This window comes from Molossus molossus, unplaced genomic scaffold, assembly GCF_014108415.1.
Source record: "Molossus molossus isolate mMolMol1 unplaced genomic scaffold, mMolMol1.p scaffold_m16_p_10, whole genome shotgun sequence".
In the NCBI taxonomy this organism is placed as follows: domain Eukaryota; kingdom Metazoa; phylum Chordata; class Mammalia; order Chiroptera; family Molossidae; genus Molossus; species Molossus molossus.
Genome location: NW_023425345.1, coordinates 62,946,852 through 63,078,787, shown reverse-complemented (window position 1 = coordinate 63,078,787; position 131,936 = coordinate 62,946,852). Strand labels below are relative to the sequence as shown.

The 131,936-nt window shown below is 43.1% G+C and overlaps 1 protein-coding gene across 1 annotated transcript; it reads left to right on the top strand.

The window, feature by feature from the left end:
• The first annotated feature begins 11,215 nt into the window (after positions 1-11,215).
• MYRFL (myelin regulatory factor like) lies at positions 11,216-124,023 on the top strand. Its single transcript, XM_036251526.1, has 25 exons — positions 11,216-11,261; positions 35,779-35,869; positions 49,666-49,733; positions 49,823-50,066; positions 50,869-50,960; positions 57,733-57,883; positions 60,957-61,152; positions 63,869-63,945; positions 65,381-65,491; positions 71,907-71,997; positions 77,786-77,986; positions 84,563-84,671; positions 85,716-85,825; positions 102,523-102,686; positions 103,276-103,336; positions 106,492-106,577; positions 109,052-109,126; positions 109,210-109,262; positions 109,380-109,559; positions 117,247-117,309; positions 118,170-118,257; positions 120,343-120,417; positions 123,292-123,412; positions 123,730-123,804; positions 123,937-124,023. Exons 1-25 carry the CDS (start codon positions 11,216-11,218, stop codon positions 124,021-124,023), a joined length of 2,715 nt encoding a protein of 904 aa, XP_036107419.1.
• Positions 124,024-131,936: the final 7,913 nt, after the last annotated feature.

Sequence of the window (131,936 nt, the reverse complement as noted above, 5' to 3'; positions counted from 1 at the left end):
TTCTTGAACATCTTGATGTAATATATTCATACTTTATATATGTTGAACACTGTAATGGGCATTGAAAGGGCATAAAATAAGCAAGGAATTTGAAGTGTGCTCAAGGAACTTCGAAGGGGTGTGTGGGTTGAAAGAATGGTACATGCAGAGTATACATTGATCACAGAGCCACTTGATCTGCAGGTTCCAAATTGTAAAACTGATATTATGTGGAGAAACTATTAAAATTATTTATAAAAGGAAGGAGTTTCATGGTAGAAATATGTAAATATAGAAAAGCGAAAAGAAGAAATGACAAATCAACCTCTCCACCTAGAAAGGTACTGCTAATATTTTTGAAGAATAATGGTCTTTCAGCTTTCAGATATTTGCTACCTATGACACATAGTTCTGAAACTAAAAAGGTTTAAGTATTTTTCTGCACATCTTAATCACTCTAAGATTTTGATTATAGGATAATATAATTGTAGATTAGTTTGCATACATTTTTTCCCCACTTCATATCATAGTGCTCTGATGAGTATGTTGATGTATAATTTCTTTGAACATTGTTGGGTTATTTCCTTCATGTAGATGCCTAGAAGCAAAAGTGTTGGGTCAAGCAAGGCATATGAGTATTTAAAAAGTTTTGATCTGTATTGTTCAGTTGCCCTCTAGAAAAGCTGAGCCAATTTATTGTCACAGCAGCAGTGTTTGTGACACATCAGCATCATTTTCAGTCCTGTCTCAAAGGCCGAGTCAGCCTTACCTGTAGAAGACTCAGTCACAGGATAGATGAGAGTTCACAAGACAGAAGGACATTTGACAATGATGTGTTAGAAGCAGTGATGACCATGCCCAGCTCAAGAATCTGAAATTGAACATGGAAAGAACTTTGAACCTAGATTTTATGTCCTGATAAGTAGTTATTCTAATGTAAGGGCATAATGCAAATGTCAGACTTTCAAAGCTTCAGAAGATTTTCCACACAAAGATGGAAATTAAGAACACCTTTGGAGAAAGCACTTAAATATAAAGAGAAACAAATCTAGGAGATGCTACAAGAGATTTGGGAAGAGAAGTAATCAGATACTTAGGAGAAGTTTGGTGATAACTTAAAAAAAAACGTAAGACTGCCCTGGCTGGTGTGGTTCGGTTGGTTGGAGTGTTATACTAGTCAGGGCACATACGTAGGTTGCGGGTCTGATCCCCAGTTGGGGTGTGTGCAGGGGACAACTAATTGATGTTTCTCTCTTTCTGCCCCTTCCTTTTTCTAAAATCACTTTTTTAAAAAGGACTAAAAAAAATAAAGTATATCAATAACAATCTAGAACTAAAACTTAAAAAAAAAACACGTTTTTATTGATTTTTTTTTTCAGGGAGAGATAGAAACATCAATGTGAGAGAGAAACATTGACTAGCCCCCTATTGGAGATTAAGCCTAAAACCCAGGCATGTGCCCTGACAGGGAATCGAACTGGGACCTGTCAGTCCATGGGGGGATGCTCAGTCCACTGAGCCACGCCAGCTGGCCTAGAACTAAGATTCTTTATAATTTCAACATATGGGATTGGGAGATCAGACATCATGAAGATAAAGTCCTTGTCTTGTTAGAAGGAAGATAGATATATCAATGAAAAAGGGGAAAATTAAATAGTGTGAGATGGAAATGAAAATTTAGGATGGTTTAACCACTGAATTGTACACCTTCAAACGGTGATTTATATGGTATATGAATTATGTATCTCAAAGCTGTTTAAAAGCATTGTTTAAAATAAGAAGCTTTAAGGTGGTGAGATAAACTCACCAGTGAAAAGATAGTCAATTTGAGTTAAGATATGTTTATACAAAGCATAAGGGCATGAAAATGTTAAAAAGGAAAAGAAAACATTAGGATAATGGAAAAGGTGAAGGGAGGACCAAAGAGTTGTGGGTTCAATTCCGGTCAAGGGCAGGTAACTTGGTTGCATGCAGTTCAGTCCCTGGCCCTGGTTGGGGTCGTGTGGGAGGCAACCAATCATTGTGTCTCTCTCACATCGATGTTCTCTCTCTCTCTCTCTCTCTCTCTCTCTCTCTGCTTCCCTCCCTCCCTCCCTCCCACTCAGTGTGAAAATAAATGGAGAAATATCCTCAGGCGAGGATTAAAAAAAAAAAGTACAAAGTTACAGTTACAAAACAGTCTCTGAGAAGTAAAGCTTAGTAAAGTAATAATATTGTAATGACTGTGTGATGCCAGGTGGGTATTAGACTTATTGGAGGAGTCGCTTCATAAATTATATGAATGTCTAACCACCTGTACACCTGAAACCAATATAAAATAATATAGAATGTTAGCTCTTTTGGGAAAAAGAAGATATTAGAAAAATACCAACGAAAGCTTTATACTATTGTTGGACAAAGCAGACATTAAGACAAAGGTGGAGATGGTTACATAATGCTAAAAATTGAGTTCATCCAGAAGACTTAGAGAGTAGAAATAATAAGTGATGGAAATAATAATAGAAATACATTTTAAAATGCTAAGGGCTGACTAATAGTGAATATTGAAATACAGGATTCAGAGAAAATAATGGTTCAAGGGAATTTTTGTAGCCTTAAATCCTTATTTATATTTTTAAAATAAGCTAAATGTGCAATTAAAGAAGCTACAAAAGAACAAGATAAAGGAGATAAGAGCAGAAGTAGAGAAAACAAGATTGCAATAGAGGGTCAATAAACCTATTAGATGACTGAAAATATTAACGGACAAAAATTTGCGGCACGTTTATCACGGAGAAAGAGAAAATTCACCAATAACCCATATTGGAAATGAAAAAGGGTAGTCCCTACAGATTTAAACAGATGAATATATGAAAAACATGTCAATAAGACTTTAAAATTTAGGCAGAATGGAAACATTTCTAGAAAATGTTATATTTTGATTAAGAAGAAATCAGAAACCTAAGTAGTGTTAAATCATATAAAGGTAAGAAAGTAGTTGGAAATCACCACAAAGAAAACTCTAGGCATAGATGGTTTTACCAAACAGAATGGGTTATTCTAATCTTCCATAAACTCTTCCAGAGAATATATGTCTCCTACATCAAGACCAGGAGAACCTTGGTAGTAAAACCAGATAGGGACAATACAAGAAAGGAAAATTATAGGCCCATTTTAGTCATGAATATACATGCGAAGTAAACTGAATGTGACATATTGACCAAGTGTCATTTAACTAGGAAGGTGAAGATGCTATATTAGAAAATTTATAAATTTTTCTTATTTACAGAATAAAAGTGAAAACCAACTGTGATCAATAGGTGCAAAAAACATTTAATAAAAATACCCACTAATGACCACTTTTAGCAATCTGTAAGTGGAAGGGTACTTTTCAGCTTGGTAAAGGGTATCTTCAAAAATCTTGAAATAAACACCATCTGAAAGGAGGAAATGGTAGAAGCATTCTCTTTAAAGTCAGAAATGAGACGAGGAGCATCACTGTCCTCACTTCCATTCAACCTGGCACTAGAAACGTTAGCCTTTGCAGTTAGAGGACATGAATAAGGTATCATTGGAAACGAGGAAGAGAAACTGTCATTATTTGCAGATGATCTGATTGTCTGCATAGAACATCCCTCCAAAGAAAGTCTTCCATCAAATGATTAGACAGCTTTGTTAGGTGGCTAAATATAGGATCAATATATCATGGTGAATTGTATCTATATACATCAGCCACGAACAATTAGAAAACTATTTTTAAAAAGACACCAAACAATTGCAAAAAAGAATTCTGAAGTGCATGGTAACAAATCTGATCAAGCGTGTGCCAGATATGGATACAGAACATCGTAAAACTTGACTAAAAGGCATTAAAGAGGAGTAGAGTGTTTCTATGTTCATGAGGTGAAAGACAATAGCCAAAAAATGTCAGTTCTCTCTCAAATTGATACAAAGATTTAATACAACTTCAAAATAAATCCCAACATTTCTCCTGAAATTGATCAACTGATTTGAAATGTTTATGTGACAGAAGAATGACAAAGAATGACCAAGGCACTTCTGAAGAAAAGGGAGGGAGAACTTATCCTACCAGAAGGACTTCTTATGAGGCTGAAGTATTTAAGAGAGTGTGACATTAGTGCAGACACTGACAAAATGGCCAGTGACACAGAATAGAGAATCCCAGAGCAGAAGAGAGCCCCCAAACAATCCACACATATTTTACATGTATGTGGGTCTGGTATATCAATGTTCAGTAGACTCATGGCATGGTAGATCAATGAACTATTAATTAAATGGATCTGCAAAACGGGGAAATATAAAATTTAATCTCTTCTTTATAACACACACACACACACACACACACACACACACACACACAACCCCAATTGTTTCAATGACCTGAAACTTCAGAAATTTTGATATATAGTTGAAATTGTAGGTGAAATATATTTCAAAATATAGGTGAATATCTTTCTAATCCTGATTACTTTAAGAACAACTTCTTAAACGAAGCAAAAGAAACCATAAAAGATAATCATAAAAATTGGCCCTGGCTGATTTGGCTCAGCGGTTAGAGCATCGGCCTGCGGTCCAGAGAGTCCTGGGTTCGGGTCCCGCTAGGGGCACCTACCTCGGTTGCAGTTTGTCCCCAGCCCTGGTTGGGTCGTGTGGGTGGCAACCACTTGATGTGTCCCTTTCATGTCGATGTTTCTCTCTCTCCCTCCCTCCCACTCTATCTGAACAAAATATCGAAAAATGTCCTCAGGTGAGGTTAAAAAAGAAAAAAATTGTGCTGTATTACAAATTGTGACTTTAAAACTTATGTTCATTAAAAGACATTAAAGCCAAGCTTGAACTATGAAAAGATATTTGTAAAACTTAGAACTAGTAATAGATTAGTCTCAAGACTATATGTAGAAATTCTAGAAATCAACAAGCAAAGACACAGACAACCTGACAGAAAAATGGAGAAAACACTGAAGCAGGTCTCCAAAGAATTGGAAATGTACATGGGCCAATAAACATTGAGATTTTCATTTCTGTTAATAACCAGTGAAATGCAAATCAAGACTACAGAGGCATTCAAATTCATTCAACTGGCAAAAATTAAATCCAGCAAAACCAAGTTTTAGAGAGATTTTCAATCAATAGGATGACTCATACATTGCAGTTGGGAGTGTCCATCGCTATATTACTGTGGAAATCCATTCATTTGAAAACTGAACATTTATAGACCCATGGCCCAGCAATTCTACTTTTAGGCATATTTTCAAGAGAAATAGTTGCAAAATGTGACCCAGAATACATATATAAGAATGTTCAGGAAAAGTTCAAATGCCCATCTATAGGAGGATGAATTATTGAATGCTGATACAATACACTATTAACAGGGCAGGCAACATGAACACTGGCTACATCTAGGACAATAACAGATCAAGTGAGAAAGCCAATTCAGAAGACTGTATGACATAATACTTTTCTCATAAAGCACAAAAATGAAAACGGAACAATTGTTTAGGCATACATATAAATGAGACAATACTATTTTTTTAAATGGGGTAGTGATAAAGTTCAGGGTCGGGTTACCTCTGGGTGTGGGGGTGGTAGCTGGGAGAACTGGGAGGAACAAACATGAGTAAGTCATTGGCAATGTTCCCTTGTCCCTGGTTTGGATGATGGATTCATCTGTCATTTAAAGTAAATACATGAACAAATGAATGAATAAGAGAATCATGAACAAACCATTAGTGGTATGTTATGAACCAAGGATTATGATTAGTCCAATTATATGCACCTGTGTACCAAACCAAAAAGTAAAATCGATGACAGGACCTATTGATGGCATGGATTTGGGAGAGGTGAAAGGAGAGAAATCGGGTCCGAATCCTAGGCTTTTGGCCTGAGTTATTGCTGAGATGGAGAAATCTGGGGGGGGGGGCAAATTACATTATGTGTGGGATGGAGACAGGAATTCAGTTTGACACGTTGTTTGAGATGCCCAGTCAGTACCAAAATGGAGATGTTAAGTAGCTATGGGATTTACAAATCCAAATTCAATGATAAGGTCAGGCCAGGAGCTAAATTCGGGAGGTGTTCACTATGGGATCAGATGGGAGCTTTGGCGATACTGAGTTCAGACAAGTAGAGCGCTGAGCCCTGAGTTACTATGACCCGGGAGAGAAAAGGGCCTAGAGGAGGAGCTAGTGGGGATGGCAAGGCCAAGGGGAAGGGTATGCTCTACCCAGCATAATAGTTCTGGGTAGAATTTCATTGCCCAGATTACCAATTCTAAAAAGGAGAAACAGACTTTGATACATTTCTATAAATAGTTTAGAGGTGAGGAGAGAGCCTGGCCTAATGGACAGAACTCGGGATCAGGAGTGGCTCCCCTCAAACTGGGAGGTTAGGCAGGTCACCGTTCCTCTCTGGTCTCCTCGGGTGTTCTTGTGACTTCTCCCAGCTCTAAGATAACCCACAGCCTTTGACTAAGTGCCTCCGCTGACAGAGCAAAGAATTTGGTTACTGAGCATTGGGACTCAGTCCGTAAAAGAACTCGCAATCACCCACATACACACTTCCCACCCCCACCATGGGAATCCTGTGTGTTTATGCTTCCAAAGACTCTAAAACAGGGCTGCTTTTATTCAGAAGCTTTTGTTTTTAAAGGACTTCCTTGTGTTTTTCCCCAGGTAAATCTATTTTCCTATAAGACACAATGTTTAAAATAAAGGTTGTTCAGCCTGGCTGGTGTGGCCCAGTGGTTGAGCATCGACCCATGCACCAAGAGGTCACCCACCGGTTCCATTCCTGGTCAGGGCACATGCCCAGGCTGTGGGCCAAATCCCCAGTGGGGAGCTTGCAGGAGGTGGCCAATCAATGTTCTCTCTCAATGTTTCTATTTCTCTCTCACTCTCCTTTTCTCTCTCTCTAAAATTAATACAGAAAAAAGATTAAAAAAATAATGTTCAAAGCAGTATGGATTTGCATTTGTGTTTAACTTTTATGCCAGAAAATAATTATTTTTTTCCCCATAGAATACACTGCAATTACCATCTCAAAAGATAAGTGAGTTTCCTGTTTTTGATGAATAGACAAAGACCCAGTAGCTCCTGTAACTTTTGTGTAGAACTTTCAGAAACCGAATTCCTCCTCGTGCGTTCACGCACCGCAGTCTTGCGTGTGCTGGTGCTGTTGCCGATGTTGGCGATGAGCATTGAGAAGGCCCAGCTCGCATAAACCCTCCGTCCAGTGAGCGATGGACAGAAAGACCGATGTCAATGCATACGTGTTCTAGAGATTCTTAAACGGGGTAATGGGTTAGAGAGGAAGTGAATGGCTACTTCAGATTGGGTGGTCCAGAAAGGACACATTTAGGTGACATTTCTAAGCTGGGCTCTGACCAGACCCGGCCTTGGGAAGGAAGGAGAGCAGGTGTCAAGCTCCTAAGGAAGAAATGAACTTGGCGTATTTGAAGACCAAGTGTCCAGTTGGTGGTGAGAAGCGTGGGAAGAGAAAACTGGGGAAGCAGGCAGGAGTCAGGGCATGTAGGTCTTTGTGAGCCCCCGTGGGGACTCCAGTGCTCTGTGACAGCGCTGGTCACAACTCTAGCTGCCTCTTCTTTAGCTCAGTCTTTAAATTCTCAGAGTTTTGTCCTGGGTCCCCTTCTCTTTAAACATTCTAGGCCCCTGGCTTTAAAAACTATATGTCAATTTCTCATAACTCTACATCTCCAACCCTGACATTATCCCTTCCCAAGCTCCAGACTCTTGTATCCATTTGCCTAGTCAACTCCTCCACTGGATTTCTAATGGGCCTCTCACACCCAGCATGGTTGAACACTTGCCCACTTGCTTTAGCAACAATCTAGGGCTTATTCCTGGTTTCTCCATTTCTGTTACCACCACCCCCAATCCAATCCATGAGCAAGTCAGCTCTCTGCAAAACATATCTTGAGCCCTGATGTGTTTGGCTCAGTGGTTAGAGTGTCGGCCCAAGGACCAATGAGTCGAGGGTTTGATTTGGGTCAAGGGCACATACCTCGATTACAGTTCATCCCCGGCCCTGGCTGGGGTCATGCAGGAGGCAACTAGTCTTTGTGTCTCTCACATTGACGTTTCTCTCTCGCTCGCTCTTTCTCTCCCCCACTCCTTCCCACTCTATTCAAAGATGAATGGAAAAATATCCTCTGGTGAGGATTAAAAACAACAACAAAACATATCTTGAACCTGTCGCTTCCCTCCATGTCCACCCCTACCACTCGGTGCAGGCCAGCATTGTCACTGGCCTGGACTCCTGCAATAGCCTCTGTCCTTGCTTCCACTCCTGCCCTTCACAGTCACTGACGCAGCCGCCAAAGCAATCGTTTTAGAACATAAATCAGATACTGTAATGTTACTTTCCTGCTTAAAGTCCTCTAGTGGCTTCCCTTTTCAAATAGGAAAAAACTCAACAGGAAATCTCATCAAGTTTTCATAGTGGTCGTTGTTAATGGAGGCATAATAAAAGTCAGCTTTGAAAACAACGTGTGAATCTTTTTTAAATTAAAGAAATAATTAACAACACCACAGAAGAGGAGCAAACTTGCCAAAATATAAAGAATAGAAACCCTTCCCAAAGACAGCTCTCAAGGAAGTATAAGTTCACATACAGACTGGGGTGTGAATACTAGAATTCTGGGGCTACAGTCTCAGGGACATTCTCAAGAGAGAGGTTTCCATCATTACATCCCCAACTTTAACCACACCCTGGGTTTAACCACAGCAGCTCAGCTTGTATCTATTTACCTACTGGCATATGCCAGGAAACATCAGTACCAAAACGAATCCAAACCATAGCTACATTAGATATTCAAGAAAATACATTAATTATGGCAGGTGTGGCTCAGTTGGTTGGGTGATGACCCATGCACCGAAAGGTTGCTGGTTCAATTCCCCAGGTTCCGGGTCTCCTGTAGGGGTGTGCAAGAGAGAGCCAATTGATGTTTTGCTCTCACATCAACGTTTTTCTCTCTCTGAAAATCAATAAAAAATATTTTTTAAAAAGAATATACATTAGATATTCAACTATTCAGATCCTTCCAGATTAAATTAATCTTTTCTTCCTCTGTTCTCTTAGAATGTTCTTCTCCCCAGCTTTTATCGGAGTCTGCCTTCAGCCATAGTTACTTGTGTTTTTTTTCATGCCCTAGATTTGAGCCTGTTGTGGGCAAAAATCATTATTTGCTCATTTTTAAATGTTCTGCACCAGCAAAGAGTTTAGTTCAAGTGTAATTGAAATTTTCTTTCTTTTTAAAATATATTTTATTGATTTTTTTAGAGAGAGGAAGGGAGTGAGAGAGAGAGAGAGAGAGAGAGAGAGAGAAACATCAACATGAGAGAGAAACATTGATTGGCTGCCTCCTGCATGCCCCCTACTGGGGATTGAGCCCACAACCTGGGCATGCGCCCTGACTGGGGGACAACGCTCAATCCACTGAGCCACACTGGCTGGGCAAAAAATGTACTTCTTTCTTTCTTTCTTTTTTTTTTTTTTTTTGGTACATGCTCCTAGCGGGAACCAAACCCGGGACTCTCTGGTCCACAGGCTCCAACCGCTGAACCAAACCGGCCAGGGCAAAAAAAAAAATGTATTTCTTTAAATAACTTGATGGCTTGTCCTTAAAGATCTAGGGCTCAATGTGACCTTCAAAGTAGAATTCTAAGCCTCTTTTTTCCTCTCACAATAAAATTAGTTTTGCTCCTTTTCAAAGAACAGTTTACCTGTGTGAAGTTTCAAAAAGTATTTGTTAGGAAGTACACTGTATTACTTATACTAATTCTAACAATAATGAAACAATCAGAAAAATTCGGAATGTGGGACATTCTATAAGACAACGGTCTTGGACTATAAAAAAGTGCTAATGTTTTAAAAAGCAACCAACCACCCAAAATGACAAGAAGAATGTTCTATATTTTTAAAAATACATAACCAGAGACAAAACATCAACATTCATTGGATCCTTGAGCAGAAAACAAAAAAAAATCATAAAAGATACTTCTGGGATAGTGGTGGAAGTTATACATGAGAGATGAGTATTAAATGAGTATTGCATTTCTTGGGGACAATAATGATCATATTGGGATTATGTGGGAGGATGTCTTTATTTGTGAAGAGACATATACAGAATTATTTCTGAGTGAAATGTCAAGATGTCAGCGAGTTATTTTCCAATGGCTCAGTCAAGAACGTATATTTATACATCAAGAAAAAAGAAGCAAAAGTGGGAAAATATTAGTAATTAGTAAATCCCGATGAAGAGTCCATAGGCATTTCATGGTACTCTCCTTTTGATTTTCTATAGGTTAAACACTTTTTTCAAATAAAAGTTGAAGAGAAAGAGAAAAGGAAGAGGAGGAAGAGCTGGTTTAATGCCCTAGTTGTGTTATTTTGGCCACCAGCACATGCCCAGGGAGAGCTGAGCAGCGAAGACCTAACATTTATCTGGGTATGGCTTTACATTTAGCAGTGGAACGCAAACTCCGTTCTAAGAATTACTAAGTCAGAAATGCAGCTTTCTTGCTCATTAGAAGGACTTCCTTTACTTCGTGGTTGATATTTTTCAGAAAAAAAAAAATTAACTCTGAAGGGCACAAACTCGGTGTGTGTCATGGAACACAAGTTTTCACTGTGAGTAAATTTGAAAATATTAAACAAGTCCTAATTTTTCAATGTCACAGGCCTGCTTAGGTGATCTACTATTCTAGGTATCTGTCGAAGTAATTATATTGATTTGCCCGTTTCTCTAGGTGGAAATAAACCCAACCCTGTATCTTTGCCTGGGTGTGACTAAATCGATCTGGTCGATAGAGGGGAAGATATAAATATATTGGTGTAAAAGGACAAATAGGAGATAAGACTACGTATTTATTGCCCATTTATGTAATTACATGTGTCACTCAGGACAAAGGTCCTTAAAACAAAGACAGAGGCAGAGTGGAAACACTCCACTACGGTAAGATAGATGGTTTGCCAGCACTTCCCTCCGCGCGGGGTTTTTGCTCTGCGTGGTCCACCATCCTTCTTGGTTTTATAGCATCTTGAGAACGTAACCATCTTTTGGGGAGCAATTCAATGGCTGAGGATACACTTCTCTCTGACAAAAAGAAAATGAAGATTTTTCGAGAGCACTCCTAGGCTCCGAGTTGCGGGGACAGCACGGACTTCTGCGATCTGATAGCCCTGTCCTTCGGGGAGAGACTCCAGGGACCGCAGCACCATGGACGTGGTGGGCGAAAACGAGGCCTTGCAGCAGTTTTTTGAAGGTAAGAGGCCGGTCTCCACCCGGAGTCCTGCCCGAGAAATAGCCCTGCTCACTATCACTGTCCCGCCCTCTGGAGAGTCCTTGGCCTTGGAAGAAATGCTGTCGTATTAACTGTCTTAAGATTGAAGTGGAGGTTTATTTATTGCATTTGTTACAAAAATCACCTCTTTGAAGCTTTTTCCTTAGATTGTGTAGGTCGTGATTTCAAAAAAAATTCAGGATTTCCATCTTACAGCCTAGTTTAAAAAATCAAAAGTCAGCATATCTGTTACCAGTCTCTGTCCTGTGCTAGATCTTAGTCCTTCTAATTCCTTCAAAAATCTCAGATTTGTGTTCTCTCTAAGCTGATTGACTATAGCATAGGAAACTGTAAGAATTTACTTAAGATTCTCTGAGTATAATTACGTATCAAACAGCCTAAAAGAGCAAAAAAATCGTGCCTCTCCCCTCATACCCACAGCAATTTAAAAATGTGTCACTGAATGAGGATTTGTTTTTAAAGCTAAATATTTTTCCCAAAGGGAGAGGCATACTGGAGGACGTGGCGAGACAGATTTTATTCCTTCCAAAACCCTAAAATGGCAGCGTGGCTTCTGGCCGTGAGTTGGGTGGATGTCCCAGCAGGGGGGGTCTGTGGAAGGTGTCACCAAGGACCTCTGGGGCGCCCCTGGAGACGCCGAGTCAGGGCGGCCGGTTTCTTGTCAGCTGGCCATGCTCAGACTCCCCGCCCAGGGAAGGCGGCCACAGCGCTGACCCACGTCCAGTATTTCCCAGAAGGGAGTGTGAGAACTGGGGGCAGACATGCGCATTCACAGAAGCCATTGGGCAGTTCCAAGCATATTGAGAAAGTGCTTTGGAATTTCTGGTGATTAGCACAGTGTCTGAGAAATGCTAGCTGTGTAAGTGTTGAACGGAACTGACCCAGGGCTGAACAGTGATGAACAATGAAGAGCAGTCAGACCGAAGAAGTAGTGAGGTTTGAGGCCACTACCAAAAGGAATCGACACAATACGGTCGGTGGTTTCTTGGTAGTGGCTTGGGTTTTGTCATAGTGGCAAGAAGAAATATAAGAACAGTAGGTGATCACATTATCTCAGCTTTAACAAGTGTTCTGTCTCTGACAGTGTCCAAGTCAGTGTGCCCACCCAGGTCATGCTTGGCACACAGTAGGTCCGCTGATGTTGCTGAATTGTTATTGCCTGATTTTCATCCTGTGTAACTTTCATTCCAGCAGTAGATGGCAAGTTCCAAGCTCCAAGTTACATCTGCTTTATTTTAGAGAAACCATCATTTTATTTTATAAATGTAAAAAATCTATTAGCTTTCTTTCCAGATCTGGAGAAGACCTGAAAAGTTAATCTGGTCTACTTTCGTTTTTATGGATGTGCTATACCTATCCAGGATCTTATACTACATCCTTGTTTGTACTATTTTCACAAGATTCTGGGGCTATAATTTCCTAGTCCGCTGTGTAGCTTATTACAATATCTGATTATTATAATAGTATCTTTCTTAGCCTAAACCAAACTCTTATTCCATGAAGACTTTTTCACGAGGGTTGGGGGGGGGGGGTCATTTTTCCATTGAAAGAGAATAAAATGGTCAGCATTTGTCTTATATTTGAATGACTAGATGGAAAAAATGGCAGATTTTAGGAATAAAAATGGAGGCAATAGTTTATGTGACTTCCCCCCACCACCTGAGAATCACACAACTAGTTGTCAATTTCTTTTCTTTTTTTTTAAAATCCTTACCTGAGGACATTTTTGCATTTATCTTCAGATAGAGAGCGGGAAGCGGGGCGGGGGGGGGGGGGGGGGGCATTGATGTAAGAGAGACACATCAAGTGGTTGCCACCCACATGACCCCAACAGGGGCCGGAGACAAACTGCAACTGAGGTACGTGCCCTTAGCGGGAACTGAACCCAGCACTCTGGTCCACAGGCTGATGCTCTAACTGCTGAGCCAAATCGGCCAGGGCATAGTTGTCAATTTCTTGTTATCCACCAGTCAGCAAATATTGATCACCCACTGTGTGCCAAGTCCAACAATCACCTCTTTGAAGCTTTTTCCTTAGATTGTAATGGGTTCCTTTCTCAAACAGTCCATAGAACAAGGACAGAAAACTGGAATGACATCCTGATGAGAGGGCCAGTTTGCCTGTCACGCTCCTATTGACATGTCAGTTTCTAATTAAAGGTAATCTTTTGTTGTTGTTAATCCTCACCAGAGGATATTTTTTTCCATTGTTTTTTTTTTTTTTTTTTTTTTTTAGAGAGAGAGGAAGGGAGGGAGAGAGAGCGAGAGAGAGGAACTGGATGTGAGAGAGACACATCGATTGGTTGCCTCTTGCACACCCAAGTACGTGTCCTTGACTGGGAATCAAACCTGTGACCCTTCGGTGCTCTAACCCCTGAGCACACTGGCTGAGCATTAAATACGATCTTGTGTAAACAATCAAGATCTGAAAATCAAGAAAAGTTTGGCAATTTGTTACCCACTTGAATGCTGTTTTTCTTCATTTCCTCAGACTCTTTGTTCTAAGAAACTAAGTCCTAAATCATGTATTTTTCCTTATGAACACTTGTATTAAAACATACTTGGATTAACAAAATCATCCTGAATTAATGGCCTTAAGTGTCAAAACCATTGAGATCTTCGTTTTTATTTTAAAGTTTTAAATATGACTTTACACTCTTAATTTGCTTTCTTATGGGCAATTCTTTTGGATGACTTTGATACCAGAAGACTCATCTTTTATTCCCCTGCTTTTTAGAATAGTTTAAAAACTGACTTGAGAAAAGTATCTTGTTATTCATTATTTTTTATCTTGAAAAAGGAAATTTTCTAAATTATTAAGAAGTTATTTATTCTCTTTGGAATGTCCTGGAGTAGGTTCTCAAATGCGCGTTGCCTAATTGTGAAAGCCAAAAAGATCCCTGCCCTGCGCTGAGTGGGAGGCACTAAGAGCAGGTCACAAGGAGCAGCACAAGAGGGAAACTGGGCCGCTGGGACTCCAGCCAGTTGTTGAAGTCGGGGCGGGGCTGGGTACCTCCTAGGCCCAGGAGCTGCAGACAGGCAGGGGCCACCTGGCAGCTCCTGAGATCCAAAGAGGAAGAAAGTCCATTCGGGGAGCTGCTGACAAACAATCGAACATTTTCCGCCCCTGTCTCTCTGCTTAAAATGAAAATTTCTAGGTAGTTATTATTAAAAGGGGGTGGTAGGGATGCAGGGTAGGCAAACCCATCCATTGCCCGCCAAGTGATGGAGGAAGTGCCCCCCCCCCCAGATGGGCAGGTCTAGAAGGGCTCCAAGGGAAGGTAAGCAGAATTGCTGAGTAGAAGGGAGATGTAGCTTGGAAAAGTGCCTGTAAGTTGTCTGTGTGTAGTAGACACTCACTAATATTTATAGAATAAGCGAATGAAAGAACTGAACAAAAGACTCTTCTATGCCACAAACAATTATTAAACTTGAACTCCAGCTTCGGAGAACCCAGCGAGTTCAAATACAGGAAGAAGGAAAACTTGCCCAGTGGCAGAAAGATCCAGTGAACAGGACAAAAAGAGCCCGTTGAGATATAGTGTTGCCAGTTGGTGGAAAGCCTCGGATTCCATTATTACCAGAGATAAAATAGTAAATGTCTTCGGTGGGCCCAATATAGTGAAACCAGCTCTGATTGGTTGATGTTTCCGAATCCCTGTGGGGACAGTCAGAGGCTCTGAACAGTGAAACAGCACCAGGACTGGCATAGGCAAGACTGTCTGTGGATGAAGAATATCTCTGGCTTCAAAGCAGTCTCTCAATTCTTTGTCTTTCCTTCACTTTGGGACCGTACTTTCTTACCCTCTCAGACAACCAGAACCTTGACACTCTCTTCCTTCGGTCCCAGTAAAACCTGAACTTGCACAGAAGGTACAAATAGCAAATAATCTCCCACCTTACACCTCTATAGGGTCTTGTATTCCATGCGCTTTCCCAGAACACACATCTGTTTTGATCAAATGAGTCAAGAAAGGTTACCTTCTCTAAGGGTAGGTTCGGTTGATCTCTAATGATAGAAATCTTATTTATTTATTTATTTTGATTAAATAATAGTTTACTTAACATTCAGTGTGGCCCCAAATTGGCCAAGACAAAGTCAAAAAAGATTTTAGCTAAAAGACTTAAAAAGACAAACACAACAACAGCCTGGCAGCACCACCTAGTAACTCTCGGGCACCGGGCTTTGATAACGTCAGTTGTATTCTATTACGGCCCCGTGTCTTCATGTGGCATGCCCACCGTAATCGGATGGTGCGACTTTAGACGTCATGTTGCCATCTCTGGAATGACCTCACAGAGGCAGGAGCTCCTTGTTTATTAGTCTGCTTGTGCTTCTGTGTGGAGACAGCATTGACTTTCCCACGAGACTGAGAACTAGAACATGCCAAGGACGAGAACGTGCCAGATTATGCGAGCCGTTTGGGGGTACCTGGGCACTTCTCTCTGATGTTGGCAGGTGGTTAGAAACTACGTTGCCATGGCATGAAGCATCACAACAAAGAGATGTGGGTTTGGTGCCACTGGGAAATAATTCCTTTTCTTCTTTCATGCTGGGATCACTAAGACGAAGGCAATTTAATTAGAATTTGACACATACCATTAGGTCAGAGCTGACCCCACCACCGGCAAACATCCTGCATTTGAGACCAACCAGGGTCATCACCTTCTCTAGGGAATCCTGGAACAAAACTGCCAGACTCACCCTCATTTGTTTGTTTGTTTGTTTGTTTGTTTGTTTATTTTTCTTTATTGACTTTTAGAGAGAGAGGAAGAGAAAAGGAGAGAGAGAGATAGGAACATCAATGAGAGAGAACATCGACTGGCCGCCTCCTGCATGCCCCCAACTGGGAGATCGGGCCCAACCTGGGCATGTGCCCTGACCAGGAATAGAACCAGCGACCTCTTGGTGCATGGGTTGACACTCAACCACTGAGCCACACTGGCCAGGCCAGATTAACCCTCTTGAGAGGGGGCTCCACCCCCTTCTTTGGGGTTATTGATGTTGTCATCTTTTCAATTTTGGATTACAACTCGGTTTCTGGAAGACTCCACAAGGTATTGGAAGCTAAACTTTTCATACATAAACAATTTTGGAAAATACAGAAAACTTGAAACAAGAAGATAGTTTTCACTCTGATCTCACCATTTAGTGATTTTAGCTGTTCACAGTTTGGTGCCGATTTTGAGTGTGGTTTTTAAACAAAACGAGGATGATACTATACTTTAATAGTAAAATTTTTCAAGGAATATAGAGTGAATATCTCTTCATATCATTATGTATTCATCTACAACAACGGTATGCCAGCCATGGTGAAATCTGGCCTGCAGGCTGATTTTGTAAGTCAAGTTTTATTGGCATACACTCATTCACTGCAGACCGGTTGCTTCGATGTTGTGAGGGCAGAGTTGAATGGTGGCGACCGAGGCCACGTGGCCCTCAAATCTACAATGTTTGTGTTTGGCTCTTTATAGAAAATGTGTGCAAATCCTTGAGCTACAACCTAATTAACAATAATAATAGCTATTTATTGAGCATTTACTGTGTGCTGGGTATAGAATCATAGTCATGCTGGGTGTGAATCCTTGCTCTGTCTTTTACTACCTCTGGGATGATGGATAAGTAAACCTCTGCAGGTCTTAGTTTTCTTATTTGTAAAATGGGGACAATTATATTATCTCATAATGTAGTTGTAAAGCACTATGCCTGATACAGAGAGCTCAATAAATTTTTGTTATTATCATTGTTACTTTATTATCATTTTCTTCATTTAACATCAAAGCAGAACTGTGAAGGACTTTTATCCTCCCAAGAGAAACATGAGGCCAACACAGATTAAGTAACTTGCTCAGGGGTCATCCAGGTGGTAGATGACTGTGAGGTCATCATCCATTTCCTCATTTCATCAGCCAGTTGAAGTGAGCCAATGGCTAGGGATTTGGGGGTGACCAAGCAGAGTCCTTTCCCCACACCAGCTCCTCTTCTAGTTGAAGGAAGAAGACAATAAATAAGCAAATAAATGTGTTGATTTCAGATAGTTATTAATTATGAAGAAAGTAAACCCAGATCACAGTGCAGAGACTGATGCAGGGAAGAAGACTTAAGCTAAGGCAATCAGGAAAGTCTTCTGAAAAGGTGACCTTCAAACTGAGGCCTGAATAATGAGTAGAAGCAAGTGATCCATCAGGCATCATCCATCAGAAGAGTATCCCAGGCAAAGGGAGCACCAGCCCAAAGATCCAGAGCTTGGAGTGGTCAGGGCGGAGGTGGAGTGGGGTGAGGGAGCAATGGCAGGGGCAGGGGGCAATGTTGAGTGAAGGTTGTAGGAGACGATGTCAGAGTTTGGATTTTTATTCTCAGCAATAGAAGCAGGACTTGCAGATGAATGTGATCTGGGAGTGAGGGAGGCTGAGGAATTAAGGACGGTGCCTAGGTGTTGGCATCAATATTGATGAATGTTGGTTCAATGTAATCTGGCTTCTGCCTTGACGTGCTCTTCTGAAAATTTTCCTAATTGCTCCATCACATTAAAAATCTCCAGCCCCTCATCCTTCGGGTGTTCTCTCTAGACTTTGTCATCATCACCCACTGTTTACTCATGGTAACACTCTCTTGTTTGATTCCAGGCATCTTCCCTTCTGGGTCTCATCCATCCTCCCTGTGTTCTCTCTCTCAGCTCTGTCAGTAGTTCACCTTCCTCCTCGTGGATCCAAGAGTCCTATTTCAGAAACTCTTATCTGAGCACCAAAGATGTTCATGGATCAGCATATCCCAAACTCTACTGCCAAATTCCAGACCTATATTTAAAGTACCTATGTATGCGTATGGGTGTCCCTCAGTTTCCCCAAGTCAATACACTCAGAGTAGAACTCATTATCCTTCTCCTCCTTCGTTTCCTCCTGTACTCCCTTCACTCTCCAACAACCTCCCAAACTAGAAATGGGGCTGTCACTCGACAGCTCCTCTGACACTCGTATAGCTAATCATGACTGAAATCTGTTGCTTCAACCTCAGAAATCTTTCCGTTGCAAGCCGCCCTTATTTGGAAGGCTATCTCGTGCAAGAGTCTCCTCACTCTCTCCTGTGCTGACCACCTTCCATTTCACCATTAGCTCCTAAGGACGTCACTGTTCAAACATTTCTGTTGGACCTCCATTGCCTGAGCTTAGCATAACAGTCCCAATGTAGCCTTCAGACATCCTTAGCCCCGGGGACTGCCCCACACTCACACCTGTCAGGCAGTTTGGTATAACTGCTTAACAGCATGTTCCAGGGCCAGAGTTCGAATCTTGACTCTGCTCCTTGCTAGCTGTGTGATCTTGGGCAAGGTACTTAATCTCTCTGTACCTCAGTTCTGTATCTATACAACTGGGTTTATACCAATACCCATCTAATAGGATTAAGGTGAAGGTTCAAAGATTCAATATGCATAAGGTCCAGGATAGTACCTCAGTTCCTATGTGTCTGTTATTATCATTAGTATTATTATTAGTATCATTGATATTGCTATTATTGTTATCTATACCCCAGCTACACTGAGCTTTTCTTGGTCCCTTGAATACACCCTGCCCTTCCATAACATGGGGTCTTGGACTGTACTTTTTGCCCAGAATACATTTTCCTATTTCACTGAGCAAACTTCCCTGGGCAAAGTTAGAAACACAATTCTCCATACTTCTCCAATACTTTGTCCACACATTTGATGTGCACCCTTCACACTGAAGTTCAATGTATGTGTTTACATGTGTGTTTCCCACAGAAGACAGTGACTACCTCTAGGACCTGACTTTTTCTCATCATTTTGTAGGCTTAGGGTTTTGAATGTGGACTTACCACAAAAATAAACAAATATAAAATAAGTTTGTTGAATACATGCTAAATAAATGAGACTCTTGACCAAAAAAGTAGTTGCCTTAATTGCATTATATAAAGGTTTGTACTCCTTCTCTGCCAGCTATTTTAATGTCAGAATCAACTCGGGAGCAAGTCAACTGCTCATCCATATTTTGTATGCAGATTACTTTTGGATCTGTGACCCATAGCAGTGATCTTCCTCAGGCATGGTAACTCTCTCTTTTTTTTTTTATCTTCACCCGAGGACATTTTTCCATTTTTTGTTCAGATAAAGTGGGAGGGAGAGAGAGAGAGAAACATTGACGTGAAAGGGACACATCGAGTTGCTGGCACCCGCACAACCCAACCAGGGCCGGGGACAAACTGCAATCAAGATACGTGCCCTTAGCAGGAACCGAACCCGGGTCTCTCTGAACCGCAGGCTGATGCTCTAACCGCTGAGTCAAACCGGCCAGGGCTAACTCTGTTTCTTATTAGCAGGAAAGGAATAAGGAATGGAGGTGGTGCGGTGGTAGGTAGGACACACAGCAAGGATGCTAATTAAGGATGGAGGAATTCAAAACCCAAGTCCATAGCTGAGAGGTTCAGGTTGTAACTCAAACCGGGTTATGAGCTGAGAATCAGAATCAATACTTGGGAGTCACTAGAAGACGTTAGGAGTGAAACAGAGTGGAAGCTCTCGTCCGGAGCAAAAGCACAGGTTCCGGCACCAGGACAACAGTCAAGGTTGCAGGAGTGATAGTGGAGATGGTCTGATAACAGTGTCTTTCTCAGATAGGCCACTCACATCAGCTCTGGAAACGAGGGCCATTACAAATCACACCCTTAACCCCGAGCTCCTGACTCCAGCCTGCAGGGTGGTGATGGCTGGCGTCGTGCAGGAGCATGGCTTTGTTAGAGCCCTGAGTGGCGCAGGGCAGAGTCTACAGAGGGCATTTAGGCAGCTGGGTTTGCTCGGAAGTGCAGTAGAAAATATTAACTCTCAACAGTAGTTAGAGCACAGGTTACCCTGGGTTCAAATCCCACCTCTACTGAGGATTTAAGGTGCTGCTTTGTTAAATGATTAGCCTCTCTGAGACGGTTTCCTGTCCATCAAATGAAGAAGGTAAACTTAATAGGAGAGGTGTGAGAATTAAGTAAGATGATGTATGTGAAGTACTTTGCGTAGTGCCTGACATAAAATTGTTGCCCAGTGAAGTAGTATTGTCAGAATTCTATAATTAAGAAAAATGTTTATTCTTTTAAAGGAGCTCCCTGAATCAGCCATCAGTAAGAAAACCACTATCATTTAATGATCTCTTGACATGATGTAGTACGTTGTACTAAGACCTTTAGCTCTATTCATTCTTAATTTGCACAACAAAAGGAACAGGCAGAGAATGTTATCACCATTTTAGAGATGAGGAAACAAACTCAGAGAAGGTTTGTAGCTTGCTCGAGGTAACACAGCTATTGTGCTTCAGAGCTCAGAGTTGGAGTAAAGTCTCTCTCTGGAGGCCTGTGCTCCTAGCCCATGTGGTGTCTTCTAAACAGGTTGCCAGGGAACATCTGTAGAGGTAATTGTGGAACTTAGGGTTCCTGTTAAAATAACCAGGGCTTTGTGTATGTGTGTGTGTGACAGTTTGCATGTAATTCCATTCTGTGGATGAAACTATTCTGCACTACTAGCAGTCGGTACCATCTGGTATTTTTTGGCAAAGCCCAGCTCTATCACCATAAGATGAGGTGTGAGTGGTAAAATGACAATGGTTTATGTTCACTGAGTAGGCAGCTGCAGAAACTCAAAAGATAAGGCTACTAATAAGAATGCAAAATTTTAAGAACACCAATGCTGGCCTATAGTACTGCTTGGTGCATAACAAAAATCTATAGAGGGAATCGAGACAGCTGGGTTTGCTTGGAAGTGCAGTAGAAAACAACTCTGTCTTGTCCTTTTTTGGTAACCAGACTCAGGACAAAAAATCCAGCAATATGGTACCGATATTTGATTAGCAATAGAAGAAACAATTTTCATGGAAAGTAATGTTTTAAGGAGAACATCATATGCCTTGATAGCTGGGAATAGTGTCACTTCCATAGGATCAAACTGATCAATATCCTCAAATATTAGGAGCTGAGAAATATGCTTCCCAGGAATCTGTGGTGTGTGTGATGGCCTTGGCCTTGGTTCAGGCAGTCGTGGGTTTGAATCCTGATTTCTCTGTTTCTTCATTTACAAAAGTTTCAGTTTTCTCAATCTGTAAAATAGGGGTAGTGATACCTACCTCTTAACCCTTGTGAGGATTAATGCAAAAGACAGAAATGATGAAGTAAATGATAGTTATTGATCTTTATTACAACATTTGCAACTGTGAAGGAACCAAGTTGCTTGCTTTATTTATTCAGAAACAAGAATGAGTACAAGATATACATATATATATATATATATCTCCACACATTTCTTTCTCAAAGAAGCACTCCTGTCTCCAGGGAGTTATTACAACTTTTACATGTTCACATTAATTCCAGAGCCTTTATAATCATAAAATCCATTTATAGCCTTTAGTTGCCAAGCAACAAAGGACAAAGTACTGAGCATTTCCTTTTATTGCAAAAGGTTCAGCATTTCCATGTTGGTCCTGAAATCAACATTTTTCAAAAAAGACAGAACCGTGAAACTTAAGACCATGTTTCCAAGGGTTAGTGACATTTCTTGTTTGGGGACAGAATCAAAGCCGAAAGGTGTACATGTATTATTATTGTCCTGTTCAAACAGTATTTGTGCTCATGTCATAGTAAGAAGTTCTGGAGCTGGGAGCTGCCAGTTCAGTTTAAGGAGAGAACTTGCTTCATTTTACTTGTGTTCTGTGGTTGTGGTGCTGCCGCTGTAAGAGAACTAGTCCTTTGATCTGCTAACGGTCTTTTGGGAAAAGCTGAGGTGATGTAAAATACATTTAAAAAATGTTATGTGAGGACCTTCGTAACCAGTGACCTGACACAGGTCATTCAACCGCGCGCTGGCAGGGTTTGGGGAACTGGCGTTGTGACATATAACTAAACGAAATCCTCCCCCTCTTTGAAAGGTAGGTTGACATAGAACGTCCAGCCAAACCTATGAAGAATCTTTATGAGCTTATTTGAACCAAACTACCAATGTACACCAGGAGCAAGATCTCAAAAGCTCAGGAGAGGAACAGTTTTGCAGCTTCTTTTATGCATTGAAATGAAGGAGGAAGCATAGGAAAATAACATGAAGGAGGGAGAAAGCAAAGCAGGATTGGATTACAGCATAGCTAACAAAATTATGTGCTTTCTTGTGGGTGGTTATGGCTTATTTCAAAGGTGTGTTAACCTAGATGCACAGAAACAATGGACAGGGCTTGTTTAAAGCAAAAATAAGCCCTTTAATAAAGAAGTTGTATGCCTGGGGCGTGACTATCCACCATGACCTGCCCAGTTAAGACCTTATGATTGGATCACCTGTGGAGTTACTTTCCATAAAAACCCTTTTTTCCTTCACGGGTATCAAAGCTTTTAATAATTTCTGTTATTTTTGACCATAGATAATCAGTAAGTAAAGGCTAAAAAGAAAAAAAAATTAAAAGAATATATTACTATTTAACATCCTATAAAGTACTCCAATACAACTTATATTTTTAAAGGCTCTTAAAAAGCCCAGGCCAATTTGGCTCAGTTGGTTGGAACATCATCCCATGCACCAAAAGGTGGTTGGTTTGATTCCTGGTCAGGGCAGATGCCCAGGTTGCAGGTTTGATTCCCAGTAGGGGTGCATATAAGAGGCAACTTATCAATGTTTCTCTCTCACATTGATCTCTCTCTCTCTCTCTCTCTCTCTCTCTCTCTCTCTCCCCCTTCCTCTCTCTCCAAAATAAATTTAAAATGTTTTTAAAATTTGATTTAAAAAAAGCTCTTAATATAATAGCTATTTCTCTATTCATGTGTATTAAAACAGTGCAAAAGCAGATTATCTTTTTAAGAAATGTTTAATCAGTTTTATTCCAGAGAGCCAAAAACTAAAATCAATCCAAATTTTTATTAACAGGAGAATGAATAAATTATGTATATTCATACAATGAAATACTCAGTAATAAAAAATAAACTACTGATTGGTAACATAACACTATGGATGAATTTTGAAAATTTAATGTTTACAATTTTACAAAAGAGTGTATTGAAATATACTAAAGAGTATCTAATTACAATTCTATTTATAATTGGGTTTAAGAACAGGTAAAACCAAGCTATGATGACAGAAATCAGAACAGTAGTTTTGGGGACAGATTTCTAGAAGAGGTCACGAGGCACCTTTCTGAGGTCATGGACATCTTGATGGGAATTTTACTCCCCTTGTCCTCATATGCATTCTTCGTGTGCGGTGGGTTCTGTAGACGCAAAGAGTGAAGACAATGGTTCATTTTCTTTCCGTGTTGTGTTAGGGAAGCTTGTTGCTCTGAAACAAATCTAAGTCACATAAGATGTTTTATATGCAGGAAGAGGCAGAAAGGAGACCCACAAATGATTTCTTATACATTCTACAAGGTAGCAGCTCATCAGGGCTCTTCTGCTGAGAGTCCATATCCTTTGGGACAATTTTTGTCTGTGAATATGAAAGAGTAATATCTAGCTGTTAGCACGACTAGGCTAATTCCAATTGATCAGAAGAGAGGCACTTTTTAATCACTTATTCACACATCTCAAGAAATGTGCCTAAAGCATTTGGAGAAACTACAATATCCTCTTTTTATCTTCATGAATCTAAGACAAAAATAAAATTCTCTCCCCTCCCCTCCCCCTGGGAGAAGCAGGCTTCTGCGTGAAAACGTGAATGGTCCTCTGACGTGGTGAGGACCACGGGAACTATGCTCAGGACGTGGTCCTCCCTCCCTTTGCCGGCTGTTTATGGAAATGTTGTAAAGAAAACACAGATTCATACACAGCCACCAGTTTTCACATGCTCTTATTTTGTCTTCCAAGTTTCCCCCTCGCCTTCCATTTGTATTATGCTTGTTTACAGAGTTTGCAATTTTACAAACTCGTCCATTTCCAGCAGCTCACTGGTCCCTCACAGGACCCCGAGAAGAAGGCAGTTTACAGGTGGAAGAAGCGGAGCCTTAAAGAAGTCGCCAGATGTGTCTAAAAGCACAATGGCAGGTGCCAGGGCTGGGGTCAAAACCTTTTTCTTCTCATTCCAGGTCCAACGCTCTGTTCATCCGCATTCACTTTGCCTTCCCAAAGGGAAGAAATGGGCAAAGACATGTATTGGCTGATTGGTGTCCATATTCTAGGGCTAGATGCCAAAAAAAATACTTACATAAACATGGTTGGTCTTTGGGAAAATCTCCTCCCTTCACCCTCTCCCTTGCTTGCCTCTCGTTACAATGGGCTCTCCCACAGACCGGCTGCCGGCTACCCAACCCCACTGCTGTCCAGAGCAGAGCCAGCAAGTCCTTATCTTTTCAGCCTTCACCAAACCCCCTGCTTGGATGAAACCGATCTGCCTGGGTTCAACAATTGATTTATTGTTCTGAGTCCCATGTTTGGGGATTGGAGATGAGGAGCAGAGAAAGAAGAAAAAGGAATGAACATTTATTATGAGCCAAGCACATAGTGTTAAAGGACAAAAAAAAGTCCAATGCCACAGTTAAAGCATGGGAAGGAGGACTTCATGCAAAGAAGAGACCATTGCAATCGGTATAGTGACCACTGTTAGGGAATTTTGCAGTAAGATGGAGAGATTGGGCTCAGCTTTGACTACAGCATAGGCAAGTAGGCATTTTTAGCCAAGGAGCAAGGTAAGGGGGATTCTGGATAAACCGACCTAACAAGATTCTTGCTGAACTCAGACTGGAGTCATCAGATCTCATCTGGGGAATGGGGAGGATGGGAACCTAATTTAGATATTGAGGGTGATCGGAGAGGAGGGGAATGCTGGTTAAATTGATTTATTAGAATTCTTGCAAAAATTAAGAAACGCCAAAAGAAACATGGAAGTAGGCCTCAGTGAAAAATTCAGGGGAGTCGGAGAGCAGTCTGGTCAAGGAGAGAACCTGTCTGTAGCGGACTTACATATGTTATCACTTCTACTGCAAGCAGCGCTCTAAGGTGGTAAAACCCATTTCCTTTTTCAGGATAAGAAAACAGGCCCTGAGAGGTTCCAGAGAACTGGAATTTAATCCAGGGTTGCCTGCCTTGCAGTTTCCCAAGTTCTCATGTTTCTCCGGCCTCTGGAATGCTTTCCTGCCCTTGTTCACCGGGCCAACTGCCGTGCACCCTCCATGTCCAGGCTCTGGCACGTTCCCTTCTCTGTGTCCTCCGTGGCACGCTGCACGTCACCTTTCGAGGCATGTGTGGCCTTTTTCTGAGTGTCTCCCATGGACAGCTGGAAGGAAGGAACTATGTCTCATTCATTCCTGAAGCCTCACGGCTTGGAACCAGCACACAGCAGGCACTCAGAAAAATTCCTCAAATCAATAAACAGAACTTTAAGCCTGGTCTCTTTCCAGGATTCCAGGTCTCCTGGATTTCCCTCCTTTATTTCTTGCATCTAAGAGGACGAGAGTCTTTGTCTCATATTTGGCTGAAGACTCAGCCCTCAGCTGGTGCTCCGCTGGGCTGTGCCCACCCTACCTGCCTGGCTTCACAGGACAGGAAGGCATTGCTGAGGCAGGGTGGCAGCCCTGAAAGCCACAGGGTAGGCAGCTTCTGTGTCACATTTTTCTGAAGTTGTGCCATGCAGGGTCTGCCCATGGGGGCCTGGTGTTCAACATGAATGCTCCCGATGAGCCCAACCACCTGTAAAGCCTGTGGGTGGGCATCCCCGCGTAAGCTGTCCTTTCTTTGGGATGGTCTTCCTTTTTCTCCTCCTTCTTCCTTCTTTCTCCTCCTTTCTAGCCTTTGGCAAAATTAGACTTTCTAATAAACCAAATCAGAACAATAATTCTTCAAAATCTTGGACATAAGATCAATAAGATTCCTTGATGTATTCCTATACAGTAAAAAACATTGTCAGCTTCTGTTTTCCAAATGTATTGTCTATGGTTAACATGCATTTGTGTTTTATTTCTCTTCTGGTGTTTTCATTTTTTTCCTGAGTTTATTAAGGTGTTACTGAGGAGAAAATGGACTTGATGTATTCAGAGAGAGGAAAGTCCCTGAGCCCAGGAAGGGTAGATCGAATGTAATTCATTTAAACCAGTTGTCATAATCTCAATTTCCTCCCCTCTCTTTTCCTTACAATTCAGCAACTGTAACTCTTTGCAGCCCCTTCTAACATCCTTTTATAAAGTAAATTCCTATATTCCCTGAGGTACTTAACAATATTAATGATAATTGGATATCTTTTACATTTTTATTAGGAATGTTATTGTTTTTATTAGTTTTTAAGTGAATGAAACTTTCTTTCATTACTTCACATGATTTCACAGAAAGCAAAGTTGTTCAGTAATACATACGTTATAGTAGAAAACACCTGAGCCCCTACCATGACTATGTTACTGTGACTTGAGCAGGTATTTAAGCTCCCTGAGACTATTTGCTCTTGTGGAAAAAAAAAATGGGGATAATAATAGTTCCTATCTGATAGGATAAAATTGTTGTGAGAAGTGCATGAGAAAATGACTGTAAAATTCTTAGCACAGTGTTGGTGTAATAATTGGCTCAACAAATTTACCAATTATTATTATTATTATTCTCCATTGACCATCCTTCACTTGGCTTGACTGATTCTTTCACACTCTGTTGGACCTCCTCTGGACACCCTACTATTTGTCATCATTGCGCAAGGTATGGAGCCCATGTCACCAAGACTGGACCTGTGCATAGAGGAATAGGGACCTCATCCTACTGCTGTACTCAATGATTTTATTGTTATAGCCCTGCATAAACTTCTTTTCTTCCCAATACTTCCTCATGATCATGCAACCAAAGACCCATGTCTTTATCACCTATTCACTGATAAGCCACGTTTCCATATCTCATACTTGCATAATTTAAAAAGTCAATGCAAAGCTGAATGCTTAACCTACCAAATTTCATCTGGCCAGTCAGCTACCAGTCGAGTCAGCCCAGGTGAGACCTGACTCTCGTGCACTGTGTTATGCCTCGCCCGCCTCCTCAGGCCATCTGCGCTCCTGGCCGGTCTACTTTTCCTCTATCATCCAAATCACAAGTAACGTTATTGAGAAGGATGACAGCAGAGTCATTTTGTACTGAATTTTAGGATTTTCTCCAGGTTAATATTTTGGGGTACAGTTGTTCTCCCAGGTGTCAGTTCACCTAATTCTAATGTAATTTTGTCCACCTTTCTCCATCTTAACAACAAATACAGCCATCCTCGACTGCCTGCCCGCCCCCCAGATGGGACCGGAGGCCCCCCGTTTCCTTTCTGTGCCCTCGCCCACCCGGAGGGTAGGACTGAATGTTGCTCACTGCTGTATCCACAGCGCCTACCACACACACCTTAGCAGATGTTTACTGAAAGTTGAATGAGTGCATTAACACTCCTGTTACGTTTGTAGCTGAAGTAAAGATGTACATTTACATGGACAGTGTCCTAATGGCCAGGCAGGCAGTTGCATAGGAGAGGCTCCTCCGTGTCTTCCGATGATTGTCGAGCCCTGCAGTCCGGTGTTAGTAATCCTCCATAGCACTCTGCATCTGCGAGAGTTACAGAAAACCCATGTGGGTGTTGCCATTCTGTTACACAATGTGCTCGAACTATTTACTCAAGTTAAATAAAGGTTTATTTTCATTTTATCTTTTGATGATCGGGCACATGAATTTCAAGTGATTCATATCACCTTAAAGTCCAGAGACAGTCTTTTCATTTAGTCTCTGTGTCCAACAATGAATCATGCTAACTCCACTTGAAAGAACTGATTAGACTCTGCCTGAGTCAATGCAGGACAAGCTGCACAGGAGGGCCCGGCGACTTCCCGGATTCCAGGCCGTCAGGCGGAGTCTTCTTGAGCGCAGAGCCCTGCTGCTCACGTCTGTTTCCAAGAGAACAGAAACATGATCGACTGGACAGGACCGAGCGGGGGACCCCTCCAGCCCCTTCCCAGGCTCCTCACCCAACTCTCATGTTTCCTATCTCAAGGCACCAGCATGACCCAGCCACCAACACAGGGATGAAGAATAGCTTAGGTCCCTTCCCGTCAGCCAGAGTCCAGGGGGGCTTTCCTCTCCACTACCACCCACATCCAGCGCTGTGCTGGTGAATGTTTAACAACCAACCCTCAGGGGAAAAATCCCCCCATTTGTAGTGTTTGCCAACTTCCATGGTGTAAACCCTCCCAGTATGACTAACGTCAAGCTACTAACACGAAGACACGAAATGTGGAGCTGGGGAGAGACGCGCACGGCTTCGGCGAGCTGGCCTCGCACCCCGCGCGCCCCCTTCCCCGCCCCCGGGGCGCTGGAGCAGTTTCACGCTTTCAAGGCCCCAGGATCCGCGCCTGCTGGTGGCTGCACTTCAAGGGCCCTGCTCCTGGAAGCTTTTCCTGGCACACTTCGGCGCCTGCTGAGTCCTTTAGGTGTTCCACTATGTCCTGCGTACAACCGTTTTCACGGCGAATTGCTGTGGTGCGTTCTCGCTGGTCTGTGAACTGCTTGAGCACAGCGCTGATGGCGATGGTAGTGGTTAACGAGCTGCGGAGTGTGCTAAGCACCTTAGAGGCATTGCTCATTTAATCCTCACAACAACGCTGTGAGGTAGATGCTCTTATTACCTTTGTTTTATAGATAAGGAAACAGACACAGGGAGGCTAGGTAATTTGCTCAAAGTTGCAGCTAGTTCTGATCCCAGGCCTGATTGTAGAACCAGGACCCCGAACGACTAAGGCTCCTCTGAATGCCTAGCACCGGGCCTGGTCCACGGCCGGTGCCCTTTGGTTGTGTGTGGAGCGATTCAATGAGGGAAGGCTAAAAACTGACATGAGAACATACCACAGTGTCCTCGACTAGTCTCTTTGCTCTAGTCTTGCCCAGCTTCACTCCTAACAGCAGCAGAAAGGCCTTCCAACAATATAAACCTGACCCTGGCCAGATAGCTCAGTTGGTTAGAGCATCGTCCTGTTACCAGCGGTTCTCAATCTTCCTAATGCCGTGAACCTTTAATACAGTTCCTCATGTTGTGGTGACCCCCAAACATAAAATTATTTTCGTGGCTACTTTATAACTGTAATTTTGCTACTGTTATGTCTTAGGCGACCCCTGTGAAAGGGTCGTTGGACTCCCAAAGGGGTCGCGACCCACAGATTGAGAACCGCTGCTTACACGAAGGTTGGGGTTTGATCTCCAGTCAGGGCACATAGGAGAAGCAAGCAATGAATGCATAAATGAGTGGAACAACAAATCGATCTCTCTCTTTCTCTAATATATATATCTGATCATGTCACTCCTCTGATGAAAAATTTTCAATGTTTCTGTAAATTTTAAGACACATTCCTTACCTTGATACCTAGGAATCTTCATGATCTATATTGTCTGCCAGCTTCTCTAGCTACAAGTTGCACCATTCACAATCACATTTATTCATGTAAATCTTACTACTCATCCAATACTTTCAATATTTATTGAATAACCACCATGTTCTAGGCCTTTTTCTAGGTGCTTACGACCTGTACAAAAAGAGGCAATTTCTATCCTAGAGAGGCTTAAAGGTCAATCGAGAGATAGACACACACCACATGATTGCTCAGTGGTTGAACTAAAAGTCCACGCAGCTTGCGGGGGGTCCATGCAGGGTGTCAGTCGGCCATGCTCCAGCTCTGGCCGGAGTACTGACACATTCCACAGGAGTCCTGCTGCGACTACTGCAGTTCATTTGCACATGCTCCTTTGTGTTCCTAGAATATTTTATTACCATCCTCTACTTATCCTTAAAAATTCCCCTCACGTGTCACCTGCAGGAAATCCTCAGCCTGCCTAGCCAGCCTAGTTGGTATCCCTGTCTACATCCATCCTGACACTGAACACCCTGTGCTGCCAGCTACTTTCCTTGTCCCTCTCTCGGGACTGTGAGCTCATCCCTGATTTTATTCCTGGACACAGTGGACACCACTAAATACATGTTGAATAAATGAGTAAAACAATCAATGAATGATTGGAAATGTCTCTGGGGAAATGTCATCTAACTCTGAACTGGCTGTGGCTTTAAACACCACATTAGACTCTCCTCTCCGCCACCTCTTCTTCCACCCCTCCTCCTCCTTCTTTGGAACATCCGTTAACATTTCTGCCCCAGTTGCTCATGAACACTGGCATAGCAGAGGGAAACGACCTTTATGTTTAAATCCAAAGGGCAACCATGAGGATCACCCTCATGGTTGTTTTTTAGAACCTTTCAAAAGCCTAGCCCTGGCCGGTTTGGCTCAGCGGTTAGAGCGTCGGCCTGCGGTCCAGAGAGACCGGGGATCGGTTCCTGCTAAGGGCACGTACTTCGGCTGCTGTTTGTCCCCGGCCCTGGTTGGTCGTGCGGGTGGCAGCCACTTGATGTGTCCCTTCACGTCGATGTTTCTCTCTCTCTCTCCCTTCCTTTCTCTCTCCCTCCCACTCTATCTGTACAAAAAATGGAAAGGTATCCTCGGGTGAGGATTAAAAACAACAACAACAACAACAAAAGCCTAGAGTTGTATCAGCCCAGCTGGTGTGGCTCAGTGGTTGAGCATCGACCCACGCACCAAGAGGTTGCTGGTTCAATTCCCGGTCAGGGCACATGCCCAGGTTGTGGGCCGGATCCCCAGTGGGGGGCATGCAGGAGGCGGTCAATCGATGTTCTCTCTCATCAATACTTCTATCTCTCTCTCTCTCCTTCTCCCTTCCTCTCGCTCTAAAATCAATAAAGAAAAAAAATGAAAAAAACAAAACAAAAAACCTAGAGTTGTATCAGACACATGTTGTCAACTTGCCTGTTGTCTGAATATTCAGGGCGGTGTTGCTGTGGGACAAAGAGTGTAAGAACAGATGAAGGAGGAAGCGAGGGTGAGGACGGTGATGGGGAAGGCAGGCTGTTCGATGGAAACAAGAAGGGTCTTCACATAGAACTGGTGGGAGTGGCTGGGCAGGCGGGTGTGGGGAGGCAGGGGCTAATGAAAGACTGTGCCACCCTACTCAGCCCTTCTGAGAGGCACGCGTGTGTCTATTAGTAGGTCCTCTGAATGCGGCTTGGATTTGTCCGTGGCACTTCCTGGTGGATAGATTCTCATAACCGTGGGCTTTTTTCATGTCTGTCCAAGGCCAAGGGCAGCAGGGCGGGTTACCCTCCTGCAGCTGTCACTGTGTCTGCAAGGGGAGGCAGAGACCTAGGGTGAAGAAGGGCTTCGCTCTTCGAGAACAATAAGGGGCAGTTCTCTGTGCTCCCGGGAGGCCCTCGGTGAGCAGGGCAGTGACAGCCCTTCCCAGGCACAAAGATAAATGGAGAAAAGGGAACAATTTGAAACAGAGCCTCCCCAGCAGGGGTGGGGTGCCCAACGACGCCCCCTTTGCAGGTTTGGGTGTTATAAACTCGTGTTTAAGACATTTAGAGCAAAAGTGATTATTTTTAAAAGCATGAGATTTATTTTAAGAGCCATTAGAGAGTGGCTCTGTGTGTGTAAAGGCCTCCTGGAAACAATTTTATCTGACACTATGGATTTATCTTGTTGAGTAATTTCCTTTGGGTCTGGAAGGCACAGATGTGATGTTGGAGTCCTGAAAAGGCTGGCTACTGCGGGGATCATCTTTCCTTGTTCATTAAGGGGTCAGACAAGCCACATGGGGCAGGTCCCGGGAGGTGCGGGTCAGCTCCTATTTCTGCCTGGGGGTGGGGTTGGGGTAAGGTGGTGATGTAAATCAAGAGACACGTTGGTCAGGTCTTAGCATCTATGGGCCACCTCCTATTTGTTCCTGGAAAAGTGTGTGTGTGTGTGTGTGTGTGTGTGTGTGTGTGTGTGTGTTGGGGAAGGGTGCTATATCAAGCAGATGGGACACCAGCAGGGATTTCAGTGGGAAACTAAACAGATTCTTCCCTCCATCTGTTTCTCTTAGCAATCAGCTTGACCAAAGCCCAGTGAAGTGCTAGAAGCCAGGTGCTTCTCTGCAGTTGGTTGGCATTGTTGGGGGAGGGGTGGTGGTAAGAGCAGGCTCAGGAATAAAGGCAGGCCTGGCTGGCTTCCCTGTGTATCATTTACTAGCTGAGCGACCCTGGCAAGTAACCTTCTCTGTAAACTGGGGATAATATTATTGTCCACCTCCTAGGGCTGCGATGAGGATTAATAAGGAAACGCAGGTGAGTAATTATCCTTTCGCTTGGCTCCGAGTAAGAACTCATAACTACCTCTGAATGTCCCTGGGCAACTGTGATTGCTCTGGCCGCGCTGGACTGATTTGCTTCTCAAACGTGCAGAGCACAGTTCAGCCCCCAGGCTTTTGCCATCCCCTCCGCCTGGCATGCTCTGCCCTTCATACTGACATGGCTGGCTGCTTTCTGAGCACGACCTCCACATCAAACCGACTCTTCTCCCACACCCTATCATACCACTTCATTTTCTTTTCATCCCTGTCCAAAAATACCCTGTTTATGTATTGTTGCTCATAGCCATGGATATCCTCCCCAGCCCTCACTGTTGCTACCTCTCCTTCCCTTAGAATTAACCCCCACCCCACCCCAGGAGAGCTTGTCCTTTATTTTTCTCTCTGTTGTATCCTCAAAGTCTTGTATAGTGCTTGGCACAGGGTAGGCGCCTAAGAGATGTTGGTTGAATCAATGAAAGAATGGATGAGTCTTTCCTGCTCATCTCCATCCTCTCCTTTCTTCAGACTAGTTTAAGACTAAACTCCATTATGAGGCCATTTCTGACCATCTCAGCTTTTAGGAATATCTTCTATTTTCCTTTTAGTTTATGCCACTGAATGGAGTTAGTGATTGATCTCTCTTCTCTTCTTCCTTCCCTTCCTTCTACCTGTCTCTGGTACCAATAGAATTTTCCCCTTTGGGAGGTGCTCGGGATTTTTTAAATTTTATTTTAATGACTTTGGATGAGATAGCAAGCCAAAAGCTAAACATAAGTGGCCCTCATATAACTATTCTATGAACTGAGAGTACAGGTAACTTATCCCTGGGAACACAAGGCACTGGATTGCACGAGGGATTTTGGTGTGGGGGATAAAGAATTGAAATATTACATATTTAAATTGCAGCCTGGCCGGGGGACTCAGTGGTTGAACATCGACCCATGCACCAAGAGATCGCCGGTTCGATTCCTGGTCAGGGCACATGCCCAAGTTGTGGGCCTGATCCCCAGTGGGGGGCATGCAGGAGGCGGTCAATTGATGTTATCTTTAATTGATGTTTCTGTCTCTCCCTCTCCCTTCCTTTCTCTCTGAAAATCAATAAAGAAAAAATTTTAATAAATAAATAAATAAGTAAGTAAGTAAATAAATAAATAAATAAATTGCACCTGGACCCCCCTCAAGTTAATGATTGGTGAATATGAGTGAAGGGTATAAGTCCTCTTGTGATGTCTCTTTTTAAAATAAAATGTAAAAATCCACCCCATCCAAATGTATAAGGTGAAATTTATCAATCTCTTTATAGTTTTTTCATGCCATGCTTGGGAAAGTCTTCTTTATCTCAAGGTCATAAAAATATTCACTCATGTTTTCTTTCTATGGTTTCCTTTATTTATGTTGAAATATTTGATCTATCTGAAATTTTGGTGTTGAACAAGGAAAATAATCCAGGTTTTTTTTTTTCTTTCCCAAATGTCTGACCAGTTTTCTGCACAACTTTAATTGAGTAATAAATCTCTTCTACTGGTATAAAAGGATATGTTTATCATGTGCTAAAGGTCCTTATATATTCCATATATATATGTCATATTTCTTGATATGCCTTGGACTTGTGGGTGTTCCTTTGATGTGCCCATTTGTGTGTTTCTTGGTACTTGTTTACCCTCAGTCCCCCCTTCCACATTTTTTTTGGTGATTTCTGGATATTCATTTTTCCATAAGAATTTCAGAGCACTTTAACTTGGAGATTATTTGATTTTAGGTAACATAATAACCAATTCAAAATAGTTTATGGGGTATATAAAGAGTTTGTCATGTAATTAAAGCAAAAGTGAAACAATTAGACTCAGTAAGGATTAAAAATCAAAAAGGGTCTGGGTACACGTGGCAGAAATATTTAGACTATCACTCTAGTCCTGTCTTAGCTGTTACATGACTTAATCCCAACCACAAGCTTTAAAGTCTATTAGTTCAAATTCTTGGGAGAAAGAACTGAATTGGCCACTGGCCAACCAACGGATTGGTTCTCCCCGATTCAGGTGCCTATCGAGGTGTGTGTTACAAATATAAGGGGAAATTCTCAGAAAATGAACATACGGGTTTGGTAAAAATCCTAAATACAGTAAAAATTTTGCAATATTGTCTAAAGACAATAGAGGTCTTTCAATTTGTTCCAATTTCTTATGACCCTTCGTATAGTTTTCTTAAGCTTCAAAAAAAAAAAAAAAAGTCCCAAAATATATGTTTAGATATTTTATGTTTTTTATTTGAATGGAATTTTTTAAAATTATATTTATTGAAATAGTTGTCTGGGAATTTTTTGTATATAAGAAAGTAATTAGTTTTTATATTTAATTCTATCCAACCACTCAAATTCTCTGATTATTTCTAATTGTCAGTTGTTTCTCTTAAGTTTGCTTGGCATAGAGTCATGTTATCTGCAAATAAAGATTGTTTTGTCTTCTTTATAATGCATACTTATATTTTATATTTTTTCAAAATCCTAAAATTCTAACATTTTTATTATAAACAGAAAAAGCCCAGTAAGTTTATTTTTATTTATTTAAACCAAGAAAAAGGACAGAAATATTGTGTCACATTTTAGGACGTCTAACAAAATGTGAAGCAAGATACTGAACTTCTTGTTGATCTTTTTTAAATTTTTTATCCTCACCCAAGGACATTTTTTTTTTTTTGCATTTATATTCAGATAGAGTGGGAGGGAGAGAGGGAAGAAGAGAGAAAGAGAAACATTGATGTGAGAGAGAGACACATCAACTGGTTGCCACCCACAAGACCCCAACCGGGGCCAGGGACAAACTGCAACCGTGGTACATGCCCTTAGTGGGAACCGAACCTGGGACACTCTGGTCTGTGGGCCGATGCTCTAACCATTGAGCTAAACTGGCCAGGGTTTCTTGATCTTAAGTGGAAAAATCTGTCCAACCATTCATACATTCATCCATCCATCCATCCAATAAAAATGTTTATTGCTGCCTTTTTTATACTGTAGATTCTTGCAGCTACAATAAGAAAGACACGGTCCTTACCATTAAAGACTTTGGATAAAGAAACAAACATAAAAGCAAACAATTTAGCAGCGTATAAGGCAAAGCACACAGTATTACGGGAAGCACATAAAAGGAACACTGAAACCAGCCTTGGACAGCCAGGGAAGGCTGCTGGAGGAAGGTGACATTTAAAGAGATTTCGGAAGAATATACTGGAACGGAAAACAAGTGTGTTATACCATTTAGTCACTTTAAAATTCTTGAGTGCAAGCGTGCCAATGTTTTTAGCCGTTAGTCATTGTGAAATCTTCATGAATCTCAAAATTTTCAATTTGCCTTTGCAGCTCAGGGAGCCAATGACACTCTGGGAAACTTGGCCCTGGATACGAGTCTGCTGGAGGAATTCTTGGGCAATGACTTCGACTTGGGGGCCTTGTAAGTAAAGAGAGCACTGTTCTCCGTTTGATGTTTTAAAAATTATAAAATAATTAAACGATCTGTGAAGTGTTCCCTCCACTTATATTTTCTAGAAGAGCTTAGGTAGCGATGGTATTATTTCTTCTATAAATCTTTGGTAGATTTCACCAGTGAAGCCAGCTAAGCCCGGAGTTTTCTTTAGAGGAAGGTCATCCACTTCCAATTTAATATCTTTAACAGATACGGGGCTCTTCAGGTTTTCTATGGGTAGTTATCAGCTTAGGCAGTTTATGTCTTTCAGTAAATGTATCCATTTCATCTAAGTTGTCAAATTCAGTGGCCTAAAGTTGTTCATTATATTTACTTGTTACACTTTTAATGTTGGTAAAATCCATAGTGATGATCCTTTTTTTTTTTTTAAACCTCACCTGAGGACATTTTTCTATTTTTTGTTCAGGTAGAGTGGGAGGAAGAGAGAGGAAGAGAGAGAGAGAGAGAGAGAGAGAGAGAGACATCAACATGAAAGGGACACATCGAGTGGCTGCCACCCGCACGACCAACCAGGGCCGGGGACAAACTGCAACCGAGGTACGTGCCCTCAGCGGGAACCGAACCCGGATCTCTCTGGACCACAGGCCGACGCTCTAACCGCTGAACCAAACCGGCAAGGGCAGTGATGATCCTTTTGATAGCAGTAGTTTGTATTTTTTTTTTTCTTGATTGATCTGGCAAGAGTTTTACCAGTCTTAACCTTTCAAAGAACCAGCTTTTGGTTAACTTTATAGTCTTAATTATTTTTGTTTGTTTGTTTTTCATTTATTTCTGTTCTTATTTTCTGATATTAATATAGCAACTCCAACTTTTTAATTTTTAATTTATATACAGTACAATTCAATTATTGTATATTGTTTTGACAAATTGATAGTGGTATAATTACTGCCATGATCAGCACACACAGTATCCTCACCTGAAACATTTCCCTTGTGCTTCCCCTTTGTGGTCAACCCCCCACCCTCCCACTCTGATTCCCTAGTGACCTCTGATCTGTACTCTGTCCCTATAGTCTGGGTTTTTTTGAATTGTCACATAAATGAAACCATATTGTATGTAACATTTTGAGTGTGGCTTCTTACACTAAGCATACGTCTTTGATCAATAATTTATTTCTTGTTATTGCTGAGAAAGACTTTGTTGTGTGGTTATAACACAGGTTATTTATCCAGTCACCCATTCAAGGACATTTGGATAATTTCCAGTTTTAGGCAATTATAAAGAGTTTCTATAAATATTCATGCACAGGTTTTGTGTGATCAAGAGTTTTAATTTCACTAGAGTAACACTTAGGATAAAGACTGCTGAGTCATATTGTAAGTGTAAACTTAACTTTATAAAAATTGCCAAATTTTCCAGGGTGCCCATCCATTTTGCATTACGACTAGCAATGTCTGAAACATCCAATTGCTTCTCTTTATCACCAGTTCTTGGTATCATCATGTTTTACAGTTTTTACGTAGCCATTCTAATATGTTTATGGTGGTATCTCATTGTGTTTTAATTTGTGTTTTCCTAATGACTAATGATGTTGAATGTCATTTCTTGTACTTGTTTGCTATTCAAAAAACATTTTCTGCCCTGGCCGGTTTGGCTCAGCGGTTGGAGCGTCGGCCTGCGGTACAGAGACACCCGGGTTCGGTTCCCGCTAAGGGCACGTACCTCGGTTGCAGTTTGTCCCCGGCCCTGGTTGGTCGTGAGGGTGGCAGCCACTCGATGTGTCCCTTCACATCGATGTTTCTCTCTCTCTCTCTCTTCCTCTCTCCCTCCCGCTCTATCTGAACAAAAAATGGAAAAATGTCCTCGGGTGAGGATAAAACAAACAAACAAACAACAAAAAAAAAACATTTTCTTTGGTGAAATATCTCTTCAAATCTTGTGCCCCCTTTTTTTTTTTTTAAATCCTCACTCGAGGATATTTTTTCCATTTGTCTTTGTGGAAGGGAGGAAGGGGGTGGGAGAGAGAAAGAAACATTAATGTGAGAGAGACACATTGATTAGTTGCATCCCACACAACTCCAGGGCCAGGTACAAACCTAAACCGAGATACGTGCCGTTGGCCGGAATCAAACCCAAGACTCTTTGGTCCACAGGCTGATGCTCTAACCACTGAGCGAAACCGGCCAGGGCTATCATAATTCTTAAAATCATATAGTGTAAGTCCTTCAAATTGGTCTTCTTTTTCTTAAAAATTTTTTTAAATTTTAAAAAAATATGATTTTATTAATTTTTAGATTGAGAGTAAGGGAGAGAGATTAATAGAAACATCAATGTGAGCGTGAAGCATCAATCAGCTGCCTTCTGCACACCTCCTGCTGGGGATCGAGCCTGAAACCCAGACATGTGCCCTGATTGGGAATTGAACTGGGACCTCTCCGTCCATGTGATGATGCTCAATGCACTGAGCCACACCAGCTGGGCTTGGTCTTCTGTTTCAAAATAGTTTTGGATATCTAGTTCTGCTGATTTCCCACATAAATATTAGAATCGGCTTGTTGATATCTGTATAATTCTGCTGAGATTTTGATTAGGATTATATGAAGTCTAGTGATCCATTGGAGGAAAACTGACATCTTAGCAAAATTGAGTTTACAATCCCTGAACATGGTATATCTCTACATTTATTTAGGCCTTCTTTGATTTCTTTCATCAGTGTTTTATAGTTTTCAGTATACAAATCCTGCACATATTTTTTTTAAATTTATACCTATATATTTCACATTTTTCTTTAAACTATTGTAATACTTTCCCCCCCAAAATTTTAGGGAATTCCAATTATTCATGACCAATATATAGAAATTTTATTGATTTTTACATATTGGGCTTAGGTCCTGCAATCTTACTGAAGATGTTTATTAGCCTTAAGAGCTTTTTTGTAGATTTCTTTCCACTTTCCATGTTGACAATCATGACATCTGAAAATTGGAGCAGTTTGTTTATGTCTTTTCTTCCAAACTGTATACCTTTTGGTATTTTTTTTTTCTTGCCTTATTGAACTGAGTCGGACTTTGGGTATAATGGTGAATAGGAAAGTAGTGAGATCAGACATTCTTGCCTTGTCCTTGATGTTAGAGGGCAAGCATCCAGTTTTCTCATTATTAGCTATGATGTTAGATGTAAGTTTTTTGCCATGCCCTTTATTAACTTAAAGATATTTTCTTCCACTCCTAGTTTGCTGAGAATTGTTATCATGAATGGATGTTGAATTTTGTCAGATATTATTTCTGTATATATTATGATAATATAGTTTTTTCTCTTGTCTGTTACTATGGTGAATTACTTGGATAATTTTTGAATATTGAACCAGACTTGTATTCCTGGGACAAACCTAAGTTAGTTGTGATATATTAGCTTTTTATATGTTGCTGCATTCAATTTGCTAAAATTATGTTGAAGATTTTGCATCTATGTTCATGAGAATATTACTTTGCAATATTCTTTTCTTATATGACATTTTTCTGGCTTTAAGATCAGGATAAATATAGGCTCTTAAAATTAGTTTGAAAATGTTCCCTCTGCTTAAATTCTTTGGGTGAGATTGTGTGGCGTTGGATTTATTTCTTACTTAAAATTTTGATGGAATTAAACAGTGAAATGATCTGTGTCTGTAGTTTGCTTTGTTGGGAGATCTTAACTACACATTAAATTTATCCAATATATTCATGTTATCTCTTTCTCCTTAAGTGAGTTTTGATAGCATGTTTCCCCCCAACCCTCCATCCCAGGAACCAGTCTATTTCAAATTTATGGGCATAGAGTTGTTCATAGTATTTCTTACTAGCTTTTTGTAGACTCTGGGGAGTTTATAATGATAGTTCCTCTGCTGTTACTCATATAGGCAATTTGTTTCCTTTCTCTCTCTCTCTTTTGATCAATCTCACTAGATATTTATCAATTTTATTGATCTTTTCAAATAAGCAGCTTTTGGTTTCATTGATTTTCTTCATTTTGCTTGTTTTCAATTTCACTGATTTTTATTATGTTCGTCTACTGCTTGCTTTGGGTTTAGTTTGCTCTTTGTTTTCTAGTTTCTTAAGGTGGAAGCTTGATTTGAGGCCATTTTTTTGTTTCCTAATTTAAATATGCAGTGCTATACTTTTCCCTCTCTGTGTGGTTTTAGCTGTCTCCCTCAGTTTTTGATATACTTTATTTTAATTTTCTTTCAGCTCAAGAGATTTTCTAGTTTTCCTTGAGCCATCCTCTTTGACTCATGGATTGCTGGCATTTTGTTGTTTAATTTCCAAATATTTGAGAATTTTTCATATTTTTTTTGTTACTGATACCTAGTTTAATTCCATTATGTATGGAGAATATGCTTTGTATGCTTCTAATTCTTTAAAATTTGTTAAGGTTTACTTTATGACCCAGCATATGATCTGATTTTGATGAACGTCCCATTCATCAAGATAGCGCATTCAGCTATTGGGTAGAGTGTTCTACAAATGCTAATCAGGTCAAATTGGTTGGCATTATTGTTCAGGTCTTCTATATCCTTGCTGATTTTTGCCTACATTTATCTATCACTGTGAGAGGAATGGTAAAGTCTTTAAGAATGATTGTGGATTTAGAAATTTTGGTTCTAAGTTCTTTTTTTCCCTAGAACTTAAAAAATGTTGACCTACTGTTTCTGACAGCCATGATTTCTGATGAGAAACAGTTGAGTCATTGTTCCCTTGTATGTAATATGTCATGTTTCTCCAGCTGCAAGATATTTTCTTTATCTTTGCTTCCCAGCAGTTTTGATTACGATATGGTTGGGTATAGACATGGTTTTCCTGGAGATGACATTGATGGGATTTGCTCAACCTTTTATATCTGTAAATTTATGTTTTCACTACACCTGGGAAGTTTTCAGCTATTATTTCTTCACATTTATTTTTCTGTACCAACATCTTTTTTTCCTCTTCCTAGGACTCCAACAATATAAATGTTAAACCTTCAATACTGTACACAGGTCCCTGAATCTCATTACATTTTTTCAATCTTTTTTCTCTCTGTTTATATTGGATAAATTCTATTGATCTGTCTTCAAGTTTACTGACCCTCCTGTGTCATCTCTATTCTGCTATTAAGCCCCCTGTAAATGTTCTCCCTTTTCTCCCCAATGAAAGACAGAGAATGAAGCCAGACCTGAATTTCAATAGTACTGGGGAAACCTATTTGTAGATATTTCTAGTACCTGGATCTTATTGCTCTTTGCCAATAAAAACATCCTTACCAAATGACAGTGGGAAGAAAGGAAACTCAACATTCTGCAAGCTAGTTACACATACACACACACACACACACACACACACACCCCTGGTAAGTTGCCAAATGCCTGAGCCCACTCATTGAGCCTGCGGTTCTGCTCCAGGAACTGTGTGGGCTGAACCCAGACACTAGTTGCCCTGTGCCCGCCCTCACATTCCTCTCACTCCATCCAAGCAGCGGGTGCAAATTCCTGTGGGGAGGGTGGGCAGTGGATATAACCTTACCATCACTGGCCTGGAAACAATTTGCCAGAAGTTTTCTAGTCTCTCTTCTGTGTGACTTCTTAGGAGAAGGTACAGCTGATTCCACCAGGGTGCTGTTTAAGCATCTGAATCACTTTCAGAGCTCACAGAGAAGCCTTGGCTGTCAGGGGGGTGGGGAGGAGAGGCTTATTCAGAGAGCTCTCTTTTTACTTGGGAGTTGTGAAATCTGCCATATGATCTTAGTTTCCATGATAATAATAATCCTTCTTGCTGGACCAGAGCTATCTCCCTGTAGGCTATCTCTTTTGGTTTGCCCAATCAGGTTTATGCTCTGCCTTTGGGGGTGAGCAGGGTGCGTAAGAGAACTCAAGGAGGAAGTTAATACCTTTGAGTGTGCACCAAGTGTTGTGCAGGGTTCTTTGCACTTTACATATTTGCTTATGTAATTACACATTTGGTTTCACACATTTCACTCTTCTAATAATCTCTACCAAATAGGCAAGCTATTGTCCGTCTTTTACAGATGAAGAGGCTAAGGTTCAAATAAGTTAAGTAACTCTCCGTAGGTAAATAAGTGGCAAAGCTAGGATTAGAATGTATCTGGCTCTAGAGCACATGCCCTTTCTTCTCCAGGCAGCTTTAAGATTGATATTTTAAGTGATATTTTGGAGGACTGTGAACCTTAGGGAAATATATTAAACGCGCCTAAAGTAGTCTGCCAAAAGGTGTGACTCGGGATGGATCTGAGCCCTGCCTGGTTTGCAAAGATTGTCAGGGTTCATGCCCATTAAAGAAGAGACCTCTGATCAGGTAGCCTGTCTTCCTGATAAAAACTGCTCAGGTGCATGCAGTTCAGTGGGGCTGCAATAAAAATCTGAGAGAGAACAAGTGGAAACAGTCCCAGTTTATGACCACAGGGTGTTGGGCTGGATCAGTGAGCATGACATCCATCCAACCCATTCAGGTACTCCTAGTGTGGAGTATTTCCACACACCAGACTCTTCACAGGTTCGCTGCATCCGTCCCAGCAGCCCTGGGGTGTAGATTTTCTTGCTAGGCCCCCAGCTAGTAAGTAGCAGAGGTGGATCCACGCCCGAACTTCCTACAAATCCTGATGACTTCTCTCTTATGTTGCCTATAAATTGTGCTTTTAAAAAAAGTCTGTGACAACTCTTTAAGTGATCTAAGAGACTGCAAGGCCACAAATACCCTGAGAAACAGTTTGAATCTTATAGGCAGATCTTCAAATCTCAAACGTATTAAAAAATTGGCTCTGTAAAATAGATGCCTCTAAATGCTCCGTGGAAAACTGGTTCCTTGAAATGCTGTGGAAAAAAAAAAAAAAGTTCCATGATCAATAAACTTTTATTTTATGCCTCACAGGCTTAAAATGAAGGGATCTTCTTCACTGCAGTACTTCTCAGAACCTTTGCTGCACTAATGTGTTCTTCAAACTCATTTGGACAGAAACTCCTTTTGGGAGGCATGTGTCCATGGACAAGCATTGGGATATGCTGCTCAGGGCTTTCTCGTGGTTCTGTGCGAATCCAGTTGAGGCAGTCTGGTTGGCATGTGAAGGTTTCTGAAAATTGCCCTTGACCCTCTATTTCCTGTGTGGCAGAGTCCAGGGCAGCTGTCTGCCCGGGAGGAGCAGACCGAAGTCCTCTCTGAGTCTGGGTTAGCCAGCAGTGCCTACCGGAGACAGGTGAGCTGTGCTAGTTGGACCCAGTGGGGGATGTCCAGGTGCGGAGAGCTGCTGGGAGGGAGGGAGGCTCGATATTTAGGGGACAGCACAGAACTCTGGAGGAGGCAGTGAAAAGGAAATGAAGTGTGTGTGTATGTGTGTGTGTGTGTGTGTAGAGGAAGAAAGACTGGAAAATAGACTAGACTAGTGCATCTTCAAAACAGACCTTATTTCCTTAAAAACCCGTGAGCTGACACCTATTCACAGTGACTTCATAGGAGGGGACCTTAGAGACACATTAGTCCATGAGCAGTCGACTCCAGAGGGGAGGGGTGGCACCATGCCCTCCTGGCCGCTCCCGGCCCTGCCAGGGAAGGGTTTTCCTGGGCGGCCTTGTCCGCAGACGGCCCTTCTGCCGGGGCCCTTTCCTCTCCCAAGTTCGGGGGGGGGGGGGCGCAAACCCTAACTAAGCTTGATCAAGTATCGATGGAGTGTCTACCAATACTCACAGCTGGACACTACGCACACAATATTAACACATGCTTTTTTGTTGTTGTTAATCCTCACCTGAGGATCTTTGTTTCATTGCCTTTTAGAGAGAGTGGAAGATGGGGGGAGAGAGAGAGTGAGAAACATCCATGTGAGAGAGACACATCAATTAATTGCCTCCTGCACGTGCCCCAAATGGGGCTGCAGATCGAACCTGCAACCCAGGCATGTGCCCTTGACTGGGAATCAATCCTGAGACCCTTGGTTCGAGGGGCCCACACTCTAACCACTGAGCCACATTGGCCAGGGCAAGATGTGCTCTTCATGTGAATGTCCACGTGGGAAAATAAATCATACATGTGAAAAATTGGAGAACATATTTTCTAATTGTTTTTTTCTTTTTCTTTTTTTTTTTTTTTTTTTTTCGATATTTTGTTCAGATAGAGAGAGAGGGGGAGAGAGAGAGAGAAACATCGACGTGAGAGCGACACATCGAGTGGTTGCCACCCACACGACCCAACCAGGGCTGGGGACAAACTGCAACCAAGGTACGTGCCCTTAGCGGGAACCGAACCCGGGTCTCTCCGGACCGCAGGCCAACACTCTAACCGCTGAGCCAAACCGGCCAGGGCGTCTTTTTCTTTTTTTTAAAAATGAATAATAGTATAACTTTTGTTTATTTATTTATTTTATGGTATGTGCCCCTAGCGGGAACTGAACCCGGGACTCTCTGGTCCACAGGCCAATGCTCAACTACTGAGCCAAACCGACCAGGGCTCTAATTGTTTTTTTCTTTATTGATGTTAGAGAGAGACGAAGGGAGAGGGAGAGAGAGACAGAAACATCGATGAGAGAGAACATCGATTGGCCGCCTCCTGCATGCCCCCCACTGGGGATCAGGCCCACAACCTGGGCATGTGTCCTGACCGGGAATCAAACCAGCAACTCTTGGTACAGAGGTCGATGCTCAGCCACTGAGCCACACCAGCTGGGCACAGGTTGATTTTTTTGTAGGTTTAGGAATTGTTTTTAATTCTTTGTAAACAGTGCATTTCCTTATTACCCCCTCCTGGGGTGAGCCACTCCCATCCTCGCTGTTGGAACTCCATTGCTCGTGCGCCACTGTAGTGGAATGAGCAAGGCAATGCATATGAGATCAAGTCCTTCAGTAAGATAAGAAAAATAAGCATCAGGTAAGGGAGTAGACAGTGAGTGGTGGGGGAAGGCTACCATTTTGGAGTGGGTGGTCAGGAAAGCCCTCACACACACACACACACACACACACACACACACACAACTATATGTAATGTAAAAAAGCAGTAATTCATAGTTATTAAGTACCAGGTACTTAACTATGTACCAGGCACTGTGCTAAGTAGAGCTCACTGTGCAGTAGAACGTCAGAGAAGAGGTAGGTTGTGTGTGAAGGCACCGGGGGACTCAATGAAGAAAACTGGGGATCGGACTGTCGGACTGTGAGTAGTCCCCGCTGGGTATTCACATGAGGCCCAGGTCTTAATACTGTGTGCCCTGCACAGTGCCCAGCGGAGTCGCAAGCACATACTAGGCACTCAGTAAATACTTGCTCAGGCCTGGCTGCACTCCGAAAGGAAGACTGGCTGTCATGGATGTTCGTACAACTTCAGTCAGCTGGGGGGAGTCTGTTCTGCACCCTCCCTTCGGGTTTGCATGACATTCAACCTCCTAGAGACCACGTTTCTCCACGTACCCTTCAAAACACAAAGCAAGTTGTGCACCTGAGATGAAAGGTCCAGAAGGCAAGTTATCTTATTATTTTATCAGCTGCTAAAATCTTTTTTAGTTTTACAACTATTTCCTACAGAAGCTGGAGACAGAGATGGGCCCTCGGAGCGAGTGACCGCTGGTGTCTGTTGCTTCCTAGGCCCACTTCATGAAAATCCTTCTGGCTCAATAGGTACATTAAGAGCAGGAAGTAAAACAAGAAAAAAAGTCTCAGGAGCATTCCTGGGATTCCTGACGTGGTGTCTGTGATTAGGGAAGAGTTAGCAGCAACAGTTAATCATTGCCCTTGTTTTAACAATTTGCTTACTTATTTTAAATAATTTCCTTAGTTTTGAAAGTAGCTAGCATTCATTCTTCGCTCAAATTCTCTGAAAAGAACTGCAGAATTTCTCTCAATATATTAAAATGCACCAGGACTGGAATGCAGTGAAATAAAGGAGAAGCTGTGATGAGTTTTGGAAGGGAGACTACATTTTAAGGAATGCATTTAAAATTTAAAATTTTTCGTTTTAAAACCACCAACACATATTACTGCCACTCAACACAGGGCCCTTCGGTTCTCCACAAAGGGATGGAGCGTGCATTCCTGGTTCTAATGTGCCATACCGTATTTCTGGAGTAAATTGATAATTTACTGATTATTTTTAGTTTTTATTCACATTATTGAATTCAGTGGTGTCGCTAATGTAAAGGTAACTTAACTGCCTAGATCTTGCATGTGGCATTGAAAGATCACAGAGTCAATCACCAAATGTAATTTGCAGATTTATAAGAGTGACACGTGCAGAATTTAAGAAGTCAAATGGTGCCATCCTCTGCCCTACTCCCATGTCCCTGCATTGGGCTCTCCCAGAAGCAGATACTTTTTAACCCTTTTAGATATTTCTACCATTTTTTTTCATCTAAGTGATGTTTTTATATTGCTGTTCTTGCTTTATACATTTTGAAATCTTAATATTATCTACAGAAAATGTGGAATCTTCAACTGTATAATTCCATTTATTCTTAGTTCCATCCTCTCTGCTATAATTGTCCTAAATATTACAACTACACACATTATAAACTCTATAAGATAATGTCATAATTTTTGCTTGCTACAGTCTTATTATTTTAAAGAAATTAAGAGGAAAGTGCAATTTGCATTCAGATATTATTCCACTTTTTATTCTCTTTAGACGTTTTATTCTCTTCTAAACGTTCAAGTTTTCATCTGTCATTTCCCTTTAGCCTGAATAATGTCTTTAACATTTCTTATTGTGCATATCCGTTCCTGGATTCACTTAAAAAAAGGTTTTTATCTGAAAATGTCTTTATTTTGCTTTTATCCTTGAAGGATATTTTTATTGGATATAAAGTTCTAGGTTGTCAGTTTTTATTTTCTCTAGCACTTGAAAGATATTGTTGGACTATCTTATTGCCTTTGGAGATTTTGATGAGAAGTCACTGACCATTTGAATCACTGTTACCCTACATGTATATGTTGTTTTTCTCTGGTTACTTTTGAAGATTTCTCTTTGTTTTTGGTTTAGAGCTATGTGACTTGGATGACCTACCTGTGGTTTCCTCTATATTTACCTTGCTTAAGATTTCCTGAGCTTCTTGAACCTATAAATTTATGTCTTTTACCAGATTTGGAAAGTTTTGGCCATTGTATCTTTATTTTTCTGCTCCACCCTCTCAACAAGTCTCTGAATCTCTTTTTCTCTCCCATTTTTTTAATTCATTTTTTTTCTCTGTTCTTTAGGTTGGATGATCTCTATTGATCTATCTTCAAGTTCCGTTATGCCACCCAGTGATTTAAAAAAAAAAGTATTTTCATATCTAAAATTAGCTTCAATTCTAGAATTTCCATTTAGTTCATTTTTTTTTTTTTAATATAGTTTCTGTACCTTTGCTGAGATTTTGTATTTATTGTTCTTTCCCTTGAAGCTGGGCTACATTTTCCTGTTTCTTTACTGAGTAATTATCTTTTTGTTGTTGTAATAATGAATTGTATATTTATGGATAACATTCTTTTAGGAATTGTTTTCTCAGTTTATTCATCAACCTAGAGGTGGTAACCAAAAGATGCTTATTCCTACTGAGTCACTGAGGAATTCTGAATTGTATCCTGGACACTGTGAACATCTGGATTGTTTTATATTGCTCAGAAGAGTATACATATTTGTTTTTATATTCGTTATATTACTTTGCTTAGACTCAATTTGTAAAGTCTACCTTTTGGGCAGTAGCACAAATTTCACTTCAGTCCTTTTTTGCTTTGGTTGGGCTGAGTGCAGTTAGCCCCACACCTGGATGGCTCAGGAGGCAGCCGGACACGTGGCCGAGATTCTCCGTAGAATCTGGTGTTTCTTCTCTCTAAATCTCTCTTTTCCAAAATTCCCCTTTCATTTCAGCAGCTGTGTTTGCCTCAGACTCTGTTCTCTGGGTCCTTCGGCCAGAGAGATTATAGGTTTCTATTGGCATTTTAGCTGTTTTGTGGTTCTGACTCCAGCCACCCTGAGGCCGAGCTGTGAACAGGTAACTCATCTTATGCCATTACCTGTGCGCAGGCTTCAGTGCCCCCCCAGACTCTTCTTGCTTTTGCCGACTTTCTATTGTTTTGGGGTAGATTAGACATTTTTTCCAGAGTTCATAGTTTTTGTCTATGGGAGGATCAGGTCTGGTAGGAGCTGACCCATCATGTCAGAAGCAGAAGAGCTTTTTGTGATTCTTTTGAGCTCCTTATTTATCTAGTTGTTTGTTCTCTGTCTTCAACGTGAAAGGCTTTCTGAAAATGTCTGTCTCTCCATTGTTTGTTCTTTTTCAAGATAGTCTGTGTGCAAACCATTCTTCTCAGAGGGCGAGCTTTACCGTACAGTGATCATGCAGGGGCTGGCCATTGTCTTGGGCGACTTCAAAAACATCATTTTCTCTCTCCTGAGGACATGCACTTTTTCTAGGGAACAACCTTTCAATTTCTTACTGTGGGAAATCTGCTTGGATGCCTAGAAAGCCCAGTTGAGGAAAGGTCTCACAGTTCAGCGTTTGGACTTTAATTAATCTTTCCTTTTTCAGTCCTGTAGCCCCACAGTCTCCTTGGATTCATTTCTCCAGAGACCAAGCTTTCTCAGCTTCTGTTAGGGGTGATGGAGGTGGTTGCCAGGCTGTAAGGGTTGGGGAAGCTGATCTAAGGGTTATCTAACCTTCAATCAATCCTTTTATCTTTAGCCCCACCTTACCCCTGAATTCAGAGGCTCTTGGTAACTCCAATATCTTGGGCTTTTCTGGGGCTGCATTTGAACTGGATAACTTCCTGTTGGCTCCTACGTCCCCTCCACCCACTCCAGGAAGTCTTGTTTTTTCTTTTTCTACCCTGTGGATTCAGTTACCGTCCACCCTACTTTTGTCATTGAAACATGGCCTGGTGTGGTCTCTGCTCATGCGCTCTGTGTCCTTTTGTGTTTATACTTCTTTCTTTATTCTTTTACTTTCATTTGAGAGGGGTTTTTGGAGAACTGTAAAAGTATGTTACCTCTTCCCTTAGTAATAAAAAGCGAATAAATTATAAAAGACCAATTTGAGAAGAAAACATAACTTTCCTAGTAAATAATAAAAGCAGAATTTTCTCTTTATTGTGAAGTCTTAATCAACCAAGAAAAATGTGACAGTTTACTCTCCAGCAACAGAGTCAAGTGGAGGGTGGTAGTACTTATGTATGACTTACATTCACCGAGTTTCTGAGCCATAAGGGACTTGTAGGTTTTTTGGAACAGAAGTTTTCACACTTTGTTAGAGGTGGAACTCATTTTATAAAATGAAATTTTATTCGCACCTCAATATATAAATATTATGACTTCCCCCACTCTCCTAGGCATTAAAATTTTTTCTTTTATAAAACCCCTGAACTTCGGTACCTCCCAGAGCACAGATGGAAACCCTTGCTTTCCTGGTGATATGTTCCATTGTCTTAGCCCAAACAGTACAACCATCGCTCTGGTATAAGTGCTTTGAGAATGTTAAAAAGCAATAATGTTAATTAAAGTTTTCTGAGCACTCTCTGTGTAGTTTGGGTTTACACACGGTATCTCATTTAATTTTCACAATGAAGCTATGAGGAAGGCGTAATGATCAGCCACATTTTGTAGGCGAGGAAACCAAGGCCTGGAAAGGCTAAGAAATGAAGAGCTGGGAGGCAGACCCAGGTTTGTCTGACAAAAGCCCATTCATTTAACACAGGACGCTGGGCATGGTCTGGTGGCTCAGGCGCCTGGGGCACCTGGAACCATTCCTGGGGGTGCCGCACACTGAGGGACACCTCCCGTTTGTGACAAACATATAATGATGGAATGGGTAACAACAAAAAAGTGACACATGTCTCTAATCCTCAGGCAAGGCCAGCTCCCAGACACCCCACCCTACTCGACATCAGACTCCTGCTCTCCTCCACAGGTCAAAGGTGAGTGCCCTCCGCCTCCTGCACAAGGTGCACCTTCTTCAACTCTGGGTGGTGAGGAAGAGACCCTTCTTACCTGTGTGTTCCCCCAGGTGCATGCTGCCCGCCTCCGAGGACCCCAGCTCCTTTTCCCCACTCTGCTGCTGCACCGAGGCCTCTGCCCGAGCAACCCCCACAGAGCTCGGGGGACAGGAGCGACTGTGACCTTACCCACCGCACCTTTCACAGCTGCTGTCCCAACGCTGGTCATCCTGCGACCACCCTGGACCAATCTGTGTCCTCTCATCTGGGGATAAGTTGTTCTCACCATCGGCAGCCTCCGTGCTACAGCCCTGGGTAAAGAGCAAGAAGATCCTTAGTTGTGAAAGAGCTCAGAGCAGCCCGCCCCGCGCAGCGCCAGTAGAGGGTGAACAGCAGCATCCTCTCCAGGAGATGGCAGTGTTGAGACATGTATCAGACCTGGCCAGGCCCAGGGTTCTTGGCTTTAGACCATCTTTTAATTAAAAACCCACTAAACCCAAGGTTCTCCTCATTCAATGAAAAGCTAAAACGTCAAGAATATATAGGGAGATTCTGAGTGACGGGAAAAGCCCAGTTTGCACCTGCAGCCTCAGTTAGAGTACTCAAAGGAATTTGTGAATGAGCTTGTAGAAAAAGATGTCAAACATTTGCTAATATCCTTTTCTTCTCTTTTCCTTCCTCTCCCTCTTGTCTCCCTTTCATTCCTGACTTGGGACCTGGAAGATGGCAAAAAAGAGTAAAGGCCATCAAAAAGTGTGATAAAACTCCATGTGAAAAAAAAATTCAGGTGTAAAATGTATACCTGTATTTTAAATCCTTACCTTCTCTGTCTCAATGAATCCTCTGCCTTCGTCAGTTTACTTTTCAAGTAGGTGAATCCAGATCCACTGGGTAGAGGAAAATAAAGTTTGAGACCAGTAGGACTCATGGACAAGGGCTTGCTGTGTCCACCCCACGCATGGACCCGGCTTTGCAGACGATTAGGGCCCGAGGAACCTGAACGCATTAGAATTAGACTCAGGAAGGCCGAGCGCAGAGACCCGGCACATTAAATTTCGTTGACTGTAACACAGAGCAAAGAAGGACCCTAACCTTCATTCTGGTTTCTTGATTTTAGCGCCTCGCTGCTATCGACAAAGAAGAGGAAGTGCACACCGGCGCTGGAGGACTCCGGGGACTGCGAGACGTGGGCCCAGGACTCCGGACCAAGTGAGCCAACCCCAGGCCTGTCGCTGCCCGGCCGTCCAGGCGGGGGCTTTTTGACAGCCTCGGAGCAGCCCTACCAAATCATCCTCTCTCCCACAGGAGGGCGTGAGAGGCTCTGGGAGTTTGTTTCTTCCCGTTTGGCGGAGTGTTTTATGCCGTCTTAGGTGGGGTCACACAGGAGCTCCCAGGAAGAGATGCCATTCGCTCTCTCCGCTGGAGATGACACACCCGTCCTTTCTATCTCCGGGCACTGTCTCAGGGGACCCAGACGCCAGGCCAGGGGAGCTGTGCCACCGGCAGCACCTCCGAGAGCCTGCTGGCGTGCTCATTGCCCTGCCCTGTGCCACCCTCGTCCCTGCAGGGTGCACGGGTCACACGGGCCATGGCACAATGCAGAGCTGACTCAGGGAGCCTGCGGTGGGGTCTGGTAGCCGGTCTTCCTAACACGCCCCCAGGTGATGGCTGCTGCTGGCTCACGGAGGTCCTGCGGGAAGTGAGACTTGAGAGGCTTTCTTCAGCGAGCAGGAAGGTAGAGAGTTGCGCTTTCCTGCAAATTACCAGGTTCGCAGAAGACCTTTGAAATTTTGTAACATAATTTTAGAAGTCTTGTAGCACCATCATCCATGCCCAAGTGGTCAGCCTACCTTGTTCTTTGTCTTATACATCATGTGACACATTGTGTTTTGAGCTTAGAGACTTGATCAAGTTGAGAAAAATTGGGTTTCTTGAGTCTGGAGTCTTGAACTTCGGAATTTTCAGAGTAAACACTATGGCACTTGCTAGGGAAAAGGATAATACTACACGCCAATTCTATGCCACCGTAACCAATCGAATCCAGGCAGTGTGACTAGCTCTCCAAATTGAGGGTACCAAGTCACATGTCTTTTATTCCCATGCATCAGCTTGGCAAGAAGTCCAAGATTTCCCTCCCCGGGTTCTCCCTCTCGCTTTGTCCTCACACTCTAGAGGCTTATCCTGCCCTGAGAGGAGGTGTGTGTGGTGTCCTCACCTGCTCACATTGCTGCTTTCGCCTTCTCCAGCTACATGCGAGCTGGTTCTTTCAAGGAAGCCTGGCCTCAGCTCCAGCATGGCTCTGGGGTCCTTCAGCGGACCATGCACCCTCTCAGCGAGTCCCACACATCGCCGCCTCCTAGGAGAGCTAAGGCAGAACTGTGCTGGACGTGCAGCCCTTGTATAAACCAAACCTCCTCTTTTCTTTTGCATAGATCCACTGTGGCCAGCAGTTGCGTGATTTTCATTTTTTAACCCTAGAAACACAAAATGCAAAATAAAGGCACCTTTCCAGATAATATAGAGCTCTCCATCCACCTCCCTATGAAAGGTTACTCTAATTTCTGCAGGGATCCTTGCATCCAGCCTGCTGCTTCAATACTATTCTCAAACACAAACGGCTGAGTAAATCCCTAGGCAGATGAGAGAACCATCTGTTTGCTCTCCCACAGAGGCACCAGCTCACTGAGAGTACTGAGAAAGTCACCCAAACCTTCCAAGAGTTTCCCCATCTGACCAGATTGCTGCTCACATCGTCCTGGTCATTTCAGAGTTAAGCTCGATCCTGCGATGAGTTTCTGCTGCCTATCCCTGGAAAGGGCGTTGATTTTTCACCATCTCCAGAAAACAGCCGCGGAAGACTATCTGAAATGTCCCAGCAGACAGGAAACCTGGAATCCCTTGTTGAACATTTATTCAAAGGTCATTGAAAAGCTGGCTAAAGATAATGGGCTCCAGACAACAGTTCTAAAATAAAAATGAGCCAATGGGCAAAAAATAATGGGGGTAGGGGGAGGCAAAACTCAAGTTAATCCAAGTGCCGTGTTTTCATTACGGTTCATATTTTTAGCAAAAGTTTTCCAGTAGAGTGCTTGGATTTGGTGTTGCAGAGGCCAAGGGTTTTCACAAAGGCCTAGGGAAACAGCACGTGGATGAGGAAGGAAGAGCTTATGGTAGTCTCGCAGGCAGGGTTTCTGATGGGAAATGATGTTCTAAATCCATCAGGAAGGCTCCCATAGCCGGTTTGGCTCAAGGGTTAGAGCATCGGCCCGCAGACCTTAGAGTCCTGGGCTTGATTCCCAGTCAGGGGCATGTACCTGGGTTGCAGGTTTGATCCCCAGCCTGGGGTCAAGCAGGAGGCACCAATCGATGTGTCTCTCTCACATCGATGTTTCTCTCTCTCCCTCCCTCCTTCCCACTCTATCTAAAAATCAATGGAAAAATATCCTCAGGTGAGGATTAAAAAAAAAATCAGTTTTCCTGGTGAACTTCTCCCAAGCAGTCACCTTGACGGAGGGCTCCAAGATCCCCATTTATAGGGTTCACAAGTAGAATTACTGGGTTGTTGTGAGCAGACGTAAAATCTTGCTCTGAGAGAAAGCAGCTGATGGGCAGGCTCCTATTAGCTGGTTCCAACCCTTCATGCTCTGTATCCCAAATAGGAGAGGGCTCCTGGTCCCACCGGACCTGAACCCCAAATATAAAAGGGTTCCTGACCTCTAATGGTTTGCACCTCAAATATAAAAGGGTTTATCAGCTGCAGAACTGTGACCTTTGGCCCCTCAGTGAGAGGTGCTGTGGCTGAGTTTGAACGGTAGAGTCAGAAGAATCCGTCTCATCTCTCCAGCAACTGATAACTTTCAAAGCCTCACTTTTCCTGATTATCAAATAAGAGTCATAAATTCTACTTCACTCACTTCCAAGATTAAAAAAAAAAAAAGGATTGCATAAAAAATATTTTGAAAGACATTCAAATCCAAGCTATGAGTTTTCTTAAAGTGTTGGGACTTGGGCAGTTTGCTGCCTTCACATTTCTGCTTCTCTCTTCTGTGATATTTTCTCAAGAAATCCTTCGTGTAGCATAAAGGGAAGAGAAAGGTTTGAGGTCCATCCCATCCATTTAACAGCTGCAACACTAGGCAAGTTATTTCAGGTCTTTGAACCCTTTTCCACATTTGTTGAAAGCAAGAATCCTTTCCTCATATCCACTTTCTAAATCTGTTTGGCTGCATCTAGTAAAGCAAATCCTATGACCCAGTGGTTCCACTCCTAGAATACACCTAGCAGAAATGTGTACATAAGCCCACTAAAAGACGTGCACAAAAATACGTATGCAGCATTACTCAAACTGAAAATAACCCAAACAGCCACCAAGGGCAGGATAACTGTGGGATGATCATATAGTGGAATACTATACAGCAATGAAAATGAATAGCCAACTGCCATTTGCAACAATAATAATGAATCTTATAAACATAATGTTGGGCAAAAGAAACTGACATATAAGAGAATCTATCATATTATTCCATTTCTATAATGAGTTCAGAATGGTGATTATTCTTGGGCAGAAGAAAGTGGTGATGGGAAGAGGCAGAAGGGTGTCTTCTAGAATGCTGGAATGTCCTATTTCTTGATGGCGGTAGTTACCTGGTATAATTCATTTTGTTACAAAGTATCAAATTGGCCTGGCTGGTGTGGGTCAGTGGTTGAGCATCAACCCATGCACCAAGAGGTTGCTGGTTTGATTCCTGGTCCAATCGCCAGTGGGAGTCATGCAGGAGGCAGCCAGTCAATGTTCTCTCTCATCTATATTTTGATCTCTCTCTCCCTCTCTTTGTCTCTCTCTAAAGATCAATAAAGAAAAAAAATTTTTTTAAGTATCAAATTGTATACTAATGATCAGTGTGCTCTTCATCATGTATATTATACTTCAATAAAGATGTTTTATTTAAAAAGGGATCCTTACCTTGAAAATGAATTAATGTTGATGAGAAACTGTGTCAAGTGTCAGGGACAGTGACTGTGGTGCAGAAAACACACAGGAATAGTAGATATTATTTTAAGTATTAATAAGTCCCTGAATAGGTTAGGGTTTTTGCCTGGAATTTTGGTGTGAGCTTGTGGTTCCAGATTTTCATCCCTGGATTTCCATCCCTGGGGTTCAGCTATCTCCCAGAGAAGCCACAATTATGTCAGTCCTTTTGGAGTGGCTGCCCCAGTACCTTTGCTGCCATGATGAGAAAGGGTCGGAGGGGCCATTACCCATGAGGACAATGGCCCCTGCTCCCGCCCACCCTCCCTACCAGCACCTGCAGGAGTAGAGCTGGGATTCGGCTGCTTACCTGACACCTTGCCCTTGCTGCCATCCTTGAGTGGGAAACGGCCTCAATGAGCTGGTATTCACTCACATCAGCTAGCGTTACCATGGAGGCCGAGAACTGAAGTATTTGCCAAGGTTTCTTGGGAATAACTGAGTCACCTGAGTTGAAAGAAGTACGTGTGATAATGACACCATTGTTTAAACTCTCACTGGTGATAGACACGGTGCTAAGAACATACAGATATCCCTCATTGAATCCCTTCAACAATCCTGGGAGCTGTCATAAGGTCACTCCCATTTTACAGAAGAAGAAACTGAAGCCCAGAGTTCTTAAACCATTTCCCTAAGAGTGTATAGCCATGAAGCAGAGAGCCGTGACTGAAACATTTCCAAACTTAAGGCTCCTGAACTTCCTTTATCCTCGCTTCATGGAGAACGGTGGGAGAGATGGAAGAACTAGTTTCTCCCTTTCTTTGAATTTGATAAGCAGGAGAATGATGGAAAGGTTTGCTGTTGTTGTTTGGAAAATATATATTTGTTGTTGTTGTTATTAATTCTCACCCAAGGATATTTTTCCATTGATTTTTAGATAGAGTGGAAGGGAGTGAGGGACTGAGAGAGAGAGAGAGAGAGAGAGAGAGAGAGAAATATCACTGTGAGAGACACACATCGATTGGTTGCTTCCCTCACGACCTCAACTGGGGCCGGGGATGAAACCTGCAACCCAGGTACATGCCCTTGACTGGGAATTGAACCCTTGACCCTTTGGTCCATGGGTCAGAGACTCTAACCACTGAGCAAAACTTTCCAGGGCTGTTTTGAAAATATTTAAGGCCAGGTAACTTTTGGAGGAGCGAGGGCATGAAGAGCCCCTCACATTGCTGACCTCCTTATTCATAGCTGGGGAAGAGTTTCTCAGGCTTTTGAGGAATCGTTCCCAAATCCACATTTACAACAACCAAAAAAAAACCAGATGTGTTGCTTCAGTGAATGTAATAGTGACACACCAAGAAAAACACATTTTCTGTGGCATTTGGGGTCAAAAGCAACCCAATGCAGCTCTGTTCTTTATTTGAGGAAATCCTCTATAAAAGTACGGATAAAGAAAGTTAGGTGCGTGAAGGAAAAGCCGGCCACGTCCCCCTGCGTTTTCCAAGCTGTGGGCTAAGTACGGGCTCAGGAGCGAACGTGGTATCTCTGCATTGTTCGCACAGCCTGCACCTGCTCTCACGAGCAACCGCTGTTTCCATCTCACTCCTGACGCCAGGCATGAGTAATGGTGGGGGAGTTCAAAGAAAAGGGGAACAGCAAACGTCCCACTCAAATTTACATAAAAATGATCTGCGGTTGAATCGTACAGTTTGGAGGCATACTCAAATTAAGACAACTTGCAAGGATTATGCAAAACTAGTAGCTTGCACGTGTGAAATTGCTGTTATTTGACCGTTTTTTTTTAATGTACAAAAGTAGCAATTTCATGTAGTTAATACCACATACTAACAAGATATTTTGTCCCTGTATCCTGGTACCAGCTTCTGAAAGTGCTGTCGCTGTCATTCTCTCTGCTTGTGTAATGTTGCACGTTGGGTAGGACACCTGTTTTAATTTCTGTTTTACAGTTGAGGGAAGTAAGATGCTAAGTGAATAAATAACTCATCTAAGTTCAAAAGGCTCGTTGGACCACAGAATCTGGGTGCCACCAGGGACCTGTAACAAATCAGAATGTACTGATTGCAATTAGCAAAAACAAAGAAACAAAAGACAAAAACCAAAACCTCAAACTGCCTTATGCAAAAAATAAAAATAAACAAACAAAAACAAAACCAGAGTATTTATTGGCTTCTGTAACACAAGAATTTAGGATTGGATCCCAGAACTGAAATCACACCGTCAGGACTGGGTGCCCTTCATTCTCTACTGTGCCTTCTGCTGTGCTGGCTTCTTCCCAGACAGGCTTTTCCTCGCGTCCCCTGGTGGGGCCTGCAGCTCTTGGGGTGTATCAGTCCATGAGGTTCAGTCCTCATGGAAAAGATGCAGCATCTTTTATATACATATATATTGTATGTGTTGATTTGAGAGAGATTTGTTGCCACTTATTTATGCATTTATTATTTGCTTCTTGTATATGCCCTGATCAGGGATCAAATTTGAAACCTTGGCATTCCAAGATGATGCTCTCTAACCAACTGAGCTACCCGGCCAGGGCAAGACTGAGCATCTTTCAACCCACATTCTCAGCAGTGCTGAGATCCACTCTGCTTGGATTGGATTAGGCAGGCGCCTCCCTGATGCAATTATTAATGCAGACAGTGAGTGCTGTACTTGGACTGATGAAGCCTGGCTGGGTCCCCTACCCTCTTCAGGCTGAAAGTGGACTTCGCTGGAACCACACAGCATGGAAGTGAGGAGATGCTGTGCAGGATGTAGGGTAGATAGAAGGAGGGCAACGTTCCCAACAAATACTCCCTTTGGCACCTTAGAGATCAGCCACTCTTTCTGTAGATGAGGACACAAGGCCAGCCACAGCCTCCTGCCTCCCAATGCTGTCGCTGCCCACGCGGTCACTCTGCCTTCTGCGTGGCCTGTTCCCTAGATCCGTGCAGCTGTCTATGAGCCTAGGAAAAGCAGCCCTGGGGGAAAGCTGACACACCTATTTCTTTGCAGTGACAAGAGAGAGTCACAGCGTCGAAATGCAAGACCACGGCAGTGAGGGACAGAACGTGATGCCTGCTGACCAGTGCTCTCCTGCTCTGAAGTGGCAGCCGTACCACAGTGTTCCTTGGCATAGTTTATTAAACGGTCATTACGAAAAACTGTAAGTGGCCTTCGGAGTCCCTTGCGTGGGCTGGAGAGTGAAGGGAGAAAGGCAGAGCGAACTCTAAACACCAAACCCTGATCAAACGGGATGGGCCAGTGAGCAAGCGTGTCTCGCTCCTCATGGTTTGCATTCTAACTAATAAATGGCTGGGACTGGGGTTTCTGGCCTTCAGGAATTCCAGACTTGTAATTCTAACTCGTTAGAATTTACCCACTAAACAATGGAGGGAGAAGGAATCTTTCTCAGATGGCATGCCTACTTTAAACTAAAATGTGGAAAATGTAGATTTCCCAAATTACCAACATTTAATCCTGCAGTTAATTTAAAATCCAAGAGGATACATTTTGGGTGCCACAAAAAACTTTTTTAGCTACTGATACCTTGTCCTCCAACATCTATGCTGGCAATGAGTACTGGCAACTTCGTCGTTAATATACCCGGCAGTAGTCATAGTTGTTGGTGGCTTTGTATTCAGAGACTGAAATCAAACCACACAAAGCATCCTTAAACTGGAAATGTTTCATCCTATTATAGGTTTAAGAAACAAATGTGGACTTACACATTATTGCTCTTAAACACCCTTTAAGACTTTTCTTTATTCTTTAGGATATAATTTACCCACCTAGGTCTTCTAGAATTTTCATTGATTATAAATGCCTGCTTGAGACACTAGAAAATATTACTGGTTAAAGAATAAAATTTTCAAGTAATAAATATATATAAAATGAGAATCATTGGCCTACAAACTTGAGGGACTTCATGGTATTTTCCAAATTCAGGTGTACCTTCTTTAAGAGCAAAACTTAAAAGGCTAGAGTAAAAGGACGCAGATGGTATCAACTCAAAGGTGTAGAGGAAGATTTATTTTGAAACAGTAATTCACTTTTCTTAAGCACAAAGGAAGGCAAAATTCATCTGGATTAGAATTTAGACGCTCTTGATTTCACTACTCAGATAATTGAGAAGAAAAATCATTTGTGTCTTCTTAGATTATTATGTCTAATTTGTTAGAAAAAGATTTTTTTTCCTAAAAATTAACATTAGAGGATTGAAAATTAATCAGATCTCTTTTTTTCCTGAATGATATTTAAAACCTGTGTTAAAAAGAGCTTTTAAAAGCCAGTTTAGTTGACTTTATAATTAACTTTGGACATCAAAAACAGAATTGCTCTGCTTTGGTAAATAGGTTTTTTTAAACCAGAGATTGGTGTTTAAGATTCAGAATAATCTTCAACAGTATAACTGTTGGTGGTGGATTGTTTCTGTTACAGCTGTCCTTAAATTTCAGGCTCATGCTCATAACTGAGCTGTCGACCTTATCTGCTTCCTGCAGAGTTTTTGACAGTAAAACATGGAAGATCACAAAAAGATATTTTCCCTTTTCTCAACCAAGACAGTTCTTATTATCCTCTGTCGTAAAATCTATATAATTCAATCCATCTAGCCTTTAGATGAGCAAATTAGCAGATTAGCTCTAAAGCCTGAGTCAATATATGGTTTAAGACATGTAGTCTTTATCAGATTCTTCATTCAATGGATTTTCTTGTTGCCTGTGGCAGGCACTGTGATCGAGGAGCCTTTGACTGATCAGCTACTAGAGGGTAATCAATGACCCAGGGATTTGATTCATTGAGAAGGTGCTTTATTTGCAAAAAAACACAAACACCATTTACCCAAGAGACCCATTAATATTTTCTGTCCCTGGAATTAGAAGACAATTTAGAAACTCCATGTTGTTCATTATAATGGCAGCCTTCCAAACTGAGATCCCAGGACGTAAAAATGCACACAGGAACAGAGTCAGCACAGCAGTGAGGACGGCCCTCTCCCTCTCGGGTCCTGGGAAGGCGTTCTTTCCCGAGGAAAACCCACATGTAGAAACCGATGAACTAAAAATCATGTTCTGTATCTACAACATACGAAAAAAACTCACCAAAGGAGTTTTCAACTTTTATATTCTCTTCTCTACTCGAAAATGTTTCATATTTACTGTTTTATTTTCTATTAATATTTCAAAGTATTTAAAGATGTAAAAATGTTTAATTAACTAAGCATTTAATTAAACATGTAACAGTCTATTGAAAATGATTTGATGAAACAAGTTGAGCAAGAGTCTGATTTTTCAGCCACTCACCGCTGTTACATTCCTTTCTGCAGAAGTAACCGGCACAGTAGGTTTTCAGTGCTGTGACCAGATTGGGTGGATAAAAGGAAATGGACCGCACTCTAGAGAAAACAAGTTTTTAATCAGTAGTATGGCGGGCTCTGGCTAGTCTGGTGGAAAGCTATTCCCGGTATTTCTGACCTTTCTACTTTACTCATAGGATCACCAGTAGGCTGAATATTCATTCATCTGAGTGACCGAGTAAGGTACTGCTGATAAAATTTAGAGTCGTCTTCTTTTTTTTTTTTTTTTATCCTCACCAGAGGACATTTTTCCATTTTTTGTTCAGGTAGAGTGGGAGGGAGAGAGAGGAACAGAGAGAGAGAGAGGAACATCGACGTGAAAGGAACACATTGAGTGGCTGCCACCCGCACAACCGACCAGGGCCGGGGACAAACTGCAACCGAGGTACGCGCCCCCAGCGGGAACCGAACCCGGGTCTCTCCGGACCGCAGGCCGACACTCTAACCGCCGAACCAAACTGGCCAGGGCCAGAGTCTTCTTTTTTTAAAGGAGGAAAGAGATCAATTCTAGCCCAGATATTTCACAAGTCTGAGTAATGTGGTGACTTCACAACTTCTAGCCCGTCTTCCTCGTGTGTGGTGGGGTCACATTAGAGGTCTAGTCAGCACAAAGGGAAAAGGCAGGCTCAGGAGACAACGCTTCCATTTGGCAAGAATCGCGCTCCTTGCTTGTGAGAAGATTAAAAACTGTGAGAGCCAGCTGTGTTTGGAAATATCATTTTCATTTTCTCAGTAAAAATTCACAAAACTGATTGATGAAATATAGCAAAAGAAACTTTCTGCAATATATTGTCTTGAAATATTTATACAAATAATATGGTTAATGAAAGAAAGTGTGTAGAAAATATTTGTAAAACTGGTTTCTTGGTTTCTCTTTTCATAGACCCAATATAGGCTATCAAGTGGTCACAGACAAGGGATTTAACTTTTCACCAGTCGATGAAGCTTTTGTTTGCCAAAAGAAGAACCATTTTCAGATAACCATCCATATCCAAGTCTGGGGAAGTCCAACATTTGTCAAAACCCAAATGGGCTTAAAGCCAATCGAAATGTTTTACTTGAAAGCTTTTGGGGTTAAGGTAAGTCTTTTATTTAGTTCCATTTAATGGAGCCAACACTTATTAAGTGAACCAGTTGTCTGTTACTGCATAACAAACTACCCCCAAACTCAGCAACTTAGAATACTAACGATCATGTATTTGAGTCGCAAATCTGAAACCTGATTAGGGCTTTGCTCTGGTAGCTCATCTCTGTTCAGGAGTCATCAGCCAAGTGTGTGCTGTCCATCAGCTAAGAGCTCAAAGGGGCGGGCGGTAGCTGGGAGGCCATGGCTCTTCTCCGTGCAGTGTCTCCATAGGATAGCTTGTGCTTCCTCACAGCATGGCGGATGGGTTGGAAGAATAAATATCCCAGGGTATAGGGAGCAGGAGCTGCCAATTTCTCAAACCTGGACTCAGAAACTGGCACACTACCACTTTAAATTGCAGTTTTGCGGTTTTCAATGTACAAATCTTGCACTTCTTTTACTAAATGCACTCTTAATTATTTTGTACTTTTAAAGGCTCATTTCAGATGAAATAGATTCAAAGTTTTCACCAAATTCTCAGAGGTCTCTGACTTTGAAAAGCCAAGGAATCACTAATTTAGTCAATGCCCCCTCTTTTCCAGCTTAACAGAGAGGGGAGACTGAGGTCCACTATGTTACACAATTCATCCAAGATAATAAATGATAGGGGTGGGTTTAGAATGCAGGTAGGATGACTGCTGATTGGTTGATAAGTATCTATTAAATTATTACCTCAGATCCAGTGCCTTAGGGAAGGAGTAGCTTTTGTCCACACTTTATTCTGATCACGAATCTGGGCTCAGCCTTCCAAAATGGAGCTAGACTGCTGAACACACTAGCTGCTCTTCCTCCAAACTGAGCTCAAACCAAACCAAGCCAAATAAAACAGAACAAAATAAAAGCAAATACAAACAAACAACAACAAAACCAAACCCCATACTTTTCTGATTTTAGAAGTAATAATTCTATTGTGAAAATTTTGAAACATAATAGAAAAATATGAAGAAGAGAAAAACATTCATTCATATTTGGGATTCACCATTTGGTAGCTTAATTTTTCATGTTATGAAAATTAATTTCATATTGTTAATATATTATAAATAGCACTATATAATATTAAAAACTCTCTCAACTACTGTTTATAAATATGATATAGATTTTTATTGTATAGACAGACATACCAAATGAATTCCTATATTATTGTAAGTTTTATTTCCCATTTTTTATTCTTGTTAATAAAAGCAGTAAACATTTACATATACTCACTTTTGCATTAGGGTAAATTCCAGCAGAGAAATTTACACATCAAAAATACGGACATTATTAAAACTCTTGATGTAGGTTGCCCAATGGCTTTTCAGAAAAATTGTTATCGTGAGAATACCCACAAGCCCTAGATGATAGGGCATACCTCACCACACCATTGCCACTATTCACTAACAACAATAAGAGTTTGTAGCAAGTACTGAATAAATGTCATTTCCTATATTTTATTTATATTTTTAATTAAATAATTAATTGTTTGGTTAATCCTCATCGAAGCATATTTTTTTTCATTGATTTTTAGAGAGAGTGGAAGGGAGGGAGTGGGGGGGGGGATAGAGAGACATCGATGTGACAAAGACACATTGATTGATTGCCTCCTGAACATGACCTGACCAGGGCCAAGGATCGAACCTGTAACCCAGGTATGTGGCTTTGACCAGAAATTGAACCCATGACCCTTTGGTACTTGGGCCAAGACTCTAACCATTGGGCAACACTTGCCAGGGCTATTTGTTAATTTATTGATTTTAGACAAAGAGGGAGTTGGGGAAGAGAGACAGAGAGAGATTTGTTGTTTCACTTATTTATGCATTTGTTGGTTGAGTCTTGTATGTGCCCTGACCAGGGATTGGACCCACATCCTTGGTGTATCGGGATGACACTCTAACCAGCTCAGCCTGGCTAGGGCTATTTGATTTGTTTTTATTTTTTATTTATTTATTAAAAAAATTTTTTTTTATCCTCACTTGAGGACATATTTGCATTTATCTTCAAACAGAGTGGAAGAGAGGGAGGAAGACAAAGAGAGAAACATCGATGTGAGAGAGACACACTGAGTGGCTGCCACCCACATGACCCCAACCAGGGCCAGGGACAATCTGCAACCGAGGTACATGCCCTTAGTGGGAACTGAACCTGGGACTCTCTGGTCCACGGGCTGACACTCTAACCACTGAGCCAAACCGGCCAGGGCAAGGCTATTTGATTTGTTTTTATAATCATTGTTTTTTCTTACTAGAATGTAAGTTCTGCAAGGGCAAGGATTTCTGTGAATTTGGTCAATGTCTCATCTCTAATGCTTTGAGCAATGCCATGCATAGCAGGTGCCCAATAAGAATTTACAGAACAAATGAATGAATGCATGCATCCTTTGAGCTGAGTTGTTCCTGTATTTTGGAACTGATGTTCCTACTAGTCCAATCTGTACTTACTGCTTACCTGAAATACTCCATGGTCTTGTGTTTTCTCTGTGTAGTTCACAGGTACATGTTTCTTTTTCCGCCCACGCACACTGCTTTAGGGTCAGAGCCATTGCCTTATGTTTTTCCAGGGACCTGCCCCTCCTGCCCTAACCTAACTCCTTGGAAAACTTGTAGAGTACTTGAACATTATTTACTAATGAACATTTTTACTAGTAAGTTAATTTATTAAATAATTAATTTACTTTATGTTGTTCTACACAGATGGAAGCCACCAATCAAATAATTGCTATCGAACAGTCCCAAGCAGATAGAAGCAAAAAGATTTTCAATCCTGTTAAGTAAGAATTTTTTTTTCTGAATTCCTCTGTGAATGTTTTGGGAAGAAGTCCAATTGCCCAATTTATTTTGCTTATTTATAATGAATCTTACTGTAAAAACTAAATAATAATATGTGAATGTTATGAACACATGCTATCAATAAGAATAAAGTAGGTAAAATGCATTGACATAATTGCAAAAAAATCCCTTATTAAAAAACTCCATTTTTAAGTCATTATTATTTTTATTTATTTATTTATTTATTTTTTTTATCCTCACCCAAGGATATTTTTCCATTTTTTGTACAGATAGAGTGGGAGGGAGAGAGAGGAAGGGAGAGAGAGAGAGAAACATCGACGTGAAGGAACACATCGAGTGGCTGCCACCCGCACGACCAACCAGGGCCGGGGACAAACTGCAACCGAAGTACGTGCCCTTAGCGGGAACCGAACCCGGGTCTCTCCGGACCGCAGGCCGACGCTCTAACCGCTGAGCCAAACTGGCCAGGGCAGTCATTATTATTTTTATAATTATTTACTACTGACGACCTTGCTAACAAACTTGGTTCCTTGGATGGATTATGGTTAGATCTATTTAATTTTTCATTAAATAGATGTAATGCTCATAGAATTAGTTTCAAGGCTCTGGATCCATCCTGTGCTTATAACTCATTATCTATCTATCTATCTATCTATCTATCTATCTATCTATCATCTATCTATTTATTTTGAAGCTATGTTGCTAGATTGCCTAATGGGTTCCAAACCAGAAAGCCTACTGGAATTATCCAAAGCAATATGGTGGCCCAAAGAGAGAGTCCCCTGTAGAATCCCTTTGGAGTGGGATTTGCTTTTCAACCGATTCGGCTGGGATACAGTTGAGACATCTCACTGGGTTGACCCTGAGGCGATCCCTTTGGGTGTGAAGCAGATGGTCCTTGGCTGGGGCCGAGGGGCAGAAGCTCAGCCCGAGCCTCGTGCTCAGACCAGCTGGAACCTTGCCTGGCGCACCTGTTCTCCCGGGCGTGGGAAGGCTGCTGGTCTTCCTCGGGAGCCAGCGGCCTCCCTCAGCCAGGACAGGCGCACACACGAAGGAGATGTAAAGGAAAAACTGCTTCAGTTAGGAAGTGCGTGCATAGAAGCAGAGGCACGGATGAAAGCTGTCTTTCCTCCTCCCGTGAGGGTGAAAGAAGCCGCGGTGGTGCGGGAGGCCCAGCCCTGCGGGCCGGCCGCTGGGCCCGAGCTCCCGCGGAATGAGCACTTCCTTCCGGTTACTCCGGACTTCCCCGCACCCATTCCTGGCCGCGCTGTGGGTTTGAATAAAAATCAGCAACTGGAATAGACCGTCCTTTGCAGCGTGACGGGAACTGGGGACTGGACGTGAGGCTCTGAGTGGGTTCCGCATGCTCAAGACTGTTCTTTTACAGTCTCTTGGTATTTCTGCTGTTTGTTTTAGAGTCGACCTGCTGGCCAACCAAGTCACCAAAGTAACGCTGGGCCGTCTACACTTCAGTGAAACCACAGCAAATAACATGAGAAAGAAGGGAAAGCCAAACCCTGAGCAGAGGTACCGGCGTCACTGTGACCATCCCGGGGTGGACCATGGTTATGTGACCAGGCAGAGCCCTCCAGAGGCCCCTCTGCCCCTCTGGGCCCTACTGGCCTGCAACCCAGGCCTCCCTCAGCCATTTCCCTCCCTTCACTGACTCAGTTTATGAACACATCTCACCTACCCTTAGACATCTCTCTTCCTCCATCCCCACTCCCACAGTGCCTACTCTCCCACCCGGCCCAGTACCTGCTGGCCTTGGCTCCCCCCAGGACTCTCTGGAGTGACTGTACCTTTATGTCTCATTGCTGCCCCAGGGGCTGAGGACTCACCGCATTTCTCAGACCTGTGTGCTGGTCACTAATAGGATGTCCTGAGTCCTGCAGTGTTGCTACATAGCTTTTTTAAAAATTAAAAATAGAAAATGAATTTGCACTAATAATTTAGACCTGTGGTTCTCATAGTGTGGTCCCAGGACTATCAGAGATAGTATAATCTGAACACTTATTAGAAATGACAGTTCTCAGGCCTCACCAAGAAACTCTGGGAGTGAGCCCAACAATTTTAACAAACCTTCCAGGGGACTCTGATGCATGCCCAAGTTTGAGAGTCACTGGTTTTAAAATACAGGTTTTAGAGTTGGACAAAATTGAGTTTGAATGTATGATACATACTACCGTTTACTAGCCAGGTGACCTTGAGCATGTCACTTAACCTCTCAGATTCATTTTCCCATTTTCTGTAAAATGGGGACAATAGCTATATTCTATTTCAATAGGGTTTTTTGGGATCTAAATGAAATAATGTAGAAAAACTACTTAGCCCAATTCATGACACATTGAGTGCTGAGTAGATGTTGCCAATAATAATAACAACAATGATTACTATTACTGATTTACTTTAGACACTGATTCTCTAGGGATTGGAGAATTTGTACAGTGGTACAGAGGAAGTTGGTAGTTTTGTTTGTTTGTTTTTGTCTTTCATGCAGTTATTAAAGCAAAAGCTTCTCTGATCTTAAAAATGTCTCATCAGTGGTACATATGAAGAAGCAATCAAAATAACTGATGAAAATCGCCATTGGGGGCAACTGGAGGGCAGGGTCCAGGTCTTTGACTAAAGTCATGACTGGAGGGTGTGGAAGGTACAGAGACACGGCCAGGAGCAGCTTAGGGTGGGAAGCAGCAGGGTGGCTAAGCAAACCCTGCTGAGTCACCCTCCATTGAGGCCTAGGATGTGTGGCTTGGACAACTGGACAAAGGGGCCTCTATGGTGACTCCCTGTTGCGCTCATGTCTATGAGCACATGTCACATGTCTGTGCTGAGGGCCTAGGATTGCAGCCTGTGCCCAGCCAGCACAGACGGGCTGAGCCCAGGCCTCCAGCGGGATGTCCCAGTGAAGGCTACACAGCTCACAGATCCCTCGAACTGGGCAAAGGGTGGACCCAGAGCAATAGCAAGTGAATCAAACGATCCCTCATTTCACAGGAGGGGCAATTTAGAGCAGAGAAGTAAAATCTTTAAATATGCAATCTTTATGTATGTATGTATGTATGTATTTATTTATTTTTCTATAGAGAGAGGAAGGGAGAGGGAGAGAGACATAGAAACATCAATGAGAGAGAACATTGAGTGGCTGCCTCCTGCATGCCCCCACTGAGGATCAGGCCTATGTGCTGTGACCGGGAATTGAATTGACAACCTCTTCATACATGGGTCAATGCTCCCCGGACACAATCTTTATTTATTTATTTTTTAAATTAATTTATTTTTGTTACAGATATTTCTTTTTTTCCCCATTGACACCCTCCTCCACATCCCAACCCCCACCCCATCCCCAGCTTTGTTGTCCATGTCCATTGGCTATGTGTACATGTATATAAGTTCTGTGGTTTATCTCCCGCCCCACTCTTCTGAAGGTTGTCAGTCTGTACCCTACTTCCATGTCTCTGGGTCTACCCTGTTCCTCAGACTGTTATGTTCATTATATTTCACAAATAAGTGAGATCATGTGATATTTGTCTTTATCTGCTTGGCTTTTTCACTTAGGATAATACTCCCCAGGTCCCTCCATGTAGTCTCAAAGGATAGTAGATCTTTCTTTCTTACAGCTGCATAGTACTCCATTGTGTATATGTACCACTGCTTTTTTATCCATTCGTCTACTGATGGACACTTGGGCTGTTTCCAGATCTTAGCTATTGTAAATAGTGCTGCTATGAACATGGGGGTGCATATATTCTTTCTGATTGGTGTTTCAGGCTTCTTAGGGTATATTCCTAGAAGTGGGATCACTGGGTCAAATGGCAACTCAATTTTTAATTTTTTGAGGTAACACCATAGTGTTTTCCATAGGGGCTGCACCAGTCTGCATTCCCACCAGCAGTGTACTAGAGTCCCCTTTTCTCCACACCCTTACCAACACTTGTAGTTTGATGATTTGTTGATGGCAGCCATTCTGACAGGTGTGAGGTGATACCTCATTGTTGTTTTAATTTGCATCTCTCTGATGATTAGTGACATTGAGCATTTCTTCATATGTCTCTTAGCCATTTATATGTCCTGTTTGGAGAGATGTCTATTTAGTTCCTCTGCCCATTTTTTAATTGGGCTCTTTGTCTTCCTTTTGTTGAGTCATATGAGCACTCTATATATTTTGGAAATTAACCCCTTATCTGATGTATCATTGGCAATTATGCTCTCCGATAGTGTGGGTTGCCTTTCCATTTTGATGGTTGTTTCTTTTGCTGTGCAGAAGCTTTTTAGTTTGATGTAGTCCCATGTGTTCATTTTCTCCTTTGTTTCTGTTGCCTTAGTTATGTATCAGTGAAAATTCTGCTGTGTATGATGTCTGAAATGTTGTTGCCTACATTTTCTTCCAGGATTTTTATGATTCATGAGTCACATTTAAGTCTTTTATCCATTTTGAGTTTATTCTTGTGTATGGTGTAAGTTGATGGTCTAGTTTCATTTTTTTGCATGTAGCTGTCCTATTTTCCAAACACTAATTGTTAAAGAGGTTGTCTTTACTCCACTGTATGCTCTTGCCCACTTTGTCAAATATTAATTGAGCATATTGTCTTGGGTCCATTTCTGGGTTTTCTGTTCCATTCCATTGATTTATCTGCCCGTTCTTGTGCCAGTACCAGGCTGTTTTGATGACAGTCGCTTTGTAGTATAACCTGAAATCTGGTATTGTAATCCTACCTACTTCGTCCTTTTTTTTCAAGATTGCTGTTGCTATTTGGGGTGTTTTTTGGTTCCATGTGAACTTTTGAAGTATTTGTTCTAGTTCTGTGAAATATGTTGTTGGTATTTTTTTTTTTTTTTTTATCCTCACCCAAGGACATTTTTCCATTTTTTGTTCAGGTAGAGGGGGAGGGAGAGAGAGGAACAGAGAGAGAGAGAGAAACATTGAAGTGAAAGGGACACATTGAATGGCTGCAACCCGCACAACCAACCAGGGCCAGGAACAAACTGCAACCGAGGTATGTGCCCTTAGCGGGAACCAAACCCAGGTCTCTCAGGACCACAGGCTGATGCTCTAACTGCTGAGCCAAACTGGCCAGGGCTGTTGTTGGTATTTTGATGGGGATTGCATTGAATCTATAAATTGCTTTGGGTAATATGGGCATTTTTTTTATCCTCACCCGAGGACATTTTTCCATTTTTTGTTCAGATAGAGTGGGAGGGAGAGAGAGGAAGAGAGAGAGAGAGAGAGAGAAACATCGACGTGAAAGGGACACATTGAGTGGCTGCCTCCTGCACGACTCAAACAGGGCCGGGGACAAACTGCAACCGAGGTACGTGCCCTTAGTGGGAACCGAACCCAGGTCTCTCTGGACTGCAGGCCGATGCTCTAACTGCTGAGCCAAAATGGCCAGGGTCATAGCAGTTCTTTTAACATTTCTTGCAGTGCTGATTTGGTGCTAATGTATTCCCTTAGCCTGTTTTTTTTTTGTCTGGGAAGCTCTTTATTTGACCTTCTATTTTGAATGATAGCCTTGCTGGATAGAGTAGTTTTGGATTCAGATCCTTGTTTTTCATGACCTTGATTACCTCATGCCATTCCCTTCTGGCCTGTAGTGTTTCTTGTGAGAAGTCAGATGATAGCCTTATGGGAGTTCCTTTGTAGGTAACCTGTTGCTTATCTCTTGCTGCCTTTAGGATTCTTTGTCTTTAATTTTTGGCATTTTAATTACTATGTGTCTTGGTGTGGGCCTGTTTGGGTTCTTCTCACTTGGGGCTCTCTGTGCTTCTTGAACTTGAATGCCTTCTTCCTTCACCAAGTTAGGAAAGTTTTCTGTCACTATTTCTTCAAATATATTCTCTAACCCTTGCTCATTTTCTTCTTCTTTGGGGACTCCTATGATGTGAATATTATTATGTTTTCAGTTGTCCCACAGTTCTCTTAAGCTGTCTTCCTGTTTTTAAATTGTTTTTTCCTTTTGGTTTTCTGATTGGTTGTTTTTTTCTACCCTTTCTTCTAATTCACTGATCTGGTCCTCAGCTTCCTCTAGTCTGCTGTTTAGTCCTTCCAATGTGTTTTTTTTAATTTTATTTCTGCTATGTCATTCTTCATTTCTTCTTGGTGGTTTTTCATTTCCAATTATTTGATTTTCAATGGTTCTATGTCTTTATTCATGGTGCTTATGTCCTTATTCATGTTGTTAAGCTTCCTCAAGATCATAGCTCTGAATTCTACCTCTGATAACTTGCTTAACTGCATTTTATTTATCTCATCTTTGGTAGAGGTCTCTTGTCTTTTCATTTGGGATTCGTTTCTTTGTTTCACTATTTTGGCTATCTCAGTGGGTTTTGGAGCCTGCCAAATTTTTTTTGTGGGTGTTGGTGTTCTGCTGTTTGTGGCTCCCTCTACTGGATTTGCATGAGCGTGGGAGGACCCACATTAAACACCACTGTCAAGTCTTGCTTTTCGGGGTAGATTTGCAAGCCCAGGAATGGTTTGGTTATCCTCTAGCTTTTTGCCTGGAGGCTATTAGTCATGGTTACTTGAAGAGCCTTGGGTTCTTAGTTGAATGAAAAACTCCCTCTGGTGTTCAGTGTAAGAGGCTTTCCCCTGCCCTGGCTTGTTTTGCTCAGCAGTTGGAGCATTGGCCTGCGGACCAGAGAGTCCCAGGTTTGGTTCCCACTAGGGGCACGTACCAAAAATGAATAAATAAATAAATACCATCAAATCATTTTTTTTTTTTTTAAAAAAGAGGATTTCCCAAGGGTGGGGCAGATGCTGGTTGTTAACGAGCCTCAATTTGCATTTCTTTTCTTTTTTTTTTTTAATTTTTTTTTTATCCTCACCCGAGGACATTTTTCCATTTTTTGTTCAGGTAGAGTAGGAGGGGGAGAGAGGAACAGAGAGAGAGAGAAACATCGACGTGAAGGGACACATCGAGTGGCTGCCACCCGCACGACTGACCAGAGCCGGGGACAAACTGCAACCGAGGTACATGCCCTTAGCGGGAACCGAACCCGGGTCTCTCGGGACCGCAGGCCGACGCTCTAACCGCTGAGCCAAACCGGCCAGGGCTCAATTTGCATTTCAATGGCCCACCTGGGTGGGGTTGAATCTCTGAGGGAGGAGCCGCCATCTCTCCCCAGAGCCCTGGGAAGGAGTAAGATGGCCATTGTCCTGCATGGGTACAACTCAGCAAAAGTTCTAGGCACCCTCCAAATCCCGAGTGTCCCCACACAGTTCCAGTCCAGCCCGCCCTCCCTCTGCTGGAGCCCAAGGTGAGTGGCTGTGGTTATTTTAGCATCTGTCCTGGCCCTCTACACTCTGGAGCGGGCTTAGGAATTTAACCCCAAGGGCACTGCTCACAGCTAAGACCGCTGCTGTCTGTGGGCTCCCAGCCCCCCTCTCGTACCTCCACAATCCTACCAGGATCTATTCAGTGTCCCTGGTTATATGGTTCTCGCAAGATGCTTTTCTGTTGCTTTTTCCCGAAGATTTGTCTTTATTTTAGTTGTAATTCCAGTTTGGTCCTGGGAGATGGTCTCTGTAGCTTCCATTCACTCTACCACCCTTTTTGTATCTATTTTTTTGTTGTTAATCCTCACCTGAGGATAATTTTTTTTTTTTTTTTTTACAGAGAATGAAAGAGAGGGAGGGTGTGGGAGAGAGAAGGAGAGAGAGAGACATTGATTGGTTGCCTCCTGCACACGCCTCAACTGGCTGGGGATCAAACCTGCAACCCAGGTACATGCTCTTGACTGAGAATTGAACCTATGATCCTTCGGTTCATGGGCTGATGCTCTAACCACTGCACCACAATGGCCAGGGCAAATATGCACTCTTTAAATGCATAAACCAATCTAGGCAAATTCACTGTTGATTAACTGTGGGGTGGTATTTGATTGCACAAATTATGTCTCTATTGCCTGATGTGTTGGCATTGGTCTGCTGTTTCTGAATTAGGTACTTCATGTTGGTGGTTGGACTGTATGCTGCTAACCAAGACCAGTTCTATCTGTTGTCTGCCCACATCTCTGAAAGGATCATTGTAAGGGTAAGCTCAATTCTTTGACTTTTCTGCATCCCACACGCTTTTCTTAAAGATAATACCAGCAGATTCTATTATTTTAGTTTTTATCCAGTGGTTCTCAACCAGGAAAACTTCTGTCCCCCAAGGGTCATTTGGCAATGTCTGCAAACATATTTTGGTTGTCATATGTGGGGGTGCTGGCATGTATGTGTAAAAGTTCAGATGCTGCTCACCCCCTTACAATGCACAGGGCAACCCCATAACAAAGGATTAGCCTCCTGAAAGGTCAATAACGCTGCGGTTGAGAAACCCTGGTTTTTACACTATGTTCTAGGCACAGGCTGAATTATCTATACATGACATCATTTTATATTGTTTGACGTCTGTATTATGTTCTTTGTACCCAGAGGAAGGGAGGCCCAAGAGGGTAAGAAATGTATCTGTGACCATATAGCTTATAAGTGATGGAGCCGGGTTACAATCCAGTTCTCTCTGACCCCAAAGCCCACAGGGCAGGGAAAGGAGCAAGAAGGCATCTGGGCCCCTGCCCAGCATAGTCATGACTCAGCACATTTTGCTGAGTGACTGATAAGTCATAGCTGTGGACAGAGTCTTAGGGGCCATGAGAACATAAAGCTGTCAGCAACTGCAGTTGTGTGAGGCCAGGCTGGCCGCCACTGAGAATGCCAGGGCCAGGAGGGGGCAGGTAACCACGGGCCTGGCAGCCCCGGGAGGGTGGTGGTCATGGCTCTTTGAGGTGACACAGGGAAGATGTGAGAATTGCAAGTGGAAAAGCGTTCGCTATGGACATGCCAAGGTAGGCAGCTCTTAACCTTAGGTCTGGGGACAAGATCCTCCCATTTAGGGAAGTGAGTCTTTCCTTGCTCGCCTTGAGGTACTCTGAAACAAACGGCCCTCTGTGTAATTCTTAGTCAATTAAAAATAATAAGCAACCTATTAGTGGAAATCCTTAAACTGCATCTCAAAGTTTTAATGGAGATGAAGTAATGATGGAAATGAGGTGAAACCCTGTGTGTTCAGATGCCCCAGGGTGAGGCTGGTACACCCACCAGCGTGCACACCCCAGGGTGCATTTCATAGGGCCTGATGGGACTGGAGGCCAGTGAGGCTCCTCCCAGGAAAGGGAGGTGAGACCCTGCTCTCCCCTGCTCCTGAGCCAAGGACAGAGGTTCCCGTCCCTCCCCCAGCAGCGTTCAAGGTGGTTGTCCACAGCCCACCTGATGTAATCTGGGATTGCTTTGCTGCAATAACAAATCTGATTTGAAATCAAGTCTGGAAACCTAGGTTGTTTATTGTTCCTGATTTCTCACAGGAAGGAATAAATGGAGAGGTAGCAGAGATTAGATATCATGCAAGTGCTGCTCATGCTTGAGTCGGGCAGTCTGCTAGTCACCTGCAGACTTGAATAATTCACCTGGTGTTGAGGTTCCTCCATTTCCTGCTGGCAGCGACTATAGGGCTGTCTCCTGGCTGCTGCTAAGTCCACACAGCAGCCATCGGGACGCAGCCCTCTAACATGCTGTCACCCAACTCTGCTCACCCGCGCCTCCTCACATCCAAAGCAATATGGTAATTTAACTCATAGGATGACTTTGAAAAGTTGAAAATTTTTCTGCAATTCATATTCAGTATGAATACTAAAGACATTAAATATATATTCAGTATAGGTTGGATGTTATGTCATTCACTGAATTTTTGTTTTGAAAAAATGCACTAAAGAAAAAAAACGGGAAAAAATAGAAGGAAAAAAATTATTGCACTCCAGATTGATTGCTTACTTCTAGCCATAATTTTTGTTTTTGTTCTAGTTTTCTTTTTTGACTTTAGAGAGAGAAGGGAGAGGGAGAGAGAGAGAAACATTGTTGAGAGGTTGGCCACCTCCTGCATGCACCCCACTGGAGATCGGGCCCACAACCTGGGCATGTGCCCTGACCAGGAATCGAATCGGCAACCTCTCAGGACATGGGTCGATGCTCAACCACTGAGCCACACCGGCCGGGCCATAATTTTTGTTTAGAGAAAATGCCCTATTCTACAAATGAGCTGGGTAACATAAGGGTTACCCTAACAAAATGAGAAGAAGAAGAATGGTAAAAACACAAAATCTGCCCCCTCCCAAACTAGAAATATCTTATTGATATTTTTTCATTCTAACCCCAGAATGCAGAAGTGAGAATGGATGCAGACTTTTGAATCTATTTGTGTAATGTTTATGCCAACCAAGAAAAAACAATTTCAGAAATGGCGATATTGTTTGATTCAGTGACTTTTGAAGTGTCCCCAGAACACATTTCCTGCCACTGAGATTCTAGAAGGCTTCATGTAGGTATATGGACCACCAGTGGGGCAGAGGGCAGACCAGCCTACATTCTACAAAAAAAAAAATCAGATGTGCTCTTTTAGGCCATGGTCTTGCTCTGTTAGTTTGAGCTCCAGAATGAAGAAAAGTGGACAATTAAAGATGTTACAAGATCTGAACACAGTACAAGGAGAACTGTGATTGCCTTTAGCAAATTCAGATTCATTTGGAGGCCTAAAAGCATTCCCCTCAACAGCAGAGATTCATGGAAGGGTGATCGTACCAAGGCTGGAATGGACGAGTCAGGCCTCCAAGAGGGTTCAGGAGACCAAGTGTCTCAGAGTTTTCCTTGGAGAGAGAATGGTGAGCAGGACTCAGCATTTGTTCTGGGTTGTCAATCAAAACAGTTTTAGAAATATATTATGGCCCCATAGTGTAAATTGACCAATTTAATGGAAATTAAAGTTTGCTCCAAAGAACAGATTTATTTCCCAGATGCACGTTTTGGGAGCATTCCCTAGCGGAGTTCCTTCAACCTGTCCTTGTTCATGACTAGGCTTTCCTTCCATTCCGCATTTCTTCTAAAACACATCATTAAACCTGGTTCACTGCTGTGCAGCAAGCTAGAGGGATGACTGCTTATGTCTGTCTCTCAAAGATGTGGCCCGCCCCACAGTTTTTGATTCAGTGGGTTGGAGATGCCCAATAATATGCATTTCTCACAAGCTTCCAGGGGAGGCTACCCTGCTGGCCTTCAGACCACATTGAGTAGTACGAGTAGAGAGCATTTCGAGATCCATTTGCCATAGCCCTTTCAAAAAGTACAAAAATTGATTTCTTGTGCATTGCCTTCCTCAGCTCAAGCTCTCCTATTATGCTCTTTAGGTATTGCTTTAGAAGCCCAAACAAGGGTAAAGCAGAGAAATTTCAGCTTTCCATTCCAAACTTAGAGCAAGCCTCAAATCACCATTAATTGCTGTTTCCCATTCCAAGCACCTGCAGAGGGCACTATTTACATTATATTCTTTGTGCAGAGAATATCCCTCCCTCCCCAAAATTAAGCAACTCTGCAGGCGTGTGGCTGAGGACAGCAGATAAATTAATTCTACATTGGACAATGGTTGCTATGCACACCAGGGTATGTTGAGGATAAATCTAAGACTCTTCTTCTTTTGCAGTGTTTATGTAGACACAATTTCAATAAATTTCCACAACCTGTGAGCTAGGTAAAGAAGACATTATCTTTAATTCTTCAGAGGAGAAAACTAGAGCAGAGAGGTTAAGTGACCACCCCAAGGTCACACAGCCCATCTGTGTCTGAACATAGAATAAAATGTTCAGGTTTTCCCTAAATATATGAGGCTGTGGGAAAAATAATGACCATATATTAGAAACTTTATTTTAGTTTGGTATTTGATATCAATCATCTACTATTGGGTCACATGTGAACACAACTTCATAATTTTGAACATTTTTCTGTGATTCCATTACAGTTTGCTTTGACACATTAAGATTCTGGGTACAAGAGAAGGAAAACAAGTTTACATATTTTATAATAACATTTCCTTTAGGGATGAGGACCCGTCCTTAGGGCTATATATTTAGAACATGTAAGTCTCTGGCCTGTCCCAAAATAATCTGAACATATTTTAGGGATTTGAGTTTTCATTCCATGAAAACCAAGTGAGACTATTGTAATAGTTCCAAAGAATTAAATCTACTTATATCTGCCGTGCCAGAAACAGTTACCAACATGACAATAATTATCCCAAAGCTCATTAAGAAAAAGAAACCCATTACTGTTCTATTTTGTTTCCTTGAAGTGGCTGGCTCATTGTGTTCAGAGTAGAGCAAAATACATCAACATTTTATATGGCATACCTTTGGATTCAGTCGATTGCTTGCTATAAAAGGATTTGAGTCAAAGCCAATTTGCCATTCACAGTCAGGGGGGCTCTAGGGATTTTGCAGAAAAGCTCTTTGTTCCAGTGAATTCACACAAAATAATGTTCCACGTTGTTACTTTATATCCTTTCACTGCTGTTGTCTATCACGTGTCAGTGGTGGGGTCTTCCAAGCAGTGCAGGGTTCGGACAGGTGGGAACGACACAGGAAGTTGAAGACTCCTGGCAGTTCTTTAACTGAACCCAAACTAAGAACCACGCCTTGTGGCTTAATTACTATTTTTAAGTTGGTAACACATGCATAACATTCAAATCATATTGAAAGCATATAGTAAACAGTGACTCTCCCTTCCACCCCAGTGTCCATGTCTCCCAGTCCCCATCCTGTGGAAACCGTTGTTATTGGTTTCTTGAGTGTTCTTCAGAGATAACCTGCGCATACTCAGGTGCTGAGCTTGCAGTGTCTTGTATGCACCACCAGAAAAGCAAAAACTGTAGACTGCATTTGTGCTGACTTTTTAGATAATCAGGGTCCCTACTGTTTTGTCTGCATTTCTGACAACCTCCCTCAAACACACCGACTCAGATTTAGAAGGATAGGTCATAATTTTTTAAACAGATTAATCTTGTTGTGAAGATTTTGATGGAGTCAGAGATCCCTACTTAGAGATGTTTGGAAATGCAGTAACAGTGGCTACAGAAAACTAGGGATGAAGGAAGTCAGTACAGTGGAAAATTCTTCAATAAAGAATTTTATTTAAGAGGAAAATATTCAGAACTTGGTCTACTCTAAAGTTTCAGTTGGATTTTCTTTGAAGACCGCATTCGATCAGGGTTACTTCTAGGCAATAGCACAAGGAGGCCAAATTAAAATAATTATTTACTAATCAAAGAAAGTATCATTCCAGTTCCAGAACTTACTAGCTTTGTGGCCTTGGATGGGCAATTTTTTTATTCTTTCAGAGTCTCAGTATCAATAAAGTGAGGATAATCATGCATATCTCATATAATTGGGGTATGGATTTGCACACACAAAAATGTAGCTGTTAGTATCCTTCCTTCAGTATCATCTATGTTTAGGAACAGTTGAGGTATATTAAATATATTTGTATTGTCATTTGCTAGTCAATTATGTATGAAATCATAAATATGAAAGTGTTTTAAAATGATAAAAGGGCTAAATGCAAGCTATTTTTTATCTGAGCTTTAATAAATGTATAGTGTTTTCTGATGTAATGTTCTGGTTTTAAGATTATTATTATTATTATCCCCAAGAAGACAGTGATTGTGAGTTTTCTTCTTCATCTTTCTCCCAGTACAATTGATACATCGTCCATACCAGATACATGCACCACAGACTGGATATTCCAAACCATGGCCCAGTGAGCTCCTGCTGGGGGGGCGGGGTGCAGAGCAGTTAGCCCCCTGGCTCTCCTGGGGTCACGACTGTATGGATATGTCAGAATGTCCCATCCAACATATGAGTCTCAGGTGAAATACATTGTTTTCCTTGGCTACAAGGAATAAAGCGATCATCTGTTCCTGCTACGGTGACTTTAACTGTAATGTATTTATGTATTTTTTCCAGGCCTCTAACCCTGGGCAATTTGAAAATGACAGTGATGCATTATGGCAGCGGGGACAAGTTCCAGAATCTGTTGTCTGTCATGGTCGAGTGGGAATAAACACAGATGCGCCTGACGAAGCCCTGGTTGTCTGTGGCAACATGAAGGTGATGGGGACAGTTATGCATCCCTCTGACAGCCGGGCAAAGCAGAATATCCAGGAGGTGAGCAGGGGGCCGGCCGTGGACACCTCCTCTGACCTGAGTCAGCAGCGCTGGGTGCTCTGGCCTCTGACACGCCGCACGGGGCATCTCTGTACGCCGCCTGTGGCGTGAGACTGCTCAGCGGCGCTGAGTGTGGGAGCTGTCAGGCATGCCTGCGGGACTTGCAGAGAGTTCCTCCCCAAGAGAACGGACTCGCCTGGCAGAGCAGTGGGCGATGGCAGCCTCGCACTGGCTGCACGAGCAGCAGGCCTCTGCGTTATTTTCCGCAGGCCACTGTCCTAACTTCCACGCACTGGCTGCAGATAGCCTTTCTCTTCCCTTGTCCGAATGCCCATCTCCCTGTTCACCTTCTGAGCACTCTCAGCCCAGTTCCTGCCCATCCTTCTGGGCCTCGCCAGCTGCTTCCTCCCGGGTCTGGGCAGCAGCCCTGCCGGCCACTGTCTGCCCACTCAGCCTCTTTCTCTGAGGAGCAGTCAGGGAAGCTTCTGCTCAGCTCTCACTCGGTCAACCCCATCGCCCAAGGAGCGGGGTCGACTGTGTCCCTCCGTGGAAATCAGAAGTCAGGCCTAGAAGTCAGGAGGCTGCTCCTCCACCCAGCAACGTGACCCTGGACAAACCGCTCAGCCTCTCTGCCTGACCCCACTGAGTCCTTTATATTTTTTCACCCGTTGAGATAAGTACTGAATCATTTGGGAAAGTCACAGTGGCTATGAGGACCTAGGGATTCGGATTAAGAGGCAGGTCACTCCTGGTTCCCGCTCTGCACCATTCCCTTGTCTCCCACGCCCTGCTCCGACCACCTCCCACCCCGCCCCGCCGCTTCTCCTGGAAGCATCCGGAGGCTCTGGCAGAACGGTGTTTTGAAGCCTCCTGTCCGTATTCTTTTTTAGTTAATAGGAGACTTAATCTGTAAATCATTGGCCACTCTTCCAGACTGCATTCCTTTCCCAGTGCAAATCTGCCCTGGTTTTTCTAAACCAGCCGAGGAATGTCCTCCTTTGGAGAGGATGCCAGAGACCGGCTGTAACTGTAGACTTCGTGCTGATTGTGACGCTGCAGTTTGTGTTAGAAGAGCCGTGACCTCCCCGCCGGATGGGAACTCTTAGGGCTGGAAAGTTCTCACATACATTTTCAGATCCCAGCCCTAGATACTCTGCCCTTGACTTTTAGGGAGAGAAAACTGGCTGTGTTTCAGATCACACCGAGCCAAGTTTACCCTTGAGAATGGCTGCACGAGTCCCCACCCGGTCTCATCCAGATGGAGGTGGAAGATGGCAAGTGGGGAAAGCCCTCCATGGCCCCGCTGCCGCCAGGCTATCACCAGAATTTATTTACCTACCGTCTTCAAATGGCGCTCCTTGGTTTGGAGAAAACAGATTGTCTTAAGATAGCAAACTTCCCTAGAGCTTCTCAAATCCCTTGTGGGAAGCCTTCTCCACAAAGTGAAATGTCACTCCGTCCCGCTCCAAATGTGGAATTCCTCATGGCAGCAGGAAGGACAGAGAGTCAGCCCTGATTCCGACAGCCACGGGCCAGGGAAATTGGGCCCAGAGACGCTCTGTGCTTCTGTTTATTCTTCTGTGAACAGGAAATGCTTACATTCATTTCACCCATGGGCTTTTCCTAACTATGTGAAGTAACTGTGTAGCTGTACAAAGCTAAGCAAGCAAATAGATATTATTATTGCTTGTAAAAGATGCAAATTATGTCATTCATTTATTAAATTATTTCATATTAATATATCTGTTCTTCATAGGTCTGTCTACATTTACAAAACATGTTTCAGGAAATCTTGTCTGTCCTATTGGCCCTTTATTACAGACAAGAGAGAGGATGGCAGTGTTGATGAGGGGCTGACGATGGTGTGTGGACTTCATCTTCTTTGCCTCTCCCTTAGTTTTTCCAAACGTGCTGGAAGGGATCCTTGGTTGATCTAGCCACATGTGCAGGGCTACATCCTTCCTTCTTTAAGGTTGTGCAGTAACTAGATGAGCTACTGCAAACCACAGTGGCCAAATATGCTCCCAAACACTGTGACAAGGAAAATTAATATAGGCAGCTGCCCGGCCCTGGCTCGGCATCTCCTCCCTCAAGACAACGTAGGTTGCTTGGCAGATATTAAGCACAGGAGCACTCTGCACAGAGAGTCCTGGTGGAGGAGGTCCCTGTGCTCCCCTGCAAACATATCCACAGCACAGAGCAGGTGGAGCAGATACGATTGAAACCTGTGAAGCTGAAGCCCCGAGAAAACGAGGTCAGCCTAAGAGAAGCAGCTTAACTTACCCAGACAGCAGCATTGTGCTTACTGACGTGACTACAGATTGAAGAAGGAAATGCAGCGCTTACCATGGAAACGGAACAGAATCAGGGTGGAAGGGGTATGCTGCAAACCAAAGGGGCATGAAGAACATCAATGTCGATGCAAAAAAAAAAAAAGAGGAAGTTGAAAGTTGAATGCGTCTGTCAGATTCTGCAGTGAAGGCTGCCAACAGACAGCAGAAGACCCAAGAATAAAAGCCAGGAAAAAAATCAATTAAGATGTAATGTTCAATTTTTTCTTTCTTTCTCCCAACTGCACCAGCAGTGAGCTAGTTAAAGACAAAAGTGTGAAGAGCTGGAGAAAGTCAAACATGCTGTCTCCCCTCAGGGCCACAAGCCAAACGCAGGAGTTCCTGAGCTCTGGGTGAGCCACGTCTGATGCTTGTGGTCCTGGCTGTGGGCCAGAGCCAGATGACGCATAATGAGATCTCTTTCCCTGAACTAACTGGACTCCCACGGACCGGAATGTCTTCTCTGTGGTGCAGTTCTTGAGTTAATGATATAGAAACCTTGGGCATGAGGCAGCATGACAGTGATGACCATTTGCATTCACGGTCAAAACTTTCCAAAACTGCTATGGGCAAGATCAAATCAGACACTGTAATTCGGTTTCTAGCTTCTTGCTCAACACACATGGTGAGCAAGGTGTGGCGTCAAGTGCTGTCTGTGTACGGGTCCTGGAGAAGGATTCCAACAAGGCACAGCCCTCGCCTCAGGGGTTTTCTCTAGGTCGAGAGCACACCTAGGGAACAGGCAGCGCAGGTGGTTTATATTTAGCTTTGGAAAGTCTACAAGGCAGAAATCAGAAGAGCATTTTCTTAGAGAAACATTGTTATAGGTCTTTAGATCCCCAAGCCAACCCTCAAAATTTTCTTTGGGCAAAAATCTGTCTGATATCCAATGGTAATAGTACTAGAGAACCTAATTGCTATGTATAGCAATATGTGTTGGGGAAAAAGGCATTCAAGGATCCAGCGTAGACACCAGTGGTCATTTTCCCTCTATGTAGCCTGGACACATTCTTCTCTGCCTTCCATCTGCAGTGAAGAAACTGACACTACCTCAACTTCGGTCTCCAGTGGGGGCTCATGTAAGAACCACGGGGATAGTGAAAAGTAGGCAAAGCAAGCATGGGACTCCCATGGGTGCAGGGAGTGGGCAACTGGGTGGGGTCTGGCTAGCACAAGACCTGTCCCAGCTGCCTCCTGATTGACACCGTCTTCTATTCTGTTAGCGGATTGTTCCGCGATCTCACCCCCTCCATTCTTCCGTTCCTTCTCTTCTGCAGCAAGTTCTGGGAGCTTGTTCAGCAGACTCTTTGCTAGGCACTGTGCTCTTCCTGAAACGGACACGACGTTGGCCTTTCCCTAAGGAGCAGAACTTTTAATTTAAAATTCTAACTCCAGATAAGAAGAACCACTCATTGAATCTCCAGTGCCTGCAATAGAATCTGGCACCAAGCAACTACTCATTAAATATTTGTCAAATGAATGGAGGAGCTCACAGTGACAGGTGTATGAGATTGTGACTGTTCCTTCCCAGCATGGCCTGCGAGGCCGTCCCTGCCTTGACCTTATCTTTCTAGTCTAGTGGTGTCAAACTCTGTCTCTGTTGTGCAGACATCACTCAGGGGGGTTGCTGCCTTGGGACTTGGCTCACGGTGTTCTTTCTGCCCAGCATCCCTGCCTTCGTCTTGCCCATTCCGGCTCCTCTCCCTCCATCTACATCTTTCCATAACTAACTCCTATCTTAAAGTTATTAATTTATTTAACAAATATTAATTGAGCACCTACTACCTGGGAGGAATTTACTAGAAACTGGTGATTTGGTGGTGCACAGAAAACCATGGCCCCATATGTCGTGGCCTCCAGGGGTATAGCCGATAGGGAAGACAGATCTTGAGGGTGACGCGCCAGCTGTCTGGTGATAACGTGATTAGTGTGGCGGAGGACAAGGACCGGTGCCATGAGCACATAAGCAGAGGGACCCTTTCTAGTCTTACAGGTCAAGAACTGCTTCTCTGGTGAAGGGATGTTTACATTGGGGAAGAAGGGGTGTGGGAAGGAATTGCTCCTGAGGCAGGGAAAGTGCTATGAACTAAGGTCGTGAAGTGAAAGGAGCAGAACACGTTTGGGGACGGAAATAAGCCAAGATCTCGGCTGGGCTTCACCCTCCCCAGGAAGCCCTCCTCACGCTCCCATGGGAACACCTTAGCTCTAGTTTGGAGAGGCCATGGTTCTCCATCCCTAATTCCATCATCAGCCTGCATGTCGCATTGTAATATAATTCATATGTGATGGATCTGCCTTCCTGTGTAGACCACAAACTTTTCAAAGGCAATCACTTAAAAGAATTTATTTTCAATTACAGTTCACATTCAATTATTTTGAATTATTATTTTGAATTAGTTTCAGGTGAAAAAGCAATCAGTGTTGAAGTCCCAGCACTTAGTGTTGTGAGTGGTATGTGGAAGATGATAGGTAAATGTTAGTTGAATAAAACAATGAATCAGCCCTGGCCAGTTTGGCTCAGCGGTTAGAGCCTTGGCCTGCGGTCCCGAGAGATCCGGGTTCGGTTCCCGCTAAGGGCACGTACCTCGGTTGCAGTTTGTCTCCGGTCCTGGTTGGGTCGTGCGGGCGGCAGCCACTCGATGTGTCCCTTTTACGTCGATGTTTCTCTCTCTCTCTCTCTCTCCCACTCTACCTGAACAAAATATGGAAAAGTGTTCTTGGGTGAGGATAAAAATAAATAAATAAATGAATGCATTGGACCAAGCTTTTGATAAGAAGAACAGTTATTAAAACAACAATGAGCTTAAAATTATACTCCCCGACAAGTACCTGCAGTAAATCTTGTCCATCTAGCCAGTTCAGTGCCAAGACACAACCTTTCACAATCAGCCACACTGGGGAAGGCAAGAGCCTTCAATGATACTGGAGGTGTTTTCCTGCTCACCTGCCCGAGTGGGTTGAGAGGAGTTGAGGGTCATGATGAGTTTCCTTAAAACAGTAGGAGCAACAGCAAAGCATTTTTGGTTGCTCCAACACATGAATGAATGTCCGGGCAGTGTAATTTTAATTGTCAAGAGACCACTGGTTTCATAACCCAGTTATGTTCTAAAAGAAAATTTAGGGAACCCATATAGGGATGCCAACTTTTTACCTGTTGAACAAGTTCGTTTAAAAATAAAACAATTGTGTTATAGCATCAATTCATTAAAAGAAAAAAACTCAAAGGGAAATGCTTTGAATCGAATGCATTTAGCTTTAGGAAAAATTCTATTGTCTTTATTGGTATCATTTTGCTGGAACCCAGTGAAAATCTTTTGAGGAATTTGCAGTGACAGTGGGGGGTCCTTGAACAGCCTGCAGAGCAGTGAGCTCAGGAAACACCGTCACTGACAGGATGGTCTCGGGGAGAAGCCATCCCCACGAGGGCCATGTCTGGGTCTTGAGGGTCCAGCAGGAGGGCAACCTGGATGTGCCATCTGCCACTAGAAGAAAATTTCTCCAGCAAGGTGGTAAAAAAATACTAATGAGCCCTGGCCTGTTTGGCTCAGTGGTTAGAGCGTCAGCCCGTGGACCAGAGAGTCCCGGGTTTGATTCCCACTAAGGGCATGTACCTCGATTGCGATTTGTCCCCGGCCCCAGTTGGTGGTGTGTGGGTGGCAACCAGTCAATGTGTCTCTCTCACATCAATGTTTCTCTCTGTCTCTTCCTCCCTCTCTCCTTCCCACTCTATCTGAAAATAAATGGAAAAATGTCCTTGGGTGAGGATAAAAAACCCCCACAAATGATAGAAGATATATCCGTACCTCAAAGTTTGTTACTTGAACTAAACACTGCATTTTCAACACTGTATTTGTTTGGTGTTTATACTACGTGTTTCTTTGGAAATGACACTTCTCAATCCCTCAGCAATTGTTTCTCTCCAAAGTGAGCAGCCTCGTCACTCAGGAGGAGGGTTCGCCTCTCAGAGAAGGGAAGGAAGACAGGAGCAGTGAATGAGGGAGCTTTTGTCCTGAAACTTAAACGTAAAAATGGGCTCAGTTTAGAAATCAGTGGATAGAAGTCACTAACATGAAAGCTGAAACTTTGGGTTCTCTCCAGGGAAAAATATAATTTTCTCTTAAAATAGTTTGAGCAACAGGAAACGACAACCCTCTTTTCCACATGCCTAATATCTCTGGGTCACTCTGGGCACTGACTTGAATAGCAAATATCTAAGTGGGTGAAATCTGCTCTTTAATCCCATTAGGTTGACTCAAATGAACAGCTGAGAAGAATAGCCCAGATGAGGATTGTTGAATATGACTACAAACCTGAGTTCGCATCTGTGATGGGAATAAACACAGCTCATCAAACAGGTACACACGAGTCCCCCTTTTAATTTCCTAGTGTCACCTATTAACATTTTAGTTCCAAATTCTTTACCTAGAGGTTGTGTGCTATGGCATTTGACAACATCCTGTTGGTCTAACTCATGCTCTGCAAAACTCTAGAACAGGAAAGCTTAAAGAAATTCCTGCCATCTTTATTCAACAGCCCACCTCTTTCCTGCACCCCAAGGTACTGGGGGAGTATTTTTTTTCTTTATTGATTTTTTTTTTTTTTAGAGAGAGAGGAAGGGAGAGGGAGAGCGAGATAGAAACATTGAGAGAGAACATCGATTGGCCGCCTCCTGCATGCCCCCCACTGGGGATCAGGCCCACAACTTGGGCATGTACCCTGACCGGGAATCGAACTGGCGACTTCTTGGTGCATGGGTTGATGCTCAACCACTGAGCCACACCAGCCGGGCTGGTGGAATATTTTTAATATATTTCTTCTTTTCACTGGAGTCCTCTTGCTCATGGGATGAAGGTTGAGGGGTGGTCCTGGGATGGAGAGAGAAAATGCAGGGCAGGCCGCTCTAGGTCAGAGAAGGGCCCACGGGGTGTTTATACTCTAATCTGAGAATCCTCAAAAAGAACTGATGAGGAGGCAAAGCCCTTCTGCAGGAAAAGGAAAAAGAGAGAAAAAATACACACACACACACACACACACACACACGCGCACACACACACACACACACACACACAAAAGCTAATGCCCCACCCTTGCTTCTACATGAAGGAATTTTAACGTATTTACTCACCCCTTCCAACATTTGGTTCAGAGTCTCAAGGAAAAGTAAAGAAAACCACACTCCCACTTTAATCTTATGGTGGTTCACGGCTCAAAATTCCTTTTTTGCTTCAGATGCATGTAGATCAAAGCAAAAGCTAAGCGGGGATATGCGTCTGTTTGCATAGACTTCCCTGTGGCCTTTGGCTGTGGGTGTTCCCTGTTCCTTTCTGATGTAGGCCTGGGTGGATTTTCTCCAGAAAAGCTTTTTCCTGACTCAACTTGTTGGAGTGTTTTGTGCGTAGGAATGATTGCCCAGGAGGTTCAAGAGATCTTGCCCAGAGCAGTGAGAGAGGTTGGTGATGTCACCTGTGAAAACGGAGAGACGATGGAGAACTTCCTCATGGTTGATAAGGTAACCACTGAATAGATACCTGCCTCTAGAGTCAGAACCCCACAGGGAACCCCCTTCTGTGACATCACAGTGCACTGAAACATCCAGCCAGGTAACAGGACAGTAAGAAGAATTCTTCACCCAGGGGGAAGTAAGCTGGTGTCAATCATCCACACTGGTCATAGGCACCAAAAATAAGTCCCAACCCTGACCGGGGTGCTCAGTGGTTACAGCATCAGCCCTCAGACCAAAGAGTCTCAGGTTCGATTCTGGTCAAGGGCACATACCTCGGTTGTGGTTCAGTCCCCAGCCCTGATCGAGGTCGTGTGGGAAGCGGCCAATTGATGTGTCTCTCTCGCATCAATGTCTCTCTCACTCTCTCTCCCTCACACTATCTATAGATAAATGGAAAAATATTCTCAGATATTTTTAAAATAGATAGAAAGATGATAGATAGATAGATAGATAGATAGATAGATAGATAGATAGATAGATACATTTTGAAAAAGGAAGTTCTATAGGGAAGAATAAAAACGAATATGCAGCAGTAAGCATTAGCGTTCAGCGGGTCTGACTGTGGGAGGAAACCGGCCCTGGGAAAGTCCACTTGGCAGGAGCACATTTCAAACAAGGACCGAACATCATGAGGAATAGTGACAACATTTCGATTAGACTTTGTTTTGAAGAATGGAACTAAAACTCATAAAAGCAACATCTCACATACTATCATTTAAGTTATCATTAGAGCAATGTGCTCCTCCTTAGAGTGATGGAAGATTGGTGTTGATTTTTTTTTTTTTTTTTGAGCACAGTTTTTCAACCAAATTTTATGTTTGACTTTCACAGCACAGTCATAAAGTGGGTCATTTTTACAAAGATGTTCATGAGCCTCATTTTCCCCGAAGGCAGAGAGAGAACATCGACTGGCCGCCTCCTGCATGTCCCCCACTGGGGGTCGGGCCCACAACCTGGGCATGTGCCCTGACCAGGAATCAAACCAGCGACCTCTTGGTACATGGGTCAATGCTCAACCACTGAGCCACACTGGAGGGCTGTTCATTCTTTGATATTCAAATCATTCTCCTTTGAAGGAATGTGACCATACTTGTTAAAGGGTCTAAGGCTGCCTTTCCCCTGGCTGATGCCTGGTGTGGCTTAGTAGTCTCTGAGATCACGTCTGTTAATTCTGTGCAATCCCGCATCTTTAGCGAGCTTTGCCAATTCACGGTGCTGCCGGTTTGCTTTACGTTGCATCATTATATTTGATGCTGGGAGGGAAGACTGATTGACATCAGGACTTTATGTCATTGGGAGAGATGTTTGAACAAGAGGAATTTGTCAGTTCAGTTTCAAAGTACATAAGACTCAGTGGGGGATCGTATTAAAATGCGAATTCTGCTTCAGCAAGAATGGGGTGAGACCGGAGGTCCTGCTCTTCCAACCGGCCTCCAGGTGATGCCAATTTTACTAGCCCTCTGGTCAGCAAGCCACACTTAGGGTAGCAAGGTAGAAGGTGCATTTTCATGTCAGGCCCTTCTATAGTCCTCTGTCTCCGAGTTCTTGGACAGAAAATACTGAGGGAATGAAATCTGGGTGGCCTGCTGAGAAGGCCGAGTGGCAGAAGTCGGATTACTTCCTCCTGCTTCCCAGAATCGTATTTTCGATAAAAAAATTTTTTTGGTCTCTCTCTCTCTTAAACCTGGGCTATCACTTCACTTGAGAGGTACATCATGAGAAATTCATTCATGTAAAGTACTGAACTTTTAAAATAATTTACTTAAATATTTTATATAAACTAGATTCAGAGGTATTCATAAAATAAAGTCACTCTCACTCTCTACATTTTCATAACCTTCCTGGGGTGAGAGAACAGAGCGTGGACATCGGTGTCAGTCTCAGGGTACAGCCTTGGGGGGTGTCACTGGGCTGCCAAGGTGGGGCTCTTAGGGTTACTCGGCTGGTAGCAGCTGGATCAGCCTGGCTGTGGCCCTCCCCTGGAACGCTCAGGAAAGATTTCTGTGTTTTCAGTGTAGGTTATGCCTTCCCAGGGCCTATGACTCTCACTGTTCAGCACACTAACTAGTTTTCCCCTGGCCCAGTCTCTTCCCCTTCCGAGTTGAGTTGAATGGGGACAGTTGGGACTGTTCGTAACAGGAGTTCCAAGGGCCACTGTCCCCTTGCCCCAGGAGAGGCTGTCACCCGAGTGCATTCTGGGAAGGCAGGTGCAGAGCCCTGGGAAAGCAGGGGGTGGCATTCTTGCTCCAGACAGCCAGGTTCATTTGTCACCTGAGGAGCAAACCACGCCAAGGCAGCATTTGGTGTATAAATAAGTGAAACCAACGGGAGTCCAGAGTGGAAAAGTTGCGATTCTCTTGGTAACAGGACCTTATGGTGATATACAGTGATACCTCAGTTCTCGAACATAATTCGTTCCAGGAGGACGGTCGAGAACCGAATTGTTCGAGAACCGAAGCAATGAAACCAATAGGAAAGTGTGACTCCACAAAGCGTGACTCTCTCTCTGCACTCACACTGATGACGCAAGCAAGGCGCGCTGGGCCGAATGAACGCCATTCGGCTCATCTCAGAAGTTCGAGTTCCAAATATTTGTTCGGATTCCGAGACAAAAGTTTCTCGAATCTCCATTTGGTTGAAAACCGAGGCGTTCGAGAACCGAGGTATCACTGTAATTTCACAGTCGAAGGCCACACTCATTTCCAGAATCCGTACACCAACAGCAGGTGAACATCGCCACACTCCGAAGCCCAGCTTCCTTCTTAGGCTGTCTTCTCAGGATAGCCTTGAATTGCTGGCTTAATCCTGAACATTGTAGAAACTGCCTCCTCCACACTCTAAGTACTTCTGGCTCGGTTGGTTGGAGCGTCATCCTGTACACCAGTCAGGGCACATACCTCGGTTGTGGGTTTGATACCTGGTCTGGGTGCATGCAGGAGGCAACCGATCAATGTTTCTCTCTCACATCATAGTTTCTCTGCCCACCCTTCTCTAGAAATCAATGAAAGCATATCTTTAGGTGAGTACTAAATAAAAAAAAGAAGAAGAATGTAGAGAATGTAGCTCTGGTTGTGCCATGCTCTTTGTTAACTATAAAATAAGCAAGATGTACAGAGAGCCTCTTGCCTTCCTGGCCTCCCACCCACTCATGTGGGCAGTGTGGTGTCTTTGATGGCCACATCCGGGGATGCTGGTGCTTAGGAATTCTACTAGGACTTATTGTAGTAACTGGTGGAGATCAGATAAGATAGTCTCTCCACTTTTCACTCCATTTCCCTTAAATAAAATGTCCTTTTTTTATGAAGAAGTTTTCATTGAAGCTAAAATGCACACTAGAAATGCACATGAAAGTGTTGAACTCTGGTGCTCAATGATTGCTGTATCGTTTCCACATGTGCTTTGCAACTGTATGCCAAACTAGGACAAAGAATGGCCGTATCTCTACCGACTGTCCATGCAACCAACCAGAGTTGGAGATCAGTCTTGTCAGTCAATGTTGGGTAAACAGCTTTCTTTCTCTTCGTAGCAGGAGAGATGGCCTTGCAAGATAAACTTCTCTTATCTGGAGTAGTTTGCTTGTTCTAAGCTCCTCAGGGTCGAGCAGTGAGAACTCAGTGGTGGAAGATGGAGTGGAAGGGCTCAGGGCTGATACTGGGGGAAGGGGCCGCAGGGAGGTGGATGCTATAGTCTAACCCTGCATAAGACCACTGGGGGCTTTCTGGCCTGTTCACCTCTCACTCTACTGGACTTTATTTATTTGTTTCTGTGATTATTTCTTAAGCATTATCATTAGGTGTACTTTGTATAAGAAAAATGTACACAATAAATGTAAGAACTTCCTTAAATTCATAACCAAGTCTACATAAAGATGAGGTTCATCTTATAAATAATTATTCATTGAATATTCTTTTTTTTTTATTTTTTAGGATTTCATGTAACAAATCACCCTACTATAACTTAGTATGTAGCTACTTTTTACTCATTGATTCTATTTTTCTTCAACCGTAACGTTGCAGGAATTGTCATTTGAGTCCTGCAGAGATAAATAACACTTGGTTCCTGTCTTTACCTTACAGATAAGACAGGTACACAAGAAATAAGCTCTAGGCTACACCGTGAGCGGTACTGTGGGCGCATAAATGAGGTGTCACATCAGTTCAGAGGAAGGAGAGAGGATGTCTGGACACTAGGAGTTCACGAATGGAAAGGAAGTGGGGGAAAAGAGACAAATGACAGAGACCTGGGGGGCCTTGGGACTGAGAGTATGACCGAGGGAGGGCGGGGATCTCGGGTGGCCTCTTCAGCCTTCCTTTTTCTCACGCACAGTATTAGATGCCAAGTCCTGTTGTTCTTACTTTGGCAATATTTCTTGTGTATTATCTCCTCTCTTTATTCCCTTTATTCTTTCCCTTCTGTCCCTATTACAAGGACCTAACTGACCTGCTAGCCACAGAATTACTTTCCTTTAAAACCAAACAAAACAAATCTCTGATCTTGCAGTCTCCCCTTCCCACTCTGGCTCTGCGCTGGCGAGACTGTGCAGGCCTCCACAATCTGGATGGAGTCTTGTCTTTTTAACTCATTTCCTGTCACTCATACACCTACCCCTCGACCCCCAAACACCTTTCGAGTAAGCTGAGACCCTTCAGAATACGATGTATGGCCTGGCTGGTGTGGCTCAGTGGTTGAGTGTTGACCCATGCACCAAGAGGTCGCCAGTTCGATTCCCAGTCAGGACACATGCCCAGGTTGTGGGCCCGATCCCCAGTGTGGGGCATGCGGGAGGCGGCCAGTCGATGTTCTCTCTCATCGATGTTTCTCTCTCTTTCTTCCTCTCCCTTCTTCTCTCTCTAAATATCAATAAAGAAAAAAATAAAAAGAATACAAAGTATTTGTGATGTATTTGAAAACACAGGCCTGGCTTGTTTGCTAGCCCCTCCCCCTCAGCCTTTTTTTGTTTCTCACACTTGCCAGTTTGTTTCTGCCTCAGGGCTATTCTGGTCGTTGTTCTCTGTCCTAAGGACTCATCAGCTGTATTTCAGCACCAAGACCTCCCCTGCCCACCTTATCTGAACAGTCTGCAGGTCACTTGGTTTCCCTTTGTAAGGCTCAGGGCCACTGTGAGGGTGTATAGTGTCCTTTCGGTAATTAGAAAAAGATGCTCCCCCTGGCTAGTGCACCCCCCGGGCGGCGCCTCTGTGCCAGGGACACACTGCTAACTTGTTCACCGCAGCCTGGAAACTTTTGTTCCTAACTGAAATTATCTTCTTTATTTGCCTACTTGTTCTTTGCCAATATCCCCAGTTAGTTGTGTGAGAGCAAAAATCTATGCTTTTCAAAACTGTGTCTTTGGTACTTGATGTGCAGCTTTACCTCCAGGGTTTAGAATTGTAGAAATTCAATGAATATCGGTCGAATGAATTCATGAATTTTGTGGTGCCTGGACCGATCCTGTCTCTGCACTGTCTCAGTTTCTGAATGGACATCTTCTGGAGTGTTTATCACGCTGCCTTGTCATTCTCTTTGCGTTTTGTCTCCTCCAGTAGACTGGGCTTCTGGAGGTCAGGGAATGTGCCTTGTCAATCCCGTGTTCAGTGCAGAACCTGACACATCATGGGTTTTCAGTAAGAATGCGTTTGCATCAATGCCTGAGTTTTTGAATGTCAGTGAAAGGAACAGAAGTGGTCCTATTGACATAAAGAAGTGAAGGAGAAGTGGCTTTCTAGGAAAAATGATGAGTTCATGTTCGAGTTTGAGATGTCAGCTCAGGGCCGGGGACAAACTGCAACCAAGGTACGTGCCCTTAGTGGGAACTGAACCCAGGTCTCTCTGGACCGCAGGCCGACGCTCTAACTGCTAAGCCAAGCTCAGGAGTCAGATGAAAATGTCCAGAGTGATGACCAGGAGTGAAACTTGAAAGAGCAGGTGGCGATGAGGGGACGCTGCCAACGTGGGTAAAGGCATTAGTTAAGAAGAGAAAGGTGGGTGCAATGCTATAATGCACCCCATCTTCTCAATTTAGGCCATCTCAATCAATAAACCTTTCTTTGCTCCAAACTCTGACCTGTTGAATATTGGCCTTTCTTTTGAAGCATCAGGCACACGAAGCATGTACCTGTAACAAATAACTAGCCATGGCCAGGAGAAAGTGTCCATGGTAGAGCTGCCCGGGCTGGGGACCCACCCTGGTCCATGAGTCCTGAGCAGCTGCCAGGACCTTGAGGACAGGGGGCGGGGGTTGTTGATCAGCACTGCTCACCCTTGGCACGTGTCGCATTTGGAGTAAGGATTTTGGACTTCGGTCAGCTGTCTGTGGGTTCCTGAACCCTAGGTGAAGCAACTCCCCGGCTACTTTCCCATGGAAAGGACCTCAGTGTTGTCTTCAAGACCTGAAGAAATGATTCATTACCCATACCTCATCTCTGACCACTCAGCTCCTACCATGACCCTGAACCTCTAACACACGTATCTTGTGAATTCGCCCTGTATAACCTGTAACCCACCCGCCATCAGGGAGTTCGAGCTTTGGAGCATTAGCTTCCCGTTCTCCTGGATGGTGCCACCCTAATGAAATGCCTGATATTTCTCCACTAGGGCGTGGGGAAGAAGGGAAAGGCCATGGATGCAGGTCATTGGAAGGAAGCCTGGGGCAAGTCTGGCAGCAGACATTCCCCACCCCACCCACAGTATTTTAAAAACTTGCAAATTTGTTGCCTACTTTAAAAAATTAGATTCTCTCCAGGCTGGTGTGGCTCAGTGGTTGAGAGTCAACCCACGCACCAAGAGGTCTCCAGTTCGATTCCCGGTCAGGGCACATGCCCAGGTTGTGGGCCTGATCCCCAGGGTGGGGCATGCAGGAGGCGGCCAGTCGACGTTCTCTCTCATCGATGTTTCCCTCTGTCTCTTCATCTCCCTTCCTCTCTCTAAAAATCAATAAAGAAAAATTATTTAAAAAAAAAATTAGATCCTCACACAGATTTCAGATTTCTGATTGCCTAGAACTATCAGACCTGATGACGTGGTGCTGAGGGGCGGCTTCCGCAGAGGGGCTTCGTGTGCCCTCATCCGGGCTTCCTGACGCCTGCCTGCCCCGCAGGGTCTCTGCGTTCACAGAATGGGGAGCAAAGAGGACGAACAGCCCAGATCTCGTGCAGGGAGGCCGTGGAGGAAAGAGAGGGCCTGCAAAGTTGAGAGGACGGGGCCAAAGCACAGGATGTGGGCCAGCACAGTGCCAAAGGTCAAGTGAGCAGAGAGATCGACAAGGAAGCAGGAGATGGAAAGTGAATAGTAACAAAAAATTATTTATTTTGACGACTGAAAAATTACCGAAAGTCTATGGCATATAGTGGTTAAGAGCATGGATTTCAGCATCTGATAAAACTTTGTCCAAAACTTGGCTCATCCCTGGCCGGTTTGGCTCAGCTGTTGGAGCGTGGGCCCTTGGACCAGAGAGGCCAGGGTTCGGTTCCTGCTAAGGGCACGTACCTTGGTTGCGGTTCATCCCCGCCCCGGTTGGGGTCCTGTGGGTTGCAACCAGTCGATGTGTCTCTCTCACATCGATATTTCTCTCTCTTCCTCCCTCTTTCCCTCCCGCTCTATCTCAGGATAAATGCAAAAAACAAACAAACAAACAAACTTGGCTCAGCCAGTTTTAAGGACTATAAGGTCACTTTTATAGCTATACAAAATTATTTTATTCTTTTCTTTTTTATTTTTTTTTTATCCTCACCTGAGAACATTTTTTCCATTTTTTTGTTCAGATAGAGTGGGAGGGAGAGAGAGAAAGAGAGAGAAAGAGAAACATCGATGTGAAAGGGACACATCAAGTGGCTGCCATCCGCACGACCAACCAGGGCCGGGGACAAACTGCAACTGAGGTATGTGCCCTTAGTGGGAACCGAACCCGGGTCTCTCTGGACCGCAGGCCGACGCTCTAACTGCTAAGCCAAACTGGCCAGGGCTATTTTATTTTTCACATTGCAGCAGTAAAAATAACTACCTTGTAGGGAGTTTAAATCACTTTGTTCCTCACTGAAGCAGTTGTCTTTATAAATGATATTTGCTAATGCAGGTTTTCTTAGGACAACAACTTTTAGGCCTACGCCATGGCAGAACCTAATGAATGTTAACTGTTCGATATCTCCCCATGCCACCACCTCAGAGCTCTCTGAAATGATTTATGTTTTTTTATAGAGTGATGCATTTTTCATGTTTAAATAGAGAAACACTGAGTTATAAAAATTGTATTCACTTTATGTTCAATAGCAAACCCTGGGGCTTTTAAATATCCTACTCAGCACCTGGTCTACAAGTCCATTCTTCTCTCATCCAGGGAGCAGGGAGAACTCACTCCTTGGTTGTGATGGCAAGTTGGCATGGGGGCCAGCGTTCCCTGGGGCACTCCTTTGAGTGATTTGACTCCGAGCGAAATGAGTTCTTTAGAGTTCCTGTTATTATAACCAACCCTGGATATTTTAACAACAGATCACCTGTTTTTAAATCATCTTCTTCTCTCCTCGGAACTTCTTAACTGGAAATGGAGAAAATTCTCTTGTTTTCTGGTAAAAATTTTAGAGAGAAATAGGCCATTTATTGTTTTCTCAGAAAATTTCTTTTCATAGTTATGTCTTATTAAAAAAAAAGGTATCGCTCATTTTTAAAATGCATTTAAAGAAGACCAATGAATGGATGGGTAGATGGAGAAAAGTGATTAAAAAAATATCAGTTTACTAACTGGGGAGTTTAGGTGGTAGGTATATGAGTATTCACAATTTTTTTAAACTTGACTGTATTTGCTTGCAAATTTTTGTAATAAAATGTTGGGGAAAGAAATTGTTTCACCTAAAACTGCAATTTAAATATCATGTCAGCAGGTGGTGGCAATACTTTGCCAATCAGATAAGCCTGTGGTCTAGGACCTGGAATTTCACACTTTATTTATCAAAGGGGAACTTAGTTTAGCTGAATTTCTGCCAAACTTTTCAAAGAGAATATTTTTGAGTAATTCATTTTTTAAAGAAGTAGCGTTTTTAAGTATAATTTAGTTCCTTTCTGATCAAGGCAACTTCTCTTGATCTGTGAAGTCTGACACCTGGGTCAGTGTGCCTTTCTCGCAGCAGGCGGTCGGAGCTTGCCTGGACTCAGCCGCAAGCCCGGGGCTACTGAGCTGTCTCCGCGGCTCAGTGCGTTCCTGCAGCTTCCAGCTACTTCCACTTACACCCAGCGGAGAGCTAAAGAGTAAAGAAACTTTCTGCAAGGGTGGACTCTCTCGAGATGGAAAACCCCCTGCCACCCCCCATCCCCCCAAGGATTTGTCTTTATTGTTGAAACTTTGGAGTGGATGTGGTGCAGTCCTCATTTTACAGCCCTTCCACCTGACTGCATCCCCCTCTGTGTCCTCCTCTCCCCTCCCACCCAGCCCTCCACGGCAATGGCAGCCTCTCTAATGTGTTTCATCGACATCCTTGGATCTTGGGGCTTTCTGGAAGATTATTAGTGCTGATTCTTTAATGTGTTTTAAATTTCTTTGAATTGTGAACAGCTGCTCATAGTCGGATGCATGGAATTCCTTGGCTTGTGACTTTGCCTTCTTCTCAAAGGTGGATCCCCCAACTCAGTTGGCCACAAATTATGCAGCGATGAATGTTCTCACACAGGCCCTCTTGTGACTCTGAGGGAGGTTTTCCCTGGGACTGATACCAGGAGTCGGGTAGAGGATACACACAAGCTTCACTTTTTGAAATACTGCCAGATGTTCGGTCCGTTCTAACTCACAACAGCAATGAGGCTTCCTGTTTCTCTATATACTCAGCACCTGACATTACCAGACTTTCTAAATTTTACAATCTGATTGGGGTGATGTGATATCTTACTGTTTTAATTTGCCTTTCTCTGACTAGTAGTCAAGCTGTGCATTTCATTCTTATGTTAGCTATTTAGAGTTCTCCTTCTGTGAACTGTGGGCTAGTTTTACATGGGTTACCTGTCTTTCTCAGGACGAGACCATAAGTTCCCCCTGAGGCTACTTTCTTTCCCAGTGCCCTCAAAAATAAAACCAACAGACCAAAGCTACAGCAATGGCTTGAGATAGTGACCATTATTTTCTATTTCAATGCTTTGTTGGCTTCCTGCCTAGTGTTAGTTACAACTTAAAACAGGATTCTTTGCTTGCGGTTTACTTGTTGTTGGCCGGTTTGCCCCATGAGAAAATATGCTCTGTGAGGGCAGAGACCCTCTTTGCCTTATCTAATTGTTTTATACGTGCACCTAGGAAAGTGGTCCATACATCCCAGGTGCCTGATAAAAAACTGTTGATTCTGGTCATTCATTGAATATTAAGCTACCAGTGCCAGGTACTTAGCTGGCCCTGGGGAGTCCCGAGACACAAGACTGTCCTCAGATGGAGCTCACGCCTCACCCAGGGAAGACAAGAAGTCAAAGAATTGCAACAAACTGTGGCATGTGCTAGTTCAACTGGAACTTGGTCGAAGCCCTTCCACGAAAATTCCACTTAAACAGCGATAACTGAAATTAAGCGGTGATTCTAAAGCACACAAAAGGCAACAGTGAACATGATTTTGAACAGTTTTATAAAGCTGTGCTCTTCCCATATAAAGCAGAGGTGAAAACACAAATCCAGGGAAATGGACCAAGAGGTGTCCTCTTTGCAAGGGAAATGTGCAGGGGAGGCAAACCCCTCCTCCTGGGACCTGTTACACATTCCGCTGGAGGGCTGAGCTTCAAACCATATCAGCAGCCTGCTTTTCTGGTTTGGGGATTCTGTTTTTTTTCAATCCATGCCAGGGCCTGGAGAACTACCCACAAAATAAACTCTTGGATGAAGATCTAAAGTCAAGTTTATCCAAAGCCCAAACAACTGCCAGACCCACCCATTGGCTGAAGGCAGCTTGTCTCCCTGTGGCAATCATTTTCATGATGCTCAATTACAGGCTGTTTGATTCCCATGATCTGACTATAAAATGTCAGTCCATGCAACATCAAATGTCATAAGGAGAGACTGTCAAGTCTATGACTCTCACTGGGAAAGAAATATATAAAAGCCTATTCCAACTTCTCTGGGTGTTCTTTGCCACCTTGCTTAGTCACCCGTACTCAGCGTTGTTGACAGAGGACAAGTTGTAGTTCCTGAAGACAGGAGAGCTCAGCTCTGCTGCCTAGCTGCTCCCCAATGTCAGGGGCTCATTTATTGTCAGACCGCAAGGGACCCAGGAGCTTGCAGCTGTGCTCCGCAGAGTCCCAGCGTTTCCTAGGGTGTGAGGGAGACTGAGAGGACATTCATCTCTTTCCTGAGCCAGTCTCCTCCCAAGGGGGAAAGGACCTAACCAGAGTGGAAACCAGTTTGCTGAGTACAATTGAGCCACTATCCCATTGCACTGAGAATGTTCAACTCTGGTGCTTCTTTGTTTAATTCCCCGGGATTTCCATGGGCATTTCCTGACTGAGGGATTTGGACCTTCGTCTTTTTGTTTTCCTGGGAGAAACCTCAGACAATGCTATGACCTCTCAATGCCTCACAGCATGAACTGCCATTGTACGAATATATTCATTCGTTTAGCCATCAAATATATACCGACTTACTGCTCTGTGCTGGAGAATCAGCTGTGAACACCACCTGGGGCCCAGCTGCTAGGTGTTTGTAATACAGGTAAATATGACACTAAGTGTAAGGAAGGCAGGAGGACAGGTGGTTCAGGTAAAGGGAGAAGCCAGTGCTAGTTCCAGAGACTAGAGAGAGGGTATGTCCAGTGAAGGGCAAAGGGTTGGGTACGATTCAAGTACAGAGTGTGAAGGGGGCTATGGTGAAAGACGGAGCTTAAATAAGGGACCTACTCTAAGCCAGATGACAGCTCTGACTTCACAACTGCCTCCCTGCTGTTTACATGTGCACATGTCCTTGCCAAACTGCCCTACAGGTCCTTTCAGAAACTATGCTCAGGCTGCCTGCGTGCACCCTCACCCCAGAGCCAGCCTGAGACCGTGCATAGGAGATCCTCGTGGAATTCGAAGCATTGCCACCTACCCCCCAAAGTCTCATGCGCAATTTTGGTGGCAAGCCGGTGTAATCATTTTTGTATTGCAGCTGTGAAGTTACATTTCTGCACAGGTAGTGGGTCCCATTTAAAATGGCCAGTGATGCCCTGGCCAGTGTGGCTCAGGGGTTAAGCATTGTCCTGTGCACCAAAAGGTTGCTGGTTTGATTCCCGGTCAGGGCATCTATGACTTGTGTTCTCTCTCCCTCTCCCTTTTTCTCTAAAAAATCAGTTTAAAAATCTTTTTAAAAAAATGGCCCATGATGAGACAGAGTTGAGTCATTAAATTAGGTTCGATTATAAAATAGTTTTAACCAACAATGGGCATCAGCTGGGGAAGATTTTGAACATGTCTCCACCTTGTGCCCATCTCCCCAGCGGATGCAGACGAGCCTCTGCGTGGCACCCGGCTGTGTGTATTCAGGAAAAGTCCCTCAGGCATGTAAGTGCACACTTGTGGTTAAAATGAAAGAACATTCACTTGCCTAGAAAAGGACATTTTCAGAAAATCCTAGGTTAATTTTTGAACATATTTATACAGGGGTGGGCAAAAGTAGCCTTACAGTTTTAATACAAATAAATAATATAATGTTAATAAATAATAATACAATAAACTCGCATACTCACAACTGTAAACCTACTTTTGCCAACCCTGTCCTGGCTTTCCTGTGGTGACAGAGGACAGAAGTCAGAGCATTTTATTTGTTTTTTATTCTCATCTGAGGACATTTTTGCATCTATTTTCAGACAGAGTGGGAGCGAGAGGAGGGGGAAGAGAGAGAAACATTGACACATGACTGGGTTGCCACCCAACCGGGTAGGGGACAAACCTTAAGCGAGGTAGAGGTACGTGCCCTTGGCGGGAACCGAACCCGGGTCTCTCCAATCCACAGGCCGATGCTCTAACCACTGAGCAAAATCTGCCAGGGCGAAGTCACAGCATTTTAGTAAGGGCCAGTTCCCAGAACATGTCCTAGAAATTTAGTTTCTGATCATTTTCCACTGGATCCATGATGTTAGGGCCTTCATCCTAATCCAGGAGGTCTGAGTAAATTCCCTCTCCACCTGTTTTCTCTGGGCTAGGAGAGCGCACGAACTCGTTTCTGGCCTGTCGGACCTTCCTGATGGACGTGCGGCCGGCAAACTTGAGTCGGAGAAATCCGAGCTGGCCTTTTATCATTATTGACAAGTAACTGGACGAGGCAGCCGCGGCTCCTGTCCCCGAGGCAGCACTGGAAGTCCTGCTAGGGGGAGGTTGCAGAGAGAAGGTGCTGTGGTTTCGGGGGACTGAGCACCCTTTCTCCGTGGTCTGCTTTGGTTGGAGCTAAATCACAGATTAGTGTATCAAGGAAACTTTATTTTTTAAAGAAGCCAGTTGCCAAGAAAAATTAATATATATATATTTTGGCATGGCAGTGCCAGTGAGGACGCAGGGAAGTGGGCAGATTCAGGAGATTTAGGCGGTTGAGCTGCCGGGCTGCCTGCGGGGAGCCAGGAGGGGAGGAACCAGAGGCCACCTCTGGGAGCCTGGTTCGGACGCTGGGTGGACAGCAGCTGGCCGCCTGATCCACTAAATCATACTTATAATTACAGCATAAAGCTTTCTGCAATGCAAACATGGTAAATAGTCAAATGACATTTACTATGATTTAGAACCATAGACTGTTATTCTCATCTTCATGATTTCTGCCTTCTATTTATTAAAGCAAATTTAGAAGAGAACATCTGTACCAGAATTAGAACTTTTAGAAGAGCTTTTGTTAGGAGATTTTTTTTTTTTTTGGTCTGTTTGTGTTTTGTGATTTATTGTTTTAAAGATTTTAAATGAAAAGTTCCAAGTATATACAAAATAGAGAGAACAGTGATGAAACTTATGTATATACTTCACTCATTTCACAGTTATCAATTCATGTCCAATCTTATTCTATTCAAATAAAGTATCATCCCTTACAACTGAGTTGAGACATAATCGACATATAACACTGTTTAAGGTATACGACATAATTACTTGATACTCATATATATTGCAAAATGGTTACTACAGTAAAGTTACGTCTCACATAATTACCTTTGGTGTGTGTGTGTGTGGTGAGAACATTGAAGATATACTCTATTGGGTAGGAAAATTTTCTCTTCTATCCTTATAGATTCTTTTGTCTGGTTTAAGAATTAAATTGACCTGGAACAGATACCAGGAGGAAAACCAAGTTTTATTTTGTACATATGAAGGCTGCCTAAGAGTGTGAGGCCCAGAGGCAGTCAGGTCGTTGAGGCTTCAGTGCCATCCAGCACTAAGGAGAAGGGGGAGGAGCCTGAGACTTCAAAGGGAGGAAGGCAATTTACACGAAGAGAGAAAAAAAAAAAAAAAGTTGGATAAACAAAGTGTTTGCTCTGCCCAGAGGAGACAATGAGGCCCAGAGAGGGCTTTGAACAAGCAGGCTTTGCTGAGTTCACTACGCCTGCCCCCAGTCGACCACACCTGGGTGGAATTCTTCATAGTAATCTATGTTGATGGCTGTCTTCCTGAAACAGCCCCTCTATCTAAATTATTTTAGGCAGGGAAGGGGGAGGTATAAAGCTCTTCCTGAGTCTGTTGTTTCTTAAAAAAACGATCAGCCTAAAATAATCCTCATGCCATTGAGACATATTTTGGGGTAGCAACATCCTGCTCCCTGACAACTCTCTTAGCAGTTATCAAGTATATGATGCAGTATTGTTAACTGTAGTCACCATGTTGTACATTAGATCCCCAGAACGTATTCATTTCAAAGTGGGTGCATATATATTTACAACTATAGCATGCTCTTGATGAATGGACCCTTTTATCATTAAATAATGACCTTCTTTGTCTCTTGTTAGTTTTCACTTAAATTCCGTTTTATCTGATATAAATATAGCCACCCCTGCTCCCTTTTGGCTTCCATTAGACTCTTTCCCATCCTTTCCCTTTGAGCCTGTGTATGTCCTTAAAGCTGACAAGTCTCTTGAGGCATCATAGAGTTCGGTCCTGTTTTTTTTTTTAAATCCATTCAGACACTCTGCCTTTTGATTAGAGAATTTAATCCATTTTTGTTTAAGGCAATTATTAATAGGTAAGGACTTACTAACGCCATCGTATTGTTTTCTGGTTGTTTTGTCCCCTTGTTCTTTGCTTCCTCTTTTGCTGTCTTCCTTTGTGCATTGATGATTTTCTGTAGTGGATATTTTGATCGCTTCTCTTTACCTTTTTTATAACTACTGTACATTTTTGCTTTGTGGTTACCATCAGGCTTACATGAATTACCTAACAGATATAACACCCTGTTTTTGGCAGATAGCAACTTAACTTCGATCACGTACACAGACTCTACCCATTCACTCCCTGTCCACATTTTATGTTTTTGATGTTATACGTTACCTCTTTTAATGTGTTTACCATTAGCAAATTATTGTGGCTGTAGTTATTTTTAATACTTTTGTCCTTTAACCTTTACACTAGAGTTAAGTGATTTATATGCCATCATACTACAGTAGTAGAGCATTCCAATATTGACTATATATTTACCTATACCGTTCTATAGCAGAGTGCATGTCTTTACACTGAACTAAGCCTTACATGTATTATGTCCAGCTTTTGAATCCTTTCTGAGTGGTTTCTTTACAGTTTTTGAAACCCTTAAAATTTTGGTTTGCATGATGGGAATCTCAAAGACACACATTTTGAGTTTGATCCCCCCCCAGTCACAAAATGGTCTTTCTCATTTGGCCTCCAGCTCATTACAACAGTGGGCCAGCTACTGTGAGCCCCAAAAAGTGCTGTGGTATTCTGAATTTGTCGACAGAGCGGGGAAAGGAGGAGCGGTCGTGAGATTAGGGTATGAGTTTACGAGAGCTTTCCAGGGTTTTGTTATGACTGGGAGATAGACATGCATGTTCCTATGATAACTGTAGTGCGTGCGTAGGGGAAAGGAAGGCTTGCATACTCTGGCTTTGGTTGATTTCCCCTTTCTTGCTCTTTCTGACAAGTCAGTAACTTTTCATGAACTGAAAGAATTAGGTATTGCTGTTGTTTTAAATTGTGTGTGTGAGTTAGGCTGAAATATATGTGATAGCTCATGGGATGTTAAAACAGAAATTAACAGCTCAAGACTTCTCTCCTTTACAGATGAAGAAACTGAAGCTCAGAGAGGTTCTGTTTTATCTGGGACTCACATCTAGTAAGTGGCAGAACTCAGAGAAAAGCCCAGGCCCTCATTCCTCCCTCTGTCACCTGAGCCACCTGATGCACTTTTCACCAGGGAGAGCCTGAGTCATTTCATACGAGGATTTAGTGACGCACACACAGATAGACATTCAGAAGCCATGCTGGCCACTGAAAATAATTCTTCAGATTCCAAACTTGACAGTGGCCTTCAGCTCCATTCTCTCTCTCGGGTTAAAAGGACATATTTCCATATTATTGCAAATTGATCATAAGCAGTGTTACTACGCAGCCAGCAGTTCAGCAAGAGCACTTTAAGTGGCAAACCTCTCCAGATGTGTCTTGAGTGAACTTGAGGCTGGGCGTCACCATTTTCAATGGTGTGTTCCGACTGTCTTTGAAAGGGCTGTGGACAGTTCTGTGGTGGTCTTGATTTTATAAATTTATGCACTCCGCGTTGTTTTCATTTTTAGGACCAGATTTTTATGGAAAATGTAGGTGCAGTGAAGCAGCTCTGCAAACTAACCAACAACCTTGAAGAAAGAATAGAAGAGTTGGAAATATGGAACCAGAGGCTGGCCAGGCTAAAACGGCTCAGCAGTTGGAAGTCCTCGGCCAGTGAAGCGAGCTCCAGCAGGTACATCCAGGGTTGCTGAAGGAATTTGAGAAAAGAGTGGAGGAGTCTTTCCATAACTAGATCAAACCGCAACCATTCATTTCTGATAATTAAGTGCTTATTCTTCCTTTAGAATGTTTTGGAACACGATTGCCTTATATGATCATTTTCTTATTTTTCTTGTTGCAGCTTTAAACACATCACATGTCTGTTTAAGAGCAGATGTTCCAAGAAGTGTTACATTTTAGTAAGAGGGTAGCTTCTCCTTTAACTAGGAGAGGTGGCCATTTCTAAATTTAGAAAACCATGTTTGGTCCTCAGGGGAAAAACTTTTTTTTTTTTTTTTAATTTAAGGAGGGAATGCATATTTCCTGGGGTATGATTTTGAGAAAAAGAGAAACAAAATGGAATGTTTAATGCATTCATTTATGCTTACTAAGGTTCTTTTCCACAAAAGGAACTCTTAATGCTTTGACTTTTTCTTTTTTAAATTACTACTGTATTGCCAAAGAAAGTCATACTGCTGTGTTAGTGACAGCCTGGACCTTTGTCATATAACTCCTGGAGAGGCATTTGAATAGTAATTAATTCTCTCTCTTTCTTTTTAAAGCAAATTTAGCAGAGCTGTTAGTACTCCTCCAAGAAGGACCATTCCCAAAAAAACCAACAAGGTAAATAAACTTAAATTTATAATGAGCGAGAGATAAAAAAGACGTTAGAGAAATTGATCAAGATTTTTTTTTTTCATTCATTTATTTGTTGATGAATTCCCTGGTTTGCATCCTTATGCATTCAGGTATTTAAATACTAACCTTTTAATAGATATTGTCTGGTTTTCCAAAGAGAGATCGGAGAAATGAGTACAGAACATGTTCATTTCAGAAATATTCTACCAGTTTTCAGTAGTGGTGTCCCCATCAGGAGAAACGCCCCGGCCTCTACAGGCATTGGCCCTGGGCTGTGAGACCGTGTGGATGCCTTCACTGCACCTAGTCCTTTATCTTTGACTTGAGAAGATCCCAATGGGATGTCAGTTAATCCTCAAATTTCTGTTTTCCCTTTGAGATTTAGTACTATCTATGCAAATAGAGAGTTAGTATTCACTTGCTTGCAAAGGTTAAAATGTGATGGCTTTATTAATGAATAGAGAACTTTCATCTTGTAGGATAGCATTTACAGTAAAAAGCGCAGGTTAATCATTTATTAACCTAAAGGACACCCTGTCTGTTGCAGAGCCGTGTCAGGAAGGGAGCGGGGGGGGGGGGGGGGGGGGGGGGGCTGCATTACTCCCTTTCCAGCTGCAGCTCATGAACAGCTGTGAAACCGAGCTTGCTCCCTCTGATCCACCAGTGTCCCAAAGGTGATCCTTCCTTTGGAAGACATTCCCGGCCTTATCCTGGTATCCTGATATCAGGGCCATTGTCTTAGTTTTCTCCCTACTCTTCATGTTATACTACATTGAACTATTCTAAAAGGATTCAGAAAGAGTTTAAAATTCTACTAAAAATGACTACAATGTTATGTTTCTGACAAGCTTCTTGGTGTATCAATACATGTAAATGTATAGATAAATGAATGCATACGTGAAAGTGTTCTTGGGCAAGTTACTTAAGTGCATTGGAAAACAGGGGTAACAGTGTGATACTTGACAAAGATTGTTGTTAGGATTAAATGAGCTCAGGTAAAGCCCTTAGTACAGTGCCCAGCACATTGCAGGCTGCTCAGTCAACACAAAACATTAAAAACGTGTGGGGAAGGTGCCCTTTGTACTAACCAATTTGCAATGGTATAGAGGGGATGGTATCTACATCTGTAGCAACTCTGATAGGTGCAATCTGGTCACATGCAACCTCTATAGCTTGCATCTTGCACCCAAAAAATCTCTTTATTTTGCAGACATCTCAGAATATTAACTAGGACGTATGGTCCATGAAAGCAGGCCCTATGTCTGCCTTCCTCATGCTATGTCCCAAAGCCTGTCACATAGTGGGTACTCAAGAAATACTTGCCAAGTGAATGCATGAATGGAGAGATCGTCTGAAATATTCCTTGAAGTCTCACAATCTAAATTAAAAACATTAAATGTCTTGGGCATGTGGGTGGAATGGGGGGTTTGGGATGTAGGCACAGAGTCAGGAAGTGATAGAGGCATTACAGAGCACCCATTCAACTCGGGAACCTCTTGTAGGCAATGTCCTAGGCCTGTGGAAGGCAGATAAAGGAGAGACGTGGCCTCTTTAACTAGAGAGTTTCAAGGTAGCCAGGGAAGAGGAGAAGAAAAGGTAAAGGGCAGTTGTACATGAATGTGGTAAATACTGCAGAGGCTCAGGGTGCTGCAGGAGTATTATGGGAGCTGGCTTGCAAGGAAGAGGAGGTGTTGGCTAGACTACCAGGAGCTTAGGGAGGTTCCAGATGGAATGGGAAGAGCAAAGATCTAGGAGCTGTACTAGCCTCACTGAAGGATTAGGTGGGAGCTGGTTAGGGAGGACAGTAGAAGGTAAGGCTGAAAATTCAGGTTAGGCTCAGTTTCTGGATCACCGGGTTAAGGGGTTCATTTGGTAAGCCGTGAGGGCCTTTTGTATAATAACAGTGAGTATCTAAATTGTAGAGTATTTCCTTCTTTTACAGACAGAGAAGGGGAGGCAGCATAGCATTGTGGTTAAGAGCACAGATTCGGGAGCCAAATGTTTTCTGGTTCCCGTCCTGGCTTTGTGACCTACTAGCTATTGATGTTGGGTGAGGAACCTAGCTTTCCCGGGCCTCATTCTCATCTCTAAAATGGGGATAACAGTACCTGCCTCAGAAGATGGTTGAGGATTATTATGAAGATTAAAAAAAAATAGTATGTGTAAGCCACTCAGAACACATAAGGGCTATATATGTGTTCACCACTATTTGTATTCAAGGAATTAAAACAAAGACCAATTTTAAGTTCTTTCTTAGCTACTACCATCCTTCAATTTCCTTCTGATCAAAAGCATAATTCTACCCTGTATCCCCAGGAGGAAGAAAACACAATGCTCCCCATTGTGTTAGTAGGAAAAACTCATCTTTAAGGAGCACCTTATTTAAGGGGACAGAAAACCTCTCCTACTTATTCGGCCCCATTTCCCAGCAGTTGCACAGCTGTTTAGCTCGCAGTTCATGGTCCATCCCCATATGCAAGTTTTTATGCCAATATGTATCAGCCCTGAATGTTTGTCTCATTCACTTTCCAGAGACTGTAATTTACTCATTTTCACATCCCCTGTCATGTTGTACATATTAGTACTTTATGAATATTTGTTGGATAAATAAGACACAGGCCCAGAACAGTCCTTAAAAATAGGTGGCAGAATTAGATACAGATGTGTTAGATTTGAAGAGTGCTTGCTAATATTGCATGCCACAAAAATATTTTTCAGTTTGTCATGATGCCTGAAATTCTTCCACTGGAATTTATTCTATCACCTCTTAAAAACCTTTTGATTTTGAAAAGCATCCTATTAAAATAGGTGGGCGTTTGGGTCCTGACAGTATCTTGGGTGGTAGGTCCTCTTCTCTCATAAAACTTCAAGGTAAGTGCTAAATGAATGGCATAGGTGGTCATCCGCAGGAGGTCAGGGAACATAGAGGTCACTGGAGTGTGAGGATAAGGAGGGCACTGAGGTGGGTTTTGAGAGAGAGAGCTTTGTCTTCAGGGAGGCAGAGAGGAGGAGAGAGATGCAGGTTAAAGGGAGCACACCTACCATCTCATGGGAACAGGGAGGATCCCCACTGGGAGTGAGTCTTCCCACAGTTCGAATTGCAGATTTATCACTGCTCATTACTGAATCTTTTTTTTTAGGTTTATTTTTCAGGAAAAAACCAGTGGTGTCCTAACTGGGTTTTCCAGACTTTGGTTATAACTCTCATTGCTGTGATGACCTTTTGGTAAGGAAAACTTCAGTGTTGTGCTATGGGAACCCATTTTCTTCCCATCTTCCTTTTCTCACACATGACATTTTATTTACTTTGAAGACACGGAGCCCTTTACTCAGGGCATTGACCTTTGATTGCGCTGGGAGGTGAGGGTGCCCTTTATAAACTCAAACTAGATGTGTGATGAAGGAGGATTTTTTTTTTTCAGCCAACCACTATTTTTTAGCAGCATACTGTGCCTTCAGTGTGTGTGTGTGTGTGTGTGTGTGTGTGTGTGTGTGTATGTGTGTGTGCGCTTTGCAAATAATTTCTTAAGTACTTTGGTCTACGTGGGAGAAAGAGTGAGCCAGCAATCAGGTAGAGTTCACTCTCCCCTCGACAGTTATGTCTATCAGGATTCTTCTAGAGTCTTCCGTGGAGACTTCACACCAAAGGGACTGAGATAATGCCAAGTTTACAACGTGATGAAACTGTAGCCAACTTTACTAATAGTTAAAGCAAACAAATACAGTAAGGACAAAAGTATTTGTTATGCAAATGGGTCCCTTTTGACTGCCATCCCTCCTCTGCAGGGTCGTGGAGTCACCCCTTGCTGGGATGCAGGAGTCTTTGGGGGCCTCTGCTCTTTAGGTTCATGCTGCTGCCCTGGCGGCCCCTCAGCCTCTGAGCCCTCATCATCTTGCTCCTCTCCTCCAAGGCTTCTTGTTTTTAATCTGACTATTCACGTGGTGAAAGGGTATTTATCTATCCCTTGAAAAATGCTTTGTTAGTGTGGGAAAGGACCGGCTTTGTCTCAGGGGGGACAGTCATTCTCAGAGGGAAAGTAAGGGGCGGTGCCAGGGGGCAGCTCCCTGCTGTGGAAGACAGTGGGGGTCTCTGTCTGCTTGTCTCCCCTTACATTTTGACTTCCCACTTACTCCTGCCCACTGTGGAGGGCATCCCCAAGTACTTCACTGTTCTCACTCTCCTAAGTGAGCTTGTCTTCTGCTGGGATTCCCAACTCAGGAGAGTGTGAGCGTCTGCAGCTACAGACACACTCAGCATTCTCTAGATCCACGTTCCCACGTCAACCCAAGAAGAGCTGTAGGAAGTCTAAATCCGATGTAAAGAGGCTGCTTTTGAAACGTGCTCATTAGCTCTTATGAATTCCAATATTGTTGACCACAGAGACCACAAATGAGAGGAATTAGGCTTATTATCCTGTTTCTGACCTGTGGGCTACCGGAGAAGGGGCAAAACCAGAGTTTGCGCCCCAAGAATTGAGCAGATGCCATGTCATTCTATGACTCTAGAAGTTCTCCGGATTGTGCGTTGAAGTAGATGACAAAGACGAGTCAGAAAGAGTAGTTAAGGGTTAGTGAGGGGTAGATAGATAGAAAAAGGGGGATGTGGGGGGACTATGGGAGACGGGACCACGGCAAGCAGCCGCCAGAGCGACACAGCCAGTTGCACCTGAAGGTGTGTGCGGGGCTCCGCCACTCTCCCAGGCAGAGCTGTGCCAGCTGGGCAGTGACCAGCTGCTGCTGAGAACGCTGTGGGAATTCTCTCTTTATGAGTGGAATTCAAACGTGTGGCTCAGACTCTGTATATGTTTAATGATGGAAATCCACCACCTTTGATGGGGAACAAACTAATGAGGAGCTGAGTCTGCAGAATCAGGTGTGAAGTCAAACGGGCAGGAAATCGAGTTCGGTGCTCCCGGGTCAGGCCCCGCGTCAGTGGGATTGCAAGGGCCCCAGGCAGACCTTCTTGGGTGGCTTGCGAGCGAGTCCCAGCTCCTCTGGAGAGCAGCATGCTCAGTGTTCGGATGCGTGAGTGTTGTTGGGAATGAACGACTTCCCAAAGCTCAGAACCTTGAAGGAGAGCTTCCCTTTGGACATGTAAGTTCTGATCATCAGGGGGAAAGATAGACTCAGTATCTGAAGCCATGGAGTATGGAAATGGATGCTTTATTGCATTTCTTTCCTTCCTCCGTCCAATTGGGTGTATTGTGCTCGGAAAAGACAGGCGGCTGGAAGGTGTCAGCTGTGGCCACAGGGTTTGGCATCCACAGCTGACTGAGCCTGTGCGTCCTTCCCCCCGCGACGCCACAGCGCGGACACCTCCACCAGTGGATGTGAACTTTGCTCTGACTTTTTCCTGCAAGGAGCAGAGGGCTGCCTCCAGCCGTTCACACGCTTCCTCTGGTAATCTTCCACTAGTGACAGCCCCGGAGACAGTGGCCAGGGCCAGGGGCTGCTCTGTGGAAAAACCCATCAGCGTGGACCACCCCAGGTGCCTCTGAGCTCTGGGAGGACAAGGGCTCTTCTCACCAGGGCAGAGAAGCAGAGCTGTGCCGGTTTCCATGGCGCTTCTGTCCCCCCTGCTGCCCCTCCCCCGCCCCATCTGTGTGGCCTGTGAGAGTACATCTCTGGCCAGCTGGTTGTGTGAGATATTTCTGGAATCAAATCTGCCACATAATACTTTCTTTATTATTTTTCAAACAGTGCCTTGACGATAGTCTCCCTTTACATACTTAGCTTAAAAGATCAAGACCGACGGGCCCCAAATCTCCCTCCGAGGTGAGAGTTCCAGTCTTGTTTTCGTTTGGGGGGAAGGATCCTTGAAGGCCTCGTTCATGAATCATTTCATTCTCCTTTCCCAGCAATATCACCAGCTCTGGGGAGCCGGCCCTGCCGCCCACAGCTGCCTCCTCAGGTAAGATCCTCACATTCCTCCCCCTCGGACCAGCCTCTGTTTCATGTGAGTTGTCAACAGGCAAACTAGCCTTCGGGTTAACCCTGTCGCTTCTTCCCTCTGCCCGATGCCGTGCAGCACCCAGTACCTCTCTGGCAACCACACAGTCCTCGGTGCAGATACCAGAAATCACTTTCTGTGAGATCCTGCCATGTCAGGAGATGTACTGCTGCCCCGTCTGGGGGACAAGAAGAGTCCTCTCCAGTCCTGCGGAAAGCCAGGCCAAGGGCACCGACCCTCATCCGAGGTCCCGGGCAGGTAAAGGCAGTTCAGAAAGAAACAACTGCAGCTTTGAACCCGAGGTGTTTTTTTTTCCCCCTTGTCAACATTTACTTGAATCGTCTCAGAATAGTTCCAGATAATGGTTCCACTGTTCTGTTTGGGGTGGTGAGATCTTTAAAAACACAAAGGAACAAGCTTGCAACCATTTTTAACAAAGTCATGTGCTGCCCAACCATGTTCTGGTCAACGAGCGACCACATATACAATGGTGGTCCCGTAGGATTATAATGGAGCTGAAAAAGTCCTGTCACCTGCTGATGTCATAATGTTATAGAGCAACTCATTGATCACGTGTTTGTGGTGATGCTGGTGTAAACAAACCTGCTGTGCCACCAGTTTTATAAAAGTATAAAAAGCGCCCAGACGGTGTGGCTCAGTGGTTGAGCATCAGCCCATGCACCCAGAGGTCGTCGGTTCAATTCTCCGTCAGGGCACATGTCCAGGTTGTGGGCCAAAACCCCAGTGGCGGACATGCAGGAAGTGGCCAATCGATGTTTTCTCTCATTGATGTTTCTCTTTCTCTCTCCCTCTCCCTTCCTCTCTCTCTAAAATCAATATAGAAAAATTATTTAAAAAATAAAATATAAAAGGCGTTAGAAACTAATGAGTTCAGGGTAATCTTTAAGTCAGTATAAAACACAAGATTGACATTTCGTTTTCAGAGCATCTTCTTCACACACACACACACACACACACACACAGAGTTGCTTTTTAAGTAACAGAATTTTATGTTAAAAAATATGGAAACTTGAACAAGAGCTAAAAGTGCAATTATCTCTGTAAGATTAAATAGCATACATCCAAATGTATGCCAGTTTACTATTGTTTTCAGAAATCTTCTAAACACACATATTCAGTGTCTACAATTATAATATGTAAAATAATGGCAATAAATATGTATTCGTATAGTTTATTAGGAGGCTGTGGTAACAACCAGTGACGTTGGTCATGTTTAATTTCAAAGCAGCTGGGAAAAGTGCAGACCTAACATACATCTGGAAGGAGATAAACCGAACTCTTTTTGAGCAGCCCTACTAACTGACACAGAGAATATGGTCAGCAGTTGAAGTTTTGGGGTGGCAATGTACTTTCTTTTTCTTTTTGATATTATTGCATCTCCTAGTCTTGAATAAATAACTCTTACAGATCGTCATTGTCTTCATGTAATGCAGTATTACTGTACTCAAGACATTGTCATGAGCAGTCAATATAAATAAATTGTTTCATCTTTGCAAGCCTAAAAGATTGGCACTGTAATTATTCCCATTTTTCTGACGAGGAAGCTGATGCACAGAGAATACCCCCGCAACTAGGGACCACAGTGCTTGCACTATTTTTCTTTCTTTTTTTTTTTTTTAATGAATTTTTTATTTATTTTTTTGTTACAGATATTTTACCTTTTTACCCCATTGGCACCCCCCACCCCACCCCACCTCCGCCCCGTCCCCGGCTTAGTTGTCCATGTCCATTGGTCATGCATACATGCATATAAGTTCTGTGGTTTATCTCTTCCCACCCCCTCTTCTGAGGGATGTCAGTCTGTGCCCTACTTCCATGTTTCTGGGTCTACTGTATTCCTCAGACTGTTAAGTTCATTATTTTCCGTATATAAGTGAGATCATGTGGTATTTGTCTTTTTCTGCTTGGCTTCTTTCACTTAGGATAATACTTTCCAGGTCCCTCCATGTCGTCTCAAAGGATAAGAGATCTTTCTTTCTTACCGCTGCATAGTACTCCATTGTGTATATGTACCACAGCTTTTGTATCCATTCGTCTACTGGTGGACACTTGGGCTGTTTCCAGATCTTAGCTATTGTAAATAGTGCTGCTATGAACATGGGGGTACATATATTCTTCCTGATTGGTGTTTCAGGCTTCTTAGGGTATATTCCCAGCAGTGGGATCACTGGGTCAAATGGAAGTTCAATTTTTAATTTTTTGAGGTAACATCATATTGTTTTCCATAGCGGCTGCACCAGTCTGCATTCCCACCAGCAGTGCACTAGAGTCCCCTTTTCTCCACACCCTCGCCAACACTTGTTGTTTGATGATTTGTTGATGGCGGCCATTCTGACAGGTGTGAGGTGATACCTCATTGTTGTTTTAATTTGCATCTCTCTGATGATTAGTGATGTTGAGCATTTCTTCATATGTCTTTTGGCCATGCTTGCACTATTTTTCTCGTGAAAGGAGCTTCTGACTGAACTTGGAAACATGCATCACTATAGGGTGGAGGATAAAGGTTCAGTTTGGAGAAAGGAATTTGTTTTTGTTATCGTATTCTCAAGACTTTTAAATATGCAAAGATCTAATACTATCACAACCCCACTCCGATCCCCAAAAGCCTTCATCCCTGTGAAAGCACATGACACCTTGTGGCTGCTGAATCCTTTCCTTACCTTGGGGACACTTGGTGTCCTTTTCTGACAGCATCTCACCTATGAGAGAAGTACTGATAACAATGGAGTCTGTACAGGAAGAGGTCATGGACTGATCCAACTTTAGTTTTCAAAGTTTCTTGACCTTTGAGCAGACTCACTGCTGTAGCAACCAGCTCTTCATCTGAAGGTTTGTTGCTTTTTCTCTGGGACAATGAGTGTCTGCTCATCTTATTCTTAACTAGGCAAGACACCGAAGAGACTCCTAAAGACAGAAGAGCTGCTCCTGGGTGTCTGGCTAGGCCTCTTAGACACGACTGTCAGCTTCTCTGGCTAAACATAAAAGTTAAGTTCTGCTTTACCAGGCTCCCTGATACACAAGGAAAGTCGTTAACCAAATTATTTTTGTTAATCCAATAGTGACATTTGAAAAATAATACCAATCTGTGGAAGAGATGTCACTTTTCAAGTGCACAGACATTACAGACCCCTAATGAAATCGCCTGAAATTCCAAAGTCCCCAGGCCAGGAGAGCCTCCGACTTACACCCACCTATTCATGTGTGTGTGTGTGTGTGTGTGTGTGTGTGTGTGTGTGGTTCGTGCCCCTAGCAGGAACCGAACCCGGGACTCTCTGGTCCACAGGCCGACGCTCAACCACTGAGCCAAACTAGCCCAAACTACTCATTTTACAGCTAATGAAACAGAGGCCCAGGAGGACCTTGCTTGAGGTTCTGCAGTTAGTTACTCTCAAAGTTGGAATTGGGATCTGGGTCCCTCGTTTTGGGGTCCTTCCCATTCTGCCCCTGTTTATTTGGGTGTGGTGTATGCTTGTAGCTGGGATCAACTCTAGAAGATGCAGGAAGCGTTCACTCTATGGTTCTAGAAAGCCCTTTCAACAACCCTCTCTCCAAGTTTGCTGTAGCCATCGAGGTGTGTGTGGTGTGGGATATTTCTGGGTGTCTGAGGAAAGGCACTTCTCTTCTGCTGCTGGTGTTCAGGGACCCACATAACACTGGGGTTTCTAAATCCAAAAGAGGAAAAAGCCAGGCAAATATTCTTTTTTCCTAGATGTTTCTGAAGCATTGAAGACCACTTAAAACTTAAGGAATACAAATACAAAAATAATCCAAGAGCTAAGAAAAACTTGGAAAAATTTTCAGTGAGATGAAGATGAATATCTAACAGTTTTCCAAGCCCCTAGAATACATTAATAAGCCTCCTTCCAGAGGAGTGGAACTACCAGTGAAGAAGTGAAGAAAAATCAGCATTTTTATGATGTGCTGAACTCAAGCCATGACTTTTCTTTTGGGCCTAAGTTGATTGTGTATATATCTTTCAGAAAGGTTATCCTCTCCCCCCGCAATTTAATACAAGGGTTGAGTAAGACTACTCAGGAAGTGGAAAGTGAGTGTTTTGAACTTCTCTGAGGAACCGACTGAATATTGTTGGCGGCAGCAAGAGCAGCACCAGGTATTAGCATGGAGAAGTCAGACCAGACCTTGGGTCAGCAATCTCAGTACTTGAGTTCTGGCTAGGAAAGAATTCAGAGGCAAGACTCAAATTATAACAGAAAGTTTATTTGGAAAGTCACAGAAGTAGAAGAAGTGAGCCATAGGAAAAATGGGTCAGGAGATAAGTTACAGGAGCAAAAGAAGGGCCCTTGCACCTTAGGAAAAGGAAAGAGGCAAGGAAGACATGCCTGGGGGAGGTTGAGGGGGAGGGAGAGGGGAAAGATATGGATGTGCGGGAGGAAAGAGTGAGAGCCCACTGGGTCCTCCATCCTAATGGCTTTTGGGGTGAGGATTTAGGGGACATCCCAGGGGAGGATCTCAATAGAATATTCATCAGCTTTCCAGGTGTGACCTTTCAGGTTCGTGGTTTCCACCGATTGGTCTGGCAGGGGGTCATTAGTCAGTGCCGCTGGTCCTGGTGGCAGTAGGGCTGCTTTTCTGGGCCTGGAGCTGCAACACAGCTGAGGTCTGGATGTACTGGATGTAGGTCAGAACCTCAGTGTCCTGCAGGCTAATGCTTAAGGGCTATTCTCTGGTCCCCTTGTTCATTCTCCCTCTGGGGGGGGGGGGTGTCTCACCTGCATGAACTAACAACATGCCAGGGAGGAAAGGTCAGGGGAGTGTCCAAACCCAATGACCAGAGATATTAAAGGTCAGGGGATCTAAGCCACAAAACCAGAGATATGCTAGAGGAGGACAGGAAAAGTCACCCTGGGGATGAGGTCCTTGTTTTCCCAGTTGTGTTCATTGCTAGGCATTCGGGCTTCCCGCCCTGGTGACCTCCTGTACCTAGCCTATCGTCCTTGCTCTGCTCATGTCTGTCTAACTGCCTGCCACAAATATAATGGACTAGATTTTATTCTATGGAACCAATAAAGATTTAAATAGACACAGAGTTAGGGGTTAAAAATAAAGAGCTGGTGAGGGGGAATACCACATATTTGTAGAGACTTGGTAAAGATTTTGTTTAATCTCACAATGCAAAAAAGCATCTGGAATTCGTGCTTATTTTGTTTTGGAAACCAGAATTCTAAGAGCAAATGGCTGGAAGAAAATGGTTCCCCGTGTTAAAGGACTCAGTCATTGATTGGATGGGCTTATTGACTTTTTCTTGGCAAGAGTCTGGTTCAATCAGAAAGCGAAGAGGTATCCAGGATGCTGTATTGGAGCTCAGCCATCAGCACAGTTTACAAGTAGTACAATACGCACATTCTACCACAACACCATCTTAAACCTCTCCTCTCCAGAAGTTTCTAATTTAGCTTATTGAAAGGTCTTATCCACCACTTATGAACTCTATCTTCAACATTACCATGAAAACCAGTGGGAATGTGTATTGAGTTGAAAGTGAATATTGCTGGAGGGCATTTGTAAAAATGAGAGCCGCCCCTGTTCGACAACAGGAGTATTTATGGTTTTTCAATAACCAGTCTTTCAGAATTGAATAGTTTTGCCTCAGAGAAATGACAGATTGGAGGTGTTTTATAGGAGGTTTAAAATTTGGTATTTCCAATCCTGCTTTTCAAAAGTCATTTCTGTAATTCTAAATCTGCAAGATGGTCTCTCCTCACCTTCACCTTTTTATTACTGTTTTTAAAAAATGCTGTTATTGTATCAGACACTAACTCCTATCATTGGGTTTTAGTTTTCCGGAACCTGAAAACTCCTTCTGTGGAAGTGAGGCATCTCTGTAGTTCTATTTATAGAATTTATAATGAGCCCCTTCCCTGCAAATTCAGCAGGAAAGTAGAACAAAAGGTAGGGGAAGAAAACAAAGGGATGGAAAATTAAGGTTTTCCCTTCTCTTTATGCCTCATTTGCCTTGTAAATTTGCAGCCTTCTGTGAGAGCAATTACAAGCAAAACTTATAGCACGAGACACGTGTTTGAAAATTATTACTGGAATAGCTGGAATCCAACAGTCTGGAGGCCTTTTCAGATAGTACCTAGATTTATATCTAAAGGGAAATAGATATTCAATTTTCTAGAAAATCCTCCAATATCAAGAGCATTTCTGCTCCATGGAAAGCATCTTGTTAGGGAAGATGCTCAGACTACTCACCTTGCTTTTGAGTTCTGTCTCACTTCCATTGCTAATAGGGTGAAGGAGCTCAGCTTTCCACGCCCATTCCCCCCCCCCCCCACACACATCCCTCCATACCCATACCCTGGGAATTTCCCCTTTGAGTGTGTAAGAGGAAACCTTCTTCTAGAGGTTATTTGAGTGACTTTCCCTCATCTCTTTTTTTTGCCCCTCTGCCTCTCTTTCTTCCACCCTTCCACAAATACTTACTGAGCACCTGCGGTTGAGACTGGCCTTGCCTTTTGTGGGGATACAACAGGGCAAAAGATGCAGTCTTTGAGAAGCTCAGTTAGGTGAGCCACCAGTAAAGCAGCCTGCTCACCTCGTGTGGGAAGCACTGACCAGGACAGACTTATGAGTGCTTGCCCCTATGTAATTCCCACCGTCACTTTTGCTTTTTATCCTGAAATTGCACACACAAACTTGTTTTAGATCGCGCCCCTTTTTTCTTCCCACGAAAGCAGCACACATTGTATTAACATATCTCTCGTGAGAGGTTACTACCGCTGTGCTTTGTCCCAAACTATGCTGAAAAATGTAAAATTATATTGTTGAATGCAAATGAAGAAATGCAATAAAGAGTACAAATACGTGCGGGGAAATCTGCAAATTAAAAAAAAAAATACATGCTGCAAAACTTTTTAAATTCTTTTTTTAGGTTTATTTGGACACCCACTAAATGGTTTCTTTCACTATCCACTTTAAAAAGATACATATTTCCACCATAGTCTTAACAATAGTCACCTGAATGGTTACCTTTGCAAAATTGCATTTGAAATGCCTTTTTGGCTAGTGGATCTTAGCCACTTCCCCAGCTTCCTTTTCCACAGGAAATTCTGGCACCACACCAGTGACCTGATTCCTCTCCTCAGCCGGCTACAAAGCAGTCCTTACCTTAAGCTCGATTTATCCCTGTGTGGATCATGTTATGCAGGGGATACAGAAGATTCAGACAGTGTTAACAGAGCTTCCATATAATGGGATTGTAGACAAAGAGCAAAAATACACGAAAAGCTAAACAATAATAGAGGGGACACGCCCTTCCGTAGGGTGACAGATACACCATTGATTGGTCAGCACACAGAAGATGCAGTAACAAATGCTCTGGCATTAGAAAGGAGGGAGCTGTGAGCTGCACGGATCTAGTCTGGGAGGGTGTCTTAGTTAGTCTGCTAGGACTGTCATCACGAAGTACCATGAGCAGGCGACTTAAACAGTAGAAATGTAGTTTCTCACAGTTCTGGGGGCCAGCGGTCCCAGAGCAGGGTATTAGCAGGTGTGGTTTCTCCCGAGGCCTCTGTCCTTGGCTCTTCCACGGTCTTCCCTCTGCACACACCCTCTGTCCACTCCCCTCCTCCCCTGGGCGCAGCGGTCAAATCGGATTAGGACTCACCCTAACAGCCCCATTTTAACTTAATTACATCTTCAAAGGCCCTACCTGTAAATGCAGTCCCGTTCTGAAGGACTAGGGGTTAGGACTTCATACACGGGAATGTGGGGGACACACTTTAGCTCACTTCTTGGAGAAGGGCGAGAAGCCACCATAAGAAATGTGACAGGGGTGTGAGGGGTTGAGAGGTGGGAGAGAAAAGGGGAAACATTCAGCTGACAGAGACCAACTGGGGCGCACACTCGGCTGCTTCTCCTGCTGACCGAGCCGTGGAGACTGACAGACTGTTTTCCTCTTCAGAAGACAGAAGCGTGTCCTTCTTGGCCGGAGATGCGCTAACCAGCCCTGACTGGGGCAGTGACTGTAAGTTTCAATTTAAGTGACTCGTCTTTGGCTGTGGAGCCAGGCAGAGTAACTACAAGCTGTAGTTACTAGAGGAACAGGGACGAAGGCGGCGCCCTGTTGCAAACGCTGTGGCTTGCGTCTTTGTGACCGCAGCCAGCCTAACCACTCGGGGGCCTTGGAAATGGTCGCTCACTCCTGGGCAGGTGTGGTTGAGCTCCATGGATTTTCATAACCTATTTGAACTTCCTGTCCTCTTCTATTTTTTTCTGACTATATTTTTAGTTTGTTTTCTGTTTTCTCATACCTTTTTTTTTTTTTTCATCCTCACCCGAGGACATTTTGCCATTTTTTACTCAGATAGAGTGGGAAGGAGAGAGAGGAAGAGAGAGAAACATCGATGTGACAGGGACACATCGAGTGGCCGCCACCCACACGACCCAACCAGGGCCAGGGACAAACTGCAACCGAGGTACATGCCCTTAGCGGGAACCGAACCCGGGTCTCTCTGGACCGCAGGCTGACGCTCTAACCGCTGAGCCAAACCGGCCAGGGCTGTTTTCTCATATCTTAAAGCATTTTCAATACATTTCAGTTTAGTAAGACTTCCAGGGTCTAAAAATTCTTTTGGATATTATGAGGCTGTCTATTGGAACCTGCATTTTCTTTTTCTTTTTGTTTTTCTTAGTTTTCTTAAAATTTAACAACAACAACAAAAATGCTTTCTCCCCTTCTCCTCCATTTTCCATTTGAATGCGAATGAAATCCATTGATCTAGGAAACTCTTATTTTACATCCTGAAATTTGGACACTGCTGGAGCACAATACTCTTTTCCTCTGCAGAAGACTTTACTTTATTTCTCGATTTCTTCTCCATCCAGGGATTGATACAACCATCAGTTCTATTCAGATTATGGAAATCCAGCAAATCATAGATCGTCGGTACTGCAGTAGAAGCCTCCAGTGCGGGTGGGTAAGCCTCCCCCTTACACTCCAGTTGTTTCTGTAATTTACTCAGGGCTCTGGGTTTTTGAATAAAAGCTACAGCGACATGGCAAAAATCAATGTGTGCTTACATTGCTCCTTAAGTGAAAACACATTTGTTACATGGTGGAAGAGGGAATCATAAAACGGTTGGTATTAGCAAATGTCAATAAACCACGGCTCCAGTGATCCCAGTCTCCGGGTTTAATGGGTCCGACCAAAGCAGAAAGCTTAGTGGCAACCCTGTGGCGGACTCTCTGAGGGAACAAACCAGAGGCGCAGGGCTGCTAGTTAATTTCATAGACAAGAAAGACATTGTTACCGACGGCTGCAAGTTATGAGTGAGCTGACATTTGTATATTTAAATAACAAGGGATATCATTTTAATTACTGAAGAAATGTAGCTTATCTTAGTTTTTTAAGCTAGGAGGAGGGGAAAAATCCATGTTCTGGAATAGGTATCAGCAGCATCCACCTGTACATCACCTGTATGGAGGTAATGATGGGTTTAGGAGCAGAGAGAGCACGTGGCTTCTGCCAGCACTGTAGGCAAATTGTAGGCATTGAGAATGAGGTGTCATGCACCAAGAGGTCGCTAGTTCTATTCCCAGTCAGGGCACATGCCCAGGTTGTGGGCCAAGTCCCCAGTGGGGGGCATGCAGGAGGTGGCCAGTCAATGTCCTCTCTCATTGATGTTTCTATCTTTCTCTCCCTCTCCCTTCCTTTCTCTCTAAAATCAATAAAGTAAAAAAAAAAAAAAAAAAAAGAATGGGACTTATTTTTCTCTCTTTGATAAATATTTAGTGGTTGCCTGCTAGGTTAAAGGCAAGACCCTATATTTTTAAACTAGTGTCCCAAACCCTATGAATTCTCATCTTTATACCTTTTCAACCTGATAGAACTTAGGCTGCAAGTGGATGCCCCTGAGTTTTAAAAATAAACTGCATGGTGCTTTATAATTTGCTTATGACCTCTACATTTATTATCTCATTGACTTCTCACAAAATCCTTATAGGTTGGTACTATTTATTCCCATTTTGCCATTAAGGAACCTGAGGTTCAGTAAACTTGGAAAAGCCAGAGACAGACATGAATGGATGTGGTAGGGTGATTCGGGTTTAAATTCCAGAACTTGGACAAGATCTTTATTCTCCCTGTAGATCCCTTTCTCGTCCACTCAGCTGGGTTACCTCAAAGCTGCTGGGAATCATGGGGTAGGAAACAGTTGATTTATCTAAGCTTCCTCCAGTCGCACAAAGCTCTTCTGATCCCAATGCAAATCTCTTTCCTTTATTTTTGCATTCTCATTTTTAACAACTTACTTTACTATTTATTAAAGAGACTCTAAAACGACTGGCTATTTCCCCCATTTACCTGGTTTCAAGTTGTTTTCATCTATAATTTAAAAGATGGCCAGGTCACGAGAACTCGGGTACGCTGCGCCTTTTCGCTAGTGTTTTCATTTCGATGTGAAATCAAAGGAACTCCCGCTTTCCCCTCGTTTCTCTCGTAAAGGAGGGGGAAGGACTCTCTGGACAAGCATTTTTGTCTTGCAATTATCTCCATTACTAAGTGGTAATTAGGACTATAATAATTTTGGTGGGTTCAAGTTCTGAAAGTGCATAATATTTCCTGCTAATGTTTTCTAAAAGGGAGTGATTTATGGTAGAAGAGCTGGTATTTGTTATGTCCAATCATCCTTCCAGAGGGATTGTTAGTGTGAGGGCTTTGCCTCCTTTGTCTTCAGAAATCTGTCTCTTAGGGGAACTGAAGTCAGTTCCTGTGTGTATTTAGCTTTGTGCATTTGGCCTGCGATTTCACTTTCCACCACTTTGTGTGTTCCAGCAAACTACACATTTTTGTGGTACAGTTTATATATTAAGACTGAAAGAAATTACTTTGCAATTTGACAGGTATGTCTCTGACAAACATAAAACTACCATGTTAAGATTGGTATCATGTATTTATTATAGAATATTTTACTTTACATAGTTTTTATGAGTAACAAAAAAGCCTTTTGAAACATTTCCTGCATGTTTTGATTTGTGGTTTTATTTTTTTTATAATTAGGTCTGGAAATTACAATTACAATATTCCTGTTAATAAGCACACACCCACCAATGTCAAATTCTCTCTGGAAATCAAGTAAGTGCATAGCTGTAAAAAAACAATTCCATTTTTATTATTATTTGAATAGTCAGTCTGAATTTATTTTACAATTTGATCAGTAAGTCAGGGGGTAGAAAGTGAGCAGTCCCTGCGGACCAGTGCCGGTTGTGTTGAGAGGTAGACCAGCTTGGGAAAAGGGGTTTTCAAAATGAAGGCTGGGACCTTCCAGATCCCCTTTTCCCAGTGGGCAGAACAAGCTCTGGACTATACACTCGTCTCTGCAAGGTGCAAGTGACCTTGGGTTGGATGCTCGCTCTCACACTGCAGCCTGCCCTGGCTGTGTCCCTTTGAATTGGGGTGGGAGCAAGAGCCATAGCGTGGCCCTGGATGGGGAGACTGCACTTTTTTGTGAGCGCCTGGTAGCAGTGTTAATGCAGACACCACCTCCTTTCCCCAGGGGAATTTAAGAAAAGAAGTCAGAGTTTGGGAATCTGACAGACCAAGGTTCAAATTTGTCTCTGTCACTTACTAATTCTGTAATTTTGGAGACACCACTTATCCTCTCTGAGCTACTGTTTATTCATCTATAAAATGAGTTTGACATTATACCATAACAAGTAGAGCTGCTGTGGGAATCACTGTTAATAACAGAGAATTTAATAACTACCATTTGCTGAGCACAGACTTTAAGCCAGACACTCTATACTTTAGCACTGGATCATATGAACCTCATCATAACCCTCCAAGGTTGGTATTGCTTCTTCTAGTTTCTGATTTTCAGATGGGAACACGGGTTTTGGAGAGGTCAAAAAACCCATCAGGAAACTCAGAGCTCATAAGCGGTGGATGGAGCTGGGCTCCAAACTCAGCATGTGTTTTAACCATACTCTCCTGCCTTCCCAATGAGATGAAATATGTCAAAGCATTGCCCCTCACTGGCACATAGTAGGCGCTCAATAAATGGCAGCTCTCATTATAACTACCCTTTCTCCAAAATCACAAAACTCTAATCTATTCTTATCAATTTTAATGAACTATGCGACCTAAAGACTTTTGACACACTTCACTCAAAATGCAATGAGCTGAAGATGTCTTTCATTTTGTGTTTCTTGATTTTAGTCTCTCCTTTTCTCCTCCCTCCACATGTCCTCTTTTCTCCCCTTGGCTCTGTCCCTTCCCTCTGTCCCTGCCTCTCTCCCTCTGCGTCCCCAGCTCTGTTGTTCCACCATTTCCTCTGTTTCACAGGCTTCATACGCCTCCTCTCATCAGCTCTGCTTCTGCAATGAGCTCATGACTCTCAACCCAACTGCTTGCCCTGCAAAAGTTTGTTTTAAGCAGCTAATATTTCATGGCTCAGAACCCACCATAATTCAAGGCCGAGCAAAAGCTAAATGCACTATTCTTGGGAGCTCAATGCACTCTTCTCTAGCACTCCCTGGGTAACCCGGCATAGCATTTGCTTATTCACTCCTAGCTTCGATGGAGGAAAATGAGCTCCAGTGGTATATCCCCTGAAGTGGCAGAAGATCCATCTTGAGCCAATAAACTGGCCATTTTTCACCCAAATCACCAATTGGGTGATTTTAAAACAACACAGATACTAAACTGACATTATAGGTTGTCCCACATGTGCAAAAAAATTGTCTCCCAACACAGGGGACAATCTTGGTGATGATTAATGGGCCAGGCTCCAGGGAAGAACCATTCTTTCCAGTAGGACTTCCACTCTGAGAGCTTTCAAGGCAGGTTATTTCCAGTGGGTCTGACCCCCGCCTCCCTACCTGTGTCTGGTAGCCTTGCTGCTCAAACAAAATCTAACCAGACCAGGATTTTGCAGTATCTAAAATCCTAAAAACTTAAGACATGCAAATTTAGCTGCCATGAAAAGGGAAGGAATAGAGCCCCAAATTATTTTTAAATCAATGGAGAGGCCCTGGCCGGTTTGGCTCAGCGGTTAGAGCGTCGGCCTGCGGTCCTGAGAGACCCGGGTTCGGTTCCCGCTAAGGGCACATACCTCGGTTGCAGTTTGTCCCCGGCCCTGGTCGGTTGTGCGGGTGGCAGCCACTCGATGTGTCCCTTCACATCGATGTTTCTCTCTCTCTGTTCCTCTCTCTCCCTCCCACTCTACCTGAACAAAAAAATGGAAAAATGTCCTCGGGTGAGGATTAAAAAAAAAAAGAAGTTTAAAAAAAAAAAAATGGAGAGAAGAAATTTTGATGTCGAGGTACTTTAAATCATGGGATTGGGTTTTAGAGACGGTCACATGCTACCTCAATAGTTGTTTTAGTCAGTTCGGGCTGCTATATCAAAAATACCATAGACTGGGTGGCTTTAGCAGCAAACATTTATTTTTCACAGACCTGGAGCTTGGGCAATCCAACATCAAGGCAGCAGCAGATTTGGTGTCTGGTGAGGGTCTGCTTCCTGGTTCATAAATGGTCATTTCACTGTGTCTTTACATGGCAGATGGGGCGAGAGTGTTCTCTGGGGTCCTTTTTATAAGGACACTAATTTCACTCCACCCTTTGACCTAATCACCAAAGGTCCAACTCCTAACACCATCACCCTGGAGGTTAGGGTTTCAATATCTGAATTTGGGAGGACATTCAGTCCACAGCAGTAGTCACTTGAGACTGAGTAAGTTTCCTTCTGTGATAATGAGATGTGAGCTAGCATACTGGCATCGGTGAGCTTTGTGTAATAAAACGCTTATTTGGAGCTTTGAATGGATTTCCAAGTTATGTTCCCATTATTATTATTATTATTAGGGGTCATGCTAATCTATTCTGTTTTGTTCCAATTTTAGTCTGTGCTGCCAAAGCGAGCGCTGTTCCTTCTTGTTAAAGAGTAGCCCAGTAGGAGGTGGTAACTGCTTTTCCATTTGCCCTTTCTTCCCTTTGTCTTTTAAAGCACAACAGAGCCATTGATAGTCTTCCAGTGCAAATTCACCCTTGGAAACATATGTTTCCAGAGGAAAAGGGAAGCCAAAGGGATGCAGAGCCACCAAGAAGTCTCCCAGGAGATGACACAGGTAATGTTTCCCGGCTCAGCATCACGCCCCTGTTCCAGGGGAAGTGTGTGCAGAATTGTGGCCTCTACTCCCTGCTGAGAGAGCGGCCTCGAGCCACACGCCAGGTTTCCCCTTGCTGGCTGACTGTCCCCAGGCTCTGCTCAGCATCCTCCTTGCGTCCTTTGGAAGCTGCAGATGGTTCTGGCAAACCTTATCAAAAGCTGGGTCACAGATACCGCTCCTGCAGTAGTCAAGGAAATGCTTTCTCAGCCTACACTCTTTCCAGTGACGTGTAAAATGTGGTTATGAAATAGATCCCCCTTTCATTCATTATGTAGGGATACCAGCACATTTGGAGCCTCCCGGTGGCTCCGTTCTTTGACAGTGCGTACCACTTCCGTGTCGCCGCACCGGTAAGTTGTTTTCTTTTTATTTATTTTTATTCTTTTCTCTTCAGTGAGAAAAAGAAAATACATTAAATAAATAAATACACTTTACAGTCAATTCTTACATTAATCATTCTCTTTTTCCTCCTGTTCTGACAGGATGTAGCTGACTGTTCAACGGATCCTTACTTCGCTGGCATATTCTTTACAGATTACTTCTTTTACTTCTATCGACACTGTGCCTGATTTGTTCAAGTTGGGTCGGGGACTTTCCAAGGAAGAGTACTCAGAAATACGCTTAACGGAAACGTATATCCTTGTATCTAACTTCTTCCTTCCTTTTGTCGAACACCCACATTTCTCGCCGAAGGACTTGACCTGGCTCTGGCTTTGGCTTCCGACGGTCTTCAGACAGCAGTGAGGAGAATAAAGTGTTTGCTGAAACTTGAGCTAACGGGGTGTTTGATTTCGCCATGACTATGAAGCAAACATTTCCTGGAGTAAACAGCGCTCTCGGATTTGAAAATACGGCCTCTGGTATTTAAGAAGCTGTGAGGTCAGAATAGGCAGGTCTAGCTTGACTTTGTCTTAATCTAGTCCAAAGCTTTGGAGAAAAACCAAAAGGCCCATTCAGCCATGTCAGCTCAGACCCACTGAACTTAGCCTCCTGAGGAGGTGTGATACAGATTGTGTGGGCGGGAGGGGTGGGTGGGGTCTGATGTGGAGCTCACATTTAGGCAAATTATTGCTAAGTGTTTGTGTGTGCATGTGTGCGTGCGTGCGTGTGTGTGTACTACATACACTACACTACAGAACACGGCTTGCTAATGAAGTGGATTTAGGAGACGTAGTTGCATATGTGCCTATACGCACAAGCAATCCACAGGGACACCAGGCTGGGGAAGGCAGGAGGGGGTAGGAGCAGGAAGGAGGGAGTCAATGGAAGAAAATGGGGGGCATCTGTAACACTCTCAATAATAAAAAAAAGAGACGTAATTGCAGTCTACTTAGTAATGAGAGATGGACACTAAACTTTCTGTGAGGTGGGATTTGCCCTCTTCTAAAGAGGGAAGCACTAGCTTCTGACGAGTCTTTGAAGGCTCCCCAGACAATCTGGGCCCAGGGAGTTGCATCTGACCTTCCAGTTGTCATTGCCTTTTTCCTTTTTTGTTTTTCCTCTACATATGAGGGGTCTCCTTACAGGGCATCAAGACCCATCTCAGGTCTTTATAGCTGAATTAGCTTTGGATATGCCTGCCTGACTTATGGGTAGATTTGTATGTCTTTTCCAAGTTAGAATGGCCGGAAATGCTCTAGCTGGAGTGTGTGAACTGTTTTTTACTTTCTATGTTATGATGTTTAGACATCTTAGGGTCTTGCTGACCCTGGAGGGACTACATGCCCCGGAGTTAGCCAGTTCCTGGACATAGTAAACAACTTACGAGTGTTTTTCAAACACAACCAACCAATCCAGAGCCCACACCCCAACCACCTTCTCTAACAGACTGTCACACTCCACCCTGCCTTAATCACCCCAGGTCCAGGTACCAGACAACCAGGCATGGCCCTCATACCCCCAGAGCCATGTGAAATTATTCAAACCAGCCAGTCCTAAGCCTGTTTGCCCTACTCATCCACTCCTTCCTGCAGAAACCACAGTGATGGCTCTTGCCCATAATTCTTCCCTTTCCCTTTGCCTCATGACCGACCATGGTCCTTCCCAGTGTGGCCCCCAGAAGTGTGGCCTATTTCCTCTTCTTGGGAACAGTGAGTAGCAAGTTATCTTTTCAATGCAGATGTCCCCTGATCTGTTGGCCCTCTTACACATCAAATCTTCTGTCAACACACTATATTTGACAACACAGAGAATCAAGTCACTCTTGCTCCAGCTCTAGGTAACAGCTGAGTGGCTGGTCTTCCCTTATCTAACTGTTGGCCTTTAAGTCAATTAGGATGAGACAATTTAATTTTTTTTTTCCTTAACAACAGTAATCGGTAGTAATAATAAATCGTCCTCTTCCTTGTTTTCAAATATTATTAAACATGTGCCTTGTGAATGGAAATTAATTGTGAAGCCCCAGCTATTAAGAAGAGAAAGGACAGGATCCTTGCTCTCCCAGAAGACACCTTGAAATAGATTATGAACGTAAAGGTAGTTTAACCCAGGAGGAGCTGAGACTGTGGAGCCTAAAATTCCTTGCTTTGAGTTCAAATTCTGACTTTATCTGTGCATTCTTAGGCAAGTGATTTAACTTCTCTCAGCCTCAATCTCCTCATTTATAGCAGAGGACACCGAGTTTCTGCAACACACAGGAACAAATGGGATAAAGTATATAAAACACAAATAGGCTCTGAGTAAATACGAGCTGTTACTGTCACAGCTGCACAGAGCAGAACCCTTCTGAAGATTACCATGGGAGTATAACGGGCTTGAATAGCTGAACACTCACAGACATTAAAGCATTTTCATCAACTGTAAAAAAAAAAAAAAAAAAAAAACCACTCACACACACACAACATATGGTGTGTATTACATAATGTTCATCTTTTTTTCCTATATTTGGAAAATTGTTTTCCCTTTTACTAACCAGCGTAGTCTTTGTGGAAAATAAAATAAGGTAGTTATTCTTGGGAGGAGTATTTCAGGATGCCTTCAGTTTCTTGGACTCCAGTTCAAACTGGGCTCTGCTGAGTTGTAGCATCAGCCTGTCCAGCATGACCCAGCTCTGGACATTGCAGCCGCCCCTCCAATTTTTAATAGCAGCCCAGGTGCTCGGTGTTGGAGAGACTCCTTTAATTTGACTCTTCTGGTAAAGGGCTCCTTGTCAGCGGCGGAGTTACAAGAGTTCTTTTCAGCACACAAGTCCCATGTTCTTATTCACGCTCTTACTTTCAAAATAGCATGAAGGTTTCTGATACCCAGTGCAGTTCAGTAATGTTGTTTATAAGGGGATTTCTGCCAAAGAAATAGTTTTCTTGTTAAATTCCATGAAAAGCCTGGAAGTCCTTTTCTCACAGAAAACTTCGCATAGAAGACTGTGTTGAAAGTCTTCAGAAAGAAAGGATGGAAGAGAGCGGACACCTGTGGCGATCCGGGACCTCCTGGGCTTAGTTAAGCCTCGGAGGAGAGACTGAGCCTGGCCGGGAGTCTCTGTTTCTGTTGCACTTTCCTGACTGTGAGCTGTTCACTGTGGCCCTTGCTGCTTCAGGCCAAAATATTTTCCCGTATGTCAGAGAATTGTCTAACTCTCCACAGGACTATTCCCAAATTCAAGTAATTAAAATGTCTATGTGAGTCCTCCTCCTGACATCCCACAACCTCAGTCTAATCATGAGAAAAGCTGCAAACCAATCCCAGCTCAGGAGCAGGCTGTACAACACCTGGTCAGTGCTCTTCCAAACAGTCCAAGTCTGAGAAACAGTCACAGCCAAGAGGAGCTGACAGGAACAGGATGGCTAAGTGTGACGTGGTATCCTGGACCTGAGAAAGGAAACTAGGCAAAAACTAAAGAACTCTGAATAAAGTGTGGCGTTAGTCAGTGCTAAGGTACCAATATTGGCTTATTTATTGCAACAGACAAACTACAACTGATGTTGACATTAATAATGGGAAATGAGGCGTGGGGTTTATTGAAACTCTGTGTTCTAGCTTAACAAATTCTCTCTAAATCTAATCTGCTCCAAAATAAAACATTTTTTTTAAAAAAGTCAAAATAAACGTCCATAAGAGCTGTGCTGAAAGGTCACATGCTGCCACCAGGTGACATTTGTGATAATTTAGGATAAATCCAAGACTGAAAAATAGTGTATTTGTTTGTCTGTTTGTTTGTTTTAATCCTTTCCTGATGCTACTTTTCCACTGATTTTAGATAGAGTGAAAGGGAGGAAGGGAGAGAGAGAGAGAAACATCTACATGAGAGAGACCCATTTATTGGCTGCCTTCTGCACAACCCAACCAGGGATGGAGCTCAATCGAAACCCAGGTATGTACCCTTGACCAGGAATTGAACCCAAGATGCTTTGGTACCAGGACCAACGCTCTAACCGCTGAGCCAAACCAGCCAGGTTAAAAAAAATAGGTATTTTTAACTTCAGGCCAAAGTTCATTTTATTTCCCTACTTTGCCAATTATTTGTCAGATTCTGTATATTATTTTAATTAGCTCCCAAATATCATAGAAAATACTGTAGAATTATAGAATAGAAATATATAAATACAATATAAAATAATCATATATATAGATAAATAGAATTATAAGACTTCTTCATGTGTTCTAACAAAGGAACTCAAAATTTTGAAAGCTGTCAATTTTTTTAAACAATCAAACCATAAAAAATCACTTAAAACAATTAGCATGTGTGTGTTCAACCTTATAGCATTTAAAAAAATTGTTTTTACCCTATATTGATTTTAGAGAGAGAGGGAGAAAGGGATAGAAACATCGATGAGAGAGAACATCGACTGGCTGCCTCCTGCATGCCCCCCACTGGGGATTGGGCCCACAACCTGGGCATGTGTCCTGACCAGGAATCAAACCGGTGACCTCCTGGTGCATGGGTCAACACTCAACCACTGAGCCACACCAGATGAACAACCCTATAGCATTTTTAAACAAAATCAATTTGTAGTGCTTTTTATCTACTTCTTTTTTCATTTTTATTTTTTTTCTATACAGTTTTTGGATTTCACTTTAGCAGCAGATCCCAGCACACATTATGTGAATCATGAAACTAAAGATCTTCAAGAAAAGAGCAAAATGGCAATTCTTTTGGCAGTTTGCAAAGCACTTTCATAAACCTTCTCTCACTGAATTCTCATGACAACCTTGTGCTATTGGGAGTGAGGGGAGGTGTTCGTATTTCCCACCCTACAGGTAAGAGACTGGAGGTCAGGGAGGTTAAGCAAGGAAAAGAGGTGAGCCAGTTTTCTGGTGCTAAGCTTCATCCCTTCCCTATATTACACGTCTTATTTAGTGCAGCTGCCATACAGAATTTAAGAGTTGATGGCTTAAATAACAGGCATTTATTTTTCACAGTTCTGGAGACAAAGTCCAAGATCAAGGTGTCAGCAGGCTCAGTGTCTGGTAAGGGCTGTTCCCTTAAGGTGCAGACAGCAGCCTTCGTGCTTCGTTCTCACTTGGCCTCTCGGCGTAGGCAGGTGGAGAGAGAGGCAGAGGGCCAATCAAGTGCTTTGGTGTCTCTTCTTATAAGGGCACTAATTGCACCACGAAGGCCCCTTCCCTTATGGCCTCACCTAAACCTAATTACATCCCAAAGGTCCCATTTCCAAATACACTGGGGACTAAGGTTTCAACGTATGAATTTGAGGGAAAGACAATTCCGTCCATAGTATTACATCAACTTAGCCTTTGGAATTTTTTCCTTTCTTCAGAACTCTTTGCAGATTTTGAGAGACCATCAACTCAGATGTTGACCCACCAAAAAAGTACTGGCATGTTAATGGCTCTGGCAAAGGATATTTACACTTACCAGGACTTGTAAACTGATAGGATTTGTTAGATGCCATTTAATCATTAACAGAATGAAGAGAGAGTAGAGGGACAGAGATGAAGGGGATCTCTGGTCACCAGCCACTAAGTTCCATGTATTTATATTACACCACGGCTTAAAAGCTCACTTAAGAATGCTAAACATCAACCTCACTCTGAGGAACTCTTCAGCAAAATCTTCACTTGGCAAAGCTAAAAGTGTTCTGGCTTTTATTTCTTCAAGGACATGTGTCATTGATTTTTGTGTCTGATGCTAAAAAGCCAATGGAGCTCTTAAGAAGCCTCCAAGGATTCAAATTCGAGTGCATTTTTGATGAGTGGTTGTTTAAAGCTTGTAGAAGCACAGCTTTGGAGACCGCCAATTTACCAACAGTGTTCGGCATACAGCTCCATCTTTTCTTGGCTGTATTCTGTGAATGGGAAAGCTTTGTTAGTTCTTAAGACATATAATTGGAGGGAGGGATGGATGCCAAAAATCACAGTCTCAATCCTTCCATTTCTTTATGGCCCCAAACAAATGTAAAATGAGATCATATTTTAGAAAGACTTTTGATCATATGTCTTTGCCAGAGTTGAGTTCCCAAGCCATTTTTAGCTGCACCAGTCTGACCTCCTGTTTAAATGCGAATCACTGGAAAAAGAACCAAACTCAGAGCCAGGAAACCTGGTCCTGGTCCTGGTCCTGGCTCCACAACTTGCCACTGGTGTCATCTTGCATACTTCACTTCACTTTCCTGGTTGCAAAATTGGATCCCTAATAGTCCTGCCTGCATGAGATGTTTATGTGAGAACTCTAAAGTAGATGGTGCTGCATGAATACAAGGATCTTTAAGAATGGTCCCTGGGAAGACATTGTTTTGAATAAGTAAATAGGAAGTTGCAAAGTCTCACTTCCTCGAATGCGTTTCAGTCTGTCATGCTTAGGGTAGACTTACAGCTCCAACAACCATCTTCACCTGGAAGACGTGTTGCCTGGCACACAATGATGCTCAATGAACATTTAGTAAACAAAAGGTGGGTAAAGAGGAACATTTCCTTTTATTTACCAGGGACTATGGCAAGATGGCGTGCAAAAACAGATTTGAGTTCATCTCACTCTTTCACCGTGAATTTTTTAAATTGGTATTATTTGGAATATTGCTATTATCATTCTCTTCTCTAAGCACGTTTAAAGCACTTCTAAATGATGTCCAATAGAAACTAAAAAATCAAATGACCTGTTGTCTATTAGAGGATTCTTGACCCTGGGAGTCAGCTACAGCTATTATTCATCGTTGATATTTGTACGGCTGAATTTTATACAGCACAACTGCATACGTGTCTAACTTAATTGCGGATTAATTATAAAGAATTTAATGAATGTTTCTAATATATCCAAACACTGAGTGCATTATGACAGTAATTAGACTGCTGTAGTTTTCCCCTGGAGTGAACTGTAAGACCTCAGGCTTCTCATCCTGTACAATTACTGAAAAACATTGTTTCGTTTTTTTAGGGTGGAGATTCTAGGCTCTCAGGAGCAGCTTCTGGAACCATCTGTAGTAGAGAAGCCACTCAAGATTCTGTTAAGAAGAAAAAGGCTTAGTCCCTTCATGGAGGGCCTTTCACCTCTAAGGAAACTCTCCAATTCAGACAAGCTTTCACACACTCTACGCCAGAGCTCTGCAACAGCGTGTTCACTTCCCTCACTCGCCCAGACGCTGGTGGACTGTCCGTGTGCCGGGTCCACCGCTGCCCTGCTGGCCTCGCAGACACAGTGCACGTCCCAACATGCAAAGCACTGAAACCGTGACGTGGACGTGGTGCCGTGGAAGCCCAGGGGAGGAGTGCTGGGTCCTGCCTGGGGGTGAATGAGAAAGAGAATGGAGAGGGGGAGGAGGGAGGTTTCAAGCAGGAAGAGACATCTGCGCTATTTGGATCTAAAAGGTTGATAAGTGCTTTTGGTGTGTGTGTGTGTGTGTGTGTGTGTATGAATAGGGAAATGGAAAAAGATAGAAGTGATACATGGATCCATTTTTTATAAGAAAGAATTGAATTTTAAGTGCCCCAGGACTGCAAAGGGAATAATGACCACCCTCTGCCCTGGAGCCGGCTCTTCTGGCTTTGCTTACGGGAGAGGCCCTCCTGCTTCTGAAAGACGCCTCTGCTTACCCTCAGCTCTAAGACCTGCCGTTTGTCCCCAGAGACTCATGGAGAATGTGGGAAAAGCAAATCACATTGGGTGGGGCATGGGATGACTCAGGGAACTGGCAACAACCCTGTGGGTGGGGAGGCCGAGCCTCAGGACAGGGACTGACTCATCAACAGGTACCTGTCTCTCTGGCAGGGGCTTGGTAAATATTTGTGCAGTGGGTGAGAGTGGCTGTATATAGCACATAGGTATTAGTTTTGTGGTCACTCTGTCCATTTAAAAATAAAGAGTTTTTCCTTTCTATGGAAAGTCTACTTCTTATTTTCAGTCTCAGGTGTTCAATGGTGGGAAGAGCTGGGAGTATCTCTTAAAGTCCTCCCCGCATGCCTTCCCTAGTCTTTTGGTCACAACACCCACTGGTTTTCTTTTGACAAATGATCTTGCCCCAGCTCTCAGTCTCCATGGATCAGGTGAAGCGACACTCCCTTGCTCCAGAGAACACGTGACCCAGGCCTGAGC

Bases quoted from the DNA above. Each gene is read 5' to 3' on its own strand.
- MYRFL (XM_036251526.1), top strand. From the start codon at position 11,216: ATGGACGTGGTGGGCGAAAACGAGGCCTTGCAGCAGTTTTTTGAAG. The intron at 11,262-35,778 runs GTAAGAGGCCGG...TTGCCTTTGCAG, and splicing joins CTTGCAGCAGTTTTTTGAAG to CTCAGGGAGCCAATGACACT. The intron at 123,413-123,729 runs GTAATGTTTCCC...TTCATTATGTAG, and splicing joins TCTCCCAGGAGATGACACAG to GGATACCAGCACATTTGGAG.